The sequence below is a fragment of the Mesoplodon mirus genome (genome assembly GCF_964341445.2).
Source record: "Mesoplodon mirus genome assembly, chromosome: 9".
NCBI classification, from domain to species: Eukaryota; Metazoa; Chordata; class Mammalia; order Artiodactyla; family Ziphiidae; genus Mesoplodon; species Mesoplodon mirus.
Window position 1 is genome coordinate 19,251,575 of NC_138985.1, and position 121,896 is coordinate 19,373,470.

Consider the following 121,896-nt stretch of genomic DNA (forward strand, 5'->3'; position numbering starts at 1 on the left):
AGAAAGATAATCAGATGGCCAATAAGCATATGAAAAGGTGCTCAATTTTATTACTAAACAGAGAAATATGCAAATCAAAACCCCAATGAGATACCACTACATCCACACCAGAATGTATAAAATTACAAAGACTGACAATATCTAGTGTTGGTGAGACTATGGAGCAACTAGAACTCTCATGCCCTCTGGGGAGTGAAATTGGTGCAATCATTCTGGGAAAATGTACATTACATGTATACATATCTTATGACCCAACTAGTCCTCTCCTAGGCTTACACTGAAGAAAAATGCTTGCATATATGAGCCAAAAGACACATATGAGAATATTCACAGCACCATTATCTGTAAGAGCTAAGAATGAAAGAACCATAAAAACCAAAGTCCTGGGCTTCCCTGGTGGCGCAGTGGTTGAGAGTCCACCTGCCGATGCAGGGGACAGGGGTTCGTGCCCCGGTCCGGGAGGATCCCACATGCCACGGAGCAGCTGGGCCCGTGGGCCATGGCCGCTGAGCCTGCGCGTCCAGAGCCTGTGCTCCATGACGGGAGAGGCCACAACAGTGAGAGGCCCACGTACCGCAAAAAGTAAAAAAAAACCCAAAAAACCCAAAGTCCTAGGAGCCATCAAATGATACATACCATGTATTTTAATCATATAATAATAAAGAACATGGAGCAATGACAAGGTGCAACTACCACACATCGTGGATGAACTTCACAAACATAATGTCGGAGCAAACTGTCACCTTCCCCCCAAATATATATACATATATTGTGTGTGTGTATATCTATATTTTTCACACATGTATAAGTTGGTACCTAGCCAGAGATGCCAGGGAACCCTCTGCTAATCTCTGGAGATTTCTCTTTACAACGTCCTCCTCTATCATACTCTGCTCCACAAATCCCATGCCATTTTAGCCTGCCAGAACCCACAAGGAAACCTTCAGGCTCTGGTAGGGTTCCCCCTGGAAACAGTTTCCAGGAAGGAAGCTGGGGCAATTGAAGGGTTCACCTCAGTTATTGTCTCCTTCCATGGATAACAGTCTTGCAATGGCCTGTTATCTAAGGTCTAAAAACCAGAGTTTCATATATTTCCCCCAGTTATCTAGTTATTTACAGCAGGACCACAGTAATAGAAGTGCAAATATTTGGATTCCACTCCTGGAAATTCTGATTCAAGGTGAGACCCTGGTATCTGCATTTTGAAAAAAGTATATAAAAGTGATTCTACAATGCAGTTCCCCAGTTGTCTACGACGAGAAGAAGGCCATTGTCACTAACTGACAGGCTTACGGTTCCATATTTGAAATACTGATGGTCACATTTACACACACTAGTTGCATTTAAAAATTAGCATAGATTATCATTTCAATTAGTAGGTATTTACATATGTATGTTATTTTAACTCTACTGGGCATTCCGACCCTATGAATATGAATTCTGAAGTGAAAATATATTCACCATTTTAAAGTATAGAATCAAGCTTGGTTGGCGTGTATGCTTAATTTTTTAAAATCATGTTGGATATCCCTTTAAAAATGACATCTCTGTTCAAGGATTTTTAAAATGTATTGATCTTTTATCATACACCATGATCAAGTGGGGTTTATCCCATGAATGCAAGGATTCTTCAACATATGCAAATCAATCAATGTGATACACCATATTAATAACCTGAAGGATAAAAATCATATGATAATTTCAATAGATGCAGAAAAAGCTTTCAATAAAATTCAACACTTATTTATGATAAAAACTCCCCAGAAAGTAGGCATAGGGGGAACCTACCTCAACATAATAAAGGCCATATATGACAAACCCACAGCCAACATCGTTCTCAATGGTGAAAAACTGAAAGCATTTCCTCTATGATCAGGAACAAGAAAAGGTTGCCCACACTCACCACTGTTATTCAACATAGTTTTGGAAGTTTTAGCCACAGCAACCAGAGAAGAAAAAGAAATAAAAGGAATCCAAATTGGAAAAGAAGAAGTAAAACTGTCACTGTTTGCAGATTACATGATACTATACATACAGAATCCTAAAGATGCTACCAGGAAACTACTAGAGCTAATCAATGAATTTGGCAAAGTAGCAGGATACAAAATTAATGAACAGAAATCTCTAGCATTCTTATACACTAATGATGAAAAATCTGAAAGAGAAATTAAGGAAACACTCCCATTTACCACTGCAACAAAAATAATAAAGTACCTAGCAATAAACCTACCTTAGGAGACAAAAGACCTGTATGCAGAAAACTATAGGACACTGATGAAAGAAATTAAAGATGATACAACAAGATGGAGAGATATACCATGTCCCTGGATTGGAAGAATCAACATTTTGAAAATGACTATACTACCCAAATCAATCTACAGATTCAATGTAATCCCTATCAAACTACCAATGGCATTTTTCACAGAACTAGAACAAAAAATTTCACAATTTATATGGAAACACAAAAGAACCTGAATAGCCAGCGCAATCTTGAGAAAGAAAAGAGGAACTGGAGGAATCAGGCTCCCTGACTGCAGACTATATTACAAAGCTAAAGTAATCAAGACATTCTGGTACTGGCACAAAAACAGAAATATAGATCAAAGGAACAGGATAGAAAACCCAGAGATAAACCCACACACATATGGTCACCTTATCTTTGATAAAGGAGGCAAGAATATACAATGGAGAAAAGACAGCCACTTCAATAAGTGGTCCTGGGGAAACTGGACAGCTACATGTAAAAGAATGAAATTAGAACACTCCCTAACACCATACACAAAAATAAACTCAAAATGGTTTAAAGGCCTAAATGTAAAGCCAGACACTATAAAACTCTTAGAGGAAAACATAGGCAGAACACTCTATGACATAAATCACAGCAAGATCCTTTTTGACCCACCTCCTAGAGAAATGGAAATAAAAACAAAAATAAACAAATGGGATCTAATGAAACTTCAAAGCTTTTGCACAGCAAACGAACCATAAACAAGACCAAAAGACAACCCTCAGAATGGGAGAAAATATTTGCAAATGAAGCAGCTGACAAAGGATTAATCTCCAAAATTTATAAGGAGCTCATGCAGCTCAATAGCAAAAAAACAAACACCCCAATCCAAAAATGGGCAGAAGACCTAAATAGACATTTCTCCAAAGAAGATATACAGACTGCCAACAAACACATGAAAGAATGCTCAACATCATTAATCATTAGAGAAACGCAAATCAAAACTACAATGAGATATCATCTCACACCAGTCAGAATGGCCATCATCAAAAAATCTAGAAACAATAAATGCTGGAGAGGGTGTGGAGAAAAGGGAACACTCTTGCACTGCTGGTGGGAATGTGAATTGGTACAGCCGCTATGGAGAACGGTATGGAGGTTCCTTAAAAAACTACAAATAGAACTACCATATGACCCAGCAATCCCACTACTGGGCATATACCCTGAGAAAACCATAATTCAAAAAGAGACATGTACCAAAATGTTCATTGCAGCTCTATTCACAATAGCCCGGAGATGGAAACAACCTAAGTGTCTATCATCGGATGAATGGATAAAGAAGATGTGGCACATATATACAATGGAATATTACTCAGCCATAAAAGGAAATGAAATTGAGCTATTTGTAATGAGGTGGATAGACCTAGAGTCTGTCATACAGAGTGAAGTAAGTCAGAAAGAGAAAGACAAATACCATATGCTAACACATATATATGGAATTTAAGAAAAAAAAGTGTCATGAAGAACCTAGGGGTAAAACAGGAATAAAGACACAGACCTACCTGAGAATGGACTTGAGGATATGGGGAGGGGGAAGGGTAAGCTGTGACAAAGCAAGAGAGAGGCATGGACATATATACACTACCAAACGTAGGGTAGATAGATAGTGGGAAGCAGTCACATAGCACAGGGAGATCAGCTCAGTGCTTTGTGACCGCCTGGAGGGGTGGGAGGGAGGGAGACGCAAGAGGGAAGGGATATGGGAACAGATGTATATGTATGACTGATTCACTTTGTTATAAAGCAGAAACTAATAAAAAAAAAAGATATACAGATCACCAACAAACACATGAAAGGATGCTCAACACCTGTAATCATTAGAGAAATGCAAATCAAAACTACAATAAGGTATCATCTCACATCAGTCAGAATGGCCATCGTCAAAAAATCTACAAACAGGGCTTCCCTGGTGGCTCAGTGGTTGAGAGTCTGCCTGCCGATGCAGGGGACACGGGTTCGTGCTCCGGTCTGGGAAGATCCGGCATGCCGCAGAGCAGCTGGGTCCGTGAGCCATGGCCGCTGAGCCTGCGCATCCGGAGCCTGTGCTCCGCAACGGGAGAGGCCATAACAGTGAGAGGCCCGTGTACCGCACAAAAAAAAAAAACTACAAACAATAAATGCTGGAAAGGGTGTGGAGAAAAGGGAACCTTCTTGCACTGTTGGTGGGAATGTAAATTGATACAGCCACTATGGAGAACAGTATGGAGGTTCCTTAAAAAACTAAAAACAGAACTATCATATATGACCCAGCAATCCCACAACTGGCCATATACCCTGAGAAAACCATAATTCAGAAAGAGTCATGTACCACAATGTTCATTGCAGCTCTATTTACAATAGCCAGGACATGGAACCAACCTAAGTATCTATCAACAGATGAATGGATAAAGAAGATGTGGCACATATATACAATGGAATATTACTCAGCCATAAAAAGAAACAAAATTGAGTTATTTGTAGTGAGGTGGATGGATCTAGACTCTATCATACAGAGTGAAGTAATTCAGAAAGAGAAATACAAATACCATATGCTAGCATATGTATATGGAATCTAAAAAAAAAAAAAAGGTTCTGATGAACATAGGGGCAGGACAGGAATAAAGACCCAGACGTAGAGAATGGACTTGAGGACATGGGGAGGGGGAAGGGTAAGCTGGAGCAAAGTCAGAGAGTAGCACTGACATATATACACTACCAAATGTAAAATAGATAGCTAGTGGGAAGCAGATGCATAGCACAGGGAGATCAACTCGGTGCTTTGTGACGACCTAGAGGGGTGGGATAGGGAGGGTGGGAGGGAGACGCAGGAGGGTGGGGATATGGGGATATATGTATACATACAGCTGATTCACTTTGTTATACAGCAGAAACTAACACAACATTGTAAAGCAATTATACTCCAATAAAGATGTTAATAAATAAATAAATAAAATGTATTGATCTTTTTTTTTTTTTTTGCGGTATGCGTGCTTCTCACCGTTGTGACCTCTCCTGTTACGGAGTTCAGGCTTAAAACACCTGTCAGTCCAGTTGCCAGTCCTGTGAAGATAATCTGTTTTTCCTTTTCTAGCTACTTTTTTTTTTTCTTTTTTTTTTTTTGCGGTACACGGGCCTCTCACTGTTGTGGCCTCTCCTGTTGCGGAGCACAGGCTCCGGACGCGCAGGCTCAGCGGCCATGGCTCACGGGCCTAGCCGCTCCGCGGCATGTACAATCCTCCCAGACCAGGGCATGAACCCACGTCCCCTGCATCAGCAGGCTGACTCTCAACCACTGCGTCACCAGGGAAGCCCTGTATTGATCTTTTAAGAAAATCGCTGAGCTCACTTACATCTGGATTCTGTAATGTGTAGCAGTTTTTAGATTATGCAAACACACACGCCATAACTTGCATACACATATATGTTTTTAAATATTACAGTAGCATTAATAGCTAATATTTATTGAGCACTTGTGTGCCAGGTACTGAACTAAATTCTTTATATTGATTATATCCTTTGAATCTCAAAACCACCATAAAACGTAGGTCTTGTCATGATCTCCTTTTATGAGGTTGCTATCTTGCCCTATGTTAGACAATGAAAAGGTGTACAACCACAGGTCAGCTCAAGTGTTTGTGATTTCAAACTCTGCTTGTAAAAACTGCTACAAAATCCAAGTAGAATCAGAAAAACTCCCCCAAATATTTTAAAATAAAGTGAAACGGTGAAGGAATTTTGAGCAAACTTTCTTTTCTCAGATTAATAAGATTTTTAAGTTTACCTCTTTTATGGAAAGGAGTAAAAAATTGGCAAATGGGAATTTTTCTAATGATAACCCTTTTCCTTCAAGTAAGCAATGACCTTTCAAGTCAATATTTACTATTATTGATTGAAATCTAAACATACAGTAAGTTCAACTGAAAAAGGAAGTTTTGCCATATCAAAGAACTTTGATACAGATAAAGAAGAAAATGATTAATCCTGGGGGAATCAGAACTTTGATCCCATGTTTACCTGCAGGTGAACTGCAGCAGACACTTTATCAAAGAAGAGTCATTAAAAGGAATCAGTAATTTCAGGAATCTCTTGAATCAATGCATAGCTCTCCCCTTGTTTATAAAAGCCCATTTGTCCCTGTGCAGACTGGCTGGGTTGTGTGCAGACATCTCACAGTACCACACATTCTCTGTTCAATAAAGCCATAAAGGCTGAACTCAAACTAGTTCAGCCATCAGGTAAGGTATTGTCCCATCTCCAAAACAAAGTCTCTTTTATTAACTTTCACTAAAAACAATAAGGCAGTCTGTGCATATGTGCATCAGAGACTGCCATAAAAGGAAAGGGCAGGGGATAATTTTCTATTATTTCTGTTTCTGTTCTTTGTGGGTTTTTTAAAGATACCCCACCTTCCTCTCCTTTGCCCTTCCACACCCCAAAACATTTGCTTGTTTCATAAAACTCAGTTTAAAGAAACTTAGGTTAATCGACTCCACATGAATAGAAATGGTATGCAGGTTTCTATAATGAACATTTAGGATTGTTCATCTTCTTCACCTCTTACAGCAATTGCAAAGTGAGAGACACACCGGCCTGGAAGTCTCAGGAGCACCTGTTTCATTTACTCATGATATAACTCGAGCTGCTGCAAAAATTGCTTTTGCAAAAAAGATGAAAAATGATAACAAGCTCCTCTTCCAAGAGCCATAGTAGCTTATCCATAACTATCACTTCATAAACAGTTTCAATCCAAGTCTCATCTTTTGGTGTCTCAGAGGAAAGCCTTGGAAACATGGTAGGAAAATGCGTGCTTTGGCTCAAACTACTTGGACTTGGATCCCAACACAACCACCTAGTAGCTGTGTAATCTTGAGCAAGTCACTTACCCATCCTGCGCCTTACTTTCTTATCGGGGAGTTGGGAACAAAAATAGTACCTGTCTCATGAGTAGGTATTTTTTGGGGGGAAAAATTCAGCCATTTTTTGACTGTTCTCATGGTTATTGTGGTGATGAATTCTCTCAATACATATCAATTTATTTGAAATAGGATAGACACTATCTGATAGTTAAGAAATCTCTAGATCAACCGTATTTGCAATATATCCTAGCTAATTTCATCCAGCCTCAAGACTCTTTACAAATCCCTGCTATATACAGACTCTTCCATAACTAGGTCCTTGTCCAAAAGGACCTCATGCATATTCCTCCAAATTCCAAAATTATTGTAGTTGTTGCCTGGCTCGCTGTTGTGGTTTATCACCTACTGTTTTGTATTCTCAATTGTACTTCTTTTTATGTATGAGTTGTCTTCCTAACAAGACTGTGAGCTACTCAAAGGTAGAAACTTTAATAGTTCTCTGATTCCTCTGTTATGCTTAGCAGCAGCAGCACCTTCTCATTATAATATCTCCTCTTGTCTCTTCAGCTGAGGCAATCCCCCCAAAGGGCTGACAGCACACTCAGCAGCTGGGGTAACAAACCTTCATTTCTGATGGGGGCCTGGGGGGTACATCAGAACATCCACCGTAATATTCAGGACAGTGTCAGTATAATAACCATAGAAGGTAGGGCCAGACCTTCCTGCACTTGGGCAGAGATTTTCTATCTGTTCTCTGTGAGAGTGCTGGGTGCAGATTTTCCTAGGGAGATGGATTGGGTGACCTCTGACGGTTGACCTTATTTATTATCAGCCTACGTATGAATCGATAGCAGTTGAGAGGCTTCCTTGGGCAAATAATTATTGACCTAATGAATCAAAATGTCAGTGCTAACAAAACATAAGTATCTGTTTGAGCACCCCTGTTCAATTACAGGTCCAAGGAATCCACCAATGATTCCCTTCCCCCAAACCACACTCAAGAGAAGCTGAAGAAGAGCTCGGAGCTGGCTCTAAACCTCTAAAAAACAAAACAAAACAAAATAAAAACTATAAGAAACTCTTGAGAAATAGAAGGTAGTGAGGTCTAGGGTGGGGCAGGTGATGAGGCATGCTCTAAAGTCCCAAATGGGGATAGGCTGGCAGGGAATCTTCTAGTTGTGTTCTTTTCTCTTCCCAACATTCCCTGAGCAGAGATCATTGCCTTCTCTACATAACCACAGAGCCCTTAAGATAATACCTTAGAAGGTCTGGAAGCTGCAGAGATAAAGAATATAAGGTCTCAGGGCAGATGAGCTGGCAAGCACCTGAGCAACCTGCTCTTCCTCAAAGCACCCTCGACAGCTTTAGCAATGGCATCCTTGGGTAAAAGCAGTTCCTGAGAAGAGAGACTGAACTCCCAAGGTAGAAAGGATGACGCAAGGGTGACTTCATCCTGGATTTCAGCACGAGGGTCTCTTCACCATGGGTCATTTCCCCAGAATCAGTTGGTATAGAACTCACCGTCTTCTAACTCTCTTGAGGAAATGCTAGCCAGGGTCTAATAAGCTTTTGCCCTTCTCTCCAGGTAGACACCACTAGCTGAATATATAAGCCAGGGTTCCAGCAGAAAATGGTGGCATATTCAACCTGATAATTTGAGAAAACTTTAATATTAAACTATTTATAGTTATGTAGGTAGCATATAGTGCTAGCAACAGACCTGAAAGGAGTTAAGAGATATTAGAATCACAAGGAGAAAGTTGGGATTCTGATCTTCAGTCAAAGACACAGCCAACACCATAGGGAGCAAAGTGAGAGAATAAATACACTTGACCTCACATTCTCTCCCCCCCACCATTCTCCTGATGGTTCTTCCCAGTGGCTGAACCCAGTAGGAAGCCAGAGAGCAAGGGAATCTGTTGATGTTGTCTGTATAGGTCAGCCTTAAGGGATACTGAGCAGGGTGGGAAAAGATGGTGAGTGGATCTGGAGGGATGAACGGAAGACCTCCAGAACACAAAGTTAGCTGATAATCCCAAGGAACAAATAATGAGATGTCTTACAAGGACAAACACTATACAATGAAAACAAATACTGAAAAACTTGCACCAAAAAAGCAGAATTAATGTAACAGACAAAGAGTTTAAATGAATAAAATTCAGAGATATAAGGAGGAATATTAGAAACATGAAGCAGAGGAAAGCAGTTATGAAAAATAGGTAATTGAACATATTGTGATGGAGAATAATACAATAAATGGGTTTAACAGCAGAATGATTATAGTCAAAGAACAAATTAGTGAGGTGGAAGACCTTCCCACAATTTTGGGTGTCCAACCCTTCCTTGGGTCCCATGAGTCAAAGGAGGTTGCCTCTCTGCCTAAGCTAATTCTGTCACTAGCTACCACACTAACATACTTTAACACTGCAAAGCTTACTGTGACTAACAAATGAACGTAGATTATGAAAAAGAGAATAGTACTAAGAGCTAACATTTACGGAGGGCTTACTCTGTATCAGACACCGTTTTAAGTGCTGTAAGCGTCTTAACACAGCCCTCAACAATCTTAGGAGGTAGGCGCTACCCTTATTCCCATTTTACGTATGAAAAAACTGAGACACAGAAAGGCTAAGAAACTTATCCAAGGTCACACAGCTAGTAATTAGCAACGTCAATATTCTTAACCACTGTGACATGTTGCCTTCTATAGAGTAAAACACTATAGGTATGTAGAGCATTATTATCATTTGGAAGAAATTAACATAAGAATTAGTGTCCCTGTTACTGTTATTAAATAACTATTCTTAGATATGGGTTTGTTTTTTTGTAAATCAGTATCTCATATAGAACCTTCCAAAAACTATTCCTGACATTTGGTACTTCTAACCTATGATATCAGTTCTTTGACTTTAAATACTTCTATTACCTGAATCCAAATTAACTTTTATAGTGGCCCCAGTTTTTATGGCTGATTGCTATCAGTATTTTGGCTTATACAGCTACAGAGCCACATACAGTGTCTGTCTCTCTGTTATGCTCCCAAAGTAAGAAATGTTCATATTCTGATGTTTTATTATCAGGAAAGTCAGTAAATGATCTACACAGAGTTCACACCATATTGATAGAATATGATCGCATCATCTGAAATACATTCGGAGTCTCACTATTGAAGCTGTAAATCAAAAGCACACTTGTGCTGCCTGGTTCTCCTTGCAAGAGTACCTCTAAATTCATGTTAAACGTATAAACGACTTTCTCAAGATTAGCAAATCAGATTCTGGTGAATCCCAATGCTTATCGAATTTATTCCCAGCAGAGGTTGGAAAGTTGCAAATTAAGTTTTCCACCCCTTCCTCTTAGCCCTCCCTGCAGAAGAATGAAGGACGTGTCAACTTTTGGTTAAAGGAAGTACTCCAGGGAGAGAGGCTTTTTCCTCCAGGCTATTCACTCCCTGGTGTCTGGTTTCCTACAGAGTGCTAAATATCGGTGAAGACCTGTTAGATGGAGTTTGTGCATTGGGCATCCTTGTACAAGGAACAGGAAATGAAATTACCACGTCATTTCACATAAATATCAAGTTGTCACCAAGAAGGCAACAACCTGTGCCAACATTAGATGTGAACTAGTGACCCCTAAGGAGCATGATGGCTTTCGATTTAAGAAAGGTTATGAGATGTGTGAGGAAACCAAGATGGCCAGAAAATACTTGTTTCTCTTGCAGTATAATATCTGAAATTTCATGGTTGGAGTTTCACTCCTTAGTTTCACATTTTGATAGGTTATTGAATGGCAATTAATCTAAGGAGAGGAGACATTTAAAATATTTTCAATTCTTTATTATCTTATTGGGAATGAGTTGCAGATCCTATGCTGTATGTTTTAGAAATGGAAGCAAAGAATAAGAATGTACCTCTGGAAGGAGCGATGAGGGACAGGAGCTTAGAACACACCCAGTGTTGTCCAACTCCTGTCTTGTACTGCTATGTCTGACTGGTCAGTGTCTCACTGGGTCACTCAGTCACTGAACCAAAGGGGAATCGGAGGGGCCTGGCCACCCCACAGGAGTAATTGGGAAGAATTCTTCCATAAAGAGGAAATCACAGTAGGCCTCAAGTCAAGTGAAAAGGGAAAGGGAGCCCCTCATGACATTGTGTTGTACTTGGTAACAACTAGTGAGATCATAAGCCAACACGTTTGAGCAGCCATAATGAAGTAACTGCTCTGGGCAAAGTTCTACTTAAAGGTGGTGAAGGAAGAAGAATGGAATTAAATAGAAATAGAAGAACTGGTTGCCCTCGTCCTTTGAAAATCCAGTAAGAAAAATCATATAGATACACAAAACAAGGAAGAGCAATTCAAAGCAACATGTCTGTTACTTCAAATTGGTAGAACAAAGGCAAAGAGTATGTAAGTGAAAGTTGGATCTAAGCAAGATTGATCAGACAACACTTCCTGCAGAAAAGATCCCAGCCTCACCAAAAGGTAATGTCAGACATAAGGCATCAGGGAAGAGGTCATTCCCAGGTGTTTTTATTTCTTAATAACTGCCCAATATGTACAAATGAGAGTAGACATTGGTTACATGGGCCTCTGGGTTTCAATTACACTGTTAGACTAGAGGCAGTTCTTCAATGAAACAAGCTTCCCACTGTCACTAAAACTACTAATGTTAACTATGGATTGCAGCTATGCAAGGTTTTCCTAAGTCCACCTACCTCTGTAATCTCATAATACCTCATATGTATCCCTTCCATTGTACTTGCAATATTATAATAATCTGTTTATGGCTGTTTCTCTTAAGAGTTTGAAAGTTCCTCAAGTGCTAGGATCATGTCTTCTTCATCCTAGTAACCCCAATACCTGACATAGGGTATGGTACACAGTTGGCACTCGATAATACTTATTTATTCAATCAATATTAACCGAGCACTTACCTTATGTCAGGTGGCATAGAGAGGTGAACAAGATCAATGGGATTCTTGCTCTGATGGTACATATATGCAAAGCCTGACAGTAAGAGGGTAAATGGATGAAGGAGTAAAGGTTTCCATATTCAGGTGCTGTAGATGTTGCTCTGTAAGGTCTTTCTTACTTCTTTTTTTTTTTTTTTTTCTTTTTTTTTTTTTCTGTACGCGGGCCTCTCACTGTTGCGGCCTCTCCCGTTGCGGAGCACAGGCTCCGGACGCACAGGCCCAGCGGCCATGGCTCACAGGCCCAGCCGCTCCGCGGCATATGGGATCCTCCCAGACCGGGGCACGAACCCGTATCCCCTGCATCGGCAGGCGGACTCCCAACCACTGCGCCACCAGGGAGGCCCTTTCTTACTTCTTGAAAGAGATAAAACTCTTTGGTTGAAAACTTGTCTTTGTCTTACCAATAAGTGTGTCCACAGAGGTCCAAGTTTTCCCCCTAGGGCAGAAAGCTTTGTTGTTGGAAGGCCAGAAGGAGGCTGTCATGGGTAGATGGCCTGGCAGGGTGAGAGGGTGCAGGATAACCAGGACCCCAGGGCCTCAGCACCAAGAGGGCTGCTTTACCAGTCCCTTTTTTTTTTTTTTTTTTTTTTTTTTTTTGCGGTACGTGGGCCTCTCACTGTTGTGGCCTCTCCCGTTGTGGAGCACAGGCTCCGGACGCGCAGGCTCAGCGGCCATGGCTCACGGGCCCAGCTGCTCCGCAGCACGTGGGATCTTCCCGGACCGGGGCACGAACCCGTGTCCCCTGCATCGGCAGGCGGACTCTCAACCACTGCGCCACCAGGGAAGCCCCAGTCTTTTTTTTTTTTAATAACTTTTTTTAAATTAATTAATTTATTTTTGGCTGCGTTGGGTCTTTGTTGCTGTGCGTGGGCTTTCTCTAATTGTGGAGAGTGGGGGCTACTCTTTGTTGCAGTGCACAGGCTTCTCATTGCAGTGGCTTCTCCTGTTGTGGAGCACAGGCTCTAGGCACTTGGGCTTCAGTAGTTGTGGTGCTTGGGCCCAGTAGTTGTGGCTCGCGGGCTCTAGAGCACAGGCTCAGTAGTTGTGGCGCATGGGCTTAGTTGCTCTGCGGTATGTGGTATCTTCCTGGACCAGAGCTCGAACCCGTGTTCCCTGCATTTGCAGGCGGAGTCTTAACCACTGCGCCACCAAGGAAGTCCCTGCTTTATCAGTCTTAAGTGGGATTTGTCTATACTATATTTTGCCTACGCTGTCTCTACTTTTCCTAGTTCCAGATTCAGTCAGCTCATCAATCCTATTTACAAAATGTCTACTACTCATTCTCAAGAATCTCATGCTGTGCATTTCTAGCTAAGTCTAATGTTTCTGTTTTTACTCTCTGAAGACTGTTCTAATAAAAATTTTTCCCCGCAGCTTGGAAAATAAAGTTTGCCATCAAAATAATTGTTGCTAGCTATTATCATCTAATCCTGAGCAGCCCTGAAAGTTTTCTAAAAAGAATTTTAATAGGAAAGTAAAGCATGTCTTAAATTTATAAAATAAAATAATGACGGTTGACAATTGACTTATCATAAAATAATGGATTTTTCATTTGTCATAATTGAGTGGTGACAGACATTCCAATCTCTAAAGATGCAGAGTTTTAAAACAGAAATCACTAAATTCTGTATAGCATTTTATAAATTATCTCTTGCTTCTAAAAACCAACCCACAAAGTATTTACTACGTGACAAATGATGAAACTTTAAGGAACGTTTTTTTCTTCTTTTCTCAATTTTATTTCACAAAAAATTTCAAGTAAAATTGAAAAAGAGTATAAACTCAGATGCCCCCCACTTAGACTGAACCATTGTTTTGCTAACTTTGCTTTATTTATATATATATATAAATATTTCTCTCTTGTTGAACCATTTGAAAATAAGTTGCAAACAGCATAAATTTTATCCTTAAATATTTCAGAATTTGTCAATTTAAAATAGTGATATTCTTCTTTTATAGCCATAATATCATTTTCACCCTAAGAAAATTAGAAATTCTTCCCTAATATTGTCTAATATTTAGACCACGTCTAAATTTCCTCAGTTGTCCCATAAAATGTATTTTTTGTTTTTTTATTAAGATATAATTCACATACCATAAAATTCACCGTTTCAAAGTGTACTTTTTAGTGGTATTATTATATACCATTATCACTATCTAATTCTAGAATATTTTCATCCCCTCGGGAAAATCCCGTACCCATTAGCAGTCACTCTTCTTTCTCTCCTCCCTCCAGCCCTGCCAACTATTCATCTTTCTGTTTCTATGGATTTGCCTATTCTGGACATTTCATATGAGTAGAACCATACAATATGTGGCCTTTATGTCTGGCTTCTTTCACTTAGCACAATGATTTTAAGGTTCATCCATGTTGTAGAATGTATCAGCACTCCATTTCTTTTCATAGCTGAATAATTCATAGCTGAAAAATAAAACTCCATTGTGAGGATATACATCTTATTTATCCATTCATCAGTTGACTGGACATTTGGGTTGGTTCTACGTTTTGGCTTTTATGAATAATGTTGCTATGAACATTAATGTACAAATTTTTGTGTGGACATATGCTTTCAATTCCTTTGAGTCTATATCTAGGAATGTAATTGTTGGGTAACTCTTTACATATGGTTACTCTAAGTTTAATATTTTCAGAAACTTCCAAACTGTTTCCAAAGCAGCTGAACCATTTCACATACCCACTTGTAATACATGAGGGTTCCAGTTTCTCCACCTCTTCATCAACACTTATGACTGTCCATCTTTTTTATCATAGCCATCCTAACATGTGTGAAATGGTATCTCATTGTGGTTTTGATGTACATTTACCTAATAACAATGATGCTGAGAACCTTTTCACCTAATTATTGACCACTTAAATAGATTCTATGAACACTATCTATTCAAATTCTTTGTTCATTTTAAAATTAGGTTGTCTTTTGTTGTTGAGTTGTAATGTTTATTCTGGATATCAAACTTTTATCAGATATATGATTGGCAAATATTTTCTCCCATTCTGTGGTTGAACTTTCACTTTCTTTTTTTTTTTTTAAACTTTAATTATGAGGAAATTTTCCTTTAAATTTATTTATTTATTCTTGTCTGTGTTGGGTCTTCATTTCTGTGTGAGGGCTTTCTCTAGTTGTGGCAAGCGGGGGCCACTCTTCATTGCGGTGCGCGGGCCTCTCACTATTGCGGCCTCTCTTGTTGCGGAGCACAGGCTCCAGATGCGCAGGCTCAGTAGTTGTGGCTCATGGGCCCAGTTGCTCTGCGGCATGTGAGATCTTCCCATACCAGGGCTCGAACCCGTGTCCCCTGCATTAGCAGGCAGATTCTCAACCACTGCACCACCAGGGAAGCCCCTGAACTTTCACTTTCTTGATGCTATCCTTTCAAGCACAAAAGTTCTCATCCTTGATGATGTTCAATCTATTTTGTCTTTTGTTACTTGTTTTTTGGTGTCATTTCTAAGAAACAATTGCCTAATCCAAGGTCACAAAGATTTACCTCTAAGTTTTCTTCTAAGAGTTTCATAGTTTTTGCTCTTACATTTAGGTCTATGATTAATTTTGAATTAAAATTTGTATATGGTGTGAAGTAGGGATATGAATTCATTTTTTTGTACATGGATATACAGTTGTCATAGCATTATTTGTTGAAAAGACTATTCTTCCCCATTGAATTCTCTTTCACCCTTGTCAAAAATTAGGTGACTATAAATGTATGGGTTTGTTTTTGGACTCTCAATTCAGTTCCATTGCTCTATATGTCTAAACATATGCTAATTTTATGCTAGTCTTGACTATTGTAGCTTTGTAGTAAGTTTTGAAATTGTTGTGTGTGTCCTCCAACTTTGCTCTTCTTTCACAAGATTGTTTTGGCTATTCTGGGTTCCCTGCATTTCCATATGAATTTTAATATCAGCTTGTCAATTTCTGCCAAAAAGACAGCTATGGTTTTGATAAAGACTGTGTTTAGTATTTTTAAAACTTACAAAGAAAGTGATAGCCAATATGCTTTTCTAAGCAAAGAGGCTTTTTAAGGACAATCACTTTTGACTATTTTAATTGTTTCAAAGGACTAAATGCGGGGTATTTATTCTCATTTTTAAATAACTTCATTCATTTTGAAGAAAAATTACATTAAATACATGCAAAACTGAATTTCAAAGGGTGTTCATGAATAAAGATGTGTGCTGCCGAGTAATCTACAGCACTCTTACCAAGAACTAGTGCTCTTTAATCAGCAACTCTTTTTAAAAAAAAGATAATTTTGCAAGGGATTTTTTTTCTTTTGAAGAAATCTGATTGCTAATTATTAAAGAGAGTACTACATAACTCCAAACAGCTAAGTGAGGAACAGATTGAAAGATGAATTTTCAGAGAATGAAAATTCAAAAAGCAACCACCACATTTCAATCTTTGGTATAAGCTCTTAAAATGCTACTTCATAGAAGACTGATTGCCTAGGAGTTCAGTTAGCAATACTGTCAAAGAAAAAGATTTAAAAATGCTTCCCCTTACAGGTTTGGTGCCAAACTCGTGCAATTGATTTTTTCACTGCTCTTTATCTTCCTTAATGCCTCCTCATCACTTACCCCACCATCTCTTCACTGAGGGCTTCCTTTTTGGGGGAATTTCAGGTATTGATTTTTTAAAGTATGTTAAAATAAAATTAAAATACATTATTACTTAAAGAATTTATTTTCTTACATCCAGGTCACTGATGACCCATTCTACACCAAGCTCTTGAGTTACATCCTGGAAAAGTAGCAAGGACCTGGCTGGGGAGTGTATGGATCAATTCAGGTGGGTGTGCACATGAATATCAAGGTAGGATGCTATTCACCCTCCACTGACTATACAAAAAGACAGACTTAGGTGTAAATTTTCCTAATAATAAAAATGCTTTGGTACTTCTAAGACAAGTTCATCTTCAATAGGACTTAAGCTTGATTAGACAAATTAATTTTTGTTCCTATGGCAGATACTATGTAATAGAAGAAATAATACTCAAATATATGTCATAACTGTGAATTTTGCCAGCTGCAAAATCTCATATAAGATAGCTTCTTCATGGATTATATGAGGCAAATTTTAATGTCAAAGTGACAATTTTCAATCACTCAGTTTGCTTCTGAGTTACCTACCTTCTGTCAGAAAGTCTATGTTCAGAGAAGGAAATTCATCTTAATACAACTAAACAGGAAATGTACATAGTGAGGTAAATCTAATAAGAAAACTCAAGTAGCATATTCCAAAGCAAATATAAGTGATATTTTTCTTACCTAGTATTTTTTTTTTCCTGTGGTACGCGGGCCTCTCACTCTTGTGGCCTCTCCTGTTGCGGAGCACAGGCTCCAGACGCGCAGGCTCAGGGGCTATGGCTCACGGGCCCAGCCGCTCCGCGGCATGTGGGATCCTCCCAGACTGGGGCACGAACCCGTGTCCCCTGCATTGGCAGGCGGACTCTCAACCACTGTGCCACCAGGGAAGCCCCTTACCTAGTATTTTTAATTCTCTGATCCACTAACCTCCATGTATTATCCTAAACTACCAGAAGTTGAACATATGTAGATTTAATGTGTTTGGGCTTCAAAAGGTGATGTGTTAAGTCAAATACCCACTCACACAAAGATACATTCACCCTCACTAGTTTTACTGAAAGGTTTAACCTGCCAGTTGGGTGCAGTTTCTGAGAATGTCTTTGTTTAGTCTGGTTTGAAACAATTCAAGCCTGGGCTCTCCTTGCTTCAAAATCCTTGTAGTAAATTACTGCAATAAAGTATAATTTTCCAAAGAATTGGGATTATAATGCTTCCATATTTTTAACTTGTAATTTGGTATTATTAAAGAATGTACTCTATGAAAGTAGCTTTGAAACTATTTTTTTACTCTGACACATATAAAAAAATACATTTTACACTGCAAATCAGTACAAACCCAGGAGTATGTGTATGTGTGTACATGTGTGTGCGTGAAACAACAGAAGTTTTATGAAACAATACTTGCCCTTACTACATGCAATGCATTCTGATATTTTCTATTTAATTTTGTAAAAATGCTGAGTAATCCACCCAACTGATTTCACAATTCAGTAACGGACCCCAACCTTCAGTTTGATAAACACTGTTTAGAGAAAGACAGCCTTATCACATCAACGTAATCCAAGAATCGAACCTCAGTTTGTTACCTGATAATCCCAGCTTTGACTCAGCTGCTATCCCACTCTGAGTAACAGAGATGGCTTATATTCTTCCCTTTTTTCTTTCTTCTGTAATAGTCTCAGATGCCACATACTGCAGGCAAATACAAACATGCCAAGAGATAAGACTAAGCAATCATGTGGCATCAGTCGCAGACTTTAAAAAAAATCTCTCATCTTGAACATAAAAATCTATAAAATTGGTGATTATGTAATCAGCAATCAAGGGAAGGGCAAATATTGATGGAGAAATAGTCCCACAAAAGAAAAACACATATAACATTGTACAATCTGCCTCCCTCTAGACTAATCTTTTATCCTCTGTCCTTCCTACTGTCAGATTTTTTGCTCAGTGGGTAGAATACGGTTGCCTTCTTTGCCCTAATGTCTGCTTTCTTTTCCAGAAAGTTGCTTTTTTCTCAGACTCATGGCAGCCTTCCAGGCAGCCTCTCTCCATCCTTCTCTAGCATTCTCTGAATAATGGAAGCTCTTTTATCCAATCCAGGGCACTAGCGCTCACTTGACTCCTCACCCGCTAATCAATCACTCATTGCCCAAGGATTCCCAGTAAACTCTGGCTCCCCTTCCTCCCTGCCAGAACATCTTTTCAGCTTTCATCAAACAAAGGCACATGACTACATAGCCAACCTAGATAAGAACAACACAAAACAAAAGAGGGGTTTGAAACTTTTTTATTTCATGACAGACAACGTCGTTGTCTATTGGGTAGATATTAGCCACTGTATCTACCCAGCATAAGATAAAGATTTGATTTGATTTACCCAGGGACTAGGTGGAATTAATTTAGCCATAGGGAATTCCCTGCCCCAGCCCTGGCTAGCAAAAAATTCCCTTTAGTGATCTTGGCCTTTCTGTTTAACTGCACTTATCTCCTTGCTAGTGGGGCTGTGTCACCGTTAATCTTCCATCGCATCACTTGTGGTTATTGTTAATTATTTGTACTTTTCCTTCAGTGACTCTCTTATTACTCATATGACCAAACTAAATACAAATTAAACTTGTAACCTAGAGTGGAGTAGAACTAGACCACCAACTTTCTGTCCAAAAATGTTGTTTCAGCATCTGCCATCTCATCTTTTTGGAAGTCATATTTTATATCATCCCATCTAAAAAAGATGGACTAGATAACATTTAATATCAGGTGACAAAGCTCAACAGAGAAATAACCTGCTTGACTCTTTTTACTTTATTGTTTTTCCCTGATTTTAACTAATAGATACCTACATATATATTTTTTCCCCAATATTATATAAAGGTATAAAGATAAAAATGAGAATCAACCATCATTCCACCACCTAGAATAACCACCGACAACACTTTGGTACATATCCATGGAGATGTGATTCTCATAAATATGTCACATACACATTGATACAATATTTAATATTTTAGAAAATCTCAAAAGCAGTTGCTTTGGGGTGGTTGGACGAGGCATAATTTTTTTCTACTTCTTTACCTCTTTCTCTGCTTTGCACATTTTAAAATAATGTCCATGCATTGGTTGCAAATCACAATAAAAGAAAGTAAAAACCTGAAAAGACCAAGCGAGGGGCTACAGTGAGGAGAGATGTCAATGCGGGCAGATGGAGGCTGGGGCAGGCAGGGCTCAGGCATGGGAAAGGCGTGCAGGTGGGACTGGGGACGGGTGTGCAGAGGAAGGAAGCTCCAGCGGATCACACCTAATTCTCAGTTCCTGCTGTTGTTCTCTCAGAACTTTCACACTTGGGCACCTTCACAGTCACTTGCACATATGTTTATATTTCCCAGGACTTCACTAAGAGCTGATAAAAAGAAAATTACCTAGATCTTTTGCCAATGTTAAGAAGTGAGGAATAATTTATATGTTTTCCCTTAACTTCTGCTGTCTGGATCATTATGAAAAACTTTGCTCATAGATAGGATGTAGCTGACAGGAAAGATGTGATGATTATCTGTGCTCTCTCCATCAGGCTTGGAGTGGAGGAAGTGCACACATCTCTGCAGGGCCCGGACTGACTCCCCATAGGCCACTATTGCAATGCAACTCTATTAAATTACACTCCTTCGCCAATTCCAGGAAACTCCCCTCTTTCCCTAATGAAGCATCTATCACCCTTTCCACAGTGAATCTACAGCCCGTTCCCTCTCCTGCACCTTCATATCTCAGCCCCATCCATCTCTTCCCTTTGTTTTACTTTAGGAGGGAGGCATGTTATATATTGCTTCCGTAATGCTTTAATCATGGATTATGGGTTGCTTTACAGCTACCCGAATGCCTTGGCAAAGTCTCTATATAAATAAAAGTATTATTATTAAAGTCAATTAATCAGAGGCACAATTCACTTTTCAGTGTCTGACACCTTACTGATGCAGAAAAGGCTTCTTGTTCGCCTCCAGTGAAACAACATTTTTGGGAATCAGTAATATAGAACGTGGGACTACAGAGGTCCTTAATTAGATTGTGCTTTGCACATACATATGGATGCATTACTTTTTGTTGACCTGTTAAGGATCAGTGATTTATCAGCAGTGAAATAAGACATGCTACTGAGTAATTATGTTTAGGAAGTGCTAGTGAGGCTTGTCACATAATTTGCAAGCTATTTTAATTCATACTCAGCAGAAGAAAGGAGAAGCAGCTCCATGTATAATTAGAAATCTCTCACGCACCTCAATTTCTTTTGATAGATTCTCTGTCTGGAGTAGCTAATTCTTTTATTTTTCTTTTTTATTTTAGTAAACTTTTTATTGAAGCATACATATACATACAGAAAAGTGCACAAATCATAAGTGAACAGCTTATTAAATTTCACAATGGAAACCCGAAAACGTACTACTCAGCTTGCCATGGGAAGTGGCCTCAGTTCCAGCGAGGGCAGCAGTTCCACCATCAAATACACCCCTGACTCCTCCTCCAGCAGAAAGAGCTATAAGCACTGAAGCCCTGCCTTTGCCTTGGCTCCACAATGTCTCAGGCCCCCTCTCAGCTGCACTGCCCTCTCCTCCAGTTCCTTCTTCTCTCCTGCTTCCTACTTCTTTTACTCCTTGAGTTAGAACTGAAGTTGCTGAGAGCCCTCATCTCCTCTCTGCCAACACCTATTCCACCTGGGCTTCCACTGCTCACCATCAGAAGGTCACTGCCTGGGTCCTATGCCACAATGGGGCAACTCCCCCTTGCTTTCCACTGGCCTAGGAATTCCCCATCATACAGGCGCTGGGTCCTCCCTTGCAGTGATCATGAAAGCACAAGTGGCTAGTTCTGTGATGTACAGGGTCTGTATCCCTGTGACGTTTCCTCTGCTCTTTGCCCGCTCTGATTGCTAAATAAAGCAGATTTATAATATTAAAAAAAAGTACTACCCAGCTCAAGTGATAGAACATCATCACTTCTAAAAGGCCTCCTCACACCACCTCCTATTATTACCCTTACTCAAAAATAATCCTGACTCCTGTCCCCAGATTCGTTTTGCCTGTTTTGGATGTTTCTATACATGCAGTCACACAGGATAAGAGTCTGTGTCTGCCCAATGATTTGGTTTTATGGTACTTAGGTTTTTTATTTATTAAGTCCCTGCCATGAGGCAGGAATCGTATTAAGGGCAGGGACTATAAAGACCTATTTGTGGGGGTGGGATGAACTGGGAGATTGGGATTGACATATATATGCACTAATACGTATAAAATAGATAATAAAAACCTGCTGTATAAAAAAATTAAATTAAAAAAAAAAAGACCTATTAGAGACACTCCTTGCCCTTGACAGCCTTTCCGTTTTGGGGAATGGGGGAAATCAGACCTTCACACAGATGGAGGCGGGTAACTGCCAGTGGGTCTGTGAAGGAAGACAGCGGGGCTCCAGGCGGGTGGGCTTCAGTCCCACCGGGGCCCAGTAGGTAGATTAGAAAGACTTCTCAGACATCTATCTTGATACCGATTTTAAATTTTAAAATTATCTAGGGACTGGAAGACAGAGCAGGACGGCACAGTAGTGGTATTTGGGCAAGTTATTCTGAGGGCCTCCCTGGTGGCTTCTGGGTAGGTAGGGTCCTGCCTTTTTAGTTCATGCCACCCCTCCTCCCTTTCCTAGTTTTTCCACTCCCTGGCCTCCTTAACTTTCACCTCCTCTCAACTCTCCTTCTTCCCTCTTTCTTGGTCTCCCTCCCATCAGAATCTGGAGGATCTTCACCCACATCTGCTCTGGATCTTTCTCTCCTGACTTTAACCTTGCTTCCAGGCTGAGCGGAGACAAAAGACTGGAGCCTCAGCGCTCTTGAGGCCCACAGGTTCTGCCCCCCACCTTCCCACGTAGGCGTCCTTAGGGTTAGTGTGTTCACAGCCCTGCTGGCAGCTGAGGACTGAGCAGGTGGAAGGAACAGATAAAGGGAAGGATGCATGTAGGTGGAGGATGAACAGAAGGGATGGGAGCAGAACCATTTCAGTCAATTCTCTTTGGTTTCCCACTTTGACTCCTGTGGTCCATCAAATTCAGTTTGGCTGATTTAATATTTATTGTACTCCCTGTACCAGCACCAAGCACTATTCAGTTTCAGGTGCTGAGGGGGCACAGTTAGAGTTTTGTTTCATTTTGGCTCCAGCAAATCCATCCTTCTCTCCGAAAACCCAAAAGGTGGTTTGTGGTGATTGCTCGTCTACTGGGGGGTTGCTGCTCTTGTGTCTCCTGCCAGAAGGATGTTGCCTGTTCTGTGTCCGTAGGAGACCATTTAAAACACCAGCAAGGGACCTGGACCTCCTGCTCCATTATTATGCCAAGAATCCCCAGCCTGTATTTCTTTTTCATCTGATTCTGACAGGGTGGTTTTTGTATTTTGCCCACTGGCAGCCTAAATTGGAAACTTGGCTAAAAATGAACTGGCCGAAGTTCAATCCAGACAAGATGAATGCCCAGGGGTGGTAAACTACAGAAATTGGAAGAGGTACCCCAGTCTCTCTTTACACAGGGTTTTCCACAAGGGGATGTTGGAGTTCCAGAGGAAGGAATGTGACTATCATTTGGCAAGTGTTATGTTGTGTTAAGAGGCAGAGTAGTGGGATGGTGGACATTAAAAGGGCTTTGGATCAAACCATCTGAGTTAAACCCTGGCTGCGTCAACTAGCTGGGTGACGTTAGGCAAGTTGCTTAAACTCAAAGCCTGTTCTCCAGTCTGCCGTTTGGGATGGTAACGCAGGCCTCAAAGGTGAAAGGCTGCAGGCAGCTGGATTATGCACATGGAGGGCCTGGTGTAAAGTCTGGCACAGCTCCACCAGAGAGTTGTGTCTTTACCTCTTCTGGATGGTAAAGGGATTCTGTTTTTAAAACCAGAGGATGCTGATGTCAGGGCCCTAGGCTAAAAGCCAGAGTTTTTTTTTTTTTGCGGTACGCAGGCCTCTCACTGTTGTGGCCTCTTCCATTGCGGAGCACAGGCTCCGGACACACAGGCTCAGCGGTCACGGCTCACGGGCCCAGCCGCTCCGCGGCATGCAGGATCCTCCCAGACCAGGGCACGAAACCATGTCCCCTGCATCGGCAGGTGGACTCTCAACCACTGCACTACCAGGGAAGCCCAAAGCCAGAGTTTTTGAAGGGGCTAGATTTCAGGTCCGATTGAAGTTAGATTTCAAAAGGGGCATGGTTGAAACTCCAAAAATGTAGCTCTTTGGTTTGCATTTCCGATGAACAAATCTTACAAAATGCCAAATGTCTACCATTCCACTACCTCTACAGCAGAGAGTATGTGTGTGAGGATCTTCTGGTCTTGGTGAGCTGTCACCAGAGTCCAGATCCTGAACGACAAGAGGTACTCCTAAAGAATTATCTTCTTGTGCTTCTTCAAGCTGGGAATTCCAGTAAAACTTGGAAATAATAATTTAACCCATAGAGCAGCTTAAACTGCTTAAACTGCCATTGGGAGGTAAAATCCACCAAATAAGAATCAATGTCATATAGACATTGATATACATATTTAATAGATGGTAAGGTATGATAGCTTGCTAGGATTATTTGTTATTGTCTCAAAGAAAGTATGGGAGAATTACACACATGTATCTTCTGTGTAAATGAAAGTATAATATTTTTATACCATAAAACACTTATTAATAGCCTGTATTATACCTGGAATCATGTCTCATGATAGAGTCAGAGATGGGAAAAGATACAGGCCCATCCCGAAGGAGGCCACAATCCAGTGTTTGAATTCATGGCTCTTCAGTGTAGTTTTTACACACAATAAAGAGAAAAGTTTCTCTGAGGAAGCACAGTTCTGAAGTTATAATGGTAGAAAAAAAGATATGAGACCAAGACAACTGATTCCTTTTTTCTCTTATGTGCTACATCCCCATAGCTCAGGAAATCTTGTTAGCTCCACCATAAAAGTATATAACTAGACTCTACCGACTTCTCACCATCTCTCTTGCTACCACCCTAGACCAAGTCATCATCGTCTCTCACTGGGAACAGCCTCCTAACTGATCTCCCATCACACTCTATTCTAAACACAGTGGACTGAATAGCCCTTTTAAAGCCCGTCACCCCTACACTCCTGGCCCTATGCTCTGTAGTTTCCTATTTCACTCAGAGTAGAAGCCAAAGTTGCCCCAGAGATCCAGGTTGCCATTCCCTCTCCAGCTTCGTCTCCAATCACCTCCCCTGGAGCACCCTGCTCTAGTACACTGGCCTCCTTGCTGCTCCCTCACCCATCCTCCCAGCTACCCCAGCCCAGGGTCTTTGCACTAGCTCTTCCCTCAGCCTGGACCATTCTTCCCCCATAAAGCGACATGACTAACCCCTCATCATCTTCAAACTTTTACTCAAACGTCACCTTCTCAATGAGGCTTACCCTTACCACAGTATTCTAAATGGTCACACATACACCTCCCAACCCTGGCACTCCTAACTTGCATTTCTATCACTGATTTACTGTTTTACATTTGTGTAATTTGCTTGCTTATTATATTTATTGTTTATTCTTCTCCTTCCACCAGAATGTAAACTCTATTTTTGTTATTTTATTCACTAGTGTATTCTAAGCACCTGGAACATTTAACAATGCATGTTTGTTAAATGAACAATTAATCACATAACCAGGGTAGGAAGATACCTTAGAAATAATCTGACCTTTCCCATCTGACACCTCAAACTTTCCAGGAATTGTGCATCGAATACAAAAACTGAGAACAATCTGTACTTCTAGGCTTTAAATGAAGTTCTGCTAAGAGTGCACTCCTTGGCAATGGATTAATTTACACAGTTCAGTTTGATTTCAACCACTGGATCTAAAATTATCTGCAGTGAGGGACCCTTTTTTTTTAATTAAAAAATTTTTTATTGAAATATAGTTGATTTATAATGTTGTGTTAGTTTCAGGTATACCGCAAGGTGATTCAGTTTTATATATATTCTTTTTTAGATTCTTTTCCATTACAGATTATTACAGGATATTGAGGAGAGTTCCCTGTGCTATGCAGTAGGTCCTTGTTGGTTATCTATTTTATATATAGTAGTGTGCATATTTTAATCCCAAACTCCTAATTTATCCCTCCCCTGCCTTTCCCCTTTGGTAACCGTAAGTTTGTTTTCTGTGTCTGTGAGTCTATTTCTGGGGGCCTTTTTTTTTAAGAGAAAAAAATACAATCTGCAGTAGACCAATACTTTTAAACATTAAAAAGTATTACAAGAAAAATAAAAAGAATTAAATTAATAATAAAATATAATGTACTACTATTATGTTCAATGGAAATATAATTATCAAAATCCTGAGCACCTATTCTTGTTATTTTTTTTTTGGCTGTGTTGGGTCTTCTTTGGGTCTTCATTGTTGCATGCGGGCTTTCTCTAGTTGTGGTGAGAGGGGGCTACTCTTCATTGCGGTGGGTAGGCTTCTCCTTGCAATAGCGTCTCTTGTTGCAGAGCATGGGTTCTAGGTCGCAGGCTTCAGTAGTTGTGGCACGTGGGCTTCAGTAGTTGTGGCACGTGGGCTCTAGAGCGCAGGCTCAGTAGTTGTGGCTCATGGGCTTAGTTGCTCTGCGGCATGTGGGACCTTCCTGGATCAGGGCTCGAACCCGTGTCCCCTGCACTGGCAGGCGGATTCTTAACCACTGCACCACCAGGGAAGTCCCCCGACCACCTATTCTTAATTTCTATGCTTACACCATGGTTGGCAAGTAAGGACAGCTGGAGAAACATGCTTTGAGAAGCACTGAACTAGACTCTGCTTCAGAGTTCACTCTGCTCTCCTGCCCTCCTGAGGCTCTCAGCATGCCTTTCCCCTTGTGCCCTCAGGTTAACAAGGTTGGCCTATGTGTTTTGCTAACTTTGTCCACAATCTCTCTCCAAGGAAGGCCTCCAGAAGCCTCCTATAGAATCCTTGCACATTCTAGTTTAACAGAAGCCCAGTGAGCTGATCTTTGGAACATACTGATAAAGCCTTATCTTTCTGAAGTCTTTTATTCTTCTGTTGGGGAATAGCAAGGCCACCATTTTCAGTTGATTTTATAGTTGATTATGCTCACTGTTACTAAAAACATATTTCTTAAAATGCAGTATGTTTAATACAGTTTGTATATATGGTACTTGAAAACATCTAAAAATAAATCAAAAATTTTATCCATATTTATGAATGTAGTGGGGCAATATAATCCTTATTTTACAGCAGTTAATAGTCTATTGCCTGGATACAGTAACACTAAGAATTGTATCTATTAAAAAGATGTGACCATTTTAAAGCTGCTGAAAAAGCATTTTGGGGGATGAAGTTGAAATATAATTTGGAAAATAAAAAAGATAGTAAACTCATATTTTTCTAGACGTTTAAAAAATCTGATACATGCAACAGAGTTCACATTTCAGTGTGCAGCAATTTCTTCTCTTAACAGTACCCTGATTGAGCTTCTGTAAACTTAACAGGCATTTGTTTTCAGTTTATGTACCAGATTTCTCCATGGAGATACATCCATAACATGAAGGCATTCAACACAGAACATGACATGCAATGCCTTTATTCTGCCAGTTTAATTAATGCCGTGACAACTGCCTGGCAGAGACTGCAGTGCAGAGGAGGCCTCTGTAGGGAACTGCAGGTTATAAGTGGTAAGAAAACCGTCAAACTGTTCCTGAGATCCAGCATATCAAAACTCGAAGCTTTTTTTGCAGCATCACTGGAGATAAATTCCAAGGAGAACAAGCAACTTGAAAAATTGGGTTGTTTAGTCTAACAAAGAAGAAAGTTAGTAATGATACAAGTTGTAATTTTTTACACATTTCAGATTTCTAGAAAATGGTTTCCCCACCTTAAAACAAAATTCTGAAACTAATATAATATTGCAAATCAACTACACTTCAATTACAAAAAAATCCTAATATCCATTCAAGCTATGTAAGTTCTCAATGCCCTGAATACTTTGCTTGAGGAATTCGAGTTTCTTTCCTCCCTTCAAGGGAGATATTGAGCACCAACACGGTGCTGGGTATAGAGGTGAACACGACAAAGTCCCTGCTGCCATGAGTGAGTGGGGGGTGGGCAGAGAGTGAACGAACCATCAGATACAGGATAGGTGGATGATGAATGAAGTGGAGGTGCCATGGCCCACAGCAGGGTCAGGGAAGGCCTCTCTGATGTTTGAGCTGAGACTTAAGTAAGGGAGGGACTGAGGCCACTAGGGAAAAAGTGTTCCAGGCCATGGGGGCAGCGAGTGCAAAGGGCTGAAGCAGGAGCCTGTTTGCTGGGCTTGAGAAAGAGCAAGAGGCTGGTGTGGTGAGAGCAGAGGGAGCAAGTCCAAAGTGGCTGGAGGTCAGGTGAGCGTGTTAGCCAGAGGCCCATCACTTGTCGAGCCCCATGAGGGTTCATGAGTACGAAACAAAGGCCTCTTTCATATAACAAATGTCTTCAAATGGTCCTTTTACTCTCTTGTAATAAAAACCTGTAGATAATATAGCCTTCACTAATAATTTTTAAAAAGTAATATAATGCTGCAACTCCAGGAAGAAGTAGCAGGCCTACAATAAAATGATTCTTTCCCAGCCATACCAGAAACTATAATGAGTTAACAGGATCCTTGCACCTGTGTATCAGATCACTGTGAATGTGACAATGGACTGATACCAGTGTGTTGGCAACCCAAGGGCATGATGTTGCCGTATAGAGATTTTCTGAAACGGCAAGTACTCTTGAAGAGTTCTGAACAAAACGAAGTACAAACATTCCCTGAGGTATGCAACAGCTGCATTCTTGGATAATTAGGTGTGTGGCAAAAGTCTGTAAAAACTAGTTTGTGTTTATGTGTAAAATGGACTTAGGATCTAGGCTTGAGTCATAATTAATAGATTTCAGGACTTTCAAAGGTCTTGCTGGATGCAGGACACTTTTGCATTGTGGGAAACTATTCTGAGCATCGTACAATGTCTGGCATTCCTGCCCCACTCACTAAATGCCAGTAGCACCTCCACATACTTCCCATAAGCCCCCCAGTAGACAGTATCATCTCCTTGGAAACCACTGTGATAGTCCATGACAGAGGCTTTGGGTTTTACAAGGTGTTGGGGGTTTTGAGCATGGATACAGACCAGTGCTGTTCCACAGAACTTTATATAATGATGAAAATGCCCTATATGTGCCCTGTCCAATAACATGGTTGCTAGCCACAGGTGGCTACTGAGAGTTTAAAATGTGGCTGGTGCAACTGAGGAACTGAATTTTTACTTTTAATTTATCAATTACTTAAATTTAAATAGGCACATGTGGTTAGTGGTTGCCATGTTGGACAGAACAGTTATAGATGATACAGATTCCTGAAAACCAGTTTTTTCTTTTGTAGCCATCCCTCCCCACCTTACTTTCATGATCATTTCTTTTTTATTCTATGGATATAACCACATTTGAAAACCTAACTCCTTGGAAAAGTTGGACTTGGAGCACTGCACTGTCACTTACGTAAGGGCTAATTAAGTAAAAAATAATGGGGCCTGGTACCCAACACCTCGTACCAAACATGCGCTAGCAGTGAGCTGAGCCCTTCCCCCGAATGAAGAATGCCTGACCTGTAAGCGAAATCACCTGAGGGACTAAAGTGTTCTAGGAACCTGAGGTTTAGAGGACAAAGCTATAGCACAGTGAGGACTGAGAATGGGAGAGTAACAGGGGAAATGAAGACAGAGTTAAAGGGGCCAAGAGAGGAAGCAGAATGATGCAAGAGAACAGCTTACCCTGAGGAAGGGGGTGGGGAGCCTTTAAGAAGTGATACAGTATGCTCAAGCCACGGGGCAGTTATCTCCCTACAGTTGCTGTGAACTGGGTGGTGCGACTCCAGTTAGGTGAACTTCCTTGCCGACCGGACCCTCCTTCACTCTTCCTGAAGAAGAAAGCATTCCTTGTTTCCAGACTTTGCTCAGCTGTTTCCTCGCCTTAAAATCTTACAGGTCGGCAGGGTCCGGGCTACATGCCACCGCCTGCCCTGTATGCTGTGACCACACAATGGACTGTCTTTAGTTCATCCAGTTGGATGAATCACCTTCCAACTCCTTCACTCTGTGTGCCTCTATCACAGCATTTACCCCAACCAGGTGAAAAAAGGCCTCCCCTGACTCCCCAAGTGGATGTGACCCTGCCCTCTCCTGAAGCCTTTGACCCTTTCCTTGGTCATAACGTGGTGTGTGTGCATCCTGGTCCCGTCCCCCTCTGCAGAGTGCCTAGCCAAAGTGGGTGCTTGATGAACAGCTGTGAACGGAAATTTAGCTGCTTTTCCCCTTAGCAAAGAAGAGTCCTCAGGTGCTAGGCGTAATAACAGCCCCCCCAAAGGTGTCCACATCCTATTCACCAACACCTGTTAATATGCTGCCTTGCATGGCAAAAGGGACTTTGCAGATATGACTGATTTAAGGATCTGGAGATGGGGAGATTATCCTGGATTATCTGGGTGGGCCCACTGTATTCAGAAGGGTTCATAGGGAAAGGGGGAGGCAGGAGAGGCAGTGAAGGAAATGTGATGACAGAAGAGGAGGTCGGATTCAGAGAGGGATTTGAAGAAGCTATGCTGTTGGCTTTGAAGATGAAGGAAGGTACCAAAGCAAGGAATGCAGAGAGCTTCTAAAGCCTGGAAAAGTCAAAGAAACAGATTCTCCCCTAGAGCCTCCAGATGAACTCAGGTCTGCCAACAGGTGAATTTCAGCCCAGTGAAACCCATGGACTTCTTACCTCCAAAACTGTAAGACAATAGATCTGTGCTGTTCTAAGCCACTAAACTTGTGGTTGTTAACAGCAGTGATAGGAAACTAATACATCCCATCTGCTCTTTAGCTATCAGAGGGCTCTCCCTCCAGGGCATGTGAGCTCCAGGGCAACTTCAAGGACTACTACTTTGAACTCCACCATTGTCCTCTCAGCAACGAGGCATGTCCACTGCTCGCCCAACCTCCCAGGTCCTTCTGAGTGTCTCCAAAGGGGCAGAGACACCTCCCACCCTACCACCACCAAGACCAAGCCTTGCTCACAGAGGAAGGCCCTATTTAAGGAAAGCCTACACTTGAGAATGAACAGTTTGCACTTAATACACTGATAAACCCAGAAATGTTTCCAAACTGTGTGTCCTGAGTCTGGGCAGAGGTGGGACCTTCCTAGCATAGCCTTTGGAGGCATCAGGGAGCTGGCAGCTTCCTGCAGAGGAGCTGGTATCCTGACAGTGCTGTGTGCAGGTTAAGGAGGCTCTCATAGACTTGATGTGCTCCCAGAATTCCCTGACCCCTGTCACAATCTACTGGCATTGCCTGTCCAGTCGCCCTCCTTCCTGCGGGAGCATACGCCTGTGGGTGCAGGGTCCGAGTCTGTCTTATTTGCTGCTGCATCTCCAGGCTAAGCACGTTACCTAGCTCATAGGGGACACTGTACACCTATGTTGAGTGGATGAAGCCACTACCAGGTGTATTGCCTAGTACCAAAGAACTATCTAGAACCAGCACTCATGGGCAACTCAGAAAGGCACACTAGTGGGGTCTCTTCTCTGGGATGCACCCTTCAAGCCATTGTAATCTGCCTTTTACCCCTTTCTAGTCGTTGTGATTTGACAGTTTATATTCTTTCCAGTGGACATTCTCTTCATTGGCATCCATGACCCAAATTTCTCTGGTGTTCACTTGGGCCTTCCTTTTCTTTTCACTATTCCTCTCTGCAGGGTTTGATCCATGGTCAGGACTTCAGCTGCCACCCAGAAACTGATGACTCCCAAATCTACCTCTAGCTTGGAATTCCTCCAGAGATGCTCAGCAACTTAAAAGTGCCTGACAGCGGTAGAATAGTCTTGAACAATACAAAGTAATAGATGACAAGGCCCTAAATCATTCAATAAAGTCAAATGCTTTTCTGGCCTTGTCACCTAACAAGGCTGGATATATTACCCTCATTTTTCAAACAAGTTCCTCACTTGAAACTGTTACCTTAATTCTATATCTCATTTAGGCTTCTGTGGACATAAACAACAACTGTTAAGTAAGCATCCTCATTTAAAAAATCCTTCATCAAACAATGAGCCAGAAATATAGTCACCGCTTCTCCTAATGTGGGAACAGGTAGAGGAAAATTCTGAAGGAATAGAATCAGCAGGAATAATTACATGTCCTCCATACGGAGCCCCACACCCCGGCCCCACGCATAACCTACTTGGACAGCTACTGTTCCCCTATGTGATGATAAAGTCAATTATCTGCTCTCCATTACCCAGCATATATTTTGGCATTACAGTTTCCCGGGGCTTCTTGCATTCAACACATAATATTCAGTAGACCTGGTTATAGATACTGTCTATAAGCGACATCTCTGAATTCATCAAGGATATGGCTGGATGATCCTTTAAGTAAGTGACTCTGCCAGTTGGAGAAACACTCTGTGATGGATGTTCCCATCTTTGTTTTGTTTTGTTTTTATTAATGTGAATTTGGTTATTTGTTGGTATCAGTTATTTTCCACCTGTAATATTTCTCTTCTGTCCATTTATAATTTAAGTTTACTGCTGCTGACACTGATTTATAACCAGAATAATTATCAAATGTCATGAATGCTCCATTAATCCCAAAGAGAACATTTACAAACCTAGTTCACACACGAGTCCTAACCTAAGCCCCAGCCTCCACTGAGCACTCCTCAACCTTCGGTATGCTGCTACTGAATTGCCCTTCTATGGGATTAATATTTTAATCAATATACTTTCGATGTATTAATTTATAATAACTAGTTTGGGAAAGGCTTTATTTCAGATGATTCTTTAAAAAAATATAGACAGCTAACAATTTTTCTTATTCATTAAGTTTGTGAATCTACAGATACAAGGCTAGGATGTTCAAGAAATAATTTTCAAACCCTTGCTGTGTTCTTAATAAATCCACTACATCGTCTCAGCATTACAAGTCATAGATTTTTTTTTTTTTTTTTTTTTTGGCTGCGTTGGGTCTTTGTTGCTGTGCAGGGGCTTTCTCTAGTTGTGGCAAGCAGGGGCTACTCTTCATTGTGGTGGCTTCTCTTGTTGTGAAACACGGGCTCTAGGCGCGCGGGCTTCAGTAGTTATGGCACGCGGGCTCTAGAGCGCAGGCTCAGTAGTTGTGACGCACAGGCTTAGTTGCTCCACAGCATGTGGGATCTTCCCAGACCAGGGCTCGAACCCATGTCCCCTGCATTGGCCCGCGGATTCTTAACCACTGCGCCATCAGGGAAGTCCCAAGTCATAGATTTTTAAAGTAGTAAATTATGCTCAACACATTTTCTTCCTTTCACTCTCAGCATTTCAAACAGTCAGATTCCCATGACAACTTAAGCCCACAGGGTCCCCACTGGCTGCTCATGACTTACTGGAATACTGAAAACCTAGCTGAGATTGACTGTGGGGTCACAAGCTTCGGCAGAGGCCCCTCACCATGACCTAAGTATTTCCAACAGGAAAGAAGACATGCCTGGCTTAAACCTATCAGCACGCTCACCCCCTCCCCGTACATGAAGTTTCTGGATTGCACTCCCCCTCTGAGAGAGTAATCAAGAGCAAAGCTTCAAATGAGAAACAGACTATCTCCTCACCACAAACGTTTTGAGGCCCCTTAGAATACAATGTAATGCAAATATGCTGACTCTGCATTTGGCCAAGATAAACTAAGAGACCCTGAAATTGATGGCTGTGGTGTCTGCAGTCCCATTAACTAGGATTTCAAGGTTTTTCTCAAGGATACAACCTGTGACCTATGCAGTTGCTAGAGAACACAGTATTGAAGATATACTGACCAACCTAGCCTCACTAAAAGTGTAGCCATGGTATAATGGCACACTATGGCTTGGGTTTGAAATGTGGCTCTGCATTTTGATTAGCTGTGCCTTGGAAATACCTCTTAATCCCTCCAAAGCTTTGGTTTCCTCATGTACCTCCCTGTGGATTTACTGAAAATATAGCAGGGTTTTTAGAAGTGGCAAATTTAAACCCCTAGCGTTTTCTTTTCCCTCTTTTTAATTTTTGCTTTTATATTAAATTTTTTTCACTTCTACTTTATTTTATTCTGTTCTATTCTATTATTTTATTTTTACCACTGAGCCAGTGATACTCTTTGACTCATGGAGATTACTTATGGTCTAGAACAAAGAATCATTGCTAGATTTGAGGGTGATTTTTTTTTTTTTGATGTAAAAATAAAAACATAATAGTGAAGTGCATAAACTGCATAACTCTGTAGTGTACAGCTCAATTGAATTTTTCTATACACCAGTGTAACCACCACCACCTGGATCAAGATACAGAATTTTTCCATCACTCCAGAAAGTTCTATCATATCCTCTTTCAGTTAACAACACAATAACCACCAGATTTGGAGGTAACCACTATTCAGAAGACCATGAATTAGTTTTTTCTGTTTCTGGTTTATTTCACTCAACATAATGTCTATGAGATTTGTCCATGCTGCTTTGGGTTCTAAGAACATACAATTTTTAAGTTCTTTCTCCTATTGATAAATATTTGGTCATTTTCAGTTTTGACTATTATGAATAAAGCCACTATGAGCATTCTTATACACATCTTTTGGTGGGCAAATACACTCAGAAGTTTTGAGCATATTGCCTAGGACTGGAATTGTAGTGCCTTAGTCTGGTTTTGGTATCAGGGTAATGGTGACCTCATAGAATGAATTCAGGAGTGTCCAATCCTTTTCAATTTTTTAGCATAGTTTGAGGAGGAAAGGTATTAGTTCTCCGTTATGTTTGGTAGAATTCTCCTGTGAAGGTGGCTGATCGTGGACTTTTGTTTGCTGGGAGTTTTTGTTTTTAAATTACAAATTTGGTCTGTTCAAATTGTCTGTTTTTAATTGATCCAGTCCTGGTAGGTTGTTATGTTTCTAGAAATTTGTCCACGTCTTCTAGGTTGTCCAACTTGTTGGCATACAATTACTTGTAGTATGCTCTTATGATTTTTTTTCATCTCTGTAGTATTGGTTGTTATTGCTCCACTATCTTATCTGGGTCCTCTCTCTTTTCTTATTGGTGAGCCTGGCTGGACGTTTATCAATTTTACCTTTTAGAAAAGCCAGACTTTGGTTTCACTGATCTTTTCCCTTTTTGTTTTTGTCTCTATTGTATTTCTTTCCTCTCTGATCTTTATTACTTCCTTCCTTCTGCTGACTTTAGGCTTTATCTGTCCTTTTTCTAATTCCTTTAGGTTGTGGGTTAGGTTGTTCATTTCAGATTTTTCTTATTTCTTGAGGAAGTCTTGTATCACTATAAATTTCCCTCTTAGAACTGCTTTTGCTACATGCAATGGGTTTTGGAGAATTTTAGTTCCATTTTCATTTGTCTCAAGGTATATTCTGACTTCTTCTTTGATATCTGCATTGACCCATTTATTTCGAAGTAGCATGTTGTTTAGTCTCCATGTTTTTGTTCTTTCCCCTTCTTTCTGTAATTGATTTCTAGTTTCATACCACTGTAGTCAGAAAAAATGCTTAATTTTTTTTTTTTTTTTTTTGTGGTATGTGGGCCTCTCACTGTTGTGGCCTCTCCTGTTGCGGAGCACAGGCTCCGGACACACAGGCTCAACGGCCATGGCTCACGGGCCCAACTGCTCCGCGGCATGTGGGATCTTCCCAGACCGGGGCACGAACCCGTGTCCCCTGCATCGGCAGGCGGACTCTCAACCACTGCGCCACCAGGGAAGCCCAAAATGCTTAATTTTTATCCTCTTAAATTTGTTGAGACTTGTTTTGTGGCTTAGCATGTGATCTATCCTAGAGAACATACATGTGCATTTGAAAAGATGTGTATTCTGACATTTTTAGATGGAATGCCCTGTAGATATCTATTAAGTCCAACTGGGCTATTATGTCATTTAAGAGCACTGCTGCCTTATTAATTTTCTGTCTATGTGATCCGCCCATTGATATCAGTGGGGTGTTAAAGTCCCCCACTGTTACTGTATTATCATCAATATCTCACTTTATGTCTGTTAGTATTTGCTTTATATATTTAGGTGCTACTGTATTAGGAGCATATATGTCAATGAGTATAATATCCTTCTCTTGTATTAATCCCTTTATCATTATATAATGCCCTTTTTCTTTCATTATAACCTTTGTTTTAAAGTATACTTTAATCTGATATGACTTTGCTACCCCTGCTTGTCATTTCTGTTTACGTGAAATATCTTTTTCCATACCCTTTCACTCTGTGTCTTTAGCTCTGACACCAGTCTCTTGTAGGCGACATATATTATATATGGGTCTTATTTTTTTTTAATCCAATCAGCCATCCTATGTCTTTTGATTGGAGCATTTAGTTCATTGACATTTAAAGTAATTATTGACAGGTGTGTACTTACTGCCATTTTGTTACTTGTTTTCTGGTTGCTTTTGTAGTTCTTCACTTTTCATTTCTTCTTTTTGTTCCTTTCCTTGTGGTTTGATGATTTTCTTTAGTAGTATGCTTGTGTTCCCTTCTTTTTAGTTTTCCATTGTGGTTACCATGGGATTCATATATGTTAACCTGTATTTACTTGTTTTAAACTGGTAATCAAATATTTAAGTTCAAACACATTCTAAAAGATCTACATTTTTTACTCCCCTCCCCTACACTTTGTGGTTTTGATGTCATATTATACATCTTTATTTTTATTCCTTAACTGTTTAATTGTAGTTGCTTTTGTAATTTTTTGTCTTTTAATCTCCATACTGCCTTATTGAGGTGGTTGATATGCAGTCCTTATTATATATTTGCCTAAGTGGGATTTTCCCTTTCCTGTAGATTCTTACTTCTTTTCCACTTAGAGAAGACCCTTTAACATTTCCTTGGGCTTCCCTGGTGGCGCAGTGGTTGAGAGTCCACCTGCCGATGCAGGGGACACGGGTTCATGCCCCGGTCCAGGAGGATCCCACATGCCGCGGAGCAGCTGGGCCCGTGAGCCATGGCCGCTGAGCCTGCGCGTCTGGAGCCTGTGCTCCGCAACAGGAGAGGCCACAACAGTGAGAGGCCCGCGTACCGCAAAAAAACAAAAAAAAAACAAAAAAACCATTTCCTTTAGCGTAGGTTTTGTATTGATGAACTATTTTAGTTTTTGCTTATCTAAGAAGTTCCTTATCTCTCTTTTAATTCTAAATCATAATCTTGCTGGGTAGAGCATCTTAGGTTTTTCCCTTTCAGGACTTTGAATATATTATGTCACTCCCTTCTAACCTTCAAGGTTTCTGCAGAGAAATCAGCTGATGGCCTTATGGAGACTCTTTACTTTTCTCTTGCTGCCTTTAGAATTCTCCCTTTATTTTTAACTTTCGCCATTTTAATTATATGTCTTGGTTTGAGTCTGGGTTCATTTTGTTTGGGACCCTCTGTGTTTCCTGTACCTAGATATGTTTCCTTCTTTAGGTTTGGGAAGCTTTCAGCTATAAATTCATCAAATATATATTCAACCCCTACCTCTCTCTTTCCCTTCTGGGACCCCAATGATGCAAATGTTAGTACGCTTGATGTTGCCCAGAGATCCCTTCAACTGTTCTCATTTTTCCTGTTGTTTTTCATTTTTTCTCTGAATTCCATTATTCTATTTTCCAGATCACTCACACATTCTTCTGTACCTTCTAATGTGCCATTAATTCCTTCTAATGTGTTTTTCATGTTAGTTATTGTATTCTTCAGCTGTTTCTTTTTTATATTTTCTAGTTCCTTGTTAAAATTCTGTGTTCATCTATTCTCCCTAATTTCTTTAGCATTCTTATTACTAATGCTTTGAACTCTTTATCTGGTAAATTGTTCATCTGTTTCATTAGTTGTTTTTTCAGGTGTTTTCTCTTGCTCTGTCAACTAAACAAATTCCTCTGTCTTCTCATTTTGTTTAACTTTCTCTATGAAATTAGGTGAAACAGTTACCTATTGCAGTCTTGAAGGAGTGTCCTTGTGTGGGAGTGACCCTATACAGTCTGCGTGTGCCCAGTTACTTTGCAGGAAAAGCTGGATCTGATGTGAACACGAGTTGCATCTTTCCCCAGGATGTGCAGGCAGCTATCACCTTGGTAAGAGGGGGTACTGGAGATAGAGGGGCTAAGGCCAGAGGCAGCTGTGAGCCATGACTTCTCCTCTACTCAGTGGCCATCACTGCCCTATCAATGAGAGTTCTCTTTAATTCCTCATTTGCATAGAGGTCTTTTTTTAAATCATAAGTGGATCTTGTCAAATGATTTTCTGCATTAAATTAATCGTGTGGTTTTCTTCTTTAGTCTATTGACATGGTGAATTATATTGATTGATTTCTGAGTGCCAAATCACAATCCTGAGAAAATTCCACTTGGTCATAATGTATTATTATTGATACTTTTATACAGTTGCTGGCTTTGATTCAGTAATAATTTGCTGAGGATTTTTGTGTCTATCTTAATGAAGGATATTGGTCTGCAAGTTTTCTTGTCCTATCTTTGTCTGGTTTTGGTATCAGGGTAACCCTGGCCCTGTAAAATAAGCCAAAAAGTGTTCCTGGGCTTCCCTGGTGGCGCAGTGGTTGAGAGTCCGCCTGCCGATGCAGGGGACATGGGTTCGTGCCCCGGTCCAGGAAGGATCCCACATGCCGCAGAGCGGCTGGGCTTGTGAGTCATGGCTGCTGGGCCTGCAGGTCCGGAGCCTGTGCTCTGCAACGGGAGAGGCCACAACAGTGAGAGGCCTGCGTACTGCAAAAAAAAAAAAAAAAAAAAGTGTTCCTCTTCTATTTTCTGAGTTTGTGTAGAGTAAGTATTATTTATCCTTTAAATAATTATTAGAATTCTTTAATGAAGAATATGGCTATTCAGGTTATCTATTTCTTCTTGAATAAATTTTGGTTGGCTGTGTTTTACAAGGAATTTGTCCAGTTCATTTAAATAATCAATCATGGGCATTCAGAATATTATTTTTCAGTGATTACATTCTATCATACAGTAATGTGTGTGTTCTTTTTTTCTTGATTAGCTTGACCAGAGGTATCAATTTTGCTGATCTTTCCCTAGCAATACACAGATATTTTTCTGTTCCTTTAGCCACTTCTTCCAAGGACTAGCAGGGTCTCATCTGCCACTTCACAGCTTTCTCATTGTCTACTCCTCAAATTTCTCTGCTAAGAGGCATTCTAGTGTCAGCCGTTGAGTGAATATATTTTTTCATACACACTATGTAAGTATTAGAGATAATGTATATGAGTTGTCTATTACAGTGTCAAGCACATAAATGTTCACCTGGTAATTATCACCATTACAATCACATAGTTTTAACAGAAAAGAAAAACAAATTTCCATCTCAAATGGCAATATTTGTCCAGTAATCCCTTGAGCTTTTTTCCTCATCTTCCTTACTCAGGTAGTTCTTATTTACTGTAATGTAATAATGGACCCATATTTATAGTTTTAATCATTAGGTAGGCCTGTCAGTTTTACTCTGTTCTGCCTCCTACAACTTTCTTACTAATGAATTGTTTATGATGGGGATTAAAAGAGAGTCAGTGCAAACCAATCCAACATCTGGAGCCACAACTCCAAACATGTCCTCTACTGAGCATGATTCAGTGGTGGACTTATCATGATTAGGGTAAAAAAAACACAACATAAGATAGATGGATATTTCCAAGAAAAAAAAAAAGCTACCAAATATCACACACTTAGATATACTTAGAAGGAACCTTTATTTTAATGATGAAATTCAGCATATTATCTTTTAATTAATTTTTACTTCTGAAATGGAAAGAATGCAAATTCCTAATGGTAAGAACAGCTCTAAAAGAATGGATTTTGGAAATTAACTAACGTACTCAATCTGTGAACTCAGTATTTACAGGTCATTTTGTCTTGGCTGGGCATTGCATAAATTGCTATATCTAAATCTATGACCCATTCACTCCATTCCTGTCATTTTTCTTTTTAATGTTGCGAAGATTTTTTGAAATTTTAGTATTAAAGTTAGTAATTTAGTATTTGCAATTTCAGTATATAAAAAAAGAAAATTTCACTTTTATCATGAATCCCTTCCTCCTATGGAAACAAGTAACTGAGGGTTCCCTACAGTTTAGAAGCAACTCCCCAGGGAGAGGGTTTACCTTCTAGAGGGGCTCTGAACGCTCCTAGGCAGGAGCTCAGTGGGAAGGTAGTTTTCTGACTCAGAAGAGCTGGCCATAATTCCTGCATGTACACATTTCCCTTACACATTCCCATTTAGATACTGACAACCCCTGAATTTTTATCTCCAACCTGGGCTTCTACCCGGAACTCCAGATTTATCTAACTGCCTCCTTGACGTTTCCAATTTGATACCTAACAGAAATCTCCAACTTACCATGTCCACACATGAACTCCTGATCTTATCTCCCCTACACGTTTCCACATGTTCATGTTAAAAACCCTGGAATCATTCCTGACTCTTTCTTTCAAAACTGACACCCAATTAATCAGCAAATCATGCAGACATTTCTTTTAAATTATATCCTAAATCTGACAACATCTCACCACCTCCACTGTTAACACCCTGATCTGAGCCACCATTATCTCTCACTTAGATTTTTTAATAGCCTTCTACTTTTCTTGCTTCCACTCTATTCTCAATATAGGTTCCAGTAACCCTTTTCAAAAAATTCTAAACCAGATCATGTGACTCCTCTGCTCAAAACTCTCCCCATCTCACAAAGAATAAGAACCAAGGTCCTATATCCACTCTATTTTAGATTCTTTTTCCCATAGAGGTCATTATAGAGTATTGAGAAGCGCTGTGTATTACAGTAGATAATACTGTGCTATACAGTAGGTCCTTATTCATTATCTATTTTATATATAGTAGTGTGTATCTGTCAATCCCAGCCTCTCAATTTATCCCTCCTCCCGCCCCTGCTTTCCCCCCTGGTAACCATAAGTCTGTTTTCTACATTTGTGACTCTATTTCTATGTTGTAAATAAGTTCATTTGTACCATTTTTTTAGATTTCACATATAAGTACTCAAATATATGCCCAGGATCAGGACTGAAGCATCATATGGTAGGCCTATTTTTAGTTTTTTAAGGAACCTCCATACTATTCTCCATAGTGGCCGTATCAATTTACATTTCCACCAACAGTATAGGAGGGTTCCCTTTTCTCCACACCCTCTCCAGCATGTATTGTTTGTAGACTTTTTGATGATGGACACTCTGACTGGTGTGAGATGATACCTCATTGTAATTTTGATTTGGATTTCTCTAATAATTAGTAATGTTGAGCATCTTTTCATGTGCTTTTTGGCCGTCTGTATGTCTTTGGAGAAATGTCTATTTAGATCCTCTGCCCATTTTTTGATTGGGTTTTTTTTTTCATATTGAGCTGAATGAGCTGTTTGTATATTTTGGAGATTAATCCCTTGTCAGTCGCTTGTATGTATAACTGATACACATTGCTGTACAGCAGAAACTAACACAACATTGTAGATCAACTATACTCCAATAAAAATTTTTAAAAAAAGAAACAGTTAAAATATGCAAATGCAATCAAATATTTACAACCTATTAAAAAAAGAACCAAAGTCCTTCAATGCCCTGCAAGGCTACACATGACCTGGCACCCATTACCTCTCTGATCCCATCTCCTACCAAGGTTGTCTTTGCCTCCTGTACTCCAACAATATTGGCCCCCTTGCAGCCAGAGCTCCTGTGCTTTGGAGGAATGGAGAAGAGATGTTTGATGAGGGTATGTGTACAAGAAACAGTCTGCCACACTAACTCAAATTTTTAAAGGACATAAAATGTATTCCATCTGCATTCCATATTTTTATTTTCAGCCTATTATGCTGTGTGGTGATTTAAAGGATGCTTGCAAGTTCTGTGACACTCTTTCTATCAAGAGGTGGGTTTAATAATTCCCTTCCCTTTAAATAAAAGGAGGGCTTAATCACTGCCTTAATCACAATACTGCAAAATTGATGCTATGAAACTTCTGAGGCTTGATTAGAAAAGGCCATGCAGCTTCTGCTAGTTTCTCTTGGCATGCTGATTTTTGGAACCTCATCACCATTCCATGAAGTGGAGAGAGCACATGAGAGACCATGTGTAGGTATTCCAGGTAGGAGCCATCAGCCAGTGTCAGCCTCCAGACAAGGGTGAGGAAACCAGCTTTCATGTGATTCAACTCCAGTCTCAAGTTGCCCCAAGGGATACCACTTTGAGCCAAGCTCTGCTCAAACTGCAGATTCATGATCAAAATAAATGACTGGTGGTTTTGCTTTGTCATCCAGATACGGATAATGGAACGTCCTGTTTCCACACCATTTCTGATTTGTATTTCCACAAATTAGCATCTACTTCATTGCCCTCCTCCTTCCATACTTCAACTTTTGTCTCTCTCCCCCCACTTTGGTGCTTCTTTTGTTCTTTCTCCCATTTTATTATCATGACAAGCATTTTAAATAAGCAATTCTACTGAAAGAGACATATTGGCCACACATATTTGAGAATTGGTTTTTGATGTTATAGCTTTGAAATATATTGCTTTTCATTATGTTGATGTGGTTTCACATTTTTATATACTTGGATGTAAGTGATTTACAAAAAAAAAAAAACAAACCGTTGTCACTCTAAACAATTTTGATGAAATACCAAACTTAAGTCCTACCAGTCATGTTGCACAGACTGCTATGAGAATCATTAATCTTCACCTGATCTGTCCTTTCTTTCTCAATATAAAAGACACAATTACCCCTTCTCTTTAAACTACCAGAACAATATAGTAACTGAAGTAAATATACCAAAACTTTTACTTACAGAGGCTATCTCTCAATGTTGTTAACTGGTGATTTTTACTTCTTCATGATTGCCCCAAATTTCCACAGTAAACATGTGTCCCTTTTATAATAATTAAAAACAGATTTTTAAATTATGTATAACAGCATTATTAAAAACAAATTCTAAATTGTTTTCTCTTTAAACAGGGGTGGGGCTCTTTTCATTTCACATTCTGGTTTTTTTTTTTTTTTTACAGTTTAACCCAGAACTTTTATCATAAAGAAATCAGGCAACCAGCCCAGGCTGCAGGGAGCTGTAGGCAGTGTCCTCTTCTGTTCAACATTTCCAAAGTTTTACTCTTACCTAAGCTGGGGAGTTAGCTCTCCTCGTCTAGTAATCAAAGAAAATTTCTTTTTATTGGTACATGTTTTATTTCTCCCACATAACTTTCAGTTACAATATCACAATTTTAAAAAACCGATTTTTTAGATCTACTTATTTTTCTCTGTAGGTCACTTCAGCTTAATTATTATGTTTTTACACTCAGAGGCATTTGTAGCAGCTGCCTGTTTTATCCCTCCTCAAGCCATGTGGCTCTTTCCCATGTCTTTCCATCCTCTCGATGACTAGGCTTCAGTTATCAATATTTTTCAATTAAAAAAAGAAAGATTGATGTAGAAAACAGCAGGGGTTTCTATTTCAGCATCCTTTCTCATGGATGCTTATGGGGTTAGTGCATCTCTGTTCCGCTAAGGCTCTCTTCATTTCCAGCTGGATGAATCCCATGAACTAGGGTGGCTGAATGTTCCTTCCCAGAGAAAGTGAACCTAAAGTGGTTTCGGAAATTCTAGGGCACACATAAGCCAGTGCAATGCCTCTATTATTATGAAAGTTGGTCCAAAGTGATAAAATCATGTGTTTGGATCTAACATTCTCCACAGAACTAAGACGCTAAGTGGGTCTGGTTTTTCCTTTTGGGACCAAATACTAAATGGGACTTAGCCCAGGTCTCTTACTGCCACTTCTTATACTGAAAGGAATGGGGTTTATATGAATAGTGGAGAACTCTTATTTGAAAGAATAAAATTAACCTGCAGTTCTGTGGTGAGTTGATTAGCAATAGCTATGACCACCTTCTTTTTTTTTTTTTTTTTTTTTGCATTACGTGGGCTTCTCACTGCTGTGGCCTCTCCCGTTGCGGAGCACAGGCTCTGGACGCGCAGGCCCAACAGCCATGGCTCACGGGCCTAGCCGCTCCGCGGCATGTGGGATCTTCCCAGACCGGGGCACGAACCCGTGTCCCCTGCATCGGCAGGCGGACTCTCAACCACTGCGCCACCAGGGAAGCCCTATGACCACCTTCTTAATTCATTTCAAGATGGTTTCTCCCTCACTATGTCAAGAACAGTTTTCACCTCTATTCTGGTGACCCCTACATTAATGCTTGGCAGTAACTTTGATCTCTAACTAGATCCAGCTACACACTTCACACTCCACTTGGATAAGCACCTCAGTGGCACATGTTCAAAACTGGACTCATGGTCCTCTTCATCCCACAGACCTAGTCGTTCCCTCAGGACTTCCTATTTCGGGGAACGGCTCTCCCAATGCTGACAGCACCTGTTGTCCAGGACAGAAATCTGTCTCCTTTGTCCACTGCTGTATCTCCTACTCCTACACCCAACACAATGCCTGACACATAGATGGTACTTAGTATTTTGTTTTGATGAATACTGAATAATTTTATGGGAACTCCCATTAAATAGGACTCTCAACTTCCTCGAAGACCAATGAAATGGATTATGGTTTATCCAAAACCCCAAGCGAATCTCTACTGCCTCTAAAATCCAGACTCTTTTCTCATGCCAAAGCTACCACTATTTACTCAAACAGCTGAATGCCTCCTAAAATCCCATCATTATTGTGCATCAACATGCAGTTAAATGAATGAATTGATTATAATTTTCTCCGCTCTACCAAATTTCTACTTCTCAAACTGTGCTTCAAGAATGTGTCACTGCTGGAAAATGAACACTAACTGTGCGTTGAGGGCATTTAACAGCAAATTTGAGTGAAATGTTGATATCTTGATAGCAAAGATTTCTTTGAGCTCTACTAAGCGTTTCTGAAAGCAAATTGTGTCAGCAGACTGAAATTACATACAAAATTATCTAAACTATTTTACATATGATACAGTCACACTTTGTAGGAGATGAAGCTTTCAAAATGTAGGGGATGAAGCTGAATAATATCAACCTCTGGTTAATTACCTCCAATCTAAGTCTCTGCTCATGGAAAAAGGCATAAGATGCAACTATGGTACTCAACAGTGTGAGACTTCAGGTAAAAGCAGAGGATGCTATTACAGCCCTGGTCAAATACATGGGCAGTTGTGGCATTTCATCTACTATTTTAGAGACTCTCTGAGTACTTAATGCAATAAGGGATGCATTATTCCTGGACTTGGTCCATTACTTTTCTTTGCATAGTACAAGCAGAGTAGGGCATACCTTGGAGTAACAAAGGAGGCTTCTTCTTATGCTGAGCTTTCCTTGCTCCAGACCACCTTAATTACATTAAACAGTTGTTGGTTAACTAAATCCGTTGGAGGTATACCACTAATTGTACAGCCATCACACCTTGAGGGCAAACAATGTAACTCCTCAGTCACCTGCTCTCTGATTGATCATTCTCAGTTCATGCTTTTGACTATTCAACAAGATCCTGAAAGATAAGTAATGAAACCTACATGTGAATTAGAACCCAGTAGAAAATCCTTCAATTCTAAAAATAAAAATCCAAGGTATTGCGTCCATTTGAATAGTTCAAAAATTTTTAACAAGAAATAAGTTTCCTAGATAGGATTAGGTAAGAGTACCTCTTCTCTATTTAGTTGGAATGTTGTCATATTCTGTCACTTAACTCCTTTCGAGGTCACAAATATTTCATGATAATAATAGCTAACATTTATTGAGCACTTACAAAGTGTCAAGTACCTTACTTAGATCGGGGTTTCTCAACCTTGGCACTACTGATACTTTGGACCAGATAATTCTGTTGTGGGACATGCATTTAGGATGGTCAGGAGCATCCCAGGTCTCTACCCTCCCCTACCCCACACCCAGCTGTGACAACCAAAAATGTCTTCAGAAATTGCTAAATATTCTCTGGCGGGCAAAACTGCCTCCAGTTGAGATCTACCACCTTAAATATATCAACTTATTTATTAATTCTCCAAACAGCTGCATGAGGGAAGTTCTACTTTCCATTGTATCGGTGAGAAAACAAGAGGCACAGAGAGATTCAATAATTTATCTAACATCACACAGCTCCTAGAGATACAGCTGGTATTTGACAAAGGTAGTCTGACTAAAGAGCCCCAGCTCTTAACTGCTGCCCTAGAGACTTGACCCCTTTTTGACTTTTTAGGGCTTAATGAAAAGAGACTTGTTGGATCAGAATCCCTTCCAGAGTTACTGAAACGGAACTGTTTCAGCAATGAAGACTGATTCAGGGATTGAAACTGACTTGAAAATAAGAGGGGGAATAAGGTCTCCACCTTACTATGTATATCTGAGTCATGGTAATGGAAAGAAGACATTTTTTAAATGGAGGATCAACCATGTATAAAAAATCTAAAATCCCACAGCCTGGTAACTGTGTTCTTCTACCATCTAAATCATTTTTAGATCTAGGTAGAATAGATGCTTAATATAATTTAGGCACCTCCTCTTTTAACAGAAATATCTGGCCCACCAGCCAGCATCATTCTCATCATTAGATTCCCTCCCCTAATTGGAGATTTATATCTTCCAATTAGAAAATTCATTTGCAGATGACCCTTGTTAAAATGCTAATATCCACATTAAGCTCTGTTAGTCTTCGTTTAAATAGATTAATCAAGTTAGTTAGTGAGTCATTTAGCAAGCCATTAGTAAGTAAATTACAAAACATAAAGTTCTCATGGCCCAGTCAGAGGCAGGGAAAATCTGGTTACAAGGTGTTTTGCAGGGAACCCATACATAGGGCTGGTGGCACAGTGTGGGGCAGTACAAGATAAGCAAGGTGCTGGGCGGGGGACAGGTGGCCAGCAGTGAGAAGGCAGGGAGAGTCACATACAGGAAACCTTGCCTCCTTTCTGTCTTCCCCAGTTCCCTATTTGACAATCTCTGTGCCCCCTCATATTCCAGAGTTCTTCCCTCAAAAGGCAGACTGGTCCCAGGCTATCCAAGAGAGCTGCACAGCAGACCTGCCACTTTATAGCAAACTATGAGGGGCTGAAAATCCCCGAAGTGGCATTGCTCTTCCTTGAATCAGCTACTCAAACTGCCTTCTACTTGAATGATACACAGATTTCTACGTGCAGTAAGCCTAAGCCTGAATTTGCAATGCACATGGCTTTTCCCTGGTCCTGGCTTCTACGAACATCTGTGGAACACAAAATTTCACCATTTTCCATGGGACAAGAGACACAGGGTGAGGGTGCTCCCTGCTATCTTGTGTAGGCAGACAAAAAGGAATTTCATTCCTTCTCCCCCTACTCAGGACCTCTAAATAAATGCAAGGAGACAACCACTCGTTTTCTTTGATCCAGAAAGTGCCAGTCACTACATGAAAAGGCTGCCTATTTGGGGTGCCTATTGTGAGAATTTTTCTTCAAAAAAAGAAAGAATAAAATGCAACTGAAATTTAAACTAGGCTCCGTAATTAAGCACTTTAAAGCTGCTCAAGATAATTTTGAAGCATTTACATGCTAACAGAAAATGTCTTAAAAAATATGAATAGACAAGAAAATCAGACCCAAGGTTCATAACTGATATAACAGGCAAAAATTTTATTGTGGAACTATTAAAGGCCAATGGTTAAAAAAAGGAAAGAAAACCATCATGCAGATTAAAAAGCTATGTTGGGTAGTTAATTGCAAAAGTGACCAGATAAACCTCACCTAAGCATACTGCAGTTATCAAAGTAGGCTTAGAGGTGGAAAGCTGCCCTATATCTGATCAAACTACCTTGCCTTTTGAGAAAATCAGGGTGAAAGATAAGCATATACAAACTTGGATCTTAAAAAAAAAAAACAAAAAACTTCTACTTATTATATTTTGCAACTATGATTTTTTAAAGTGGTGGCCTTAGGAAAATCTGCTTTGGCAAGCAACTGCAGAGGCTCCTGTGGAGAGGAAGTGAAAAGACTGGGCTTATATACAAGGGCTGCTGGCACATTCAAAGTGCAGGGGATAGTTCACAGAGTAAAATGTAGTCCTAAGTAAATGGGTTTCAGGCAATTTCAGTGTTAAGATAACATCATTAAGAGTAGAACAGATTGTGCTCAAACCCTGCTGTTTATAATTAACACGTTCCTTCCAAATACTCCAGGGTCCCTGGTAAATAGTCTTCTGCTCACATTCACCCAGACCAATCAGAGTATTTTCATCAGATTCCATGCTGGGCCAGCACCTGTCTGGACAAATCCAATAGAGCCAAAGAACTCCTCTCCCTGGCCAACTGAGTAGTTGGATGAACACAGCTTGGCTTAGTCATTGTCACAGTGTCCATATGGCTTTGAAGCTTGTTTTCACAAGAAATCATACAAGTATTTTATTATGTCAAAGTTCACCGTCCTATAAACAAAAACAGATAGTATGTTAGCATCCTTACCGCCTAGACTGCTCAGCTTTGTATGTATGATTCTGAGAATCACATGCAAAATAATTCACAACTATTGCTAAACAATCCTAAGATACTGTCAAAAGCATCATGATAGAATTGACATTATTTTTTTAAATGTCACTAGGAACAGAGTTTCTTTAAAAAGTTTTTTCCCCAACGCATAAAGTTTGCTTTTCTAAAAAAAGGAAACGAAGTTAGAATTATCCAACATTCTGTATTTCAGTTATACTACAGAAAGTTTGGATTTCATCTGAAAGCTATTTGCTTTTTGTCTAATAACCAGAATAAAGTAATTAGAGATGCAGAAGTATTTAAATCTTCTTTGCTTTTGAACATTGTTTATTTTCCAAAACACCTGTTTTATCATTACATAATGCATAGAGCTCATCTGTCCTCATTTGTAGTTTCCATTCTTTTCAGTCTTTTAACACTGGCTGACCTGTGTGTGTATTGTAACTAAATCTGTATGATACAAGAATACAATACAACAAACAGACGATGTGAATGTATATTTTTGTACTCTGATGGCAGGCAGAATAAAATAGCAGGAAACAGAGACATATAATTATTTTCCTTTCTCTAAACTCATTCTTCACTATAAATATTCAGACTTGGAGGTTTATTATTTGAATAAATGGTCAAAATAATTAGATATAATGATCTAGCACTAAGTATAAAATTAAAGCCTTAAAGTATTCAACTCTACAAAAATAATCATCCATGTGAGAACAGCCTTTAAAGATGCACTAATTGCATGCTCTTATTTATTAAACCATCATCAATTAGTGTTTTTGTCTACCATTTTGTAATACACTTTCTAAAAAAGTTTCTAAGCAAATGACTGACATATCAAATATTTTTAAAAATCTGGAATGGGGAACTATAGATACTGCTTATGAAAACACATTTTAAAATAGCTCAAATGAGATGCTATGGCTATTGTGGTACCTAATGATGGAATGAAGAGTACTTTAATTGTTTCATTACAATAGTGTCTCTTTGAAGAACACTAAAACTTTCCAAATTGTATAAAAACACTGCCAAAACAATTCTGTTATCATTAATGTAATAAAACAACTACAAATAGTTACTAAAATAAAAACTTATCTCAGGCATAAAGACACAAAAGGTATGGTTATTATATCATAAAGCTGTTTATTTTTATGTGCTTTTCTTTCATTCAACTCTAGAGCCCCACCAAATTTACTAGTAACAAGGTACCACTAACAAATCATTTTTTTTTAAATCATGAAAAGGTTCTTCATGATTGGTTGAAAAGATCTTTTTTAGAGGATTTTAGAAGGAGACATAGTAGGCTATTTTTACTCATAGGTAAAAAGGAAGGTTGAATTTGTATATCTCTCCAGGCACATTTCCACACAATGATTTTGGGTCTTAAGGTTATAAACCTAAAGTGACAAGGTAAAGTGAACTTAATGTTAAGTTTTATTGTCTTTTGGATTTTTTTCTTTCTTTTTTTTTTTTTTTGCATTGAGTGGAAAAGAAAAAGTTTAGAAGAAGCTAATACGAAAACAATTAAAATTCCAACACTATGGAAGGCATTATTTGATAGACTATTACAAAGCCATACAAAATGGTCAATATGATGCCATAACTACAAAATTAAGAGAGGTAAGGAGAAAAGAGAATTGCAACTATGTTGTGATAGCTACAGAGAAATGTTTGTATAATGGACTAGTACTAGAACATAAACAAATGAAAATACTGTCATTTGTTAGTGGTAGGACTCCTTCATCTTATCTAATAATCTATTTAACACTGCAGCATAATTTATGCAATAAATTTTTCTTTTTAGAATGAATGGACTGACTTAAAAATACTAAGCAATTTACACTAAAAACACTTAAACACTTAAAAACACTAAGCATTTAGAGGTTCACTACATTCCATTTCTCTGCTTTGCCACTGGGAAGTACTCAAGCAAACTGAATCACACAGGTAAGATTTTCGAACTTTTAAAAACACTAAATTAATTGTGAAATGAATATGTAAGATCATTCCTCTAAGAAACATTTACTGCCCAAGATGTATGACTACCTTTCTCTATCATCCTTCCACCCCCCAGTATAAACAGGTGACTTACCCAACTGATCCCCACATATATTATTTTAAGACACAGCAGAATTTGATAGAATAACCACAGGGCAATATTAAAACTTAAATCACACATTCCAAAGATAGTTTTTAAATACTACAGGAGATTCTCTCTCTCATAGGACACAAATAATTATTTTCTAAAGTAAGCATCTAGAAAGAAACAGGATAAACAAAAATAATGTTGGTGGCACTCTGCCTAGGAGGAATTCTTAGACCAGAATTTAGAATACTTTACACTGTTCCTTGGTCAAGAACATTCTCTATGTCCTCCACCTCTTCCATGAATGAATGTTTTTGTTTTCCTCTTCCAGGCTTAACTGAAAGTTGGCTCTCCCCGAAGGACCAAGCCTCTTCTTCAGATCTTTCCAGTGAGGTGAGACTCTACTGCAGCCCAGGCAGTCCTGGCAGGTGGGCTCGGTGTCCCAGTGCAAAAAGCTCGGTTCCTCTGAGTCTCAGACCATTCCACTAACCACCCTTTATCCCCTTGTCACCACCTCTTCGTCAGTTAATAATGCAGCACCCCGTTCAGTCTTCCTCTCCATCCCAAGATCTGCCTCAGCTTTAGTGACTTCACGGCACACTATCCCTCTCTCTTACCTCCAGTGGAGACAACTAGTTCATGAACCTCTCTTCGCTTCCTCCTGATCTACAAGTAATTACTGAGTATTATGTGCCGGGCACTGAACTATTAGCCCTCTACTGGCTTTACTGCCTTCCTTCCCTTCCTAGCCTAACTCCATGGTTTGTCACTTCAAGCATTCATTTGCTAGCATCCACTGAATTCACCTGGCAAAACCCCAATCCTATGTGATTTCAATTACAGCCCTTTGCTGTCCCAGTACCTGGCATATGGAATGCTGTTGGAGAAGATCACAAGTTTCACAGATTGCTGCCACTGTAAATTCAAGGTCAGGAACCTCAACTGGGCCCTCAACACTAGCATCAAGTTGCTTTCCTTGTCGGCACTTTCTCCCATTCCCCACAGCAGCTATTTCAAATATCCATATTCCTCTCAAACTGCCAGTACTTCTGCCCTTAGTCTCAATATTGCCTCCTCCTTTACAGGCAAAATAGAAAACATCAGATCAGACCTCCTTCAACTTCTTGCCCCCAAATCTCCCAATTCAGCTCCATCTGAATCCACCTGTTCCTCTTATTATAATGCAAAGGGATTCCCCTCTCTCATCTAGGCCTAGTTCTTTAACTAATGTTTCTAAATCCCATGTTTTACACCTTTTCAAGGACTTTGTGCTTTAAATTAATACCTCTCTTTTGTATCATTAACTCTCCTTCTCTACGAGCTCTTTCCTATCAGCATTTAAATATGCTCAGATCTTTAAAAAATAATTACCTGCTCACAACCCCACAACCTGTTTAGTAGGTAACAATCCTCTCTTCCTCTTTATAGCAAAAATATTCTAGAATGTAGGCACATGAGGATAGGATACAAATCTGTTATACTTCTTGCTATATCCCCAAAGCCTAGCATAGGGATTATAATGGACAACACAATAAATCTTAAGTGAATAAAAAGCATTCTATGTACTGCACCAACTTTCTTATAAATACGACTTAAATGCCCTATAACCTGACTTCTACTCCACTGTATCCCGAAAGTGTTCTTGATAAAGTTACAAATGACTGCTTTACCATTAAATCGGATAGACTTGGCCTGATTTCTTGACAAGTTTGACCATTACTCCCTTGCCTTAGGTTTTTCTACCTTTCTTGTATAATATACAACTTTTTATATCACTGTTTTGTCCACTTAAGCTTGTATGATGAGTGTTTTCCTGTGTTTTTATCCTTCAAAATTATGACTTTAAATATCCACACAATGGTTTTTTGGTAAGAATATATAATAAATTACTGATCCATTCCCTTACTTTGGATATTTAGGTTGTGTCCTGTGATCTAATTGTTCATTCTCTGCCACGGGTGTCTGGAACTAGGGCTACCTACTTCATCTGTGCTAACTATCCTCGGGATCTCTGATCTCCACCAAACCTCGATTTGGAATGCTCTGTCTCCTTAGTAGCTCCCTTCTTCTTGCCGCCCCCAGGGTCAAGTCCACAATTGTTCCCTTTCATCTGACATTTTACTGCTAATCATGATTTTTAAAAAAACATGCAATACTTTGGACATTTGGCATATATTAAGTTTAAAGTCTTGTGCTGGGTTTGAGTAAGGCAATGACCGACACAGTCTCTGCTGTGAGTTTCATGGAATTATACTGCAGGGAGGAAGTTCTAATTACTGAATTAATTATTTACGTAAAATAATGATAAGTCTCAGAAGATAAGGGGACCTGCATAACTGTTTATAGTGTGTGTGTGCAGGCGTGAGCGATGGGAGGTCATTGTATGTTTGAGATGGCTTCTTCAAGGAAGAGACATTTAAACTGAAATCTAAAGGTTACGCAGCAGTTAGCTAGATAAAGGAGAGGAGTTGGGAAGTGCTGCATATGCAATGAATGATGTATATGAAGAACTGAACACAGCCAGAGCGGTTGAAGTGCAAATACCTAGGGGAGAAGATATGCGGGGCAGGTGTGGCTGGGCATAAAGGCCGGGGCCAGGTCACTGGGGCCTCGCCGGCTATTTTAAACATTCTGTCTTTTATCCGAAGAGTTATGGGAAACTATTGATATTAAAGACTTCTAAGTAGGAAGGTGATATGAAATTTTTATAAGATCATTCTGGCAATAGTGTGGACAACAAATTATAAGGGAATAAGAGTAGGCAGAAAACAATTAGGAAGCTACCAGAGAAGAGATGATGGCGGCCTGGTCTAGAGGGCTAACAGAACAAATGACAAAAGTGAATGAATCTGAGATACAACAGGAGGGACCCAACAGGCTCAAAAGGACTAATGCTTGGATACTGCGGGTGTGGGAGTGAGAAATGTCAAAAATAACTCCCAGGTTTCAGGCCTGTGCAACACGGCAGACTGCAGTGCTAATCACTGAACCAGGGAACACTGGAGGAAAGCTGCATCACTCCTTTTTTGTTGGCAGGCAGAAGCAGAGGTAGGAATTCCTGAGTTCAGTTTTGTAAATACATTGATATAGGCGGGAAACATCCAATAAAGGTCAAGAAAATTAGAAAAAAGGTCTGGCCTTAAAAAACTGGGGAGTACGATTAGCGCACAGATAGTTGTTGAAGCAGGGGTAAAGCTAAAATTACCTAGGAAAAAGTATAATAGGAAAAGAAAAAAGAGCCAAGCCTCACGGACCTGCTACAGTTAAAGGTCAGGTGGAGAGGATACGCTGGCACACGAGCTTCAGAAGAAACAGCCAAAGAATAAATACGAAAACCAGAAGACTGGAATCATGGGCTCTAGGAGAAGAGAGTTCTGAGAGACAGAGGGAGAGAGAGGTGAACCGTGCTGGGTGCCTGAAACAACAGAACAGAGAGTCTGAGGACTGCAAAAGCTTCTGGTGAAAGGGAGGAGATGGAATTCAGAGCAGAAGTGGAAGAATCCACCTTAGACAGTAAGAGGATCCCAACCTGCTGATGCAGGAAAGACAGAAGATGGGCACCAATGTAGGTAGCTGAAGAAGTTCTCAACGGATAGTCTCGATTTAGCTCCGTGAAACAGTGCATGCTGAACTGAGTGAGTACAGACATTAGGACTTGTGGTTTGAATAGAGTCAAGAATCTAGGTTGAAAAGAAACCATGAACCACGTGCTCTACTGTTCAATACATGAGGTGGAATGGCTGGGAGGCTAGTCGAAGATCATCAGTCATAAGGAGAAGAGGAAAATAGAGCCAGACTGCAAGGGTCTCAAAGAAACCCACATTTTCACAAGAAATTGGGGGAAAGTAACAACCTAGAAATGGCAACAAGAAAAAAGGATAGCACTTAAAGAGCATCCAACCCTGAGGGTCTGCGGTTTGAGAAAGTAAGAAGCTACCAGTAGAGATAGCTCTAGGGAAAGTAGTATCTCCAGGTAAGAATCAGGTTTTCATTAAGGCAGTGACGAAGAATATTAGGGAAAGATAAAAGGATGGGGGAGGGAGGGAAAAAATGGCAGGTTAAATCATCAGAAAAGAAGTACAAAAACATCACTGGGATGAGAGGGTGGATGAAGGCAGATGTAGAAAGAGGGAGGTGACTATTCTTTGGACACTGCCCATGGAAAGTAAGAAAGAGTAAACACATGTAACAAAGCAAGTTAGAGTTCCCAAGCTCTACGGCAAAATTCCAGGTCTACAATTCCTGCTCCCTTCTGAGGCTGTAAATGGATGTGCACTTCTCTGGATGTGTTTAATATCAATGATGCTGTGGATTAAGCAACACACAGTTCAGTTCGGTTCACTGCATATTCATTATATGGGGCACTCACAAACCTGTCCTGTACATGATTATGATGGCGCACAACACAACACATACACAGTCACGACAAAATCCCTGAAGTAAACATTCAGCATTCAAAAGTTATGCCTTTGACAGAGGCTCTTAAGATACAGAGTTTAAATACCATTATCTAGAAACAGAAAGTTCCTGCTTTATGGTCATGTGGAATGCATTCCAAAAAAGTTTCTGCTCAATTTCCTCAGTGTAAAAGTTTGCCCAGTTTTATCATAACAACACATTTCAAAACCCTCATTTCAAGTTTCAGAGTCTACATGTCATCAAAATGTCTCAATACCTGCTTCATAGTATCACAGAACTTTTAACTCAGAAGAGACTTTGGGGCAGAGGCTGCCAACCTGTGGACTGCAGAAACTTTAAGAAACTGTAAAATTCATTAGAGGAGATGTGCAAATCCATACCTATGTCAAGCACTGGTTTTATTTTTAGGCTGAATAATGTTCCATGCCTATATATTATTAATTTTGAAACATACAAAAATACTTCCATGATTTTAAAAGAGTTTTAAAATGGAATCATCATATTCAAAAAGGTTGGGAAGACACTGAGTTACGGCTTGTCTTGTTCCACCTACCAGACTACCCACACACCACCTCTTCTACTACAAGTCTTGACAAACTGTTGCCCAGTTGCAACCATAATGGCTGGAACATTTTGCCTAACAGCCAGTACACCTCTTCATGAGGAAACTCGTTACATTTTTAGATAGCTTTCATTTTGACAGACATACTTTCCTCCCTTGAATTTCTAATGCTCTAGAATTATCAAGAATTCGTTTCATCCATTTTGCACATGACAGCCTCTGAAATACTTGAGGTGGTTACCATATCCTTCCTAAGCCTTTTCTCTCACACCTTGCCCCTCACTCAGGGATGTGACATGGTTCCTCATTCTACTACTCTCCTCCTGCCCCCTCAGCATGTACCCATTCAGTAATGCCCCCTTTTTAAAACTCCAAGCACAGCACAGCATACCACATTTGATCTGCCTATGGCAACACACAGTAGACCTATTATATCGCTTGAACAAGACACCAAGACTTTTAAAACCCTGCAGTCATCTAAAATACTTAGAACTTAAGCCAGGTCTCTTCCATCTTGTTTTAGTACCTATGAGGTTTTTTGTTTTTTGTTCTTTTAATTGAGGTAACAATGGTTTTTAACATTATATAAGTTTCATGTGTAACTGTATTTTGACTTCTGTATACACTACAGTACATACTAGTTTTTTGTAGTCAACTGCCCATTAAATCCTACCTTGCTACTATGTGACCATTATTTCAGTCTGTTAAGGTCTCTCAGAATCTTGATTTTTTGCCATATAACATGTTAGCTAATTCTCCCAATTTTATGTCATTTGTAAATTTGATGAGAGGGTTCATTCTACAGTGAAACTTATGCATTCTTGGCACTAAAATGACCTTTTCTTGCTTAAATGGCTAATGACATTACATTAGAAAGATTAATTTTTATATTTAGTATATCATTTACATAATTTGACATTTAAGTTAACAATTATTCTACACTTACCTAGCAATAGCTCTGATGAAGTCTAGAGATACTGTGCATTTGTATTTTGGTCCATCAAGCTGATCGTCATGTCCAACCAGGGTTAATAGCTGAAGAGTCACTAAAGAGGTAATCTAAAAATAAGAAAGCATTTTTATAAGAAAATGGTTTAATCAGATTACATGATGCCCTTGCTTCTGAAATAGTTTATACTTTGATAAAGATATAGAACTGAATTCACAAGAACATCTGCAAAGAATATGACTACTTTGAAATTTGTATATACAAATTTGTACATATGCTTAAAGTCTTAGTTAAACCAATGATCAACCTTTAAGGACTCCACTAAAGACAAATTTATTTCATTTAATGACACACGACTGCTAACCTTTAAAAACTATAAACAAAGGACATTCCTTCTCTCCATAAAAAATTTATGAAGTTTCTACCTAAATAGCTCAGAATAGCAAATCTGGACTCCCTTGAGAATTGAGCAGTTAAAATGTGAAAGTGGGCCTTTTTCAGAGCTGGATAGCTGGTTACGTAAGAAATACATCCTTCAGACCTGGACTTAGTCTTCTTTTAAAACTGATCACCAACTAGGTAGTCAGGAAAACACCGGGTGGATTAATACTGGCAAAAGCAAAAGTGTATTTTGACAGGTCAAAATCAAAATAACTTCACATGCATAAGGCCAACAAAAGTGTTAAATGCTCTGAAATCCAAGAAAGAAAGCTGACCCAAGAGCTGAAATTCTTTGAGTAGCCCATTCTCTTCTCCCAATTTTTTATTCTCATCTCCTGCAGGCCAACAGAAAAAAGAAACCAGCAATGGCAAGAAGATCTGGAGACTTGGTGACCTGTAACTGCCCGTGGCAATATAAGGGATAACAGTTATAGTATCCGTAATACCTAATCATGTGTCTTAGGAATAAAAAAATGCTCGCTTAACTTGAGATCAATACCTTGAGATGCAGTAAACATTCTGAGTAATAAAAACAGTAATAGTAGTAGTGATTTGCTTCGTACCAAGTACCTATACACAGCACCTCATTTATTCCTCTTGACCCTACAAGGTGGACACTATCATACTCATTTTACAAACGAGCCTTGGAGATGTTAAGTAACTTTCCTCAGATCCCAGAACTGGAGGTGGCTTAACAAGAATTCAAACCTAGAGTGCTTGCTCACCATATTATGCTGCAAAGACTCCACTATGTTTCCCATTACAATTTTTTTTTTTTTTTTTTTTTGCGGTACGCGGGCCTCTCACTGTTGTGGCCTCTCCCGTTGCGGAGCACAGGCTCCGGACGCGCAGGCTCAGCGGCCATGGCTCACGGACCCAGCTGCTCCACAGCATGTGGGATCTTCCCGGACCGGGGCATGGACCCGTGTCCCCTGCATTGGCAGGCGGACTCTCAACCACTGCGCCACCAGGGAATGCCCTCCCGTTACAATTTTTTAACTTTATTATTATTATTATTATTATTATTTTGGCTGCGCCACGCAGCTTGCAGGATCTGTTCCCTGACCAGGGATCGAACCCGGGCACGGCAGTGAAAGCACCAAATCCTAACCACTAGACCACCAGGGAACTCCCTCCCATTACAATTTCAAAGGGAAAACTGTTACGCAGTGTTCAGTCGGCTGTCATTACTTTATTAACAATTTTTTAAATGAATATATGGATAGATTACCACAGTATTTTATGTATAGAAAATACTACATTTAGCAAATGTAAAACATTTTTTCAATTAGAAAAACATTTTGTATCAATACATCGAAATATGAAGCTCTGCATTCAAAAGGCTGACTTTAATTTCTAATATTACAAATTAGATTATGTCTTGAAACATTTATTTTTTTAAGTAAATTTATTTATTTTTGGCTGCACTGGGTCTTCGCTGCTGCGCACAGGCTTTCTCTAGTTGCTGCGAGCGGGGGCTACTCTTCATTGCAATGAGCAGGCTTCTCACTGCGGTGGCTTCTCTTGTTGCGGAGCATGGGCTCTAGGTGCACGGGCTTCCGTAGTCGTGGTTCGTGTGCTCTAGAGCAAAGGCTCAGTAGTTGTGGTGCACGGGCTTAGGTGCTCCACGGCATGTGGGATCTTCTCGGACCAGGGCTTGAACCCATGTCCCCTGCACTGGCAGGCAGATTCTTAACCACTGCGCCAGCAGGGAAGTCCAGAAACATTTTTTATAGATGTTCTATGCGTTGAAAAGAACATGTATTTTGAAGCTGTTACGCTCTCCATTCTACATATATTAGATCAAGCATGTCTGTGTTGTTGAAATCTTATAAACATCATTTTTTATCTACTTGAGAGAGGCACTAAAATTCTCCCCTTATAATAAGAAGTTTGTCCTTTTCTCTTTATAATTGTTAGTTTTTGCTTTATATTTTTGAATCTATGTTATTTGATGCATACTTTTAAAATTATAATGTTTTGCTGTCAAATTAAACCTTTTCATTATCTAATGGTCCTTTTTTTCAAAAGTAATGGCTTTGCCTTAAAGTGTGTTTTTTTCTAATATTAATATACCTATATCAGCATTCTTTTAGGTGCTAATCTTCTTTCGTATGTACTTTTCATCATTTTACTTTCAGGTTTTGTCTTTTCTTAACTTTAGATAGTGCTCACATAAACAACATGTAGTGTGATTTTCTTTTTATAGTCAGTCTAACAACAGTCCTTTTGGCTGGACTATATATACTCCATTTGCTTTCACTGTAAAGATATTCTAAAATTTTATTTCTACCATTATGTCAAGCTTTCTATTTCTCCTTCTTCTATGTGTCTTTCTTATTCCTTTCTTGCCTTTTATTGAACTGAATTATAATATTTTGAGGACTGCCCTGGTGGTCCAGTGGTTAAGACTCTGTACTTCCAAGGCAGGGGGCATGGGTTTGATCCCTGGTGGGGGAACTAATGTCACATATGCCGTGGGGTGAGGCCAGAAAAAAAAAAAATTAATCCCCACTGAGATGTAGACATTCGAGAAAACACTTGAAAAAGATGGAAAAAAGATATGAATTATAATATTTTTTCATTCTATTGTTTTACTCTATTACCTTGGAAATAGTTTTATACTCTAATTTCCATTTTAATTTTTTCTTTGGCCCCCAAGCTATTTAAGAATTCTTCTTTAATTTTCAACTCATAAAGTTCCTCTAGTATTCTTCTGATTCTTTTTTAAGGGGGGGATATCACAGAATGTAGTCTGTATGCTACCAATCCTTTGAAATTTGATGAGAAAGCTGGATTCTTCAGGGGGAAAGAAGAGGGCACAGGGACACGAATGCCACTGTGGCAGAGTGAAATTGACCACAGTGGTCACTCTGCCTGTCCTGCCTGCCAAGCCCCTTCCCTCTTTGTCCCAAGAATGTCTTCAGCTGATGGCAAATGAGTGAAAAACATGCCCACAAAATGGGATGACCATCATAGGCAAACAAGGTGGAGTGAGACAAGAGTTTTCTCTCTTACTTATACATACTTATATCCTATCCTCCATTTTGCCTCTTGGACTGCAAAGCCTAAAATATTGACTATGTGGGCCTTTTACTGAAAAAGTTTGCCAACCTCAGCATTTAAAAAATTGCTAGATTCAGATAATTAATTTAACCAATGTAGAAATCGAGATGTTCAGTGACTTGTCCAAAATGATAATGACTAGATAATGACAGAAACTTACTTGACTAGGATTTAGGTCTCCTAACTACAATTCCAAAACTTATGAAAAGCATGACTAAAATGCAATCATAGCTGAGAGCTAACTTCTAATAAGTTGTATTATAATCTTGCCTGAATAAAGAATGTGTTAAAAGAATGAGCATGATCTGTAAAAACGGGAGTGTTCAAGAGAACAGACCTGTCAGTGTGCCTCCAGCCAAGAGGACCAAGGGATCCTTACCCATTAACTTGGAAATCTGGTATGTGCTGTAAGTATGTGCTCACCGTGGAGGTGTAGTTGTCCAGCTGTCATTCTGTTAATCATTTTCTTAGTAATGTTTTATATGCACATATGAGTAAAGCTGATGAAAAGGTAAAAAAAAATGTCAAGTTACTCAACATTTTTATAAATGTGCTCCCATTTACCTAGTTTAGGAGTTAAGTTTAATGAAACAGAAAATTAAGTTGGTTGTTAAAAATGTGTGAAATAGTATTGTGCTCATTAAATGAGGTCATCTGTAAAGCAACTTAACACAGTGCCTGTAACACAGTTAGTATTCAATAATATGAGCTACTATTTATATTATTACCATGTATTAGCACTACTTTTTAATTTCAAATTTAATGACTAGGTTTCTTTCCTAATAGCCCATTAATTTACTGAAAACTCACTCTATTTTATTTGAAAACAGTTTCACATATATATATATATATATATCCTATTGCTTTCTGAATAATATGCCATGCTTGTTTAGAAAATAAAAAATAAAACTATCTGCAGGTTTAAAATATATGAGATTTACAAATATTGACAACAAACTATTGGTTACCTGTGGGGAGAAAGATGAGGGGAGGGACAAGAGTAGGGAATTAAATGGTAAAAACTACTATGTATAAAATAAATAAATTACAGGATATATTGTACAGCACAAGGAATATAGCAAATATTTTATAATAACTTTAAATGGAGTATAATGCCCCAAAATATTAAATCACCATGTTCTACACCTGAAACTAACATAATATTATAAACCAACTATACTTTAATTAAAAAAATACTTCTGAACAGGTCAAGAAAAGTAATGTGCACATATATAAATTACTTTGGAGAAACACTCAATGTGTCAATTTCACCAGGAAATGAAGTAGATTAAAAAAATGAATTGACCAATAAAACCTGTATGAAAAATATAACAAATTAAAAATTATATGGCAGATTAGACCCAGATGTAGAGAAAATTAAGGAATATGAGAATAGTTCTGGAGAAATGATACAGAATGCAAACTAAAGAGGTTAAAAAAAGAGAAAATATGAAAGAGGTTAAAAAATAGAAAAGACAAAGTGAGAAGATCTAACATATTCCTAATCAAAGATCAAGAAGGAAAAGAGAGATGGAAAGAATAGGCCAGAAGTAATATCTGAAAAGACAATGGATGAAAATTCATTCAAAAAGATTAAAAACACCAAATCACAGAATTAAAGGACCAAATAAATATAAACAAGGAAAAATCAAAAGAAATCCATACCTAGACGCATCATAGTGAAAGTACAGAACACCAAAGATAACGAGTTCTTAAAAGTAGCTAGAGGGCTTCCCTGGTGGCGCAGTGGTTGAGAGTCCGCCTGCCGATGCAGGGGACACGGGTTCGTGCCCCGGTCCGGGAAGATCCCACGTGCCGCGGAGCGGCTGGGCCCGTGAGCCATGGCCGCTGAGCCTGCGCGTTCGGAGCCTGTGCTCCGCAACGGGAGAGGCCACAACAGTGAGAGGCCCGTGTACCGCAAAAAAAAAAAAAAAAGTAGCTAGAAAAGGAAAAACAGATTATCTTCACAGGACTGGCAACTGGACTGACAGGTGTTTTAAGAACAACGATGACAGATGATAATTGAGAAGCTAATTTAAAAAAACAAAATGGTGCCAGGTATCACAACAGTAACAGAATTTGCTGTTTTCTCAGGTTTTGTTTTTCTACTTTTTTTTTTTAATGGAGTGCGCTGGATGTCTCTATAATTTTGTTCAGATGACTGCAGAAGCTGGAAAAGCTGTTGTTGCTATTCATGCATAACATACTGCTATTGGTCTTTTTATATAAATAAATAAGTCCATCTGTCTATATACATATATATATAATTTGAATTTTTGGAAACTTCAGCTGTGCTGTCAACTTTGGAGAAGTATCCCAGTTGTACTGTGTTGGGTTGGCATTGTACAGAAATCAACAGCCATATTGGTCTAGAAATGTTAAACATAATTTTTTCCATTTGTACAGGGGTAACGCACTGTATTAAATATGTAAGGTCTTATCTACATGGGTTTGATTACAGAAACTAATAAAGTATTTTCTAAATTAAAAAAAAGAATAATGATGAAAGACATAAAATAGTGGTGTATTTTCAACATACTGAAGAAAGTAACTGTTAACTCAGAACCGTATGGCCAGAAAAAACAATCGTTTAAGACTGAGAATGAAATAAAAGGCACATTTCCAAACTAAGAACAACCAAAGGTTTGCTATCAAAAGATTCCTATTCACTCAAATTCCTAAAATGTACCTCCAGGTGAAAGTGAAGGAATCCAAGTTGGAAGGTCTGAAGTGCAAGAAGGAATGAAGAATGAAGAAACTGATAAATGTGATGGTAAATCTAAATTAATTTGCCTGTTTAGGTGACAACAATACTATATTTTGGGTTTAAAAATAGGATTAAAGTGCACAATACCAGTAATACATAACTTGGGAGTGGACAAAATGAAGTTAAAATGTCCAAGGTCCTATGGTATCTGAGAGAATAAAGGTACTCACTAAATTTTGACTTTGATAAGTATGAATGTTATAATATTTATAGTAACAACTAAGAGAACAGAAACAAGTGTATGTACTTTAAATGAGAAGGGGAAACCTGAACTAGAAAAATCCAAAAGAAAGTAAGAAGAAGAAACAAAAATAGGTAAGACAAATATAAAGTATAAAACAAGATAATAGATATAAACAGAATTACATCAGTAATTATATTAAAAGGTAACTAACTTTTGCAAATAAAAGGCAAAGATTAAGTGACTGAAAAAATAAGTCCAACTATATACTGTTTAGGAGAGATACATCTAAACCAGAAGAATATGGGTAGGTTAAAAGTCAAAGAACAAAATGAGATACATGAAGCAAACTAAAGAGAAAGAAAAATGATGAAGGTGTCTTCATGCTGACAAGAGAATTAAAAAGAGATTTAAAGAAGGGTTCACTTAGTAATGACAGAATGCAGGCCCTGAGCTCCTATCTCTCACAAGATGAGTGGCTTGAGACCCTCACTATGAAGGGATGAGACACAGAACAGGATGAGCAGCCAAGGAATAATGGGATCTTTGGGGGAAACTGAGTACTGCTGCACGTCAGGACAAACTCATTTTCCTTCCCAGTTTAGAAACAGGTAGGGATCATGATGAGAAAGTAGGTCTGAAAGTTTAATGAATGGGAGGCTACACAGAAAAGACTTGACATCATCTCCTATGGCAAAATATACTCATTAACTTCGTTCCTTTCTATCTTTCTACAAGGAATTCATTTGCTAAAGTAGGTTAGTAATAGACATTTGAAAATCACAGATTAATCTCCCTTTATTATTAAAAATAGACTTCTTTAGTAGTTCTTTTTCTTTTAATATAGAAGATATTACTTACATTTTACTTTCCCACTGGCATTTCCTTATACTATTTCTTATAACTTCTACTTTCCTGTGATTCAAATACTCTCACGTTTAATTCAGTTCTTTAATCCAAACTGTATGCTATATTTACTCTTCTTCCATTTTCTTCATAAACACAAAATCTGTCTTTAATCTAGTTAAGTTAGAATTTCAAGAATATCTTCAGACATCTCACTGTCTTATTACTTTTACCATATTAGTTACAGCAAATTACCAAAGGCAATTAAGTTGAAACAGACAGTCCCTTGAATCACTTTCAGTTCTACCAAGATTCCATGATAAATGAATCACATAAGTTACACAAAGGATATAGTACCACTTTAAGATGTAGCAGTCAAAAAGCATTTCCAAAATATTAGTAAGATGACTGCTCAATTTGTTGGGGGGTGGGAGGGTAGGGTCTGATTTAGGAGAAGCTTATACACAAAAAATCTAAACCAAAGTGAAAACAATTAAACTGTAATGTGATTTTTCACATTAAAAAACACTTAACTTCAGAGATCTTTTACTCCTTGAACTTCCCATATGAACAAAACCAACATACAAATACATAATTTAGGAGAATGTTACATAAAGCAGGAGTACTTTGCCAGTTTATGAAAATAATGCGGAGTAAAACTGAAAAAAATCAAATACAAAGATTAACTTACGGGTTCAACATTCTGAATCTCAAACATATTAATTTATGCCTAGGTGAAAAATTCTGGAAAAAATATATGAAACTTTTGGAAAACTATTTCTATACATGTATAAGTACCAGAATACCCACCTTCCTCTCCATTATTGAATCCTTAAAATTATCTAATTTTTATTTCCCACTGCATATCCATGAAACTCTTGAGGACTTGGTCTAGGTACTGTGCATTCAAAGATGAATAGGATCATGGAAAATACTGATTTACTTCCTTGCCCAATGTTAAATGTTCATGACAAAATGATGAGGTCACATCTGCAGGCTGGCATTAATGCCTAAATATTTTGATACGGTCAGTAGGAATATGGCAAAAGTCTGTAAACAGTAAGGGTACTCAGGACCACTCAGTTTTGTATGTGAGCGTGTGCAAACATAAGATAGAGGTGGAATCAGAGTCTTTCTCATCTGCTGCAGCAGCCGAGGATTTAGTAACAACGAAAACAGACACACGAGTCACTACTGTTGTTAAGACCCCAAATGAAGGAAGTGATTTAGTTCCAGCAAATTAGAATTAACTGGAATATTTTGCAGGCTATAAAATTGATGTCTTAGAACGATTTAATCTTTGTTGGGGAAAAGCTCTCTAAATAATGGCAAAATATACTTGAATATTTTGAAATCTTTTTTAGCACTGTCCAATTTACAGAATGCTTTTCATCCAATTGAGCTAAAATAACCCTAAAACATATTTCATAAACAAATACTAACAACAAGCCCAGCCAGAAGAAAATGTATTTTAAAAAAAATACAGGAGGACTTCTGGTCCAGATAACATGGCACAGATTCATATTTGCAGTTCTTCCCTGCTAAGTCCAACTATAAACCCTGGAAATAACCTAAACAGCAACCAAAGGACTCTGAAAGGTGGAAAGAGGAAGGCAGACTGCTTAAGGACCCAGGAATGGAGGAATAATGTAGAGGCAGGAAGTCTGACGAATCCCCACCCAACAGCACAAGGTGACCCAGGCTCAGCATCTCCTGACACCCAATCCAGAATAGAAAGCTACCCAGGTAGGCTTATTTCTCTCCTGGACTGAACAGGAGTCCTGCCCAAAGGCTGGCAGTTGTACGTTGTGTATCTGGCAAAACTATCCCTCGTGAATGAAGTGGAAATAAAGACATTCTCAAATGAGGGAAAACTAAAGAATCTGTCACTAGTAGACCTACCTTTGAAGCATGGCTAAATGGAGCTCTTTAAACAAAAGGGAAATAATAAAAGAAGGAACCTTGAACATCAAGACAGAATACAGAACGGAAAGAGCAGAAATATGGATAAAGTAGGCTATCTCCTCATGAGTTTTCTAAATCATATTTGATTAAAAACTGACACCATCTGATAATCAAGACAATGATATTTAAAAAGTGGGAAAGTTAAAATAACCTAAACGTAAGTACGGTTATCCTATTTCATTGGAAGTAGTAAAACATTGATACCACTTACAGGACTAAACATGCCATTACCATATTACCCAGAAATTGCACCCTTTGGGCATGTTCACACAAAAACCTGTATATGAACATTCATAGTAGTTTTATTTGTGACAGCCAAAAACTGGAAAGAACCCAGATACCCTTCAATGGGTGAATGGTTAAACAAACTGTATATTCCATATCATGGAATACAACTCAGTAGTAAAAAAGAATGAACTATTGGTACATGCAACAATTTGGATGACTCTCAAAGGAATTAATTATGCTGAGTGAAAAAAAAAGCCAATCTCAAATGTTACATACTGTATGATTCCATTTAAACAAACTCTTGAAATGACAAAAATTTTAGAGGTGGAGATTAGTGGTTGCCAGGGATTAGGGGAACAGGCAAGAGAGAGGTGGGTGTGGTTATAAAAGGAGGGGTCCTTGTGATGGTAGAACCGATATATCGACTGTGGAGTGAGATACACAGACCTACACATGGAATAAAATTTCAACTAACCAAATACACACGACATACACAAAAATGAATACATGTAAAAGTGGAAAATTTGATTAAGATCAGTAGATCGCATCAATGGCCATTTCCTGGTTGTGAAACTGGGTAAAGGGCATGCAGCAAGAAAGAGCCCTTATTATTTCTTTCAACTGCACATGCATCTACAGCAACTCAAAAAATGTTTTTAATTAAAAAATAACAACACTGCTAAAATACACAAAATATAGGGGGCTTTGAGAAAGACCTTATAAACTGCCAGAAGGCATTTTATCTCAAAATATTTAAGTACCTATGAAGTAGATACTTAAACCTACTCATAGAAATAAAAACATTTTTGACCTTTATTTACAGGGATTTTAAAGAAACTATTTGATAAAATATTGCTCAAAGAGGGTAAGTTTGAGAATATTATTCAATATTGATAGGTCACTGGGGTGAGGCTATATGGGTTTTTTAAAGTTTATAGATTACAGATTTTCCCAATGAAAGCCAGATAATTAGTTGTGACTTGTGGTTCAGCCACAAGGAGGATTTGTAGCTGCTGGTTTCATGCTGTGAGCCCATAAAAATATCACAATGTTGCTCCAAACCTGTGGCTAGTACAACTTATCACATCCTCTAAAGCACAGAAGGATTACAGCAAAATTGCTATTATATAAATCCCAACCTCAGTGTTCTACATTTCCCGAAATTCTACCTTTTATTTCTATTTTTTTCAATGGTGAAAGTTTTGTTTTTGTTTGTTTGGAGGCTATAGCAACCAAATGCACTTCAAAACTTACTAAATACTAAAGTGTTCCGCTATAAAAATTATTATGAAATAAAATTATGAGCTACCCCATCAGGACTGGAATCCTTGGAGATCAATGCCTCATTTCACAGATGAGAAAACAGACATCATAAAAGGAGGACTGGTATTATCAGCCCCTAGTCAGTCACCCGTAACAAATTAATATGTTGGACATGTTAGCAGATGTTTCAAATTATTAATCCAAAAGTCCCAATGAAAAAGAATATCACATATATACCATGCAAGAGGTTTACTAGAAAACATTTTAGAGTTGTGACAAACTTTAAGTACTTAATCCTAAGAATATTTAACATATTAAAAATGCTTAGCCAAAATAATGCCTCACTTTGGGTGTTCATGAATATTAGAAGGTGGTCTGCCAAGACTATGACTACTGTAGTAAAGGCCCCAGTCAGTGCTTTTATCTTTTCTTCTACTGCTCTTCAAAGTTCCTGAGAATGACACATATGTAACTGGCATTCACTCCTGAATGGTCAGTTCTACTGAGTATCAGTGACCATGGGTAATTAGTAGTATAGGGAGTGGAACTTGTTATTGAGTCCAGGCGCTATAGATTAGACACAGGCATCGACAGATCTGTATTTACGGGCTATAGATATAGGCGTTGTACTAGGCACTTTATTTTATTTATTTATTTATTTTTAACATCTTTATTGGAGTATAATTGCTTTACAATGTGTACTAGGCACTTTGATTCCTTCAGTCCTCACAACAGCACAGCCACAAGTTAGGCTCTTTTTCGAGAAAAGGAAACATCTTCAGAGAGGTTAGTAAATATTCAAGATCACTGAGCTAATAGTGGTAAGAGTTACATCTGAATCCAAAGCTTATACTCCTTACACTACCCCAAAGGGAGATGCAGAATATAGGGAAGAGATCATCGTATTGAGACAGACTAGGGAAAGCTTTACAGAAGGCACCAATAAGGAAAAGTGAGTAAAAAGACAACTCTGAAAGCATTCCACAGTGAAAGGGGACACTGTGAGTCTGCTGGAGGTTAGAAACCCAGCAGCAAAGGCACTGCAGATAAAACAGAGGAAAAAACTTAAATGAAATTGTAGCAAAAAGGATCAAGAAGTATCTCAACATAGGCAGATGTCCTGCCCCAGGGATACAGGTAAATAGCCTTAAGAATTAACAATCAACAATCCTGTGAACAAAATTATCAGATATGAGAGGTGTGATATTACCAAAGTAATATTAATGTGGAATTTATTAATCTTATGACACTTAAACTTTTCATCAATCAAATTTCATATTATATTAGACATAAAATTACTGTTTTTAACATTTAATTTTTAAAAGATAAATTAAGGTGGAGGAAAAAGCACCATTTCTTAAAATCTGAAATTATTAGACAACACTGAAAATGGTATCCCAAAGCAAAACTTCCTATACATTTGTGGATTAAAGATAATTTACCAAAAAAGTTCATGACTATAAATCATACAAAATATATAATAGTTGAATAAATTAACAGTTAGGATACACATTAAAAAATTTTAAAGCAAAGATATGAAAAGGTCTTTCCTGAAACACTGGAATAATTGTCAAGAAATACCATTTTAATTACTTAAGTAAATTTAAATCTCTGTGGGGAAATTATTCCTCCCCTTCTTGGTTTCTATCACCTATGAAGACATATTCCTTTGCCAATAATTTTCAGATTTTAGGGAAGTATACACTGTTTTCCACAGCTGTTTTTGTTGTCTATTGTATCAAGCTCAAATTCAAATGAATGGATTAGCCTAGGAAATGGGTTTTCTTTTTCAAAGTGAGGATTTAGATTTTGTGCTAGGAAATACAGAATAAAGTTTTAAAAGAAAGTTGTACAAAAAGTCAGTCACTTTACCTCTAAGTTTTAGCCATGTTTCCACTGATGTTTCTCCTAAAAATATAAATTCTGGTTTTTACTCTTTGCTTTAAAAATAAACAAACAAAACTAAAAATCTGAAGCATCTTACTACCAAAGAGAATAGTATTTCCGTAGTCTTTAAACACACACACACACACATATAAACACACATATATATGTAACATACTGACACTAATTAAAGGATTTTATTTTACTTTAGCTTAAAATAATCAGTCTACCTAATTCAAAAGCCAAAATATTTATTTTTTCCCCTCTGACTAGCACCTATGTCATGACTGAGGCATTCACAAAGAAAAATAAAAGCTAAAAACCTCCTTAAACATAAAATGTTTTAAAATTTACATCTTTAATGGGGTTGTACAATATTTGCTTAGTTAATCTTTGCTCTGTGTACTATTATGTTCTTTGTTCTCATCTATCTAGGGGATGAGCTGATTATTTATGTCTTAACAATAGGAGTTCATGTACCACAGGGAGGATTTTTTTTCTTAATCCGAGAGGCAGTCACTAACAAGCTTCAGCTGGAAGTGCTTGATGTTAGAACAGTGTGAACCTGTTCCTGGGCTAATAAACTATGTTCTTTCTGCCAACAAAAGGAAATCAATTTACAACTGTAATTAAATTTTAACATGCTCATTATTTTTATACTTTCATAGGTTAGTATATATGTCAATTGATTTGTGAAATATCCTATCCTGCTTGTTTTGGAAGAGCTTTACCATCTGAAACATTAAATTATTTAAATAAAAAAACTTAACATGTCAGTGTATGAGGTCCACCCAACAAGCAACACATTTGATCTGATTTCAGGCAATGTGATAATTCATGAACATATGGCATATATCAAGAAGAGTTCAACCGACATTTTTATGCATACAAAGGAGAGATAGTGAGTGCAGCAATGGAAGGGAGGGAAATACTCTCTTTTATTTTAACTTATTTTAAGCTAATTCAACTTAAAAATCATCACAGTGGGGCTTCCCCAGTGGCGCAGTGGTTAAGAAACCATCTGCCAATGCAGGGGACACAGTTCGAGCCCTGGTCTGATAAGATCCCACATGCTGCGGAGCAACTAAGCCCGTGAGCCACAACTACTGAAGCCCACGCACCTAGAGCCATGCTCTGCAACGAAAAGTCACCGCAATGAGAAACGCACACCGCAATGAAGAGTAGACCCCGCTCACCACAACTAGAGAAAGCCTGTGTGCAGCAACGAAGACCTAATGCAGCCAAAAATAAATAAGTAAATAAATTTATAAAGAAAAAGCATCACCATGAATTTGTATTTTAAAAAAAGGCAGGTTGGGGCTTCCCTGGTGGCGCAGTGGTTGAGAGTCCGCCTGCCGATGCAGGGGATACGGGTTCGTGTCCTGGTCTGGGAGGATCCCACGTGCCGCAGAGTGGCTGGGCCCGTGAGCCATGGCCGCTGAGCCTGCGCGTCCGGAGCCTGTGCTCCGCAACGGGAGAGGCCACAACAGTGAGAGGCCCGCATACTGCAAAAAAAAAAAAAAAAAAAAAAAAAAAGGCAGGGAACGGACTGTTACTCTTCAAAACACTCAGATAAACAAAAAGTGGCATGAATGTTTATACCTAGAGGAACTGAAGACAGCACCTCTAATCTCTGGAACTTTTTAGCGTACAGATGACTGCAGATCTTTAGTATCCAGAAAGACCCTAACTTCATGCTTAGAAGAATGGGAAGTCATTCATTCAATGAGTGAATCCCATGTTCAAGGCACAGTGCAAGAGACACAAAAATGAAGACAAAGTCTGTGCCCTCAAAGAATTCAGGGTTATCAGGGGAGACAAACGTATAATACAATGGCAATAACACAATATGAGTGCTATACTAGTGATATGGATAAATCCAATTACCTGACTTTGGAAAAGGTAATGACTACTAGGAAGGGAGGCAAAATGTGAATTCACTGAGGAATGGCATTTGGGGGGTGGACCAGGACACGTAAAAGAGAGTTCAACAGTGGGGAGGACTGCACATGTAACAACACAGCAAGGAAAACGGGTAATGCTTTCAGTGAAGAAAACACCGTACTGTGAATGGTGCACAAGATGAAGAAAGACAGTGGCAGAAAATAGTGCCAGGCTCTGAAGGGCCTCACAAGAAATGCTATGAATGTAGACTTGGTGGTGTAGATAATGCAACTCACTAAAAAAGCGTAAGCAGAAAAATAGGACCATATCTATCTTTTAAGATTTTTGCTGATGACTGTATGCAAAATGAATTTGAAGATGCCAGTGTCAGGGAGACCAGTTAGGACAGTGTTGCAATGGTCTAACTAAGAAATAATGAAGCCGTGGATTTAAGGCAATGGCAGTGGAGGTGGGAAGAAAGGAGTAAGTTTGAGACATTTGTGTTTAGGAAGAAAAACAGACTGGGCTTGTTGAACAACTAAGTGAAGTGAAAACAAAAGAGGGTTCAGAGACAATTTTTCCATTTAACTAAACTAAAAACCAGAAACTGTATTATCCTTGTTTTCCTAGTACCTAACACATTGTGCATGCCACGAAGTATGTGCTTAGTAAAGGATGAACAAGCAGGACTTCCCTGGTGGCGCAGTGGTTGAGAGTCCGCCTGCCGATGCAGGGGACACAGGTTCGTGCCCTGGTCTGGGAAGATCCCCATGGGCCCGTGAGCCATGGCCTCTGAGCCTGCGCGTCCGGAGCCTGCGCTCCGCAACGGGAGAGGCCACAACAGTGAGAGGCCCACGTACCGCAAAAAAAAAAAAAAAAAAAAAAAGGATGAACAAGTAAATGACAAGTTTTGAAAACTTAGGTAAGGCTGAAAAAATCACAGAAAAAGGTTTAGGGAATACTTTGGTTTTGGATATATCAGGTGTTGATAAACATGGCACATTCAGGTCTGATTGTTCTGTTGGCAATCTGGGTCCAGAGACAGAGGAAAAGGACTAGAAATACAGAATTCAAAAGTTATCAGCATAGGATTTCCCTGGTGGTCCAGTGGTTAAGAATTGGTCTTGCAATGCAGGGGATGCCGGTTCGATCCCTGGTCGGGGAACTAAGATCCCACATGCTGCGGGGCAACTGAGCCCGCGTACCACAACTACTGAGTCCGCACGCTCTGAAGCCAGCGTGCCACAACTAGAGAGAAGCCCACACACCGCAACAAAGAGCCCGGGTACCACAACGAAAAGATTCCGCATGCCACAACTAAGACCCAACATGACCAAAAAAATAAATCAGTAAATAAATATTTTTTTTAAAAAGTGATCAGCATACACATAGCATTTGAAGCCAAGGGAATACATAAGACACTCTCAGAAAACCTAGTTCCCCTTCTTATTCCTAATTATTGGAAATTCAGCTCTCCACCACTATTCAGTGGCCAAGGTGAGAGAACACCTTAGGTTCTAGAGGTGACTTGGGAACAAGGACCTTAATGTCTCATCTAGGGGAAAGGACGAGGACTTGGTGCAGCACCAGCTCATGGGAAGTGTCTACTATGGGTAGATGAGGCCAATATCCTCCAGAGGACTCGGATTAGTTGTGAGCTGACAAGGAATCAGGACAATTTCTCATAGGAAACCCCCTTAAGCATCAACATTTCTTTTAATCAACTTTTTACAGAGTATTTTAAAATGTAGCACACATTTCCATAATGTAGATTTTTTCTACATCATTTAACTCCTAAATTGTTCTTATTAAAACTCCTATCCTCATTAAAACAATCCAGTCATAAATCTCTAAGGTATGCATTTGCCTATATAGTCTCTGTATTAACAGATTTACTTGAATAGTCATGTATAAGCACATATCCATATAAACTTTTTTGTACGTGCTTTCAGCAAAATATTTGCAAAGTCAAATAAAATTTATTGGTGTTCAATATTTTTCCCCAAAAACTGTGAATAAAGGGTATATATTTGGTATATTTATTAGAAAGGTAGTCATAAAATATTGCCTACAAAAGTAAGGTTCCAAGATATTATTTTATTCAACAGTTGAAGGCATAATTTATGCAGTATTTCTACCCCTTAGGCAGTATCTTACATGTCACCCTTAAGCAATGGTTCCATTTCTCTAGAGTTCAGTAAACATGCCTACTGCTGGGCTGATATATTCACAAAGGCAAAGTGGTTACACTGAAGAAATTTAACAGCAGATTTAGGGAAGACAGGAGAAAGGTAGGGGTAAACACTGTCCTTCTACAAATGAAAATGAGAAAGATTTTATCCCTGGGCAACACAGTAAAATATACTTGTGCTTTTTATTACCCTTGGTTATACTTAGTGTTCCTTAAAACAACAGTGCAGCTGGTGAAAATCTTAGTTCAACTGTACTCTTTCCAAATATGAAGCACGACAAAACGGTTTTTAAAAAGTCCCCTGAAGGGCTTCCCTGGTGGCGCAGTGGTTGGGAGTCCGCCTGCCGATGCAGGGGACGCGGGTTCGTGCCCCGGTCCGGGAGGATCCCACATGCCTTGGAGTGGCTGGGCCCGTGAGCCATGGCCGCTGGGCCTGCGCATCCGGAGCCTGTGCTCCGCGGCGGGAGAGGCCACAGCAGTGAGAGGCCCGCGTACCGGAAAAAAAAAAAAAAAAAAAAGTCTCCTGAAATAGACACCTACTACAGGGTGGTCTGATAGGCAGAATGGTAATACATCCACACCAAGGGTAGTAGGAGATTTCAGAATCTAATTTACTGCGGTGGAGTAAGAGCATCACGATGGTAAGGCTCTTCCCTGCTAGAGAAGAGCCCGCCTCTATCAAACAGCACCCCTGCTGACCTATTCATCAGCAAAGTAGGCATTAAGTAAGGCTCTCGCACTATCTATGGAATGGAATGCCTCAGAATTTCATTTGTGGTTAAGAAAAAAACATAGTAAGATTATTAGAAAATGTTAGCATTTGGGATATTTCCTGTGATTTACATAATTTACCTTAATGGCATCAAGCGTTTCAGTTGTATATTATACAGACACTGGAATGCTGGTACAAGTCAAATGGAACAGCAAAATTGCAAGAGAAGAGCTTTTCACATTTTCTAATGCTCTAGTAACCAGGGAATTCGTTTTTAGGAAAACTGCCCCTTTTGTTCACCAACTACATTATCTATAAAATAATTCTCATACTTAAATCATTTCATATGAATACCATATATAGCTAGATTTTAGGATATTACATTTTATGTTTACAAGGTTCAAATTCTTATCTAAGCAATATATGCAAAGGACACTATTTCATCAACTATGATTTCTGAAGTTCTGTGATTATCATTTGATAAATATAATTACCTTTTAAAAAATATAAATCAAATTATAGTTTATATAATACACAAACTAATTTTTTAAGATAAAGAGGCTTTATAAGCCTATAAAATGAGTTTATTTGGTTAAAGTGCTTTTGGTTAAAAATCTATAAAAGTAGTTTGAAATACTGCAAAGAGTGACATAATAACTTTTAATCATAAGGTATCTGAAATGTAGCCATGTAACTTTAAGAAAAGCCACTTAGTGTATAATATGCTATGCATAATACACTTATTGTCCATACTTAAGTTTCAAGTTTTAACGGATTGTTTGATACCAATGTCATAATTTAATGATTAACAAAATTTAGTTATGACATAGGCATCAAACAATTGTGCTCCATAACACTAAGTTCAAGGAATGTCTGAATGAAAATTTCAACAAATAGGTTTGTTATTTTACTTAGAAGAAGACATTTAAATATCTATATTATCAAATATCATGGACTACTGAAGTGAAAATCCTATTTTTATATATTCACTTTACAAATTTAAGTATTAGTTTTCACTTCAAGTATTTAAGTATTAGTTCCTTCAGCACGAATTAACTCGTGTATAATCTGGCAGTTGCACACAATACTAAGGAAGGGCAGAGGAAGCCACAGACTGACCATAAGGTCCTTGAGGGCAAGAACTGCATTTTCTTGGCTTTTGTCTTCTCTTTACATATAACACAGAGCGTGGAACATAATAGGCCCTTAATAAACATCTGTTAAATGGAATTTCAAGCAGACAAAGAACACTTTTAATTCCAACTACGGGGAAAAAAGATCAATACTGACTTTGAATCTGAAGCTTGAATTATATTACGTTTAAACATTTTTAATTGAATAAATATGGACAAAATCCCTTCACCTTAAAAAAAACCTGAAAATTATAGAAATGTTCTATATATCTACCTATAGCTGAAGAAAAATGCCAAATCTGTTTTTGGTTGAATAAATAAATGTAACCTGCCCTAAAATTAATAGCAAAAACATCTTCCTACAGCTATAGCAAACTAGAGATTAAGCGTCTACTTCAAAAACTTCCATACGTAAAATAACTAAATCATTTTGCTTTCTGATTAATGATAAATTCATTTCAAAAATACCAAAATAGGGCTTCCCTGGTGGCGCAGTGGTTAAGAATCCACCTGCCAATGTAGGGGACACAGGTTCAAGCCCCGGTCTGGGAAGATCCCACATGCTGCGGAGAAGCTAACCCCATGCGCCACAACTACTGAGCCTGCACTCTAGAGCCCGCGAGCCACAACTACTAAAGCCTGCACACTCTAGGGCCCGTGCTCCGCAACAAGAGAAGCCACGGCAACGAGAAGCCTGCGCACCACAATGAAGAGTAGCCTCTGCTCGCCGCAACTAGACAAAGCCTGCGTGCAGTTAACAAAGACCCAACACAACCAGCCAAACAAACAAACAAATAAAATTATTTTGAAACCCCAAAATAATTAGTTTAAATATATCCTTACCATAAACCAACACTTAAATGAGCAAAAATCATAAGGTTAACTAAATGCTACTACAATTAATGCAACACTTGTGGGAAAAGATCAAGTTGATTTATGACTAAAAAGTTAAACTGATACAACAAACGTAAGTCCAAATATATTCCAATATATAGTATCATGATGTGAGTTCAAAAGAAAATGGGAATGTGTATTTTTGAAAAAATATATATATTACTACACTTGGCTCCATAATGCTTTTTATTTATACTCTTGAAAATAAATTTAAAAGGACATTTTAACTTAAAATTTTTTCTTATTAAATTATGCACAACTAAATAGGAAACGATTCAGAAATTAAATATTAATTACTGAAAAATACAACGTCAATTTGGTACACAGAAATAAAGAACTATGCTCCTTTTCTCATTTTTCAGTTGTTTCTTGAAATTAATCCAGAGTGCACTTTCTTACAATAAAAAAGAACTTATTATTTTAAACCTCCCAAACTGTAGAATTACAGCGAACTACCTTCAAAAGTAATTTCTCAAAATGCTAACTGATCAAATAAAATCAATAATAATATGTGATATAAGTATATGTGTCACTGAATGTCCTTAACTTTTTAAAGATAATTTTCCTTTTAAAAGTCACTTTAGAAACCTGTACCAATAATTTCAGAAATAAACTCTTCAGCAATTTTATCCTCTGGGAAAATATACAGCAATATGGCTTAATATTTTATTTTATTTTATTTTTATTTTATTTTATTTATTTACTTATTTTTGGCTGCGTTGGGTCTTCATTGCTGTGCACGGACTTTCTCTAGTTGCGGCGAGTGGGGGCTACTCTTCGTTGCGGTGAGCGGGCTTCTCATTGCAGTGGCTCCTCGTTGCGGAGCACAGGCTCTAGGTGCACAGGCTTCAGTAGTTGTGGCGCACGGGCTTAGTTGCTCTGCGGCATGTGGGATCTTCCCGGACTGGGGCTTGAACCCATGTCCCCTGCACTGGCAGGCGGATTCTTAACCACTGCGCTACCAGGAAAATCCCAATATTTTAAAATAAATGATATATCTGACTATCTTAAAGAACTGTTCTCCTACTGCCTTCACCTAACTACAAGAGTATGGAGGGGCACCTAACTACAAGAATATGGAGGGGGTAGGCAAGGTTGAGTAAGAGAAGATACAGAAATATCAAAACAATGAAATAAATCATTCAAAAGTTTCCAAACAATTTATCATTTTTCTTCAAGACAAAAAAAGATAAATTAAAAGCATAATCTGGTTTTAATATACTTTTGAAAAAAGACAATTCAATCATATCTTTTAAAGATAATAAATGGTCTTCAAAAATGTATCTCATAGGGCTTCCCTGGTGGCGCAGTGGTTGAGAGTCCGCCTGCCAATGCAGGGTACATGGGTTCGTGCCCCGGTCCGGGAAGATCCCACATGCGGCGGAGCGGCTAGGCCTGTGGGCCATGGCCACTGAGCCTGTGCTCCGCAACGGGAGAGGCCACAACAGTGAGAGGCCCGCGTACCACCAAAAAAAAAAAAAAAAAAAAAAATTGTATCTCATAACTAACTTTTGAAGGTAATACCTACACAAATCACCATTTCTTGCTTATAAATAAATGGTATTCTATTTACATTCTATTCATGCTGATAGGAGAAAAGAATGAAAACACCAGAATTAATGATTCATCATTCATGAAGTTTAGGTATATATAGAAAGGCTACATTTATTTTATTTGAATGAATTTTTTAAAATGACCCGTGATCATGAATGTAAAATTGTATAAGGATTTGGATAAGATAAAATTATCTTAAAGGTCTAAGAAAAATTTCAAAACTATATTTCAGTTCAATAAATTTGAGCATTAACCTATTGTAAAATGTTAAAAGTGCTGTTATTCCCTTACTTTTTTATGAAACTAAAAAGTTAATGAGAATTTTATCTAAAATTTAATAAAGAATAAAGAAATTGAGAAGAATGCCAACTACAATACACTACTATTACTCAACTATTATGAATTTGACTATTATTCTCAATTGAACTTTTAATAATATTAGAGATTCCTTAAGCTACTATTTTTATAACTTTATGACAGAATAGATTTAAATAGATTTAAATGAATGTGATGGAAATAAACTTTTGCTTCAAAAGGATTTTGAATGTATATACCACATTTAATCAATTTATTATATGTGAAAAATTATAAGTAATTATGTAACTGGTAAATGAAGCTATAAAATAACACATTACTGTAAAGCAAATCCTTAAAACAGTTGCAGTTAGACAAAATGAAAAGAAAAATAATACTTTACCATCTCATACAGACATATTATAACCAATAAAAAGCAATTTGGTTCCAGGTGGAAAATATTCATGCAAAACAATTCCTTACCAATTTTATTTACATTTTCATGAAAGTGTAAAAGTGTGAGCGTGAGTACATAACATTAAATATCTTCAGGCAAATTTGTTTTGAAAATAAACTAATGTGTTAAATTAACAAACAGCTCTCTCTAAATATCAAAGACAATATTAACAAGTAAAGCTAGGTTTTCCTGCTCATTTTAAAGCTAGAATGCAACAATATTGCCATCTAGTGTTCACATCAAGTACTTCCAACAGAAATGTCATATTTTTGTTTTGCACTTAAAAAATTGTGTACAGGTTAAATATAAATTATCATTCCTATGGGCAAGAGTACAGTTTTGATGGATAAATAAAAGGAAATAAATAGAAAAAGTCACTAAGAGATAATGGGAAGAAAAAATATAAGGCACTTGGGAGAAATACCTTTCTTTTGGATTCAATTTCTGCCACATTTTGTTCTTAAACATGGTATATGTTATCTGATTTTCTTTGATACTCTACTGACCAAACAAAAGTAAAGGTAGGGCTTCCCTGGTGGCGCAGTGGTTGAGAGTCCGCCTGCGGATGAAGGGGACACGGGTTCGTGCCCCGGTCCGGGAAGATCCCACATGCCGCGGAGCGGCTGGGCCCGTGAGCCATGGCCGCTGAGCCTGCGTATCCGGAGCCTGTGCTCCGCAACGGGAGAGGCCACAACAGTGAGAGGCCCGCGTACCGCAAAAAAAAAAAAAAAAAAAAAAAAAAAAAAAAGTAAAGGTAAACTTCCTAGGGCTAGTTATACAGTCACCCCCCGGTATCTGCTGGGGATTGGTTCCAGGATACCACCCACCACCCCTCCATACCAAATCCCGAGGATGTTCAAGTCCCTCATATAAAACAGCATAGTATTTGCACATAACCTATGCACATCCTCCCATACCCTGAAACCTTCTCTAGATTACCTATAGTACCTACTACACTGTAAATGCTATGTAAATAGCTGCCAGTGAGGCAAATTCAAGTTCTGCTTTTTTGAACTTTCTGAACTTTTTTTCTGAATATTTTCAATCTGTGGTTGGTTGAATCTGTGGATGCAGAACCTACGGATATGGAGGGATGACTGTAACTATCCCTTTGTACCGCCCCCCGCCCCACCTTTGTATCCCAAATGAAATCACTGAGATCAAGTCCTAAATGATTTCTCATCAAATAAACAAGTTCATTTAAAGCAGTGTTTTAAATATACAAAATTTATCATTTTGATTACTGCTCGTTAGAAGAGATAAAGAATAAAAAGACTGAGGTTGTTAACGTTGAAACGAATTTAGCTTCATTAAAACATAAAGATACATTTGGGGTTACATTGTTTCATTACAACATTACAGGCATTACTGAAAACAAAGACTGGCGACATTGTTCATCTATAAGCAGAGCCTCGGAGTAGCTAGTAGATCTCTAAATCAGCAGCCTATCGTTATTTTTGACTGTCCATCCCTATGAACCTAGACCTGCTGCTAGGAGATGCTCTACCGATGTTAGGTGCAGTATGTAAGGTGTGACGTGTGGTGGTGGCAGTATTAATACTAGATCAGAATGACAACGACTGCTACTGCTGCTACAGTATGACCCCGCTTACTGTCACCTCATCTGGTGTGACACTTCACAACTGTGTCTTGCTTTTTTTCCTAGTCCCACACCTTTGGTCATATTATCCTCCCTCTTAGAGCTCTATAAATGCTATCCATTGGAAACAAGATGTCAGCTAATTTTACTATTATTTTTCCTTGTTTACTCATCTTTGTACAACAAACATGTTGTATATAAATTAGAAATATTTAAAGAAAAAAATCCTACTGATTCTCTATAGCCCGGCCCCATTTTTCACTTTTTCTGTGATACCTTCAAGTTCTCTCCTCTTGTCCAATGCAAAAGTGATCTCTTTCTAAACTTCTCAGCAGCACTATCTAGCATTCACTTACAGCCTTACAATATTACTTCTATGTACGTGTCTTTTTTATCACCCCCCAGAATAAATTATAAGCTCTCTGGAAGAAAGAAATGCACATTTATTATCCTTCTTTGTGTCTCCCACAAACGTAATTTTTGGGCACCCAAGAAATATTAATCACATGTGATACAAACACCTTTCTGCTCTGTTTAGAAGCACTGTCTCCTTCACTTCCCTAGGCTTTAATTCTCAAAGATTTACTCATTTTGTCATAGTGGGAAAATCACTTAATCTCTCTGAGGCTCAATTCCTTACAATAAAGATCATAATACCTGATGTCTATTTCACAGTTATTGCAACAGCAAAAACAAAACAAAAACCTCACGTTACATGTAGAAAGCTACTAATAAAATGTACAGTTTGACTAAAAATTAATTTCAGACAAAAGCATTTAAATATATATATACACATGCATACACACACACGGCAAAAAAATCCCTGTAATACAGATTAAAACTGAATTAGATTTTTAAAACTATCAGCATTAGGGCTACCATCCACCTACCCATCTAGCTAGTTATTTACATAACCTAATAACTCACTAGACTACCATTCTTCAAAAATGTAATAAATGTAGATATGATTTTCTATAAAATTGACTTATATAAAAATTATCTAACTTTAATGTTGAGCACATTGAGAACATAGCTATTTTTGGTCCCCAAAGACTTCTTTAAATGAAGAATCAAAAGTTACTATCACGCATTAGATTACAAAGTCTCATATCCATTCAGGAACCAAATTTATTTGAAGTGAATTAAAATGTAAATGCTATTATTTACATGTTTTTCAACCTAAAAGCATATACATAAAATAAAATGCTCACTGAAACATCTGAGGTGACTTTCCTTTTCAATAAATACTAGTTACATCATTTGGTTTTTCTTCTATCCATTCATACCATGTGCTAAGTGCTGTTTTTCTGGACCATTTAAGAAATCTACTGTGACTGTATTTTTAACAAATAAGTTTTTCTTAAATGTCACCTAAAAAAAGAACTGTAGCTACTTTATAAATGTCTTATTTCCTATTTTTATGCTAGTGCTGCCATCTAGTGAAAATTTTAAGAACTTAATCATTTTGGAAAATATCAATATATCATTTTTTTTAAAATGCATACTATCAACCTGCAAAGTATATATATGAGGAATAAGAAGATTATGGATTATTTTCTTATAAATACATTTCTAAATTTTTTCATTAAATTATATTTCTATATTTTTAATCATGAAGGCACTTTATTTAATCAGCAAGATTATAATCATTTAAAAATTCCTTCATTGACAAAAAGAATAAGACCAGAAACAACAAGTTGTTTCTGTCATCAAATTATACCTTTAAATATATGCAATTCAGTAACACCCTCGAAAATTCTATATTTGGAATTTCAATTACTTACCAAGAACGTTGTTCATTACATAGTTAAATTAGTAACTTATGCTGACCAAAAATCTAAATGCCTGGAACTATACTGATCAGATTACCTGAAGGATTCCATAAAGGTAAAGATGATACATAATAACCGATCATTAACATTACCTGGGAGAAGATATTTGCTGTTGGAGCAACTCTGCTATCCACAATACTATATAATATTGCGAGTAATCTGTCTAGTGGAAACGGTTTTGGTCCGAGGAGATGATTGCTTGTCTATAAGAAAAAAAGATCATGGATTTTCTTCTTACAGCAGATCACTCACTTTCTGTACTATAAATTCCAATAACAACTTATTTACATTGTATACAGTTCCCCTAAGAGGCTAATAAATCTAACTTGCAATCTCTAAAACTTTACCTGATATTATCATGATTTATCTTTCAACATTTTCTTCAAGATGTTCTGATTTACATCAACAAATATTAAAGGACTCACAAGTTACCCAGTCTAGGCCCGAACATCACCCCTATTTTGCTGTTGTAACCAGATGTTAAGTGACTTAGCCAAGTCATCTGTCGACAGTGTACAACCAAAACAAGGGTCTAGGCCTTAACCCCTAGATTAGAGCTTACTACCAACTCCTCACCATTCCTTTGTGCCACTGCCTGAAAAATGTATTTGTTCAACATTAATAGTTCTAAAAAGATCAGTTATAGTAAATACTAGCTTAGAAAATGAATGCAGTGTTTCACAGTATGTGAATAAGCTGTCAGTCGGAAACAATAAAATTTATTAAAAATTTTTAAGATTGTAAAATGTTCATACTTGTCTACAAAGTCAATGGTACAATTACTTGTCATTAGAAAACTGCAGTGCTCAAGGGTCTACAGATAATTAGATAATTCTATTAGATAATTTTAGTAGCAATGTAATAATTTAAGTACTCTATATGAGCAAGGACAAATAAAATGAGCAGCTTTATTTACAAGCATGGGAATAACTATTTCTTTAAAAGAATGACTGTAAGTAAAAAAAAAACCTACTCAGAATTACAAAATGAAGTATTTACCTCAGCTATTTATATCTAAAACATAGTTTAGAAATCATTTTCCAGGTATCAGTTTATATGCTTTTCTTATTAAATACTTCAAACATTTAGAAAAGAGATTCATGAATACCAATACAACCACCCAATTTTATCACATCCAAACATTATGCAATTTGTGCAAAAAAAGCATCAGATCACATTACAAACTGAAGCTCCCTTGCATCCCTCCCACATACCACTCTCCCCTTCCCTCCCTAGAAGGAACCACCATCCAGAATTTGGTGTTTTTATCATTTTCATGACAATTTTTAAACTACTACTGCTATATATGTGTCCATAAACAATACACAGCGTTGTCTGCATAACCTAATATCTCAAATAAATGATATCATTTTGGACATAGCACTCTACCAAACTTTTTTCCTTCAACATTATGTTTTTGAGATTTATTCATTGTGATACATGTAGCTCTAGTCCATTTTTAAATTATCCTACAGAATTCCATTTCATGACAAATCACTGTCTACCCTAAAAAATTAATCCCTATAATTCATCACAAAGAATACTGTGATGGCCAGTTGTGTACATTTCTCCTTGCACACGTGTGAACTTCTCTGTAGGACTGCTCGATTCAAGTAGGGGGCAGAGAATGCTATGTGTTCATCAACACTGCTTCTTCTTGGGCATGTAGAAAGACTACATGTCTCAGTCTCTCCTGCAGTTAGATGCACGCCATCTGAGTTCTGGCCAACAGAATATGGGTGGCAGCAATGTGAGCTACTACCAAACCTGGCCTTTCAAACCACTGGATCCTTATTCTTCTTTACCTTTGGTGACAACTTAAGAGGCCACCATGTTTCACGAGACGTCACTATACCACCATAAAAAAGCCCACATAACTCATATCCTACTGTGTCGTGAGCAATATATATATACATATGAGCAATACATAACTTTTATGTTAAGCCACTGAGGGTTAGGGGGTTTGTTTTTCACTACACCACTGTCCAACCTATCCTGACCAATGTAAAGTACGTTCACATATTAACTTTATTAGATATGACCAACCTGTAGAACACGCAGCCTCTTATTCTTCCATATTATCACCAACACTTGGAATCATCAGACATTTTTTTAGTTTTGCCAATCTTAGAGTGTAAAATAATACCTCAGTGTTGTTTAAAGTTGCACTTCTCTCATTAGTGAATGAGGGTGATAATCATGTTATGTTTGTTAGACATTTCCAGTTCCTTTTTGTATCGTTTACCCATTTATCTACTGAATTTTTGCCTTCTTCTTATTAGTTTGTATGAGCTTTAAAAATCCTAGATACTAATCATTATCAGGTGTATGAGTACAAGAACAGTGGTTAAACATCATGGGAGGCTTTGGATTCAGAAAGTCCTGGAATTGGATGCTGGTTCTACCATATTAACTATGTATTCTTGGGCAAGTTACTAAATTTCTCTTTAATATTCACTTTCCTCATCTAGAAAATAAGAATAATGATAGCAACTACATTTATTAGGTCATTGTGAGAATTAAGTAAGATCATATGTGGAGCTTAACAGTGTTTGGCTTATACTGCTCAACAGCTTTTATTATCATCATCATGATATACTTGTTTATACGTATCTTCTTTTCTACACAAATGCCTTGAACACAGGAGATGTTTTATTTACCTTTTTCATCCCTAGCACTTGGGATTGTTAGTTAAATAAATGAATGGATGAAAGGATAATGAATGAAATGGTATTAGAGGGAAGAAAGGAAAAAATAAAGGTAAATGTTGAGCTATCTAAATGGAACTGGTGTCCCTGTCCTCATTAACACTTAGAAGTGAGTTGAGGTTAGTAAAAATTACCAAATTCCTGAAGTGTTGGGAATAAAGTGGGAGGCAATTCAGGCTGAGAATCACACTGTGAAACGCTGCTGACACTTTTCTGATTTTCACTTTTCATTGTGATTAGAAAACACATTTCCAATTTAAAATTAAAGTGTTCTAGTGCCATGGAGGGCATATGACATTTATCTTCTTCACAGAACTGATTTTGTACGCTATAAATGCAAACTGGTTTCCCACCTAGAGAGAAAGTCAAAGTGTGAGAAATACCTCACTAGATTCGCTACAGCTTATTAGACAGAATGAAAGTCTGTACACATGGAAGAAATAAGCGAAAAAAGAAACCAAATAAATGAGATAAAATGGAATGAAAACTGGTATCAAGTCAAACCAAGAAAAACAGAGATGGGAAAATAAACTTAGAGTTATAGATATTTATACCAGAAAAACTAAAACTAGGAACAATTAAAAGAAGCTTAATTGTGGGGAATGGGACTAGGAGTGAGGAGAGGAAAAATGCTGCTTTTTCACATAAACTAAGTGGCAGATAATCTGGTATCACATACGTGCATTAGGTGAATCGAAAAGCAAAATCTTAAAAAGTGAGTGTCAACTGAGGATATACAGAGAAAAAGAATTATACAACTGAAGATACATAACAGATTTAAAACAACTGTTATGATTATTATTCGTGTGGTCTGCTTTTAATGTTTGATGCCCTAACTGAGAGCTCCATGAGAGCAGAGACAATGGTTATTTTGTTCTCCACTATGTCCATAGCATCTAGCAGAGTGCACGGCACAGAGTAAGCATTCAATGAGATTTCAAAAAGAGAGGGAACAAAAATACAAAGATACTACTAAGTGTACACAGATTTTAGTAACTAGACTCAGATTTTAAAATGACATGAACCAAAGACAAAAGAGGCAAACATCGCAAGAACTAGAGCTCACCTAGGACTAAAGACAACTTCACAATGTCTTTGCTCATATGGTTCCCTCTGTCAAGACTGTCTTCCTAGACTTGTACAAATCCACTCATTCCACAAGGATGGTCTAAAGTGCCAGCTCTTTCACAGTCCTCACTGATCAGCACTCATATATCTCCCTCTTCAACATTCTTAAATAATTTTCTGTCTAAAGAATAAGGCCTAAAATTCTTAGCTTTATGTTCATTCTTCGGTTTCCTTCTTTCATTCATTCAATTTATTCATTTGTGCAATAAACACCCACCAATTACTACCAAGTGCCGAGATAACAGAGGTGAAGAGATGGGCTTTCTTCCCTTAACTGGTCAGTAAGGAAATTCCTCCAATTTGGCCTCAATTGATTTTTCTCTGAAACTCACCATACACTCCAGCCAATTTTATTTCATTATTTCTTGTATATACCCTATACTATCTTACCTCTGTTTCTTGGCTCCAATCATTTCCTCAACTAAAATGTCTTCTCCTCCCATCTTTGCATATCTAATCCTCACCATTCCTGAGTGCCCACTCAAAATGCAAGCCCTACTAAACATCCTTCCCTCCCTACCTCAGCCAGAAGTGCTCTCTCCTCCTACCCATCCTTTATGACCCAAAAGCAGCTACATACGTAAGAAAGAGGGTAAAAAATCAATGACCTGCCTATACTGGAGAGCCTAATCAGAGATGTCTCGGTGAAAGGGCATACTAGAAAAGTCTTTCCACGCCAAGCAAATGGATTTGGTGAGGAAATCTGCCTGCCAAACTCTAGCTCTGTGTGAATCGAAGAAAAAAGGCTTCCCTGAGACTTTTAACTAGAAGCCAGAGCTAATGCTGATGTGGGGGCAGAATTCACAATAGCTTTGTGGTCTGCAAGTCCCAGGCTGAGAACTGAATTTCAAATGATCCCAGGTTCCCGGTGTTCACAAGTGCTTGCAGAGAAGTACGTGTAAAACCTTTCAAAGGAACACACCTCAGGCCTCAAAAATTCAAAGATCAAGTTCAGCCAACAATTAAAAATAATAAAATGTTCAGGAAACAGGACATTATATGCACAAATCAGCAAAAATAGAAAACGTGGAATTAGACTAACAAGGACTTCTAACACTGAAATATAAGACACAGAATATTAAATAGGTTTTTTATGTTAAAGAAAAATATGACTAGGAAAAACATTAAAGTGATCAGATAGACTTGAAATGAACCAGTAAAACTTCTGAAGTTACATATAACATTACTGAAATTACAAAATTGATGTAAACAGCAGATCAGACAAAGATGAAGAGAAAATAAGAACAGAGAACTGAAGAAATTACCCAGAATATAGCACGCAGAGATGAAAGGGAATGAAGAATATAAAGACTTAAAAAACACAGATGATAGATTGAAAAGGTCTATCATAAGCCTAACCAGTGTCTCAGGAAAACATGTCAGAGAGAATGGAGGAGACGCAATATTTGAAAAGTTAATGACTGAGAATTTACCAGAATTAAATACAGGCATCATTATTCAAATTTAGGAAGCAAAACTAATGCCAAGTAAAAAGAAATTCAATCCCAGATACACTACAGAGAAACTGTAAGAAGACTAAAGTAAAAGGAGAAGAGAACTTGAAAGCAGCCAGAGAAAACAGAGGAATAACACAGAAATAAGAGACTCACGGCAGGTTTTTTTTAGCAGTAATAAAGCCAGAAGACAGTAAAACAATGTCCTCAATTCAGAAGTGTATACTGAGCAAAACTGCTTTTAACGATGAGTGAGAAGCAAAACTCACAGCTTCTATAGTGCAAAGTCTACAGTTCTAACTTCTCTATCTTCTGCCAGGAGAAACCACAGTGGTTAAGATGTACAAGAGAGCTGAACAGTCTAAATGCTCCTTTTGGAAATTTTGAAATTTTTTGGAAATTTCAACTTGCCCCACACCCCTACATTCAAAGTTGCTTAGTGCTTCTAATTCCTAAGCTTTTCCAGATTCCTTGGGTCAAATCAGCTTGTTTTGGGGGTCAGGTTTCAGCCTTCTCTGATGTGCTTAGTCACCGACATATCTATCTACTAGTCAATTCCAAATTTTATAGATCTCTCATCTGCTTAGTCCTTATTAGTTTAACCTTTCTAATTTCTTCAATGCCATCTCTGTGGTGTTTCAAAGGGGAAAAGAGGAAACTAAGCTATATTTAATTAAAAATTCCAGGGTGACCTTTTTCATCTATTAATTCACTAGAAAAATTTTGTCAACTCCCTTTTATCTCTAGAACCAGCTCACCTGAATTGTGCCTCCCCAATCACTGTATTCAGCTAACAAAATACTACTACAGCATTATGATGGTACCATATCAATACAAGTAACTTCTTACATCCAAATGACTATGTAAATGCATACAATTATGCATTTACCGACTTCTTATAATATTCTAAATTTGTAAGTTTTTCCCATTAAAGAAATTACCACATAAATACCTTTTCATGTTTCTTTAGAAAGTTGGTTTTCTTAATTTTCCCATGATGCTGCAATTAAGCAAAATAATTTTGAAGATGAAAGACAGTACTCCACAAAACCAGAAAGCATAATTTGTTTAAAACATGACACACATAAGAGTAACTTACGTATCTTAGGCTTTTTTATTTTATTCTATTTATCACCTAAAACATCACCTTAAAATACCAACATATTTTAGGCTTTTTAAATCAATTTTGATTGTATACAGGATTACTTGTGCATGTAAAGAAAGAGGTTTCAAAATAAAAGTGATATTTCAAAATAAAAGTGATATATTGATTTATTACAGCACATTTATTTCTATAAAAACAAAACTTCCAAAGATAAACGGGTTTTCAATTCATTCTGTAAAGCAGGCTGTCAATTTGCATAAAATTAAGAGCATTCAGTTAAGCACTTGGGATTCAATAGTAGGGAAAAAATATAGATGCAGTCCTTGCCCTCTTGAAACCAAAAACTAGTGGTAGAGATAGGCAAAAGATAGGCAAAAATGTATTATATTTAATAATAAATCAAACTGCATATTATTTGTTTTCAAGAAGAAAATTCTAAAATTAGATTTCTCCAACTAATATATATGCAGAGAGCCTCCTGAATGTTCTGGATAATGATTTATGGAGTACATGATACTATAGTAGGAGCTTCAGAACAATAAAGGAGTTACTATCCTTAAAATCATTCCCATCTCTCATATTTTTAACAAAACCTTAGTTACATTTTTTTAAATGTAGAATTATTACCTAAGGTATACCTGAACTCTTCTGTGAAACTACCTACTTCACCCATTCAGGCTGTGATCTTAAAGTGAGAAGTCAAAAATAAATGATTAAAGGGGGAAAAAAAAAGAATAGGTGGAATTTAAGCATGTAGAGATTGGAGAGGAAGGAATTCTAGATGGAGAAACCAATGTAAACAAAAGCTTGGGGAGTCAGGAGGAAAAACAGCTAAGTTCTGGAAACAGAAAAGTTCAGTTTGAATTTTTTTTATTAATCAGCTTGTAATTGGACTTGCTTAGGATGTGTAGCAAAATATATCTGGTTGCAAGGATAATTTGCACCCACTTGACATAATGCCTTGGTAAGAGAGACCGAGTGGTTATAGGGTGGAGACCACACAGACCACCCGAGTTCACTCTGGAGGAGAGTTGGTCTTTGCTTAGGTGGAAGGTGACTGAGGTAATGGCTCACACATCCTAAAGAAACCCTTTTGGGAACTTTAAGTGTGAGGAATGCTCCATTGATGGATAAAGTTCTGAGGGCCTCTAGATTTTATTATCAACATTCATTTCAGGAATATTGTTTTTTGCTGTCATTTTCAGACTAATTTGTCTTTCAAAATTCAGCAAGCAATGCTACCCCCTCCATGAAGCCTTCTTTCCTCAACACTTCCCTGCAACTTGTTTATCATATCATGCTTACTAGACACTAATACCACCTCTTTTTTAGCCTGTCTGCTCCACGACTGTCCCCACCCCAAAAGTGGCACTCACTCACCCCCAATATCCTAAAGAAAGTTCTCAAATAACATTGTTGACTGGCAAAGGTAAAGTGGGAAATAAAGAATAAATGATTAAAGGGAAATAAACAAACAAAATCTTTAAAGAATGAGTCCTAAATACATATCTAGAAATCTCTTATTCTAATCTCTATCCCTTACAAATTTACAGGTGTTGAGGAATTTCAAAATATTCCCTAGATCTGCAAAAATAAAGTGAAAAAGAAATAATGATTACCTTAAGGAAAAACCTTTTGTCAGTTCTTGCTGGATTATAAGAAGCGAGGTATGCAGCAATGAGAATAAACTTAGAGTAATATGGAAGTTCCATGTGAGTATATGCCGAGAGACCTAGACAACAAAATACTTTTATGAAGGTATTTAACAGGCTACCATTAGATTTTAAGTATCTCTTAACTTTTCTCACTTATCTTTTGACTTCCATGTGGTACCCTCTAGTCAAAAGATTTCAAAGTGCCCTGAGCTTAACGTGCCACGATAATGATGGTGGTGGGGGAAACATTATCATTAATGATACGCTCTGCTCGTTCTGTTATCTTTGTTGGGCTCCGCCTCTTCTAAAGTCCTGCCCTTCAAAGCCACACTCTCCATTAAACCTTCCCTGATGCTCCCCTACCACACCAAGAGAAAATTTGTCTCTACTGTGAATTCTTACTTCATGTATCTTACTTACGGTCCACATAACTTTATACCTTATATAAAGAATTAATTTAACATAAGTGATATTTCTTTTTTTTTTTTTTTTTTTTTGCGGTACGTGGGCCTCTCACTGTTGTGGCCTCTCCCGTTGTGGAGCACAGGCTCCAGAGGCGCAGGCTCTGCGGCATGTGGGATCTTCCCAGACCGGGGCACGAACCCGTGTCCCCTGCATCGGCAGGCGGACTCTCAACCACTGCGCCCTCAGGGAAACCCCATAAGTGATATTTCTTACTAAGCTACAGTGTTCATTGAAGGAGCCAAGTCTACTGTTTCTTTGTATCCCTACAGTACCTTGTACAAAGGAAATAACTGAGTGAATGGATAAATAAAATAATAGAGTCAGTCAAGCAGCAATGACTTTTATGGGAAGGGAAAAAGGAATCTGATATTTACTGAAATATCTAGTATGTGTAAGACACTGTGCTAGGTGCTTTCCTTAAGCATCTCTGAATCTCTGCAGTAACTTAAAAGTAGATATTCTTTCCATTTTAGATAAAGACACTGAGTTGGGCTCAAGGCCACACAGGCAGCAGAGCAAATTACTGCAGATTTTTTTAAACTCTAGTATCTATTTCTTTCCATTATAACACACAACTGAAAATCACTTGTATGGTACTTCAAGCATTTAAAAACCAAAACAGGGACTTCCCTAGTGGTCCAGTGGTAAAGAATCTGCCTTACAATGCAGGGGACACGGGTTCGATCCCTGGTCAGGGAACTAAGATCCCACATGCCACAGGGCAACTAGCCTGCACACCACAACTACTGAGCTTCAACTAGACAGCCTGCGTGCCGCAAACTACAGAGCCCATGCACTCTGGAACCCAAGCGCCACAATTAGAGAGAGAAAACCCAAGCACCACAACTAGAGAGAAGCCCGCGCGCTGAAATGAAAGATCCCACATGCCTCAGTGAAGATCCCGCATTCCACAACTAATTCCTGGCACTGCCAAAAATAAATAAAATAAACAAATAAATCTTTTAAAATAAATAAATAAATAAATAAAATTTAAAAATAAAAACCAAAATGGAATCTCAATACCACTTCATTTCATACCACTTCCCTCACTGACCCAACTGGCTACTGACCCAACTTTTAAATAAGAGTATTTTAGATAGTTGCTTTACTTTTTTTTTAAAGTAAAAGTAAAGTTGACCCATACGGGGTGGGGGAATGTTAGGGGCACAGACCCCATCTCCTACACAGTAGAAAATCTGCATATAACTTTTGACTCCCCAAAAACCTAACTAGTAATTGCCTACTGTTGACTGGAAGCCTACTGATAACAGTCAATTAACACACTATCTTTAGTGTTAACTTTAGTATCTTGATTATTAGTAATTAATTAAAGAAGTGTCTCTGGTAATTGTCTCAACACTTCCTTTGATACCTTTCAGTTGTCCTGGATCTGTGTCATCTTTCTGTAGCTTTTCCCACTGTGAACTGAAAAAAAAAAAATGAAAGAGCAATGATGGATTGAAAACATATAAAATCAATGTACTGTACTTAAAACAAAGCCGTAGAAAAACTAAAACTTTTTTACTTGACAAAATACATTTAATTTCCTTATAAGACAAATAACATATACATGTTGGTCCCTCTACAAAATCATTTAGTGTATATTAGAACAATATACTTATATATCAATGCCCAGATGTTAAATTTTTTTAAATTTCTTTTCCTCTGATCATAATTATAAAGCTATCAAAAAGCACCAACAAATAAATAACATCACCTACCATACAATAAAACTCCCAATATTCCAGTTATCATATTAAATACAATTGTTATACACCATTTCCAAACTCCGTAACAATTTCTTAAAGTAAGTATCATTACATCAGAAAACTGAGGCCCACAGGTTAAGTTGCCCAAGGACACTCAGCCAGTCAATAACACAAACTCTGCAGGCATGCTACAATGATTCAGCTTAGTTCCACTACCAGGGAACAAGGTTGGAGACTTTTTCATAATTTGTCCAAACTGCTTATAAAAGCTATAAAACCAACATATATTCCCAATAACAGTTTGTTGAGTGAGCATCTAACCTTCTATAGCTTTATTCTCCTTTTCTTTATTCTGCTTATCCCAATTATTTAATCTCAATTAGAAAATATGAAATATGTGATGATTATTATTCTTTAATTTAGTAAAAATTTTATTATACACAGGTGAATGGAGGTTGGGGGTAGCAGGGAAAACAGCTGAGTCATTTACTGTGAAGAAACTTCAAATGGACCAGGAGATATCACCAGGCTTAGAATGCCATTTCTCTACTACACTATTGGAGAGTCTCACTGATCCTTTATGTCACAGTGTGACAAAAAGGTAACTAAGGGCATTATATATGCTATTATTATAAAGGAACAAAAATGTAAACTGCCCTAAATACCAAAATTTTTTTTCAAAAAGACAAAGAAAATAACCACATAGGAAATTCTGCAAATTAATACAACAGTTAATAAAACATATATATTTCCTATCAATAAATATAAATGGGTGTACCCCATTAAAGAAAAACGTTTCCAGAATGCCTCGGTAAGGCAGGAGGTCAAATTAGCAATGCTTATTTCTGTGTTCTATACCTTTTTGTGAAAGAAACATACTAAAGATTATATATTAATTGCATATATAAAGATGTTATATATGCGTACTTGTAAAAGAAGATGAGTAAAAATCAGAAATTATATATGTGGTTAGGAAAGGAATGAAAGGAATAATGGGGTGTGAGACCTCTATGAGTACTTTTTTTAATAGTTTTAGGTTCTGAATTATTCTGATGCCCTCTTTTACCCATACAGCAAACAATGAGTTTATTCTACTTTGCCCTTTCTCTTTCTCTTCTTTTCCCATTTTTTAACTTTGTAACTGTGTTATTCCCATCCTGTCAAAAAAGTATGTAACATATACATAGTGTTCTTCTATCCTCATTCCCATCTTTTCGTTTTGAGCTAAAATTAATCAAACTTTGGTGCTCATCATTCCTTTTGCTACAGTTCCCCAGTCATCTCCACTGCGTCAACACTGTCACTGGCAGACTCTTCAGGAAGTGTTTATGAGTACACTGTTCCCTGAGTTCTCACATGTGTAAAACTGCTTCTCTATAGCCACCATACCTGAATGACAGGTTGCCTAGATATAAAATTCCTTGGCTTACACATCCTCTCTCCTTAAGTTTCTTGAAAATGTTGCTCACTTGTGGTCTTGCTTTATTACAGATTCACTTTCCTTTGTAAGTGACATATTTTTGCCATAAATTTCCACCCCTTGCTTCATTCTTCACCACCAAGCCTCCAGAAGATGCCATGTCCTTCCAAATCACCTCTCCGTCTCCCCTCAAAAACAGTACTTTCCCCAATCTGCCTTGTTAATTCTTGTCTACATACTCTTGAAACACTTCCTTTTGATTCTTCAGTAGCCCGTGCTCTAATCCTTCAGGTCTCACTTGTTCTCAGTATTATCCCACTCAGGGTAGGACTCTCTTTCTGGAGGTGATTCATTTGTATTTCATCACTTCAAGTCGACCCCATCCCCTGTCCCCACTATCCTCTCCTTTTTTCCTTATAGTCTTTGCTTAACTTTTCACTTCAGCATAAGCCCCAGAGTTGGCTTTGCTGGCTTCAGTTATTTATTTCACTATTTACATATAAACTGAAGTTTACAGTCAGCTCTGTAGACTCCTAGTCATATTGCAGGCAAGGGTTATGAGTGATTTTATTTGCTTTCCTTACTGACCTTGTGGAGGGAACTTGATTTAGGTGGCCAACACTAACCTATGGGAAACTGGAAGTCCTTGTATTACTATGTAAGAGTCACTTTAACAAGCATCCAAATTTTTCTATCTTTAAAAGATCAGATCACAAGCTTTTCTATTCTGTGACTTCCAAAAATCCTCATCAATTATTAAAAAGAAGAATAATAATATCTTTGTAATGTTTCTACTTATTTAGAAACTATTACATTCTTATAATCAGCTAATTAAATCAAGCACAAAGTAAAGTAGTTATAGAATAAGGTATTCATGAAAGAAAAATGATAACAAAATTGATTAGAAAGTGAAAAAAGACAAAAGCGTTGCCATTTTTAAATTTCTATGCTGCTTTGTAATGTAGGCTAAACCTAACACCTATAAGGCACTTTATTTTTTTTTTTTTTTCTTTTTGTGGTATGCGGGCCTCTCACTGTTGTGGCCTCCCCCGTTGCGGAGCACAGGCTCCGGATGCACAGGCCCAGCGGCCATGGCTCACGGGCCCAGCCGCTCCGCGGCATATGGGATCCTCCCAGACCGGGGCACGAACCCGTATCCCCTGCATCGGCAGGCGGACTCTCAACCACTGCGCCACCAGGGAGGCCCTAAGGCACTTTATTATTCACACATCATCTTCACATATATTATTGAAATCTTCTAAGGATTGTTAGAAGAGGGATCCGAGGTCTAGAGGTTTTAGGTGAATTGCTAAGACCTCATAAGGCAGAAAATGGCTAAGCTGGAAATCAAAACTATGTTCTTCTCACTACTCTATGTCTGTGCAACCATGTCTCCTAAGCAGCTTCATTACTATGAAAGTCTAATAACAGACAAATGTAGATTTATGACTTGACTCACACATTTCTTTAATGATCAGTTTTTTATTATACCATTCAAATATCTAACATAAATATAAAAAACAAAGCTGAAACTGATTTTCCTGTAGCTTTCCAGATTTAAAAAGGTTAGCAATTATTAGTAATATGACTTGAGTAACATACTGGCTAAAAATTGTTTGTCCTTCCCAAAATAATAAGAAATGATTCAAACCACAAGAGTTTTTTCCCAATGTGAAGGAGGTAAAGGAAAACATGTACACTTTAGTGAATATCCCAAATATAGAAAAAATACATATACTAAATAGAAAATTACCTTGATATCTCCCTGAGATAAACAGTCTGCATGGCTTTTTTCAGATGAGGTTCAATATTTCTCCAGAGTTTGCGAGTATCACGTTCACTTGCTACTCCAAAGAGAGAAAATTTCAATAATTTAGATATTACAGATACTTTTTTCAAAAGAAATATTATTATAGAAAAATTATAGTTACCTTCTCCTTTAACAACAGGTTCACAATATTTAGGAAAATTAAGTACTGCCTATAAACAAGAAAAAAAAAGAGAAAAAAGCACTTATCTACCACAGTTAAATATTATTTTTCAAGTAAAAATTTTATTAGAATTCAGGCAATTTTATTTCAATATAATTGCTCAAGTAAAATGTTATTGTAGTTTATTACTACAACAATAAAAACACAATTATCAATAATAACAGTAAAACAATATGTAAAATATTCCTTAACTGGCTAAATCCTGCCTAATGTATCAGCCTCTAGATATAAAGAAATGTAACAATTCCCAAAGCAAATTTAAAAGCACATACATAGGGGCTTCCCTGGTGGCGCAGTGGTTAAGAATCTGTCTGCTACTGCAGGGGACACAGCTTCGAGCCCTGGTCCGGGAAGATCCCACATGCCACGGAGCAACTAAGCCTGTGCGCCACAACTACCGAGCCTGCACTCTAGAGCCCACGAGCCACTACTGAGCCCGCGCGCCTAGAGCCTGTGCTCTGCAACAAGAGAAGCCACCGCAATGAGAAGCCCGTGCACCGCAACAAAGAGTAGCCCCTGCTCGCCACAACTAGAGAAAGCCTGAGTGCAGCAACGGAGACCCAATGCAGCCAAAAATAAAAACATAAATTTATATTTTAAAAAAAGCATATACATATGGGCCTCCCTGGTGGCGCAGTGGTTGAGAGTCCGCCTGCCGATGCAGGGGATACGGGTTCGTGCCCCGGTCTGGGAGGATCCCATATGCCGCGGAGCGGCTGGGCCCGTGAGCCATGGCCGCTGAGCCTGTGCGTCCGGAGCCTGTGCTCCGCAACGGGAGAGGCCACAACAGTGAGAGGCCCGCGTACAGCAAAAAAAAAAAAAAAAAAAAAAAAAAAAGCATATACATAGAAAAGATGCCTAAAAAGAATATTCTGCAGATGATTTATTAAACTCTTAAGAAATATGCCACTTACAAACTTTAAAACAAATAATAGTATCCATTTGAAGGAAAAAGGACAACATATATTTATTATCCTATGTTCTACATACTCAGAAAAATATAGCACTATACTATTTTTTCTCCAATGCTTAAAGATCATTGCTTATATTTATTAGTATTACTAGTAGTAGTAAAGACTTAAACCATACTTCAAGCCTCAAGTTCATGAATGATGTAACAATAACATAAAAAGCTGTAACCTCATCCCTACATAAAATCATTCCTCAGTGAAATCCAAAGAACTTTATAAAAACCATGTTTAAATTTCACATTTTCTTTTCCTACTAATAGTTTCTCTAAATAATTCCTCCTTCTTGTACTTTATAATCTACTTTGAAATGGCTGCCAGCACAGATTCCCACAGGTTTCAAGGACATCAGTGCTAAGGAGTAGAAGCTACAAGTTATTTCCCAGGAAGGACAATGGATGAGTATTTGCTCCTGACTCCATCTCACACTGAGGCCGTGCACTGACCCTCGCTCCTCTCTGTAAGCCCCCCTGTTGTCATTTCCCTTGGGCACCAGGAGTCTCAGACATTCAACTTCCAGAGAGATGTTAGTGAGGAGCTTGAACTAGAACAGCTTGTCTTCTGTTTTTTCCCTACTCAGAAGATGCTTGAAATGTACAACTAAATCAGAAGAGGCCTAAAGTTTAAAAGTTCCAAAAACATACTAAATGTGAACACAATTTTAAATGGTCATTTTCTCCTATATTCTATCTCAAATACACACTGAATCCCTCTAATACTTTTCAGAGCAAAGAAAAGAGCAAAGAAAATGTACCAAGAGATATAGAATCTGTTCCTTTGAAAGCAACTGTTTTGTAAGGTAGATAGATAGTGGGAAGCAGCCGCATAGCACAGGGAGATCAGCTCGGTGCTTTGTGACCGCCTGGAGGGGTGGGATAGGGAGGGTGGGAGGGAGGGAGACGCAAGAGGGAAGGGATGGGGGAACAGATGTATATGTATGACTGATTCACTTTGTTATAAAGCAGAAACTAATAATAAAAAATAAAAATAAAAAAAAAGAAAGCAACTGTTTTCTAGCCTTAGATATATTACCATTTTCTATTACATGGAGATGAGACCTTAAGTATTAATAAAAGGTTCTAAAAGTGAAACCAGATATTCTTGCCTCCTCCTTTTCAGATCCCCACAACTAAAGTAGAAAGGTAAAAAATAAATTAAATATGAAAATTAAAGTAAATACAATTATTTTCCGAACTGCCTATGAAGTATAAACAGCTATTCTAATGTTTTTAAAAACTTTTTAAAGTAATCTTTTATATAAATATCCAAAGTATTCCTTTATATAAAGATTACTAACTCAAGGTCAGTGGCTAATGAAACACCTATATAAAGCTTCTGACCATATTCAAATTCATCTAGATTCCAGACCACTATCAATACATACATAAACCTGAAAAAATCTGTTACAAAAAATTAACAAAAAGATATAAAATTGCTTATTAAGTTTTCACACCACCTTTCTGTTAATCTTCATTTTAATTTTAATAAAGTTAAACATTTTCTGCAATTAGAGAAAAGAGAAAGGAGGAAATTAAAAAAACACTCCTAAGGATGTATGAAAAGAAACAACTAAAAATGACTGAAAGGTTTCTGATCAGGTCAAAGTTTGTACTAACCCACAGACTTCTACATTCTTAGGGTGTATTTGCTCCCAAAGGCCATATCCAAATTTCCAGAATAAATTTTCAGCTTCTAGCCTATCTCACACCCTTTCTTTATGGAAAAATATTAAAAGATGTACATTTTTTTTAAGCAAAATGAGCACGGACCAGATGCCGGAGCTCCTTCAAATCTCGACAGACGGTGTAGAAAACTCCAAGAAGAATGTTAATGTAGGCAGCATAGAAATCAGCCGAATACTCTGGAGGATGATCGTGGGATAGAATCTTTTGAAGGTTACCTGTTCACAGGACACAAATGAGCAGAAATGACTGACCCATCACCCTAGTTATATCTTCTAGCATTTTATAACAAAGGTTTAAACAATAAATACACAGGCTCAGTAATTATTAGGAACAATGAAACAGTTACAAGATTAGAATGCAAAAGTAATACAAGTTTTGAAACTGAGGTAAAAGAATTATGAACCTAACATTCTAAAAAAAATTACTAAATTTTACTTAAGACAAATACAAAGCAGTGACACCTAAAGAAAATCACAAGAACCTTATAACAGGCAACATCAATATCAAGGGCAAAAAAATAATATGGATTCCACTTATTTTGCTAACAGTTAAGTAAATCAACTAGATAAAAATAAGCGGTACTACATAAACTACCACCAAACTGGAAAATGCTCATTTTTTGTAAAATGAAAAGAACTCATGATTTTTTTAATGAAAATCTTCATCTTTACTATGTCATTCCCTTTTTTATAAAATGTGTTTTCTCCCTACAACTTTGGTATCTTTATTTCTCTTCTACCTTAAACTCCTTATACAGTATCACACGTTTAGAGTCCTAAACTTATATTTTATCCTGCTAGAAATATCATATTGTAGAAGCACAGTTAAAACTAAAAAGAAACCACCTATTATTCAAAATTTCCCAGTTATAGCACATAAATCAGTCATTCATTCATTCCTTATTGCAATTCCCTCTGACTTCTTGATGCAATGGTCTCTTTTAGACTTCTCAGTTAAGAGCTCTTTGAACATGACTAGTACTTTAAGCCTAGTTCCATAGGATTCAAGACTTTCACAATACTTCCAAGTGAAAATTCTCATGGGATGTTCTGATCGTGTCAATTTCCTTTTGTCTAAGAATTCCTTTAAGTGAGTATTTTTACCATGGATATGTTCCCATTTACCATCAGCCTTTGATTTTAACTACTGTCTTATTTCTCACAGTCAGTTAGATATAGGTACATAACAATATATATGGCCTATCAACAGATACTAATATACAGAAATTTAGAAATAGCTATATTAATGGGATCTTTTAAACAGGGCAGTTGGCCAAAAACAAAAAAAACAAATAAACAAAGGCCCCCAAAAAATTTCAAAGCCTATTCTCATGCCTAGAATGTTATCCTGAAGGAATTTCGGATAGAGGCTGTTACTAGATCTGTATTTTAATATCACAACCACTGAAAAAAAATACACAAAGTCCAAAACTTGACTTTGGAGTCTATGCATTTTTACATGTAATAGCAGTTTTAAATTTATGTTACTAAGCTTTTTAAAACAAATATTTGATACACTAAAAATTTCTAAAGGTGCCTTAAAACTGGAGATAAAGATATTTATATACTGTGTTGGCCAGAAAGTTTGTTTGGGTTTTTCCATAACATGTTACGGAAAAACCCAGAAAACCTCGAAAGAATTTTCTGGCCAATCCAATAAAAGCTGACAAGTAACTGGATAGATGAAAGAAAGAAGGGAGGGAGGAAAGGAAGAAAGGGATCAACGGTCAGACAGACAAACATACATAGGCAAAAAGGTGGTCTCTAAATGCATGGATGAGGAAACCTGGAAAACAGTTAAGTCTCCAGCTTAGACTGCACTCCTAAGCTTCTCCTGACTCTCTTCTGGATATCCCTTACAGGTGACACTGAGTACCTCGTAAGAGAGTTGATTATATATGACCACTGGCCCATTTCAGTTCTGACTAGAGTCTTCTAAGAATTAGAACTCTCACTGGGTTGCAACAGAAGTAGAACAGCTGCTTAGTTATACAGGCTACAGACAAATTCTCAGAGTACAACTCAACATTAAGGAAGCCATACCAGCTCTAACAGTCAAACTTACTAAAAATCCCATCTCTAACAGAAAGCTGAAAGCAGTGTACTAGCAGGTATTAAATAAAGGGAAGGAGAAAGCACTTGATGGGTCCCCTGCTGTATTAAAATTTCACTATCAAAATATGGTCTAAAACACCAAGAACAACCATTTCTAACATGGAGAGGGACTTCTGCTGCCAGTCATGAGGGAGTAAGAGGGTCCAGAAATACTCTCCTATAAATAACTAAAAACTGGACAAAATATAGAAAACAATTATTTTCAGACATCACACAACAGGCAACAAAGGACTGTGATACACGAGAAAAGTGAAATGAGGTGAGTTTTACCATCAGCCAGGCTTTCTAACTAGAGGTAATTTTAGAACTGTGGTTCTAAAAAGGAGCCCATTAATCTCAGTGAGTTGATAAGACAGAGAGGAGAGAAGAGAGAGCTAAGGTAGCTAGAATGTGCAGGATAGAATACATGAGAAAAGGAAGCTATGCAGAGAAAGAGCCCCAGAAATCTGCCTACATGTTGCCCTTGATTCTTAGCTGAATACCAGTACTTATATGCCTAGAGTAAAACCTCAAAAGGACAAGAAAGAACAACTTCTGGGGAAAAAACAATTACTGGAGAGCTGTTAAGTCAAACAATTTCCAGAGTTCAGACAGGGCTATAAAACTGTTCATTTTGCCACCAGTAAGAATGGAGAAACTATACTAAATACATGGGGCATTCAGCAGAGAACCCAAAAGGCCTGTATCTTAGAAGTAGAGCTAAAATTAGCCCTGGAATAAAGGCTACTCTAGACCCTCTCTCCAAAAGAGCTTAAAAATAACCTCAAAAGGGTCACATATATCTTCAAGTGATTTAAATGCTTAACCAGAAAAGAAGTCCAACATGCAACAAAAAATTTAATACCTGTCATTCAATCAAAAATTACTAAACACATGTGAAAGCATAATGGATACCCATAATAGAGAAAAATTAGTCAATAGAAACATCCCCACAAGGAAAGAGGTAGTGGAATTAGTAGACAAGAACATTAAAACAACGAATATAAACATGCTCATATGCTCAAGAATATAACGGAAAACAAAAGCATAATGAGATCCGTAATGAAAATTCCACTGGGTTGGATTAACTGCAAATTAGACACTTGTAAATAAAAAGGTCACTGAACTTGAAGACATAGAAACAAAAGCTATCCCAAATAAAACACTGAGGACAAAAAAAGATGTAAAATTTAAATAAATACATAAGAGATTCAGCAGGACAATATCATGAGGTCTAACGTTCATGTAACGTGGTCCCAGAAAAAGGTGTGGGGAGCACAGTGGGGGGAAAATGACAGGACACAGATAAAATATTTTTAGAAATAATGGCTGAAACTTTTCCAAAATTAAAACTATACACTCACATATCCAAAAAGCTCAACAAATCTCCAGCAACATAAACAATAAAAGATATTTTCCACCTTGCCTTTTTATTTCTGTAAAGTCCAAATAGTAATATATTATAAGGTTTATAATAAATGTATATGTTAAATGTAGGACAAAAATAGCACAAAGGTTGTGAGGTGGGAAATTATAAGTCATTGAGATTTTCAGATTGTTAACTAGAGAATAACTTAACTTATTCTGATTGATTCAATAACTAAACCAAAAACCTGATCAACTGCACTATAATCCACCTGAAGAAAAAAAAATCAAAAAAAACAAAGCATTACCAAAAGATGAGCAGTCTGTGTGTGGGAAAGAGAAAACAAGAAATCCAAATCAGGGCCCTAGTGATACTGCTAAGAGGAAAGAGTGTCCTGAACATCAGATACCATATTTCTACAGATGACATATGTACCAAGTTATGGTTGGATGACTTAGACACTAAGATTATCCTTTTGCTCTGGTTCCATGCTTACTTATTCTGACTATAATTTGGCTTATCAATTAATGCTTCCTTTTTGAATGTTTTTTTGTATGATTATGATGCTTTTGAATTATTTTAAAAAAACCTAATATGTTAAAGGCTCTAAAATTTAATAATCAGATGAACTTGGCTCCACATTATACTCTTTTCAAAAATCTATTAGATTAGGGCTTCCCTGGTGGCTCAGTGGTTAAGAATCCGCCTGCCAATGCACAGGACATGGGTTCAAGCCCTGGTCGGGGAAGATCCCACATACTGCGGAGCAATGAAGCCCATGCACCACAACTACTGAGCCTGCGCTCTAGAGCCACGCGAGGCACAACTACTAAGCCTGCATGCCACAACTACTGAAGCCCGCGCACTGCAACGAAGAGTAGCCCCCACTTGCCGCAACTAGAGAAAGCCCGCGCCCAGCAACAAAGAAAACATAACCAAAAATAAATAAATAAATTTATTTTTTTTTAAAATCTATTAGCTTACACTTTCTAAAATTAGCAAGGTCACTTTAATTATTTAATTATGTCCTCAAATTCTCTCCATCTCTGCAGCTTTGTATCCTTATTTTTTATAAAATTTAATCAAATTCTACAATTCATTATAGCATACTTTAATTTCAACTTCACTAGAAAACCACCATTTTTTAATAATTTTTCACTAAAATGGGTCATGAAAATCTTTAACATCTAATGGTCATGACATAAGTACAAAGAAATTCTTTTTATGAAATTCTTTGATTTATTCATTTTCTTCCTACCCTTTTCTCTTCTCCTTGTGATTTTTCATAGAAGAGGAGCTATTAAAAAATTAAGGGTTCCCTTCATCTATTTTGGTTTCCTTTTTGTTATCTCAGTTAATTATCAAAGGCAGGAGGTGTTACCTGATCGCTGTTCTTGTGAAAACAGGCAAAAATGTGTTGATCTTAATAATGAATGTTTGTAGCTGATCAGTTCACAGGGATAGCGTTTCGAGGCCAAGGTCAAGGAATGTTATTTTTTCATAGCCTCTAACCAGCTTATGCTTCAGTTATAATCTTTGAATCTGAAGTATATTTGCACAGTAACAGCACAGTATTAATCTACAAAGCTAATCAGCAAAAAAAAAACTATTGTATTCTTCCAAAGATAAAAATTATTAGGATCTATGAAATTTAAGATTAAACACAAACCAAAAAGGAATAAGAAACACAAGGGCTAGGACAGTTGCTACTGTAAGAGTTACAGTAATGAAAAATGAGATTTATAAAATCAAAAGATACATTGCACATAGTACTTAACTCAAGTACATGGTATATAAAGATTTCAGTACAATTTTAATGTGCTTTGCCAATCTAAACATCTCACTTGTATGGATGTAATAATCCCACTTATATATACATCTTACTGTAGTGACTAAAAAAAATGTGAAAATACACCTTCATTTACAAATATGTGAGAACTGCTCTTTCAAAAAAAAGTTAGTAATTATACGAGAACAACCTCTGTAAGTGCAGAAATATAAATAACATTTTATTTGAGATTGACAGCAAACCATAATAGATTAAAACGTCAAAGTATTCCCATTTGAACATGCTAGCTTAATCTTTCAAACAACAAAAACTATTTTACTGAATATCATTTATCAAAACAATGTTTTCAAATTTACCTATGCTATAATCAGGGAAATACAAGACAAATGGCTCAAAGCATCCAGTATTTGGACGAAACTTTTCCCAAACAATCTCGCTGAGAAAGATAACAGTCACATTTCTGTCAGTCTGTAAAAGAGAGATAAATAAAAGTAACTTTGCATTAAAAAATCTTAATCAGAACAGTAATTCCATTTGAATTTTTCTTTCAAAAGAAATCCAGCAAAGTTCCAACATATAACAAATTATTTGCATACTAATAAGCCATATTTAGAAAACCCAATCAAGGAGCTCATCTTTGTATGCAAATTTTCAAACATAATTACTTAGAATTTCCATAAAACTTTTAGGTTAATCGACAATTCAGTTACCCATGAATGCTAGGACAGTCACACAACAACTAATTTTATAGAAATTAAGAAACACATCTGCTTGAATGATTAAGACAAGAACTTTTTATGGGAATTTTCAAAGAAATCACACGCTTTACATCAATAAACTAAAAAAGACAAAACTTAACATCTCTCGTTATTAAAATGGCTATAGTACCCAGAGAAAAGAAAATATCAGTTGCATATTTTAATGTATATTCAAGAAGATGTTGAGTATACATGAAAAACACAAACAAGTGTGAGTATCCAAAATACCAATGTTAAGTAAACAGACAACTTTTGAAATATATGTAGCAATTATAATCACTATTCCAAAAATAACATTAAGAGAACAAGCTCAATGTGTATGTTACCCTTCTACAGAGTGGCCACAAATGCTAATTCTAACGCTAGAATTTATCTATAGACACCTGGCATTCTCAACACAAATTTTAATGCTTCCCATGTTCTTTTTTTTTTTTTTTTTTTTTTTTTGCGGTATGCGGGCCTCTCACTGTCGTGGCCTCTCCCGTTGCGGAGCACAGGCTCCGGACCCGCAGGCCCAGCGGCCATGGCTCCCGGGACCAGCCGCTCCGCGGCATTCAGGATCCTCCCAGACCGGGGCACGAACCCATGTCCCCCGCATCGGCAGGCGGACTCTCAACCACTGCACCACCAGGAAGCCCCCATGTTCTTTTGAACGTCTCCCAAGTTGACAAAACAAGACATATTTGTTTTGTTCTATAACTATTCTTAGGACCCAATCTCATACATAAATTACACTGTACTTTGATGGTGATTTACTATTTATTGATTTCTAACTTATGTGTAACCTTATATTCCAATTATCATTATTTAGAGAAATATACTTCTGGCTAACAAAGATAGCTGAGTTCAATAAATTAATAACTCCACAGAAAATGTAGCATCTTTATGAAAGAAAGGAAAAGATTTTTACTTTCAAATGCTCTTTTTGTCTTATTAATTTTTAAGAATCCTTCAATTCATTTCCATAGGGATAAAAAAGCATGCTCTAAACACAATCTTGATTACAAAGCATTGAGTTGTTTTTGCTTTAAAATATGATTACCCAAAAGAATTTTATAAAGTCTGTTAAAAAAAAATACTGAGAGGTTAGAAAAAAATAGAGGCATTTATCAGTCTAAAAGGATTTTAAGGACTTCCCTGGGTGGCTCAGTGGTTAAGAATCCACCTGCAGAGGACACGGGTTTGATCCCTGGTCCATGAAGATCCCACACGCCACTGAGCAACTAAGCCTGTGCGCCACAACTACTGAGCCTGCACTCTAGAGCCTGCGAGCCATAACTACTGAGCCCACACGCCACAACTACTGAGCCCACGTGCTGCAACTACTGAAGCCCGCATACCTAGAGCCCATGTTCCGCAACGAGAAGCCACCACAGTGAGAAGCACGCACACCGCAATGAAGAGTAGCCCCCGCTTGCCACAATTAGAGAAAGCCCACACGCAGCCACAAAGACCCAACACAGCCAAAAAAACAAAAAAGTATATTAATAATAAATTAAAATATATATATTACAAAATAAATAAATAAAAGGATTTTAAGTTGGGTAATGTTCTCATCTGTTCATCTGAAAGTACTTTCAGTGTACAGTGATATCTACCATAATTTAAACTTCATTTTAGTCTGATAAGTATTTAATATAAAAAAATGTGAAATGCTTTTGCTATATTTCTCTTAAATGAAATACACATTTAAAAATCAAGCATGGGGCCTCCCTGGTGGCGCAGTGGTTGAGAGTCCGCCTGCCGATGCAGGGGATACGGGTTCGTGCCCCGGTCTGGGAGGATCCCATATGCCGCGGAGCGGCTGGGCCCGTGAGCCATGGCCGCTGGGCCTGCGCATCCGGAGCCTGTGCTCCGCAACGGGAGAGGCCACAACAGTGAGAGGCCCGCATACCGCAAAAAAAAAAAAAAAAAAAAAAAAAAAAAAAAAATCAAGCATGCTTTCAGAAACATCAAAACAACAATTTTCTTTTCTGATGGAGTTGAGCTTACTATGAATTTTTCATTTTCTTGAAATAACTTCCATAATTAAAACTAAAAAAAAGTGAAAGGCCTAAGTACTGTGACAGGATGCATGATCAAAGGTCTAAGTACTGTGACAAGATAAAAATAGTGGGGTAAGTTTTACTGGAAGGGCGAGAGGACAGCAAGAATGCACTCTGGCTACCAGAGAGGGAGTCCTTGAGCAAAACAATGGGAAATAGTGGATGGATTTATGCAAACAAACCACAAACACAACAAAAAATAAATAAAAAAAGAGAGAAGGAGACCTTTACTCAATGAGGATGGGTCCCTGGTGTCAGTAGTAAAATGCCAAGAGTTAATCAATCGGGGAAAGGCTAGACTGCATGAGGAAACCTCCAGGATAAGTCACCAACAGCTACACTTACTCTTCTCTTGTCCTCTCCACATCTTCCCCTCAAGACTATTACTAAAAGAGGATTTTAGGAGTCGGCCTTAGGCACACAATGATTTCAGTGGCAATCAGTTGACAACTTCTAGCAGTTTCTCAAATTTGAGTAATATACTTAACTTTTCGAAGGTGGTAATGCTCTAGACGCTGTCTCCCCAAATATTCACTTAATTTTTATTATAATGTTCCTTAATACTTAAATAATACAGACATAAAACTAAGTAAGTATAAACTATTTATGTTCAAGGTACTTACAAAGTTATAAAACCAAATATTTTTATTTATAAGTTAAATATAAAACTATAAAACCAGTAAAATTTAAATTGACATTATTTGAATATGATGAACATTACTGTTTTGCCTAAACTAAATCTTTGCTCACTTCATGAACATGGTACTAACAGGAAACAGCCACAGTCCTTTTGAGTTTAGCATTCCTATAGCAACTAGTATTGGTAAAAACTGAATTCTCTCACCAGTTTCCTTTATTCAAACCACTACAAACTACTGCCTGTTGTTGCCATCATACTACTATTTGGCTTTCACCTGACATATACATAGTAAGTCTCTCCCTGTTCTGTTCTCATTAGAACATGACAATCACAGTAGGTGTTATTCAGTGCCAACACAATTTTAAGTTGAAACACAAAGCTCGTTCCAAAAACTGAGTGGCCATGAGACAGAACATCAGATGATCCAGAACAGACCTATCATTCTTTTTTTAGATTACTGAAATGAAAATTTTAAAATTCTTGCAGAGAGTTCAAAGTCTAGCCCATCCCCACCATTTACTCTAGCAAACACCTAAAATCTTTTAATAGAAAGCAGTGTTAGCCACTTCACAATCAAAAATAAAAGCTAAAATAGTTGAAGAATAAGTCTTATCAAATCACAAATTGTTTTAACTTTGAAAAAATCCTCAACTTCACACGTAATAGCGAAATGCATATCAACTTTATATTAAGAGATTATTTCTCACCTATCAAATTGGCAAAATGAAAAAATGTGACAACACAGTTCTACTGATTAGGCCATAGGGGAAAAGGATTCATTCATCACTTACCAATTCTTGTAACCTAAGAAATCCAGGTAAAAGATATGCTTCCATATCTCTTAGATACTCTGCTTTATCAAGAACCTTATGAAAAAAAAAAAGCAGTGTCAAAATTGATTTAAAAAGCCCTTTAGAAAAACATTTACATAATATAATGCACAATTCAAGATCTGAGCTTCCCATGTTAAAAAACATGGAACTTATGAATTAATTTTTTAAACAGTATTTACATTTGTGGAAGACATTTCAAATACGTCAAATAAGTTAAAAAATGAACTACTAACAACACATTTCAACCAAGATTTTAGAGAATGGGTCATAGTTACAGTAAAAAAAGTTTGTTTTAAAGATAGACCATCAAAAAGATAATGAATTAAGATGCTCTAAGGACCTTTTCTTATAGGTATACAAGAAATAAAACTATGTGCATTTTTAATTACATTTAGTAAAAGATAAATGTCTACCACATACCATTAATTACAAAGCTTTCTGACCTGAGAGACAGAAGAAAATTCTGTATTTCATCATGTAAAACTTTTCTTGCTTGAACTTTGTAACTCGATACTAAACCCTGTTTAACTAGAAAACCGATCATGTTAAGAAAGATTAAATTTTTGTTCAGTGTTATGATAATGCTACTGGGATTATGTTGCAAATTATAATCATTTAAATCAGGAATAAAATTAAAATGCAGGGAATATATTATTTCCCTGAATAGTCCAAATTGTTTTTTATCTGTTTTATTGATTAATAGACAGCTTGAAACAATGTATGAGAGTAATCAACTTATTTCATTCCTAATTCATTTAGACAAAAAAAAGCTAAAATTATTTACCACTAAAAAGATACAAATTAGTTTCTCCACTATGTATTCTCAATTGCAATTTTCCCATCAATTTCCATTTAAAAACTCTAATACAGGACACAGATTAATTCAAATAAACTGGCCCATTTGTATGCCCATTTTAATGCAAAACACAAAGCTGAAGCAATAAGTTAATAGTTCATTCTTCTGACTGGGTACAATTAACCCACTGTAATTAATGGTTTTATGGTATTTTAATAAATGATCCTTCTTCAAAAGCAATTATCAGTGCCCGCTTCGGCAGCACATATGCTAAAACTGGAACGATACAGAGAAGATTAGCATGGCCCCTGTGCAAGGGTGACACGCAAATTCGTGAAGCGTTCCATATTTTTGCTGATTCACTTTGTTATACAGCAGAAACTAACACACCATTGTAAAGCAATTACACTCTAATAAAGATGTTTTAAAAAAGCAATTATCAAGTAACTAATATTCAAAGAAGTTAAAATTTTAATTCAGATTCAAACATTTAAAAAATAAATTACCTGAAGGTATTCTAATAGACTCTTTTTTTTTTCTATTTTTTTCTTTTTTTTTTTCTAATAGACTCTTGATTTGTAAGCTTGTTTACTGACTAGAAAACATTCTCAGACATTTTTCTGCATTATTTCCTAAGTGCTGAAACTTACCAATTCATTTATTAGCTAGCTGAACATTCTACGATTTACTCTAAATAATGTTCTATGCTAAACACCTGCAAGCTTTTCCACCGTAATGTTTAGTCATCTAACAAATAACTTATTGAATGCCTACTTTGATCCATTGGGCCTGAAAAGTGAGTTGGGTCCTACTTACTCCTCATGGCTCTTTGCAGAATATTGATTCTCCCTCTTCCCTAAAGACACAACTTTGAAACTCTACTTGTTGGAGTCATCCAACACTCTGGGGTCATTCCTCCTTGGTCTTTAAATTTTATAGTTTCTGACTATCACATCTCTAATATAACTCCTGTATTTTTGGATATTTCAAAATCCACATAAATGACCTCCTTCTGATATGGTAGACTCATTTCCTTAAATCCCTCTTTCCACCAGTGATCTTGTTGCCTACGCTACCCAGTGAAAGATCAATTTATTTCCTACATCACTGGTTTTTGAAGTGTAGTCTGTGGCCCCCTGTGAGGTGAGGGCAGGGGGGTGTGCTGTTTCTGATACTCTGTCAGGAAGTTGGTGAGGTCAAAACTATTTTCATAATAATACTAAAAATTTATATGCCTTTTTCATCATGGTGACATCTGCACTAATGGAGCAAAAGCAATGGTGGGTTAAACTAGTCGCCTTAGCATAAATCAAGGTAACAGTGTCAAACTATACTAGCAGTTATTCTTCACTACGTACTTGCTCTTAAGAAAAAAAAAATTAGACTTTTGCTTCTAAGATGGAGTAGATGTACTTTTTCCTCTTCCTCCTGAGTAAAACTAAGAATCTTGAGTATTACATGTAAAACAAATGGGGCTCTGAAAGGTGGAAAGGAGGCAGACCAGCTAGAGACCTCAGGACCAGAAGATTGACAACTCACTTCAGAGGGTGAATTGTCTAAGTTGTCTTTTTGCCTCACATATCCCATTTGTGGAGCTGAAGAAGCCGGCAACACAGGAAGGCCAAGCAGCACAGACCAAAAGAGCCCCAACAAAAACCTTACTTTCTCTAGCCAAAGGACCAGGAAAGGGGCAGCTTAGGGAGACTTCCAGGACCATGCACTCTCCAAGTTTTCTTTGTAGAGGACATCAGTACATCACTGATTTCTTGTCTCCTCATTTCTTCATCCTTAAACACTGGAGCACAAGAATACTGGGTCACTGGCCTCACCTCTTTTCTAAACTCACTCCCTCTCTCGGTGACCTAATCCTGTCTCACAGCTTTAAGTACTACTACTGTATGCTCAGAAGTCCAAACTGGTATCTCCATGTTGGACCTCTCTTGACCTCAGACTCAATCATCCAAGTGCCAACTCAACATCTCTACTTGGACTTAACATGCCCCAAACCAAATTCCTCATCACTCCTTCTCCCCCAGCAAGACCCACCTGCTGCAGTTTTCTCTACTCGGATAATGACAACCTTATCCCTTCAAGTGCACAAAAACTTTTTTTTTTTTTGAGTCATGTTTGACTTCTTTCTTTCTCTCCTCCTCCACACTCACTCTATCAGAAAATTCTGTCAACCCTACCTTCAAAATATATCCAGTCCATATCTTACCACATCCATTGCTACTACCCTGGTCTAAGCCAACATGTTGTTTGCCTAGATTAATACAAATGCTTCACAACTAATTGTATTAGTTTCCTAGGGCTACCATAACAAAGTACCACAAACAGGGTGGCTTAACCAACAGAAATTTATTATCTCACAGTTCTGGAAGCTAAAAGTTCAAGATCAAGTTATTGGCAGGGCCATGCTTCCCATGAAGGTTCTAGAGAAGATCTGTATCAGGTCCCTGTCCTAGCTCCTGGTAATCCCCTGCCTCGTGGCAGCATAACTCCAATCTTCATGGGGCACCTTCTCTATGTGCGTGTCTGTCTCTAAATTTCTTCTTTTTATTAGGACATCAGTCATATTGGACGAGGGGCCCAATCTACTCTGGTATGACCTCAACTTAACTAATTAGAACTGCAATGACCCCAGTTACAAATAAGGTCATATTCTGAGGTAGTAGGGGTTAGAATTTCAACATACGAAGTTTTGGAGGAAACCAATCAACCCAGAACACTAGCCTGCACTAGTGTACTCTTGTACCCTTCGTTTGATTCTCAAATGAAGAATCAAATGTACCTGTACTCTTCATTTGATTCTCAACATTACCCCTCTCCCCCTTACTTAAATATATTCCAGCCAAAATGGCCTCCTTCATATTCTTTGAATACACAGGCATGCTCCAGTCTCCTCTGTACGCTCACGTAAATTCAGATATTTTCATGACTTGCCCCTCGCTTCCTTCAGGTTTCAGCTCAGTTATTATCATCTCAGTGAGATCTTCTCTGCCTTCCCCACTTAGAAATAACTAGCCTCCCCTGCCCAGTGGATTCTCCCTTACTCTAATGTACCACATCTGACATACTACATATTAACTTGCTTACTACCTATCTTCCTCAATTACAGGAATTAGCTATAAGTGGGCAGACACTATTTTGTCTCTGTTCCATCTCCAGTATCTAAAATAGTGCCTGGCACATAAGAAGTACTCAGTAAATATCTGCATAAATAAATGAACAAAATTAAAATGTGGAAGGAACTGTTTTATACATTTAAGGAGATGCAAGAATGCATAAGATGTGGTTCCTTCAGTGAGTATAAACTTAGCCATTATGAGAAGGTATTATATTAAAATTTAATTTCAATTCCAGAGATAATAATTTTTTAAAATAAGGTTAAGGTGTTATAAAATCTCACTAACGTAAAAGACATTATATATTTTCAGTTGTCTGCTAGTCATTTTCACATTGATGTAACAACTAAAACTTAAACTTAGCCAACCTAAAATCAAACAATTCATCTTTCCCAGACCTACCCCATACATAATTGACAAGTTTGACCTTTGCTGTCTCTTCCATTTATTCTTTTCTGCATCTTCTGCCCCAACTCTAGTCCAGGCCCAAATTTCCTCTAATGGAAACAGTTACAAGAGCCTCAAAACCGTCTAGCCTATGTCTTTCAATCCCCCCAAATTCACCTATTCAACATGCCTTCATAGCAGTCTTCCTAAAGCGTGTTTGTTGCTCTAGTCTTCACTAGTCCTTGCCTCTCACTGCCTAAGAAATGAAATAAACTTAGTATGGTTTTCAAGACACTCCCTGATCTACTCCCACCCACCTTTCTACTCTTCTTTTTCTTCCTTCATACTTTAAACCCACTAAGACCACACTACTTGGCATTCCCTGGCCTCCATTCCCATCTGCATGCCTTTGCCTAATTCCCTCCATAGGAAATTCCTCTTCTTCAGTTTCTTCCTAATGATACCCAAATCAGTCTTTTGGATCTATCTCAAATGCTATCACCTTATGAAGCCGTACCAGATGTGCCTCAATCAGTGCTTTTCATATCGTGGTTATTACTAATCACATTCTATATGTAGTCATACGTGAGTACGTCACAGCTTTTCTACTAAACTGAAACTCCCTTTAGATAAGAACTACATCTACAGACTCATAGATAAGAGAACAAACTAGTGGTTACCAGTGGGGAGAGGGAAGGAAGGAGGGGCAACATAAGGGTAGGGGATTAAGAGGTACAAACTACTAAATATAAAATAAATAAGCTACAAGGATACATTGTACAGCACAGGGAATATAGCCAATATTTTATAATAGCTATAAATGGAGTATAACCTTTAAAAATTGTGAATCACTATGCTGTACACCTGAAATTTATCTAATGCTGTACATCAACTATACATACCTCAATTAAAAAACTATACCTCGATTAAAACAAGAAGTATATCTAAAACATTTTTATATTGCATAAGCCCCTTGTACAATGCACTGTACATAAGTCTCAAAAGAAAAATATGGAAATTGATCTAATAAATCAGTTTTCAAATAAGAGATGATACTTACAATATATACGGTCTGATCCTTGAGACTTTCAGCTTTGGTTATTTGTTTAAATAAGCGAACGAAGTCATTAAATGTTTCACAGGTTATTTGAGTAGAACATTCACCCTCTGAAGAACTAAGATGATTCAGCTTGTTTAAAATTTGTTCCAAAAGCAGCCTCAAGGTAAAGCATTCAACACAATTCACAAAGACATGTGGAAGCTGAAAACAAAAACCAAAAAAGTGTAAATAGAAAACACATATCCACAACAATGGCTCTGCTGGATATCCGCCATTTGCCCTTCTAAATCTATACCCCACCATTCTCCAAACTGCTCTGTGCCCCAGGAGGCTGACCACTACAGACTGCATCGCCCAGACTCATTTTCTGGCTCTTGCTGGATTCAGCCAACGAGAAGAACCAGGAGACAGAAGCAAAGTGGTTAAGAGAAAGAAGTTGAATATTCATTCCCTTGACTCCCACCACCATCCCACAGCTTGACAGTGGCTGCATCTTTTACCAAAGGCTACAGCTCGAGTCGGGCAGCCTCTCATCAAAGGCTACACCTCTTGCTGGGGCCTGATTACAGCTCCTTCCTGTGCCATTCAGGTCTGAGGGAGGTAAAGGCTCTCAGCACACCACCATCCCTTATTGGTTCCCTTAACATTTCTTCAACCTTTGTAAAATATTATAGTCCCTCCATTAAACTCACTTTAATTATTTGAGTTTTCATTTGTTTCCTACAGGGATTGAAAGCAAACCTGTATTTCCCGCTAAAGAATTCTTACAAAGAAACCCAAGAACACGTGAATGTTAAAATTCTTAGTGGGAATTTCTTACTTATAATTTTAAAATAATATTTTAAATCATAGACACATAAACCAAAAAAACATTTTTAAGAGTTAAAAACCAGAGTAATCCCCCTATGAGGACTTAGAACTAGCTCTTCATTTAGAGAACTATCAAAATGGAGGTAATTCCAGAAGTAACTAGGGAAAAAAGGATTTATAAATATAGTCTGTTCTCAAAATGAAATCACAAAAGCAGTACTGATCACTCAGAGGAAGACAGCTTGTGGCACCTGGCACAAATAATGGAACCTGTAACTATTTTTAGTGACATTCTATAAATCTCACCCAGTAAAGAGGCTTTTCTTTCTCAGAGTAGCAGTGTAACTAAGGCTACATTATAGTTACTTAGGCACAATTTCACCAGCATCTTCTGACCTCCTTTACCCCCACTCCTTTATGAACTAGAGTCCACAATAGCTCTGTTAAGACTGTCTTGTTTACTGCTACCTGTGTGCTACCCACGACCTTTAATGGCAGCATATTCTAAATGTCTCTCTGTGTACCTACAGCAAAAGCGGTGGTAATCATCACTACAACGTTTAAGTAGCAGCAAAAATCAAGATACATTAAAAAATGAAATACAGCCCTTAAATATGAAACTTCCATATTCAGTTTTCATGCTTTTATTCAATATAGATATTTTTGGACACTTCATGCAGGAAGTTCCAAATGCAAATGCCTGAGCCAGGACCTTGTACACAGGTTCTGAAGCCTGGTATGAACCTCAGGCATCTGTATTTTAAAATGCACAGGCAATCTTCAGGATCAAAGGCTAAAATCCCTAAGTTGATATATGCCAAGAACTGTGCTGGGAATAATCTCAAGAAACAGTTTCAAGCCAGGGAAACACAAACATTGACCACAGCTGAAAGGGATAAATATTACGACAGAATTAAGCACAGAGTGCTGAGGCTGCACAACAGAGGGGCATCTAACACAGCCTAGAGAGTCAAAAAAGGCTACCCCAAGTGTAAACACAAGAAAACCTAGCAAAACAAATAAGCATTTGCCAAATAATAGGGTAGAAGAGTTGGAGTGAATGAGTACAAGAAAGCCATTCCAAGCAGGATGTGCCAAGGGTTGAAAGTAAGAGACAGCAAGAACTGTAAGTAGTTCAGTATGCCACACAAAACACGCATACTCTGAGCTAGAGTTAGGACCGGGGGTAGCAAACTACAGCCTTTGGGTTAGCAATCTGTTTTGATATATACAGCCATGCCCATTTAGATAGATACTGTCCATGGCTGCTTCCACACTAAGGAGGAGTTGAGTGGTTGTAATATAAAGTACCTGGCCCGCAAGCCTAAAATATTTACTATCTGGCCCATAAGAGAAAGTTTGCCCATCCCTGGCTTAGGATATGAAAGAGGGTGTGGCAATAATCACGAACAATAGCAGCTAAACTTTATTGAGTGCTTACTATATACTAAGTATTGTGGTAAGCACTTTTCATGTATTAACTCACTGAATTCTCACAACAATTCCAAATGTTGTCACTGTTAGCCCTACTTTTCAGATGCGAAAGCACTAAGGGGTGAACCCAGAAGAAGAACATGAGTCTCCCAGACTCTATCTCAAATTCTTAGGCATTACGTTAAGAAAGATAAACTGATCTCAGCTCATGAAGGGTCTTCTATATCAGGCAAAACACCCGAACATTTTCCTAAAGATCTTATTTAAGATTTTCATGGACTAGCTGCAGGGTAGAGAACAGACCGCACTTAGCAAACTGTTGTGGAAATAAATGAAAGAAATAATGGTAAATGAAACTCAGGTAGCAGCAATGGCTATGATTCAAGCTACATGGAGTCAAGACGTTAATGATACAGAATCAACAGGATGTGTTTACTGTTCAATTTACTGAGAGTAAGGATAAAGAAAGAGTAAGGAGCAAGTTTAGACAACTGTGCGAATGGTGAAATTCACTGTTAGAGGCAATATGGGAAGAAGGGCGGGGTCAAGGTGACATATTTAGTTTTGTACTTGTGGAGATTCAGACTTATCACTATCAATATTTCAAATATGTACAATAATGGAGAAGAAACAGATTTTAGTTTTTTTTGTTTTTTTTGTTTTTGTTTTTTAAGCTAATTGGGCCTCTCACTGTTGTGGCCTCTCCCGTTGCGGAGCATGGGCTCTGGACGCGCAGGCTCAGCGGCCATGGCTCACGGGCCCAGCCACTCCACGGCATGTGGGATCTTCCCTTACCGGGGTACGAACCCGTGTCCCCTGCATCAGCAGGCGGACTCTCAACCACTGCGCCACCAGGGAAGCCCGTGATTTTAGTATTTTTAAAGAATGTATTATTATGTGTGTTTTCCCCCAAATATTATCGTCCAATGAAAGTTAGAGAGAGTAATTTGGCTCAACTTAAAAAGTATATTCTAACATCAAGGCTCAAGTTATTTAACAATGCCTTCCGAAGCTTACAGTCTTTGAAGGTCTTCAACAAAAAGCTGGTCAGAAATGTTTTATGTAGAAGATATTCCTTCAGAGAAAGGTAAACTAAACATCTCCCAGATCCCTTCTATTTCTAGGAGTCTATGAATAAAAATCAATTAACACTGAGTTTGGGATATTCTTACCTCTAAAGTTTTCAACAAAGTTTGTGTTACATAGGTCTTTCCACTGGCAGTATGTCCATAAATAAAAATGGATGGAAAGCTGAAATGATGTCTCTAGCAGAGAAAAGACAAATATCAGTCTGCACATACAAAACAGAAAATAAACATTCATCAATTTGTGACAAACTTTTCCATGATAAAGTGAATTATTCAATCCAAATGATTTCAACAGTGAGCATTTAGTGGATTCATCATTACACCTCAAACCTACTTGAATTCAACTCTACTCTTTCTCAAAATTTCTGGAAAATCACATTTGGCCTATTTATTATATATGATATATTACTATACATATATATGTTCAACCCTTTTTATTATTATACAGGTTTATATATATACATGTTGGTATTTTCAAATTTATGAGAGATTTAACAGATTTTTCAAGAATGATTTTGACCATACTTCATTTTTTTCTTAACCCTTTTTTACAGAATCTAAGCCCACAGGCTGCAACTTCAGTCTACATTCTAAAGCTTTTAAACTAAGCATATGTAATCACAGGACTAGAAAGAATTTCAGGAGTCCTCTGTTTTAAGGAAAACTTACAGGATACTTCTGAATTATGCGCACTACATTTCCCTTGGCCTAAATGTGTACATTTCATCATTGTTTTCAATGATCAAATCTACACAGCATATATTTCAAAATACATATTCCCAAGATTCTCCTGAAGTACATTATGAGTCAGCAGCCTAGAGAAAAGTAAAAATTGTCAAACACCCCTATACTGGTCTGGTCAATACTACAAATATGTTTCATTCATTCAATGAACATTTATTAGACAGCTACTAAATGCTGAAAACCATGATGCACTAAAGAGTACAAAAATCAGTTAGAGATAAAACCTGCTTTGGAGGAATTCACATACACTTAAAAAATAATTATAAGAAAATTGGATGATGCAATTTCCGTGAAAAAGTAGAGTCTCTATGATCATCATCTACCACTACAATAATACAGTTGACGCTTGAACAACACAGGTTTTGAACTGCTTGGGTTCATCTATACATGGATTTTTTTCAACAAACATGTTCGAAACAATTCTGGAGATTTGCAACTATTTGAAAAACCTCACAGACGAACCGCGGTGCCTAAACACAGGAAAAATTAAGTATGCCATGAAGCGTAAAATATATGTAGATAATAGTATATCCTTACAAAGGCATAAGGTGAATGATATTTAATATAAAATTAATAATGTGTTAGTTTTCTGTTTTATAACTTTGCTTCCAAAGGATTACATTACCATACATACCATATGGTATGTCTGTGCCTCCCAGCCTCTCCCCTCTTTCTCTCCCTCTCCCTTCCTCCCTTCTTCCTACCCCTCCGTCCTTCCTATAATTGGAGACACTGTGTATTAGCCTATCATCAGAGGTAAGCGGTTTTTCAAAAACTGTAACCATGTGTTTACAATACTGTATTATGAATATGACTGGAATACTGTACGCCATGAAACTTTATAAGGGTTCATTCATTAGTATATAGGTAGGCTACCATGAAGGAATTCTATCCGTAACAGAAGGCTACCATAAAGCAATCATATCGCTGCTTCTTTGTTATCAATGTATGAATCATTATACCTGTAAATAGATATGAATTTTTTTCACATTATCTTTTCATTTTTAATGTCTAGTTAGTAATATGTATAACATGTCCAGTGTTTTGTATTATTAAAACACTGATGTAGATATTGACAGACGATTCATCTTATAAACAATGTAAACTAAGAGTATTGATAAATACAGTATAGTACTATAAATTATTTCTCTTCCTTATGATTTTCTTAATAACATTTCCTTTCCTCTAGCTTATTTTATTGTAAGAATACAGAATATAATACATATAACATATAAAATATGTGTTAATTGACTGTTTATCAGTAAGGCTATTAGCAGTTAAGTTTGGGGTGAGTCGAAAGTTACACACTGATTTTCAACTCCACGGGGGGTCAGCACCCCCAATTCCCAAATTGTTCAAAGGCCAACTGTAGTCACAAACATTTATTACATTCTAGCCACCAAGTTACAAATTTCCTTTTAGCAAGACAAATCAGGAACTCAGATTTATACACAAAAATACTTTCTAATGGCAAATGCCTATGGCAAGAGCAGCCCAACAGATTAAAAATGGATGTTTCATACAGGGATTCTTTTCTTAAGTTTATACATAACACTCCTGTAAATTAACTAGCTCAAAAATTCTGTAACAAGAATTAAACGCACGTTTGCTGAGCACCTCTGCTAATACAATACTATATTTCACCTTGAAAGAGAAGCACATGATATCCTCAGGACATTTTTCCAAGCTACACTAAAACTCTCCTTTCCTGGAATCCCGCCACACTTATCTGCATCCATTATTTGGTGCTTAATAATATTCCACCTTACACCATCTTTTCTACTGTTAACTAGAAGTGTATTGAACTCTTGCACTGTTATTTAACCTTTCATCTTCATAAACCTAACATAAACAGTAATAAGCCAGGACCTGGCACAGTGCCTGGAACAGAGAAGGTGCTTACTAAATATTTATTTGCTGAATACATAAATGAATCTGCTAAGAAATATGAACCAGTTTTTTATAGACCTTTGCATCTCCTACATGCACAGCACCTTACAGAAAAGTGCTATTAAAATTGTTAAATATGATTTCTTCCTGTGATTTACACCAAATCGATACCACTCAGCTCTATTTGCCAACATTCATTTTCAGGAGGACCACTTCTGTTTGTAGTGATCTGGGTTTGTCTACTCCAGGGAAGGAATGCGTAAGGTACAACTAAGAAAATGTTTCAGTGATAATATAGATAACTACAATTAAAAGCATTATAACTGGGCTTCCCTGGTGGTGCCGTGGTTTAGAATTCGCCTGCCAATGCAGGGGACATGGGTTCAAGCCCTGGTCCAGGAAGATCCCACATGCTGCGGAGCAACTAAGTGGACCGTGCGCCACAACTACTGAGCCTGCGCTCTAGAGCTCTCGTGCCACAGCTACTAAAGGCCGCGCACCTAGAGCCCCTGCTCTGCAACAAAAGAAGCCACCGCAATGAGAAGCCCCGCACTGCAACGAAGAGTAGCCCCCGCTCGCCGCAACTAGAGAAAGCCCGCGCACAGCAACGAAGACCCAACGCAGCCAAAAATAAATAAATAAAGTTTAAAAAGACCCGATGCCTTTAAAAAAAAAAATCTGATATTAAAAAAAAAAGCGTTATAACTAGAATACTGACTGAGGGTGCAGTCCCTGACCTCTTAGTTCCCTTACTAATGTGCCCCTTTAGAAGGAGGGTGGTACTTTTCCACTAATACTTCACAGGCCACCCCAGACTGCCACCCAGGTAGTTGGATGAAAGCAGTACTTACGAAAGCAAACCAGAGGTGTGAGGGAAGAACGTGAGTGTGACCCTAAACTCTCACTTACTCTCCTTACAGATGAGATCCAAGTGTGATCAATTCCAAGTCTAATTAATGAGTCTGAAGCAAAAGGCTCACTAAAGGCCACCAGAATATAATCAAAAACAGATTAAGTATGGAATTGATGAATGCTTCCTCTTATGGAAAGGACTCCATAGCAATGTTCATCCAGAGGAAACACTTAACCTCTTCTCTTAGACATCACCTGAACTGCTAGTCAAGAAGCCTAGACTAGACCTCTTCTGTGCTTTAACAACGCTGGAAAAGCCGCTGACGTTTTAAACCTGAAGCACCGCGTTGGCCCTCACAGGTCTCGACAACTACCCATCCACACAGGACTTACACTAACTACCTCACTGAAACGTGGGGACTCACTTTTGAATAAGTAACACTGGGCAAACACATCTGTTGTATAAAATCCTGTTCAGCTGGGGTAAGAAGCAACTTCGAGTAGCTACTCTGAACTAACACCCTCTCAAAACCGTGGCGTGCGTAAAAGATTACGTCCTGGGCCAAGGAGCCCTAGTGCAGGCCGGTCCTTCCCGTGCAGTTTAAGAGACCGCTCACAAGTTACTCTCGGTGAAGAGTGGGAGAGACCTATAACACCCCCTACCGCAACGCAAAAGACGGTCTACGGCCCCTCAATCCGAACGAAAATTTAAAAATTGGAACATGTCGCAAGACCACGGAATTGTTTGCCTCCGGGATTTGGAAGAGAAAAGATAGCTGGACCACAATACCTCTCCAAACAGGGACTGCAAGGTGGACACTTGGGACTCGCGACAAAGCACCATGTTTTCCAGGTGAGGCATGCTGGCGGGTACCAGAGGACAAAACAGCCGCATTCGCAACCGCAGCCTCACCCACGCTCGGGTCTCCGCGCTCCCGCCGGAAACCGGACTCTCGGGCTTGTGGGAGGAGCCGGCGTGCCCGTGCGTCCGCGTGACGTCAGCGCGCAAGAGGAGCGTCGGGCCCGCCCTAGTCTTCCACAGCCTGAAGCGGTAGGGCTCTGAGCGCCGTAGAGGGGTTTGTGGAGCCCGCTTTGTGGGTTTGGGCGTCTCGGGCTAGGGCCTTTGCCACCCAAAGGTTGAGAGGGGGATGCAGGGATGGGCGAACAGAGAAATCACTTGAAGGAGCTAAGGGGGCCCTGTGGGCTCCACTAAGTCGAGAACCTGTGGCTTCGGTTTTCCCGCCTAAAGGCCCCAAATTTAGAAACCGTAAGTGCTGGGGAGCTTTATCGTGTAGCCCCACCCAGGAGGGGGAGGCGGTCGTGGAGCCGAGGCCCGCCTCCTTACAGGGACCTGAGGAAAGCGGGCTCAGATAACCAATATTCTCAAAAGCTGCGGGGTTTTTTTTCCTGAGGAGGGTGTGGAAAATTGGCGTCCGGTGCAAAAAAAAGACTGATGGAGTCGAACAAACAACTTGGAATTACTAGTCTTACTCCAAGCCTGAAAACAGATCTGGAAATGCCTCTCCCTCCGAATGGGAGGAAGTTATAGTGTCAGTTGCTGAGGGCAACAAGAGTGAAAAATAATGCTACCTTTAGCATAAGGCTTTCCGTTTATTTGTTCGCGGAACACCTGCTAGAAACCAGACACTAGAAGATTCTGGAAATAAACAGATATAGGCGTAGACAGAAATGTATGGTGAAAAGAGGGTTTGGGATCCTGAAGCTGCTGGCTTGGGGCCATTGACTCAACAGAGAGACCTTGGAAGCATCGTTGAACCATTCATTTTGAACTTTAACTTCTTTATCTATAAAAGAGAGATGATAATAGCTGGGTTATTGCTAGGGATAAAAGATTATATACTTAGTGCCTGATGTACATAGATTTAAGTCATGGGTATCAGAATCAGAATCTTGTATTTGTGATAGCCAAAAGGATCTTTTGGTAATCGTAGTCTCCTACAACTTATCCGCTAGTCAAAATCATATATTGAAAGCAATTCAAGTGCAATTTCCTAAGTACTTTAAGAAAGAATTATAAAGGGTACAATGGCACCATCCATCAAATCTTTTAGTGTTTCTTCCTAAGGGAAGCTATCCCTTGACCACCCTCTCAAGACGGGGTTATACATTCCCATAACATTGTATCTTTATAGCATTCAACAAAATTATAAGTAAATTATCTAAATGTTAGTCTCTGTCTCTAGCTGCTTTGTGAGGGCGGGAAACCTTGTCTTCTTCACAGCTCCATTTTCAGTGTATACTATACTGGCTGGTACATACCTAATAAGCAGTCAGTAAGTAATTGTTGACCTGCGAGGAAGTGCCTTACTGCCTGGACAGGTGTAAGGAAGTTTCTCAGAGGAGGGAACTGGGATGCTGAGACTTAGGAATAAGGGTTCACCTGTGAGACCAACAAAGCAATTCTAAACAAAAGAACAACAAGACAAGCTAAAGACATAAAAGGGACAAGTAGGCAATCATACAGGGACTAGCAAGTAATTTTTAAGAATAAAGCTAGAGTG

General features: G+C 38.0%; 1 protein-coding gene across 1 annotated transcript; it reads right to left on the minus strand.

Moving 5' to 3' along the window:
* Positions 1-45,784: 45,784 nt before the first annotated feature.
* Positions 45,785-120,317, minus strand: ORC5 (origin recognition complex subunit 5). The gene is made up of 14 exons (XM_082631901.1): positions 120,165-120,317; positions 115,973-116,065; positions 112,557-112,757; positions 107,147-107,221; positions 103,269-103,380; positions 97,749-97,879; positions 94,952-95,000; positions 94,774-94,864; positions 91,264-91,316; positions 89,391-89,503; positions 87,619-87,666; positions 81,469-81,579; positions 56,182-56,294; positions 45,785-48,107 (listed from the first exon to the last, which is right to left on the minus strand). The coding sequence occupies exons 1-14, from the start codon at positions 120,267-120,269 to the stop codon at positions 48,062-48,064; spliced, it is 1,341 nt and encodes a 446-aa protein (XP_082488027.1). The 5' UTR covers positions 120,270-120,317; the 3' UTR covers positions 45,785-48,061.
* Between the last annotated feature and the right edge of the window lie 1,579 nt (positions 120,318-121,896).

Bases quoted from the DNA above. Each gene is read 5' to 3' on its own strand.
- ORC5 (XM_082631901.1), bottom strand. From the start codon at position 120,269: ATGCGGCTGTTTTGTCCTCTGGTACCCGCCAGCATGCCTCACCTGGAA. The intron at 87,667-89,390 runs GTAATCATTATT...GCTTAATTGCAG, and splicing joins ACAAAAGGTTTTTCCTTAAG to CATCATGGGAAAATTAAGAA. The intron at 56,295-81,468 runs GTAATGTTAATG...TCTTATTTTTAG, and splicing joins CAGCAAATATCTTCTCCCAG to ATTACCTCTTTAGTGACTCT.